Source organism: Misgurnus anguillicaudatus, chromosome 25 (genome assembly GCF_027580225.2).
Source record: "Misgurnus anguillicaudatus chromosome 25, ASM2758022v2, whole genome shotgun sequence".
In the NCBI taxonomy this organism is placed as follows: Eukaryota; Metazoa; Chordata; class Actinopteri; order Cypriniformes; family Cobitidae; genus Misgurnus; species Misgurnus anguillicaudatus.
The window spans coordinates 6,784,682-6,928,860 of NC_073361.2; the positions used below are offsets into that span (position 1 = coordinate 6,784,682).

The 144,179-nt window shown below is 37.9% G+C and overlaps 3 protein-coding genes and 1 non-coding gene across 5 annotated transcripts; 3 read left to right on the top strand and 1 right to left on the bottom strand.

Annotated features, from left to right (window-relative positions):
• The first annotated feature begins 19,337 nt into the window (after positions 1-19,337).
• LOC129426427 (interferon-induced protein 44) lies at positions 19,338-23,739 on the top strand. The gene is made up of 8 exons (XM_055182691.2): positions 19,338-19,380; positions 20,189-20,260; positions 20,715-20,748; positions 20,865-21,063; positions 21,858-22,004; positions 22,237-22,408; positions 22,710-22,810; positions 23,299-23,739. Exons 1-8 carry the CDS (start codon positions 19,338-19,340, stop codon positions 23,497-23,499), a joined length of 969 nt encoding a protein of 322 aa, XP_055038666.2. The 3' UTR covers positions 23,500-23,739.
• Positions 23,740-27,846: 4,107 nt separating this feature from the next.
• On the bottom strand, positions 27,847-40,963 carry LOC129426426 (C-type mannose receptor 2-like). Its single transcript, XM_055182688.2, has 5 exons — positions 40,906-40,963; positions 35,961-36,326; positions 35,240-35,587; positions 33,385-33,470; positions 27,847-29,022 (listed from the first exon to the last, which is right to left on the bottom strand). Exons 1-5 carry the CDS (start codon positions 40,937-40,939, stop codon positions 28,858-28,860), a joined length of 999 nt encoding a protein of 332 aa, XP_055038663.2. The 5' UTR covers positions 40,940-40,963; the 3' UTR covers positions 27,847-28,857.
• A 6,660-nt stretch (positions 40,964-47,623) lies between these two features.
• On the top strand, positions 47,624-47,695 carry trnav-uac (transfer RNA valine (anticodon UAC)). Its single transcript has one exon. It is a non-coding gene; the product is annotated as a tRNA-Val (tRNA).
• Positions 47,696-54,497: 6,802 nt separating this feature from the next.
• dipk2ab (divergent protein kinase domain 2Ab) lies at positions 54,498-102,286 on the top strand. 2 transcript variants are annotated; one of them, XM_055182692.2, is made up of 4 exons: positions 54,498-54,957; positions 62,942-63,816; positions 95,050-95,353; positions 100,536-102,286. In XM_055182692.2, exons 2-4 carry the CDS (start codon positions 63,163-63,165, stop codon positions 100,865-100,867), a joined length of 1,290 nt encoding a protein of 429 aa, XP_055038667.1. In that variant the 5' UTR covers positions 54,498-54,957; positions 62,942-63,162; the 3' UTR covers positions 100,868-102,286. The 2 variants fall into 2 exon arrangements, with proteins under 2 accessions (XP_055038667.1, XP_055038668.1); XM_055182693.2 differs by lacking the exon at positions 62,942-63,816 and having other exon boundaries at positions 54,500-54,957.
• The last annotated feature ends 41,893 nt before the right edge of the window (positions 102,287-144,179 follow it).

The following is a 144,179-nucleotide window of genomic DNA, read 5'->3' on the forward strand; positions in this document are numbered from 1 at the left end:
AATACACATAAAACTTGGATCATTTGTTCATTCAACCAAAATAACCTGTTCAATATGACACAACTTAACATCAGAGTACTACTATTTCAAAAGGCAATTCACACATCACATTTCAAATAAGTGTCTATTCATTTTCTTACAATGATTTAACTATCAATCAATACAACTGCCCAAAATGATAAGTAACTGTTGCATTATTCGTAATAGTTATATGGAAACAGACAAAGAATCTTCCATGTTTACTGAAAATCATGAAAGTTTCAAGATAACGAGATTCATTGTCACCAATAAGCATGGAGCATGAACCAATTATCACTGTACTGTATAGATGCAGGCCCTTGTAATTGCTTGTCCAATTCTGCCAACTTGTTACTGATGATTGAGTGCAGATTGTGAAATGATGTGACCTATGTTGTGATTGTACTGTAGTGTTTTCATCAATACATTACAAACTTTGTTCAATGATTGTATTCTCTCTACTACTGCAGTTCTTTTACAGATATGTATTTGCTCTACATGTACCATAATGAAATCTGTATCACCAATTTTGTTCTACAATACTTAATGATTGTACAAACAATGACTTAGTGAAACTATCAGTTGCTTGTGTGTGGGTGATCTATAGTTATGTTTCCATGGTATTTCACAGTAAATTTGTGTTTTGAAACAATGATTGTGCAAGTGCAAGATGTCTTTAAAGATGTGAATGCACAATGCAATGTTTTGAACACTAGACAGCCTGTGTTACAAGTGATTACCGTTTTGAGTTTTGTATCTAGAGTTGTGAAAAATGACATCAAGGTTCTGAAAATAGTAGCAAAGTGATTGTAAAAAACTGTAACAGTACCTGATTGACAATCTGTTTAATAAAATTAATGGGATCATTTGGCTGTGGTAAAGAGTAACTCTTGCCTTACGATTGGAATCTTAAACTTTTAAACTCTGGAGTGCAGCAGGGCAACATTAAAATAAAGCAATAAGCCCCAAGAAACAGTGGGTTACCAGTGAATTTTATAACAGCTAAGCGGCGTTGTTAGGCACGACGCGAAGCATGCACTGTAACCCCACTGCTTCGCGGGGGTTATTGCTTTAATAAAATGGTTACTGCATATGCATAACGTTAGCGGGATTTTATAAAATAAAACACAAATAAGTTGTAATTATATTAGTACAAATACTCTTCCGCCAAACAAAGTAGTTCCTCAGAATCAAGTGTGACTGAAACAGAGCGCAGTTCCCACCAACACAGACGCAGCAAAGACACAATTAAAAAATATGATTTAAGACTGTGGTGTTTATTTTATAAATCAACATTCATCTAATTTATACATTTATATTGTGCAACTGGTGAAGTGATGATCAAATATGCTTGGAAACATGCTGAACTCTTTCCAGGCCGCATTTTTTTTAAGTTGCCACCCAGTTTTAGATTAAGGCCTTGCAGAAAAATTATCTTCTTTAAATAACCATAAAATATCAAATGAAAGAACAGACCATCCGCTTTCAAAAAAAAAAAGTGTCATCCTACCTTCATTTGTTCTCTTATAACCTCTCAAATTTCGGAGATAATTCCATTTATGTGAATAACTTTTGTAAGAGATCAGATTCAGAGCCTGATGGTGTTTTTGTTGAGTGAATGCGTCAGTGTTTAAGTTGGGTAAGATCGCCACCCAGTGGATAGCGGAAATATGAATTTGAGTTAGAAACTCCTCAGGGAGAGTTTTCTCTTTATTGACGAGATGACTCAACAATATTTATTGACATTTATCTGGATATCGCCATAATTGTGCATTTGTATACAAATTAAAAATATGATTAAAGACTGTGGTCTTTATTTATATAAATCAGTACGCAGCAACAGTGGCGCAGTGATACTTCTGTAATGTGGTCTGAACCGTGGGGTTACCGGGGTATTTTATCACAACTTAGAATGCGTTTCAACCAATCAGAATGAAGAACCAGAACTGCCCGTTTTATAATAATAAATATGGGACAATTTGTCAGTTTCAATGTCTTTTGTGGTTAAGGCCCTGGCAGCATGGGAAAGATATCTAAAGCTTCATTAACAATTTTATATAAAATGTTCTTGCATTAATTTACTTTGTTTAACCCTTATGTGTTGTTGGGGCCATTTTTGGCCATTTTTGCTATTTTTTTGTCTTAATTTGGCCACAACTTTCTCTGTGTTTCAGCAAATGGCATGATTTTTGGTGACAAATCTTATATTTACACATATTTTAAGAAAATGCTTTGAAATTTTTAAAAAACTTAACAATATACCGTGGGCAAATTTACTACCCTTACGTGTTGTTAGCGGCCAAAAAAGGCCACTAAATTAAACTGCTGTAAAAATTTATCGGATGACATTTTTTTCACTTTTTTTTGCATAAATCTGTTAATCAACCTCAGTACTGATCAAAACTACCAAATGTTTGCAAAAATTCCATGATTTTAACTCTTTCATTGCCAAGCTTACAAGTAGTGTCACCGACCTGGGGAAAAAAACACACAAAATGACAGATCCTCAATATAAAACGTGACTGCGGACTGGATTTTCTTTTACCTTTTTTACAGTCTTGGGCATGCCAAAGATTGGTAAAAAAATTGGCTTTGATGCATTTTTAGTTTTTGTGCAGCATCAGATTAAATTTTTTTCTCCCTCATTTATTGTTTGTGGCCATTTTTTCCCCATTGACTTCCATTATAACAACATTTTTTGATTGCTGAGCCATGACACCTTATTACCATGCATTCTTGATTCTTTGTGCCTTTTCCTTTTGCAAAGAGGTAAAATTTGTCATTTTTACTGTTGATCACCATGTGGCACCACCAACCCCCCAGCAGCCCGCGCAAAAAACAGAGCATAAATTCTGGCCTGTACATTGAGCCATATGGACCATAAAACCATTGTGTGTGTACGAGTGTGTGTGTACGAGTGTGTGTGTGTGTACGAGTGTGTGTGTGTGTGTGTGTGTGTGTGTGTGTAGGGTTAGTGTTAGTATTGAGGAGAGTGCACCTCCCTCGCGCACCAGTTAGTGCTGGACTGGTGAGAGGGATTTAGTCTCCTGTAGCTGTCCCTCTAGACACAAATCCACAGACACCAGCAGGCACCAGCAGCTCAGGAGTGAAGAGGGGAACATGCAAGTGGTGTACAGAACCAAAAAAAGAACAGTCAGCACTTGTATCCGTTGTGGTAGACACACTTGCAAAGAGCACCAAGTAATATGCTGCAAGTCCTGCTGAAAAGACTGAACACACACACGTACACATATACACACCAAAAAATTAGTTTGATTGTTTAGTTCTCCATCCATCCTCTACTCTTAATTCATTGTTCAGTTTATTTGAAGTTGTTTTTGCATTTTGGTTCATAATAAATGTTGTTCATAAATCTGATGCAGAGAAGATTTTTTACAGATTTTTCCACACAGACGCACACACATGCAAGCACGCACGCACGCAGACACACACACACACACACTCACACTCACACTCTCTCTCTCTCTCTCTCTCTCTCTCTCTATCTCTCTAATATGCTGTTATAGTCCATATAACTCAATGTACAATCCAGAATTCAAGCTCTTTTTTTTGCACAGGCTACTAAAGGGTTAATGGCGCCACACGGTGACCAACAGCAAAAATGACAAACTCCACCTCCCTGCAAAAGGCAAAACCACAAAGAATCAAAAATGCATGGCAACAAGGTGTCATGGCTCCGCAATCAAAAAACGTTGCCACAATGGAAGTCAATGGGGAAAAAACGGCCACAAACAACAAATGAGGGAGAAAAAAATCTAATCTGATGCTGCACAAAAACTAAAAATGCATCAAAGCCAATGTTTTTACCAATTTTTGGCATGCCCAAGACTGTGAAAAGGGTGAAAAAAAATTCAGTCCACAATCACTTTTTATATTGAAAATCAGTGATTTTGTGTTTGTTTTTTTTCTCAAATCAGTGGCATCACTTATGAGCTTGGCAATTAAAGAGTTAAAATCATGAAATTTTTGGAAACATTTGGTAGTTTTGATCAGTTCTGAGGTTGATTAACAGATTTATGCAAAAAAAATTGAAGGGAATATTGGTCTGATGCATTTTTGCAGCCGTTTGGTTTGGTGGCCTTTTTTGGCCGCTAACAACACGAAAGGGTAGTAAATTGGAACAAGGCACAAGGGTTAATATGACTCTGATCCATATGTTCATGATGCATGGTATTACAGCTCATCAAACTGCAGACCCATATGGTGAACGTGATTTCACAAAGTAAGATGTGATCCTGGATCAACACCATTGTTGGTTCTGGATCAACATTTTCATTAACCAATCAGATTGCAGGATTAAGATTAGTGTGCATGTTAGATTCAGGTTTAGGATTTGGTTAGGGGCTTTTAAGAAATACTCCTCAAACTATTATTTCAAACTAATTTGAGGATTTAAAATGGTTAGGGTTTGAGTTAAGGGTAGGTTGGGGTATCTTTGATTAAAATGTTGATCCAGGATCAACAAAAAAATGTTGATCCAGGATCACATCTTACTTGGTGAAATCACGGCGACCATACTGGATGGGAAAACATTTCTGTTAATATTTTAATGTCTTCATACAGTATTGTTAATCTAATAAACAGCTTGTTAAAGCAAGTCTGTCCAAGCAGCGTATATTGTAGTTAAAGGAACAGTATGTAGGATTGTGGCCAAAACTGGTATTGCAATCACACAACTGGTGGCCAATACACAACATGACAACGTAAACATCAGTTGAGGATCTGCAACTCCTCTTATTAAATGACAATATCTTAGCCAGACCACTGTTGTCAGTGATATAAATATTTGAAATGAAAATGATTTCTTAATGTCTAATGACATATCAGGGCCATTTTATGATGAATTTATATACATTTCTTACATACTGTTCCTTTAAATATTTGGCAATATAAAAAATGCGAACACCAAAATGTTACAAAATGCTCTTCTGCTCCCCAACCAGAACCGACACCAATACCGAAACAGGCACCCATGGCTCACAGCCCTGGAACGCATGCTCGCGTCTCACCGACCAGGATCTCCCTGAACCGGAACGCTTTCTTGTGGTCCTCCTCACCGACCAGGAAAGCAGGGCTCGCCGCCCGGGACCTCAGCCACAACTCACTATACTGGGACAGGAACACCAAATAAGATGACACCAGACGGCAGGAACACACTTGACGGACGCGAAACTAAACTTGGTAAACAAAACAAAAAAACAGAGCTGTCTGCTGGGTTCTAGAATGATCGGATCATTCTGTCATGAGTGTGGAGGACAGAACTCAAGTGCAGACAGCTCTCAACCAAAAAGCTATTTACTATATAACAGAAACACCCTTGAGGGAGTAAACAAGGCTATAAATGATGGCATGGCAACACAGGAACCATGACAGTGTCAGACGTGACACACAATGATCAGACACAAGACATAAAACACAAAGGGTTTAAGTAGGTGAAGGGCATAAACTAATAATGAATAATTAACAAGGAAACGAGGGGGCGGGGTCAAGACTTAAGACAGGAGAGCACGAGGTACACAAAACATATACACAGGCCACGTGACTCTAAACATAAAACAAGACAACAGTGAGGGCTGCCATTACCTTTTTACACGAAACACACAAAAAGACATACAAGCCTGACAGGATCAGGAAAGGACGTTCTACCAGGTGGAAGAAAGGTAGCACTTTGTTCTTTTTTTGCATTTCTTATGGGTAATGTTAAAATTTGTAGTATATTTAAAAAAAAATCTTACTTCTAAAAAGAGGCTTACAAATTTCTTCAGAGAGTAAGAAAGTGTCTTACAGTAGGAATGATGCCATGATGAATTTTGAGGACATGGCTGTCCCAGAGAGTGAGAAGGTGGCACTGCCCACGGGGTCAGTGGCAAAGGATCACGACTATGTGCAAACTTCCTTCTCATAGTTAGTATTTTAAAGTAAAAGCTTTTTATATATTGCAAAAAATATGTGCCCTTGAATTACAATAAATGCTTTCTTTCCCTTAAGGTAAACTGGACAATGCAGCTTTTAATTTTTTTTTTGTTCCTCAGAGAACCATTTAGTCAAAGGTTCTTTAAAATACCATTTCTTTTATACTTTTTTATAATCTGGGAAAAATGTTTTACCTTCCCCCATACCTCGCCACCAAGTGGCGGCCTGTGACTTATTTTAGAGGGCGCACGATGCGAAGCTCCTCGCAACATGTATGTAGTCCGTCGTGTGCGGTTCATCATTTCAAAATGTATTCGAATGCAGACGCATCTAAAGGGTTTATGATAACAGAGATGCTCGCGTTTGCCAGATACTCTCATAATGTCATGCGTAATCAGTGTTTACTGTTAAGTGAGTGTCTTGTGAGTATTTTGTGAATGTGAGCGTCTCTTTTATCATAAACAGTTTCAACGTGTGTGAAGCAGGCACTTATTTTGACACGTGATGTACTCGGTTCACATGACACTCTGAACACACATTTTGAATTTGCGTTCCTCGGAAGAACAGTCACCAGCCACCACTACTGCCAGCTTTTTTGGGGATTTTCACAAAAGTTTCACAAAATGCCTTCTAGGAAAATTTTATATATTTATATATATATAAACACACAAATATATCAAGTGAAAAAAACAGACCCTCTTTTAACCAAACAAACAAACAAAATGGAAAAAAAACATTTCGTTCAATGTTTATTTGTTCTCTTTTGTAACCTCTTAAAGGAACAGTATGTAAGAAATGTATATCAATTAATCATAAAATGGCCCTGTTATGTCACTAGATATTAAGAAATAATTTTCATTTCAAATGCTTATATCACTGACAACAGTGGTCTGGCCAGGAAATTGTCATTTAAAACGTGGATTTGCAGCCCTCAACTGATGTTTATGTTGTCTTTTTTTGTATTGGCCACCAGTTGTGTGATTGCAGTACCAGTTTTAGCCACAAGTTTTGTGATTGCAATACCAGTTTAGGCCACAATCCTACATACTGTTCCTTTAAATATGGGTAGGTTTCTTCAAAAATACAAAATGTTGAGCAAAAAGCTGAAGAAAAGGAATTTTGTTATAAATCTGATTCAGAATGAAGATCAAAACATATCCAGAGTTTAAAATGTTTATTAATTAATTTTTGCTTCAGTTTTTTATGAATTGAGTAAGCTCGTCATCTATTAAAAACTTTTCAGGGAAGCGTCAATGGCAGGGAAATGTTGTCTCTTAATTTACATGATAATTTTTCAATGGAGGGAAAAGAGTTAAAGGTTCTTCAGATGTGAAAGGTGCTTTAAAGGTGCAGTGTGTAATTTTTAAAAGGATCTCTTGACAGAAATGCAAAATAATATAAAAAACTATTTTATCAGGGGTATATAAAGACCTTTTTATAATGAACCGTTATGTTTTTATTACCTTAGAATGAGACGTTTTTATCTACATACATCGAAGGTCCCCTTACGTGGAAGTCGCCATTTTGTGCCGCCATATTTCTACAGAAGGCCTGGACGGACAAACTTTTTTTACTAAGTTGTCCCTGACAATGACATGTTTTCCGGTGGCGGCTACCGTAGCTTCTCTATGCGTTTCAATAGCAAGGGGTGAGCAGTGGACTGAGCTGTTGGTTGCAATTCGCAACCTCACCACTAGATGCTGCTAAAAATTACACACTGCACCTTTAAAGAACTATTTAGACAGAAAAGGTTCTTCTGGCATCGTGAAGCACCTTTATTTTTAAGAATGCAGAGAATTAATAAACTGGAGCTGCAAGTTTGGTTACTAGAAATGTTTCCATGAAATATAAAAAAAAATATTTGTAATAATTATCTGACAATTCCTATTTCTAACTGTACGTCCAACAGTATCAAGTGTAACAAATGTTAATATTTTACTTGTGTCCTAGGCCGGTGACAGGTCTGCAGTGAGCTGATGCATGACAAAGGCAATGGAACCGTCTTAAAGCCCATGATTTCATAGTGAGCAGTGCCTATGTGATTGCATTGTGCTTTTCCATGCAGAAAAGCAGAAACATGAGATGCCCTTCACTGGAATCTCTTTGGAATCAATAATCTGATAATAAAGACATGATAATGAGTAAAAGTTCGAGTTTAAACTTCATTTTAACTTATTACAGAGACTGTTTCTCAGTCTATTGTCCTCAAACAACTAACTTCTGTTTTTAAAGATATTTACAAAGTTTAGTGGCACTAAATCCTGGACATCAGATTGAGAAACACACTAAACGACAAATTAAAGGTCTGTTAACAGAACCATTCGAACAGAATTATTTTTCTGAGAAACCTGAAGGTGATTATATCCTGATTTTTCCCCATAGACCTGTGACATCGCCCTCTCACTGCCACAGCAAGAGTGCTGAATGCAATTATAAGAATCCTGACATTTCTGAGCAGAGCAATTAAACCGCTTTAATTTCTGACCATTGAAGGAGCTCTTTCGATATTTACAGAAGTACCCTGCACATTGAAAAACAATGCCAGAGATGCCCTGTCACAGTGTGATTAAAAAGTGAAACCAATGGGGCACTGACCAAATCTCAATAGAGGGTATGCATTGACGTCACTTTTCCACATGAACACAATGGAACTCGCCCTGTTGAGTGGCAAACGTTCAACAAAATGGCTGGTTTTCATAGGGGTTGCTGCGAAAAATGCCAGTAAAACTGACTATTATCAGCTTAAATTGAATTTAGTTGGACTTGATAGCAGAGGTGGACAAATCTTAGTTACATTAGTTACATTTTCCAAGCATCTGTGCTTTATTAGGATGTTTGTATTGGGAAAAAAATGTACTTCACTACATTCTAACGCATATAATCATACTGTGTATTCTTTAATATTGCATAATAAAATGTATTTAATACCTAATTACATTAAAATTGTTTACTTTTTCTTGAGTAAAAGTAAGTTAATGTACTTAAATATTAAATGTAAAACAAAAACATATTATTTATAAAAATGTAATGAAATGCCTTTCACAGATAACATACATTTCTACAAATACATTTAAACAACTTAACATAGTGATTGCTATCAGGATGTGAGGAGACTTTTACCCAGCATAACTAAAATGTTTCTGGATCAAATTAGATACCCGGCCTTTAAACATCAAAGTGATTTGCCTTTCATTTAGTTATTTTTTTTTTGCTAGAAATTAAGGTTCATACCCGGACTAGTTGCTTGAAACGCTACGTGAGTGACACCTGCTGGTGTAAAAATGTAAAAGCAATTGAGGTCTCAGGCTAAAAACAATCACACAGGATTTTCTTGTCATTTAAAAAAAATAAATGATTGACCACTAAGTGCCATTAAATTTAGTAAGTGCTTGAATCCTGTGTTTTAATGTAAGGCTGTCATTAACAGTGCACAGCCCCATTGCCCTCCCAACCAGAAAGAGTGAAGTTTTTTTAAACACAACATATGCTGGTCTTGCTGTTATTGCTTATGTTTTTCCAGCAGGGCATATGCAGAGGATGCCTGAGCACCTTACCCCTGGATGACCAAAATGCCCCTTTTCTCAAGGCATTTTTTTGTAAATAAATGCCCTTTTTGAAGGCCTGCCACAACAGGAATAGAATATAATTATATTTATAAAATTATGAAAAACACAAACCTGTGAAGCTAATAATATCTTAATGTCACAATGCAATATATCATTTGATGTCAAAAATGCATGCTGACACAATCAAACAATGCATACTGTTGACACAAACAAAGCTTTTAATAAAAGCATCTGCCAAATGCATAAATATATTGATATAAAATATCTATCTGTCTGTCTCACTTTATTTGAAATATTTTAGACTGTTTTTTTTCCATTCTGTTTTGCTTTAATGTTTCAATTTTGTGCGTGCACGTCAGTGAGGAATGTGCCCTTTTGTATTTTGAGCACCTGCCCCTCCAAAGGTCTCTGAATGGCCAAGTCCAACCCATATCAAGCATACCTGAACTTTATTTGCAAGTGATACTGAAAACTTTGATTAGATTTTCAGGTGTGCGCTTGATTGGGGTTGGAGCTAAACTCTGCAGTACTGTCTGTGGCCCTCCAGGATCAGAATTGCCCACCCCTGGCCTATGCCATTCCAACCTAACCTGCACTGTAAAAAAATCCATAGAAATTGCAGCTGGGTTGCCGGTAATTTACCGTAGATTTATATTTATGTTTTTTACTGGCAACATTTTGTTCTAAGTTAAATGAGCATTAAACATTTATAAGTCTTTATTTTTACAGAGTAAAACTAAAAAAACAGCATCAAGCAAAACATTCTGGGAAACAAAATCTGGAGCAAAAAACAGAAAAAGGTTGATGATGATTTCTGGTTCTCAGAATGCTTTGCATGAGGCTGTTATTGTATAGTTTTATTCTGTAAAGATAAAGACAAAAGGGTCTTACCTTTCTTCTAACATAAACATCTACAAAAGTTTACAAATTAAAAGGCACCCTCTCCTTATCGCTCGTCAACAAAGAAATTAAGTTACAAACACAGAGAACAACACGCATTCTCAGAAAGTAAGAATCTCCAGTCACATGTAGAACTGAGAGCCTCCTGAATAAAATTCAATTGACAAACAGTTTCTCTCTTTGGTCCCTTACACCAATATAAATAAATAAAAATTATAAAAAAATAAAATGAATTCCACATGTACACTTTTCCTTTACATTAACATTCCACTTAAAGTGCCCATCTTATGACTGCTTTTCCACAAGTTAAATAGGTGTATGAGTTCCATAAAGCATGTTTCAAAAGTTGTTTGCTCGAAATAGCTTGTAGGAAAAGATTGTTACCCATCTCTAGGAGCCTCTGTTTCAGGGCATTTCAGATTGTGCCGTTTTGAGCTAGTCATTACATATTTATGAGCTGCTGCTCCTTTGATCACGCCCTACTATAACGTCATGTGCGCGTGCATAGTGATATCGTGAGCAGTACAGACCATACTGTGTTATTATTTTCATATATTATTATTATTAACGGTTTATGTTGCCAACAGACAAATCATGCAGAAAAGTATCACTAATAAGTACAGGAGAAGAAACTCATGACACACAATGATTCCAGAGTAAATTGTGATGTAGCAGTTTCAACAATACACTCGTTTTCCCTGGACAATGCTAACATACTCCCGTAATAAAACATTTTCAAACGCATTATTTTCGCAAATTACAGAAATTAAGACCCGGCGGGGGATGTATACTGCTTGTGGACTGCGTGCTAATTGCTAGAAGCTAGCGGGAGGTCCGGACCGTAAAGTTATAAGTGGCTCGGGGGTTAGCCTCGTCAGAAAAGCTGGGGCGGTAAGGCCCGTCTCGGTTAGTTTGGCAAAAAACTTTTAGTTTGGCAAAGCACAATTACTTAGTTCTTGTAGAATTGTAAAATAAAGCCGTTAAATATTTTTTTTTAACTTTCGAAACCACGCTGTAAACTATCTAGCCTGCAAAAATATCTATATAGCCTACTGTTTACAACCAATTTTAACATCACTATACATTTAAAAGGTATAATTTACAGGATTAGCATCAATGTATGATCTCTGTTTTGAGATACAGATGCTCTAGCATCATAAATGTAGTATTTTGTGACAGAAGATGACAACATGCAAAATATAACGTGACTTCTTACCTTTTGTGTTGATACAACGATCGCGTATTGAATCCAGTCTGTTTCTGATGTGTGAATGATCCATGAAAGTCCAATAAAATACATCCAATAACCATTTTTGTCCACAAAAGCGAATAATCCGTGAAATATAGATACATAGTTTGTTGTTTACATCAGATTTCGCATGAAGGTCTTATGGCCTACAATCTGATGACTATTTGCGTTGTAACACACTGTATATAAGATTACTCTGGGTTCCAATAACCACGTGTTAAAACTTTGTTTTTAAAAGTAGGCGGGAGTTTAATCCATAATATCCAAATAGTGCTGTTATTTCAGTGAGACGTGATAACAGCAGGGTATCAGCGAGCGAAGTGACTGACTGCTCTGTGCTCTCTCTAGCTCCCTGGTGGGTGGAGACCTGCGAGTGGGGTGGTGGGCGGGAAAATTCAAACTGAATGTGACGAAACGGTTAGTTACGTAACAACGGAGCTGAGTTTGAACTCGCGCAATCTGAGACTCAACGCAGAGGACATTCAGAAACCTGTATCTCACTCAAAACAGCATGGATGGATTTTTTTCCAAGTTTGTATGCGTGTGGGAGCATCAGATACACAAAATAACACCCCAAACCCCAGAAAAAGTGTGTTTTTCATAATATGGGCATTTTAACAGGAAACACATTCATCATAATACAATATTTAGCCAATTTCGCTCAGTTATGTGATTGTATAGTGGTTTGTGGTTTACATAACTGCAGTTTAACTCTTTCACCGCCAGCATTTAAAAAAAAAGTTGATTTTCATTTGAAAGTCATGATTTTCACCAAAGTTTAATGCCTCCCAGAAAATTTTCTTCTTCTAATATATAAACATACAATATACCAAATGAAAGAACAGACCCTCTGCTTTCAAACAACAAAAAAACCATTTCATCCTACCTTCAGTAGTTCTTTTGTAATCAGCTTTTGAATATGGGTAGGTTTCTGCAAAAACACCACAGTTTGAGCAAAAAGCAGAGATAATTCCATTTTTGTGACTTACTTTTCATAGAGATCCCATTCAGAGCGATCGTTAAAGGGGACAGAGAATGAAAAACCATTTTTACCTTGTCTTTGTTGAATAATGGTAGTCTACCCAAATCACAAACATACAAAAAGTGCTAGACATGCTAAACATCTCAGTCTCATAGAAATTCCTCTTTTAGAAATGTCAGCCAGAAAACGGCCCAATCTGAAAAACTGATGCTTATGACATCACAGGCATCTCACTGCCCCTCCATTTTAAAATAATTGGCCACATTTTTTGAGTGGCAGCAAAGTCAGCCAATCAGTAATGAGATTGCAAGTAAAGCCAGTAGGGGGAGCCAAATAGGTGCAAAACCACTTGTTTAAAATCCCTCACCCTAATACAGCTATCTGAGAGAAGTTTTTAGGAAGCTTCCAAAGCATTACAGACCCAAACAAATTTTTTTTGTCTACATGTCACATCACAGAACAAGGATAAATACCCCGTTCAATCATTCTATGTCATTTTTAAAACAGACACGGACATTCAGCTGCTTGCTATAGGGCAATACTTCCGGGTTTAAAAAGTTGCGGTATTGCGGAAAGACGGAAATACTCGTCACTGGCGGGGAAACGTTTTTTCTTGATTGACGAGATATCTCGTCAATGGCAGGCGAAAGAGTAAATAAACAAAAGGCAAGGGATCACACACGCATGCACACACACACACACACACACACACACACACACACACACACACAGTCAGGCATACATGGTTTATGGGGACTTTCCATAGACCCAATGCTTTTTATACTGTCCAAACTGTTATATTCTATTCCCCTAACCTACCCCAGCCACTAACCCCAATGTCACAAAAACCTGTTGCCAGTCTTTAATCTATGAAAAACCCACTTCCTGTGTCCCCATAAACCATGGTAATAGCATAGTTAAAGGGAAACTTCACCCATTTGCATTAAGCTTTGTATCGTTAGAACCCCAGTCATGTTTTTAAATGGTCATGCATCATTCCCTCAGTTTCCCCTGAGATGGGAGAAATACTGATTTCAGTGCGGCACTTGCTTCTTTCAAGGATGTAAAAATCCTCATTTTGCGTCATTGAAAGAAGGAACTGCTGTATCTTTGTTGAGTGTGAAAGACTACAGACACTCATTCCTCATTTTTCCAAGGTGGGGGCTATGGGTGGGACCCACTCACGCTAAAGACCTATTACAGATCAGTGGGTGGGACTTACGAAGACCATCGGCCTCTGCTGCGTAGAGAAGCCCGGACTGATAGTGCCTCTACTCTCGCTGTGTGCTTTCTTTATAACATTTATGCATCAGATAAGGATATGGACATTTGTTTGGCGAATGTTTCCAGGCAAGAGAGCAATTTTGCGCGTGTTTGGACGTGTTTATTTCACAGACGTGTTTCGGCTTATGAGCAGACGCGCTGCGGAGTATATGAGCTTGGACGGACTCTCGCTGTGTGCTTTCGGTTTAACATCTAATAGGATATGAACATTTGTTTTGTGAATGTTTCGAAGCACTTTGCGCATGCTTATTTCAAAGACGTGTTTCGGCTTACGAGCACAAGCTCCAAGAGCTGAGGCAGCGCGTCTGTGGAGATATTGTGCAGTGGACGCATTTGTGTGCAGGATGCAGGGATAACGGATGTCTGACTGTAAAGTGAGTTTCTATTTTCTTTGTTATACTGAGGTGGCGTTTATGTACACAATCTGAGCGGTGTCTTATACGTCTATAATGTGAAAGCAATTAGGCTGATATTACACAGATGTAATTACAGTAAACAAGAGACAAAAAGAAAATTGGTAAAACTAAATAAACATTTAATATGCATACCCTTTTTTAAGTACTTGGAAAGATATTTCTGCTGCGGATATGAAACCACAAGTTACTGTTTGAATAAGATTTTGCTACACACCAGACCAGAGTGTTATTGTGTGTAACACAATGTAAAATCACGTTTAAAAGTAAGTCATGATTGGTGTCTGGTGGTGGTGGTGGCTATTTTCTTTGTTTTACTAACGTGGCATTTATGTACACAACAATCATATCTGAGCCGTGTTCCGATTAATGGGAGTGGCTTGCAGAGCTGTGCATTGTGGTGCGTAGTGGGAGTTGTAGTTTTTCTAAAGTCACGTTCTGTCTTTTCTCGGTCAAAAAGGCACAACATTCTAAATTTATGTTACATTTCGACTGCAAATATGACCCACTTTTAACAAAGATTAATGTTCCTATCGATGAAATGGCCCTTTAACATGTCATTATACACTATTCATGTCCAAACGCCATTGTCGCTTCGGTTTAGGGTTAGATTTGATGTTTGCGTTAGTATGTCACTTTAAGCATTGGTTTATACTATTTTTTCTGATTTGTTCTTTATTCTTTTCTATTTTCTAAACCCTAAACAATTGTCGGCTGGCGTTGGGCTTTGAGTTGGGTTTGGGTAAGGATGTCATTTTATGTAAATCTAACCCTAAACCGAAGCGACAACGGTAAGAAAATAGGACAAAACAGTTGAGTAACAAATCCGTGAGAATGCCACCGAAAAATGAACAAAAATTCTATAATTATCCCACGGAAATTCGGGAGATCAGGTTGGGAGGAACAGAAGCATGAGGAGTAGGACGAACTAGTAGTGGCTGTACTCTCGCTGTGTGCTTTCCATATAACATTTGTGCATCAGATCAAGATATGGACGTTTGTTTGGTGAATGTTCCCAGGCAAGCGAGGTACTTTGCGAGTGTGTATTTCACAGACGTGTTTCGGCTTACGAGCACAAGCGCTGAGCCAGCGCGTCTGTGGAGTATACATATTGTGCGGTGGATGCGTTTGTGTGCACGATGCGGCATTTTCTTCTTTTGAATATAAATATTTGGCCAAGCACTCTCAAAATTAAATCAGAAACTGAATGAAGCTTGCTCCTACCCAAGCTTTGTACCATATATGGACAGCGGCGTCCTGGATACATATTTTAAAATCCTAAACTGGAAGCGACAGCCAAAGCCTGCAGGGATAAATGGACGTCTGACTATAAAGTCCTGTACTAACAGGACATTTATGTACACAATAACATATCTGAGCCGTGTTCTGATTAATGGGAGTGGCTTGCAGAGCTGTGCATTGTGGTGCATTGTGGGAGTTATAGGTTTCCATACAAATGTGCCTTAAAGTCACGTTCTGTCTTTTCTCAGTCAAATAGGCACAAAATTCTAAATTTTTGTTACATTTAGACTACAAATATGACCAACTTTTAATAAAGAATAATGTTTCTACCGATGAAATGGCCCTTTAAAATTAAACGTTTCAAGTATGAATTACATAACTGCATATCCTGTAAATTGTATCTTTTGCACATTTCTCCTCATCCTCTTTTTTTTTTATACTGAACTCGAATGCACCGCCCAAATTTGCGGTGTCAGGGCGCACACTCCTAGACTTCTAACAGCACAGTGACACAAAAACGAAATGAGCGGTCGTGTATTTTGTTTTTTCCACAGACGCCCCACATCTGCATTAAATATTAATGATTCACCCTGTAGAGAAACTCACTCATATTGCAAAAAAACAACAATTTATTAGATTTTTGTGGATCTAAGTCATGATCTATCACATTCTGTCCTGTAGGTTCCTTCCAGTCAGGACAGATCGAGATAGGACCAACTGCAGAAGCGCAGAAGCATCTGTCAGGACAGTCTGAGACTGACAGCACCAGCCTGACAATCTGAACGTCGAAGTGGGCGGAGTTTACTCCACACACTCCACATCAGTAGGTGGCAGTAATGCACCTTTCAGTTGAGAAGGTAATTGTATCGCAAGAAGAGTTTAGTCAAAAGTTTATATAAACGGAATCATCATGGCAGAAGAACAGAACAAGGATAAAAAAATGCCTTTGTGTTGTGTATTTAATTGATTGTTTTTGGATTAATGCTTATACAAAATGCTTATACAGAAAGTATTTTTCAAGTGGGAATTATGACGAAGGCACTTGATCATGTTAATTATTTTGCAATTAGATTGTATTACTTTGTTAAATGACATTTTCATGGTTTGTGATTTTGACTTGTTATTGAGGTCGTATTTTAAGAATTTTATTCTGACTTTTAGAAATGCTTTAAATGTTTTTATTTCAATTATAGAACCATATAACAATTCAGAAAGGTTTAGCAGCAATGCACAACATGCTGCAGCGATTTTCACTGTCCTTTTTGTGCTAGTAGCATTTCAAACCAACAAGATGGGACAAATTCAATAGTCACATCAAAATTCACTTCAAAAAGGCTGTTTTGCATGGAGGTATTGTCACACCCTCAATAGGGAGAAACAATGAAGGAGGAGGAAGCGAGAATGGCAGTTTCAAAATATATATTTACTCTAAGCAATCATCAAAAAAGTAGGGCTACACGGCTGTTCAAAGTTCACAGCAGCGCTGTGAACGTCTCAGTCCTGGCCAGGGATCGGTGTCAGCTGCTGGCATGACAAGTCAGGGTGTTTTTATAGATGGGCACACCTGTGCACCGGTGAACCCAATCCACCTGATTCCTCCCCCCAGTACTGCAGCGCACCTGTAGAGGGAGCATAACAGACGGCACAAGAGGATGGAGAGGTGGCCGTAACAGGTATGAACATCTTAAGTTGACTAATATACAGTGGCGATAAATATTATTTAATAGTTTCTTTGGAATTAGCTGGTTTTCTCCATGACTTTATCGAAATTGGTCATTAAAGTCAAAAGTTTAGGCAAAAAGTACACACAAACATATATTTGATTATTAGTATTTTATAATAAAGTTTCATATCTTTGAATCTGATTGACCATCAGCAACCAGCACAGAATGTACCGGGACTCCATCAGCTACCACTGAAAGGTAACTCTCTCGCTCTCTTAGATATTGTTTTGTCCATGTGTCTATAAATTCACTTAAAATTCATTTGTCACAGGAAACATGCTGACCTTGATGTGCAAGTGCCAGTTAAACAACAACGTTTTGTTTGGGACACTTCCCATCTTCCCAGGGGCAACAGATGGATTGTTTAATAAATTAATTTTAATTAAATATTTTGTCCCTTTTTTGTATTTTTCTCTCATTAAGGAACCATATATCATCAGAAACCTCTTGACTGCAGTTGGATGGCTGCAGGAAAACTGACATGCCTTCGAAGGTTTTGCACAAGAGCCGTGGTATCTGACATTAAACAAGGAAGACCAGGAAAATACATTTTAATACATTTTAAATGTTTAACAATAATTCTCCCTAAAAAAATAAAAACTTCATAAACATGTAGTTAATCCGAGGCGCCTTTTGTCCAGGCACTCATTAAGAAAAACTTCCTTATCTTCCCTTAATTGGAAACGAAACATGAAAGGCTCTTTGGCCAGTTGTCTGTCATCATTCATTTCCGCCTGATCGAGTTGAAGAAGGGCCTTTTCCTGGTCTTCCTTGTTTAATGTGATGAATAAACATACAAATAATGAATCAAATGAAAGAACAGACCATCTGCTTTCAAACAAACAGGGAAAAAAGTTTAATCCTATCTTCATTTGTTCTCTTTTTATAACCGCTCAAATATTGGTAGGTTTCCAAGTTTAATTTAAGTCCTTTATTTTTGTCAATGATATTTGTTGGAGATCAGATTAAGAATGATTATCAAAACATACACGAAGTTTAAAATTTGTAAAATTCGTTTTTGCTTCAGTATTTTATAAATTGGGTAAGAGCGCCATCTAGTGGATAATAGCAGATTACAGATTACTGTAAAAACTCGTCAGGAACGTGTTATTGGCAGGGAATTTTTTTCTCTTAATTGACGAAATAACTCGTCAATGGCGGGGAAAGAGTTCCAAGTAAAAGTAAAATCACACATTCTAAAAACTACTTCAAAAAATAGAAGTACACAAAAACGACTCAGTTGCATTAATGCGAGTGAATGTAATTCATTACTTTCCACCTCTGCTATTAGTTTAACCCACTAAACACTGAATGTCTGATGGATATGCAGATCATGTCTATATTGCGTCTGTCGGTCCAAGACCAATTTTGGACGTCTACACGATGCACAAACGATGTCCGCTATTGGGATGTCTAACTTCGACCCCACTTAGATGTCAATATGCTGTTCAACATTTGAATGCCTGACTATATAACTTTTTTGACGTCTAAGACGTGCAGAAAATTGACATTAAATGCTTTAAAGGAGATGTTGGTCACATGACAACTGGTGACTACTCAGATGACTTAATAGATGTTAACTACTTTTACCTGTTGCTGAATTTGTTTGTCACTATCTCCCTGGCATGGGCCAAAACGCGTTGGAATATTTATATACCTTTTGCATATGACCCCTTCAAGACATTTAAGTGTTCTGCATGTGATCTGCACATCGGGGAGACGTTTCGTGTTTGCAGGGTACTTTGTACAACTTTAATTTATCTAGGCCTACTTTAAATGATAAGTAGTTTGGTTCAGGGCTAGGGTATACAAACATGTTTACACAAAGTGAAAATGAAAGCTAGACTTAGTGATTATAAATACAGTCTCAGATGAGAGCTTCTCTCATATCACATCAGCCTTCTTTTTAACACACAACACATTTAAACACATTATACACACACTTTGTTTATAAAATCTCAAAGATATTTAAATTTAATAGAAAGTAAAATGTTTTTGCTTGATTTATTTCGGAAAAAGTCACAGATGGGAGGATCAGAATCAACACAAAAAGAAAGAGATTCACCAGGTAAGGTTATCAGATTCATTAGTTTGTCATTGACAGAATATATTTCATAAATTGTTGCAATAAGATGTTTTTGCAGTAATTATTGTTGTGTGTACACTAGAGCACATTCCCAAATAACCAAATGGAAACACTTTTATATGTTGGCACATTAATCAAATATGTTTTAAATAAAGAACAGTTATTTTTATTTTGTTTCGGTAGTGATGTTGTTTTGTAAGAGATGACAGCTGAAGTGTTTTTGTTCAGTGCATTTGAAATAAACTGTGTCTACATTCGTTGCTATAGTAACAATGTAAGCTTCAGTGGAGCCTGGCCCCAAGAGGAGCCTTTAAGCTAACAAAACAAAGCATCATTAGAGATGCTACAGTATGCTGAATAAAATGGTCTGCTTATTTATTTATTTATAATCTTGAGTAATGTTCATATTCATAAATGTTGACGGTCACAAAAGGGCACCAAACTGTACACTTATAATTGAGATTTAGTATCTTGAAACATTACAGCAGAACATTAAAGCAAGAAAGACTTTGGACTTAAGTCTTGAACTTATATATGTCCCATGTCTTTATCATTGTATTTGTTTCTAGCCATATGCTTTCTTAACTAATACAAACATTAGAGTTTCCATTTCCTACTAAAATAATCTCTATCCAGAAACTTTCTGCAAATGTATCATCTTGCCGTGGTATTGAACTCATGAGGTGCATGAGAGAATTGGGGGCATAACCATAGACAATTTTTGGAGGGTGATGTCCTGGCCATTCTTTGAGATGTCTGATATCAATAAAGTTATGTTGACTGTTCACAGTAGCCAGGCAGGATGTCCAGCCCGTGAGAGCGAGATCAACAACTACAGATTTACAACCAACACAAAAAGAAGGTAATGTTAAAATTAGCAGATAGCAAATATTACAAATGTACACAAATGCTTTTGTGCATGCACACCAGGGAACATTTCAAAACTAAAGAAACATTTTCTGGAATGGCCTCTTCACATTCTGTAAGAGATTAAATCTGATGTGTTTGTTTAGTGCAGTTTGAATAAGGTACATCTACATCAGTTGCTATAGTAATAATGTAAGCATCAGCGGAGCTCATCCCCTAGAGAGAGCCTTCGATGGTAGAAAAACAAAGTGTATGCTGGCAAGGGGATAACAGGTGATTAAGCAAGGTATAGTTATATCCAAAAATGCAAACTACTTACTGGCAAATTGCACTGTTTTCAACATATCAGGAGTGAGATAAAGAGCAAATGTTAGGAGCAGACAGGAGCAATCATCATTTTTCATTTCCAATCCCGCACTTATTTTTTATTATTTTTTTCTCTGTCAAAGAATTTGAGAAACCGTGGAGGAGCACACCCTGGGGGTAAGTGAAAAAAAGTATTTACAACATTGGAAGGGAAGTTACATTTGTTGATCTACAAACAAAAGTGTGTCACTGGAATTATTGTATTTGTAAAACATGAGCCTAAATTTGAACAGAGAGAAAGAAAGTCTTGAGAAAAACCTGAGGGAGTTTCCGCTGAGCCATCCAAATGTCAACTATGTCAGAATCTTACTAACTGGAGATGTTGGAGCAGGAAAATCCAGCTTCATCAACTCAATCAACAGTGCTTTCCAGAAGAGAATTACGACGGAGGCCCTTGCTAATTCTACATCTAGTAAATCTTTTACGAAGTCAGTAAGTATGAAACTTCTGAATAACTGAAAAAAGTTCTGAGAACGTTCCTTAAAAAAAGTTCCCAATAACGTTAAACCAACAAAAAAGTGTACAGTTTTTTATGTTTTAAGAATGTTTCTTGGATTGGATTTCTTAAATGTAAATAATAGTAAGCTTTCCATTTTATTATTTTAAAACTGTTATAAAACATTATTTTGAATATTGCTATAGAAAACTATTCACTTATTACGTTTTAATGATGATCTTTGTTTCATTTAAAGCCATCACTATGGTGATCAGTGTTTGTTTTAGTTGAACTAGTTACAGAACATTCAGGAATAATGTTGTATATCATTATCATGAAAATCTGTCTTTTCTATGCAATAATTGGGTCCCCAGTGCTTCAATAAACATGGAAAGCATGAAAAAGAAGAGTGAGGGAGAGTAATTGACAGCAGAATTGAGTTTCAATTTCAACAAACACCATTATGATGATATTGTTTGCATTTCATCATCTCATTTGCATTTAAAGTAACACATCCATAAATGGCACATTTTGCTCGCCACTATAAAGTGGCAACTTTAACATGCTATAATACAATATCTGTGGGGTATTTTGAATTAAAACTTCACATACACACTCTGGGGACACTGATGACTTATTTTACATTTTAAATACATCTCAAAAAATTTTACTTGGAGTGTAGAGTGGACCCTTATAGACACCGGTCAGTGTTAATTTTAACACTGGTGATTTTGCTGTGCATGTGTCCATCATAATGTATTTGAAATGTAACCAATTGTTTATTTTATAGTACAAAACCTATTACATTAAAAGTGGAGAATCTATTCTGCCGTTTGTCTTTAATGACATCATGGGTCTGGAGTCTTTGGAATCAGAAGGTGCACACCCAGAGGACATTGTCAAAGCTCTCCAAGGATTCCTGAAGGAAGGATACAAAGTGAGAAAAAAAACATTAAATATTTAATCAGAGTCCTTCAATTCTGTTCCTGGAGGACCAAGTCCTGCACACTTTGACTCCAACTGGATTATTTAAAAATTACCAAACTGTGTGTGGCCCACCAAGAACTGAATTAAATAGAATGGCTCAAATGGTTTGATGGATGTTTTTAAATGTTCTTTAAACAATCCCCTGATTGCACAGAAAATTCTTTTTTTTTTTCTTCTTTTAGTTCAATCCAGTATCTTCTGTTTCTGTTGGAGATGATGGCTACAGAAGTGACCCAACTGCCCAGGAGCAAACATACTGCCTAGTCTACATTATTGCAGCCGATAAAGTTTCAATGATGTACCCGGAAGTCATTCAAAAGATGCAATATATTAGGGCAAAGGCCAGTGAACTGGGTGAGTATAAAATTTAAATATTATCCAAATGGAGAGAAAATAAGAGATCACAAATGCAAAAATGTTAATAATGTGAGGTGATGGAATGGGAGATTTGCATCATTGTGCAGGCCACAAACCTTTAGCAAGAACTTGATGCTATCATGTCCAAAACATCATTTTGGATTTTAAGTATATTTATTATATTAATTTTATTTTGCTTTTTCTGACCTATTTTGTACAGAAACATTTTAAATAATTGGTGTAAATGTAAATGTTTCACAAATAATATTTATGTGCATGTGTTCATTAAAATTGACAGATATTCCTCAGATAATCATCATGACAAGAGTTGATGAATCATGTGAACTGGTCAAAAAAGATTTAAGGAAGATCTACACTAGCAAAAAGATCAAAGTGAAGGTATTAAAAAATATATATCTTTATTAAAATGTCTCATGCTGTGTCAACCTTTCACATTTTGCTTGCAGGATATTAATTAATATGAGGTTAAATAGATGTGTACACTCTAAAAGTTTAGAATTAAAATTTAATATAATAATTTATATGATTATAACATAATATAATATAATAATTTATATTATTTTTAAGTAATATTGTCAATCTACACTGTTAATTAAACTTGATATAAGCTTTTTGATATCTAATCTTCATCTAGAAATAAAGATGTGATTGATAAATGAACACAAACACAATATTCTAGTGTACAATGCTGTGCATTGATCATGATTGCAAAAGTACGCTTTTTTATTACCCATGGCTAAGCAAGTCTTATTTCTTAAATTGCATGTGTGTGTGCTTCTCTTAGAAATTTCCTCTCTTCATGTGCCTTCATTTATTTATCAGAAGCTCACAAACGTCTTTCAGATATACAGTTTGTTGTTCTTTAGATGGAGGAATGTTGTAATATTGTGGGTGTCTCTATGAGCAACATCTTCCCTGTAAAGAATTACCATGAGGAAATTGATCCAGACAATGACATCGATGTACTGCTTCTGAGGGCACTTACTCAGATTGTACAAATAGCAAATGATAATTTAAGTAGAAAGTATGAGAATGTACTGAATGATGGGGCCACGAATGATGTCTAGCAAAGAAAAATTATTTATAAGGGCAGTCTGTTAGCATTTATCTTGTATCTTAAGCTAATATAATTTTAAATACATATTTTTCCTCAGTGGTTAGACTTGAGAAAATAATTATTGTCATGGAATTGGGAAAGCTTACACTTAGCATGGCTTGATTTGGCAGATTTATGGGTGTATATATGACTCCACCTTACAGAGTGTTAAAAAGTAACACTGAAGTTGAGTTAAAAGCTGCAATCTTTCACTTTTTTCACTTTCTATCATCATCTTTGATTGAAACACAAAATTACAACTTGCTTGCAAGTAGTTATTTTCTAAACATGATGGGGCGGTTTCCCAGACAGGGAATAGACTAGTCCGAGACTTAAATAAATGTAAGAGCTGTCCAAACTAAAAACAACTTTTAGTGCCCTTTGTTTTGCCTCAAAATGCACACAAGTAATGTTTTAGTAATGTTTGTAAAAACTATTTATATAACCTAATTAAACTAAGGCCTATTCCTGGTTTAAACTAATCCCTGTCCGGGAAACCACCCAATTAAGTTTAATTTCTAAACAACTGCTTTCAGGACAAGATACAACTGCTCAACTATTCCAGCATCCACACACATGATTTAGTAGATAAATCTTTTTCATGTATCTTCATGCAAAATTAAAATATATATGTGACTAAACTTCTGTTCTGTTTTTGCTTCTGTTTCTCTGAAAAAGAAAGCAAAATGTAGTATAAACAAATAATAAAGCAATAAGTTACCAGTGCATTTTATAACAGCGTTGTTAGGCACGACACGAAGCAGAGTGCCTAAAACCCCCTTAGCTGTTAATATGCACTGTAACACCACTGCTTCGCGGGGCTTATTGCTTTTATAAAACAGTTACTTCATATGCATAGCAGGATTTCATAAAATTAAACACAAATAAGTTGCAATTATATTAGTATAAATATTACTCTTCCGCCAAACAAAGTAGTTCCTCAGAATCAAGTGTGACTGAAACAGAGCACAGTTCACAACCAACACAGACGCAGAAAAGACACAATGAAAATAGATTAAAGACTTTGGTGTTTATTTTTATAAATCAACATTCATCTAATTCAGTGGTTCCCAACTCCAGTCCTCAATGCCCCCTCCCAAAATGTTTTAAATGTCTCCTTATATGAAACACCTGATTCTCACTCATCAGTCCTCTTCCAAAATGTTTAAAACATTCCTTAAAGGCGGAGTCCATGATGTTTGAAAGCCAATGTTGATATTTGAAATCACCTAAACAAACACGCCCCTACCCCAATAGAATCTGGACCTTCTGTTGATAGACCCGCCCCACACATACGCAACCCGGCATTTGATTTGATTTGATTGGGTATAAGTGTGTTTTGGTAGACGGCCCGTCTAATTTTCCAAAGCGTTTTTCAAACATCGTGGACTCCGCCTTTAATTTACACACTAACAAGCTAATTAACTGAATCAGGTGTTTTATATATAGAGACATCTAAAACATTCTGGGAGGGGGCCCCTGAGGACTGGAGTTGGGAACCACTGATCTAATTTATACATTACCATCTATATTGTGCAACTGTTGAAGTGCTGATCAAATATGCTTGGACTCTTTCCCCGTCAGCATTTGTTCTTTAAGTTGCCACACAGTTTTAGTTTAATGTCTTACAGAAAAATGATCTTCTTTAAAATAAACATAAAATATCAAATGAAAGAACAGACCCTCCACTTTCATCCTACCTTCATTTGTTTTCTTATCACCTCTCGGAGATAATTAAATTTTTGTGAAGAACTTTTGTAAGAGATCAGAGCCACCAAAACTTACACAGTGTTTTAAGTGTTAAGTGAATATGTCAGTGTTTAAGTTGGGTAAAATCGCCACCCAGTGGATATCGGAAATATGAATTTGAGGAAGAAACTTCTCAGGGAACGTTTTCTCTTTATTGACGAGATGACTCAACAATATTTATTGACATTTATCTGGATATCACCATTAATTGTGCAATTGTAAACAAAATTAAAAATGTGATTAAAGACTGTGGTGTTTATTTTCTTAAATCAATATGCAGCAACAGTGGCGCAGTGATACTTTTGTAATGTGGTCTGAACCCTTGGGTTTACCGGGGGTATTTTATAACGGCTTAGAACGCGTTTAAACCAATCAGAATGAAGAATCAGAACTGCCCGTTTTATAATTCTTTTTTTTAACATCTTCCATTTCCCCTTCATATTCCAGTAGCCAGACAAACAGATTGAATATTTTTAAGTGGGGTAATGCGTATACAATCTTGTGTCTTAATTATTTATTGGTTTATTTAACAGGGACAATGCAGTCTAACATTGCTACAATTTCAAGCAGCCGATGCTCTACATATAGGCTTCTAGCCAAAGGCTAATTTGCAGCCCGCCATATTAGTGGTAGCAACTTCTCCATTAATCTCATAGACTTTGTTCACACTGTCAGTCCAAATCTGATTTTTGGTGCATATCCGATTGGAATCCATTTATATTTAGAATGTGTGAACGGCCATAAACCACATGCAATCTGTTTTTTTCTAATCCGTTTCAGACTACAGAGGTGGTTTGAAATTCGTTTCAAGTCACATTTCTGGAAATCAATTTCAGTCTGACCACTCTGATCGCATTTGTGTAGCTTTTTGGTTATGTCATCCTTTCGCGTCACGTAAACATGTGATACATGAGAGTTTTTGTAAAATTGCTGTTTCCTTTGGTATTTTCAATTCACAATGCCAATTTGAAGTGTAATGGAAATGCAGCGAATGATCTACCCTGCGTTCCAGTTCGTTTTTTTATGAACTTCCCTCGCTTACTTCCCTCAGTCTCGTTCACTCGGATGTACGTCATTGCTTACGTTGTACAAGTGCCCACTACTGCTAGAACACTTGAAGTGGGTAAAAATGGATCGCCCTAAGCCCTTGATCACATTGAAAGTGGAGACCGCCCCCTCCATGTGCAAAGCGCGAGTTGCTGAAGTGACGTCACAATCGTGCTGCATTGTGGGATATGGAGATGCATGAAGTGTGCATATGAAGCAGACTCGCTCCCTCGATTTTGACAGAGGGTCTGTCCATACAAACTTCCCTCGTCCACTTGACGAAGTGGAACGCACTTCAAAATGGCGACAGGGATCCCCGAGGGGAGGTGGTAAGGGAAGTTCGCGAGTGTGTGTCTAAAACTGGAGTGAAACGCACCCCTATTGTCACTTTGTACACTCGATAGCAGGGCTAATCAAATCTTACAGTGGAGGGCTGAGCACTGCATAGTTTAGCTCCAACCCTAATCAGACTTAACCACCTGTGATTGTCTAGTGATCATGAAGACCTTGATTAGCTTGCTCATGTGTGTTTGATTAGGGCTGGAGCTAAACTCTGCAGTGCTCGACCCTTCAGGCCCTGTTTATATGTACATGGTTATTTTGAAAAACTGAGACATTTCCCTTCATTTGCACCCTTCATTTACACCCAAACGGATAATTCGCCTCTGAATCCGATTCTTTTTAAAAACTCTGGCCAGAGTGGAGAATTGGAAAATCTTCGGTTATACGGTTGCATGTAAACTGAAACAAAGGGATGTTTAGGCATCCAATGAGCATGGAAATATGTTTCCAAGGTAGGTATATGCTAATATTTCTTTACTGCTTTTTTAACCTAGATATATCAACTTTTATGTCTTTTCAGAATTCAGTAAAATCTTACGGTGTTTTCATATCTGTAATTCAGTTCATTTGGTCAGGACCAGAAGCAAAAAATGATACATTGTAGTATTTTTAGCTGTTTTGGTTCCTTTTCACACCACACTGATTGCTCTGGTCCGCACCAGTTGAAACTAACCAAAATTCTGTCATGTGATAAGATCCACATCACTCATTGGCCACATGTATTAGAACGTATTTCCTAAACTGCTTCTCGATTGGTCAGAATCAACGTGCACGAAATTCAACGAAACCTTGGAAGTAAAAGTTTGAAACCGTACCGAGACCTCGGCCCCCTTGTTTGGTCCACTTTTGGTGTGCACCAGAGTTCGAATGCTGCATTCTCACCTGCCCAAACGAACTGCACCAAGTGAGCAATCGAACTCTGGTACGATTCAACTGAACTAAATGAGGCAGGTGTGAAAATACCCTTAGTAAAGTTACATTTATTGGTCTAAGGACAGGTACTTTTTCTTTTTCAGATAGTTTGAGTGAGAAAAAAAAAACACTAATAACAGCACACATTGTTATATTAATAATATTTTTCTGTCTGTGCCTTTGATAATACATTTGCTAATTTTTATTAGTTTTAGTAGTCTCTAATAAGTGCAATTGATTGCATCCTTGTTTTGGTACAAATGTTTGCCACAAGTTTGCTTCAAAGTGTTTTTCACAAACTTAACTGCATGTGAAAACGTGATTTTTTTTAAGGTTTGCTTTTACCCTTTTTACTCCAGTACCATGCATGACATTTTTATAAGTGTGGTTTATACAGGGGTAAACGTGTAAAATGCTAAGCTTAAACAGCTTTTCCTATTTTATTAAAACAAGATTAAACCATTTCTAAGATCAGATCAACATTTAACTTTACCTACACCAAGCAAATCAAATCTGCCACTATTAAACAAAGTTAAACTACTATGCTGAAAGAAAAATGAAAACAGTATAGCTCTGCGTGTAATCTATTATGCAGTTTAAAATCTTTAGAAATGCAATTAATTGCATCAATAATACATGAAACATACATCCTGAATATATAAATTGTATAATGAGGAATTTTCAAACCTTTAGAGCAATTTAATTTAAAGTAGAGGTTCTTAAACGTTTTGGTATTATATAAGTATATAAAAATTTAATGTATATAAAATTTACTGTATGTCTAAATAATTTGTCTTAATATAACATTGTTCATTATGAAGCCCTTAACATGGTGATTAATATGTTAGAAGTTTTGCTGTAGTACATAACCTGTCACAGATCTGATGTGAATGAATGTACAGTCTTAAAACAAACGGTGCTAAATAGCATTAAAGTGGTTCACTGGCTGGTAATCAAAACAATTTCAAAGCACACCAATGTAGCACCTGTGTAGAACCATATTGTTCTCTGCAGAACCATAAGTGGTGTGATATCACCTCGCATGGTTCTTCATAGGTGATATAGGGGTTATATAGCACTTAAAATGGTTCCCCTATGATTCAAGCTTTTAGTGCTAATTCCCCGTTATGGATCGCGGACCACTGATTTGGAGAACCCCTGGTTTAAAGTATCACTTAAAGGCAAAGCATAAACCGCTTCAGCACAGAATATTAAAACATGCAGGCTTTAAATAGAGTTAGTGTAAATTAACAGCCCTACATATGTCCTAACACGTGTGCTACTGTAGTTCAAAAAGAAAGTCAGAACACTCTGTCTGGTTAAGATTATTTTCTTCAGCACCTCTTCTGTCCTCTTTTGTTGTAAAAACATTTCCATCTGGTTGCACTTTCCATGTCAGTGTTGTATCCTTCTCTATCCCATGATCCTTTAGTTTCTGCTTTATCTGAAGAACAGAATGAATGTTTCATTACTGCTTGTACACCACTCTTACTCTGATGACTGACCTAGGTCATATGTAAATGAAAGAGTTGTGTTGTTAATCTAATCAAACTCTTGACATGCAGGCTAATAGTTCCCAGTGTTGCAATCAGAGAGGTCCAATTAACTTGCACATCAGCACGACTCAATTTTTAGCCAGTGACAATGCATGCTGCCTCTACATCTACATGTGCCCTGATAGCAATAAGCCCCAAGATGGATCCGCAACGGCAAAGTCGGCAGCTCCGGTCTGGAGCTTATTGCTATCAGATCTGGGGTGCGTTCTCCGATAATGTCTCTCTTAGCGCGCTACGAAGACTCAATAGGTACACCTTAACTGCAGGTATACCTTTCCTACGTGTGTTCTCCGAACTATACCTTAGGATGTTGCTTAAGGTAAACCTTCTTAAGTTCGACCTTAGCGGGTGCTGTCCATGGTGAAGGTGCTGAATAGGTTGATATCGATTGCTCGACAATCAATTATTCACTTTATGTAATAGGTTTCGCTGCGTTATGAGATAGCGGTGTTCTTTATTAAAGAAACATTTTAGAAATAGTTCAAGTTAAATTTATTAGGAATATTTGTTAAAAATATTTCAAATTGCAAACAACCAAATTCAACCTTCTATATTTTATATCTGGAGCCTGTCTGTCTACCTCCAATATAATATATAATAAATAAATATATATTATGATTACTTTAGATTTTAGCTTTGATTAGTTTTAATGTGGAAATTGTGTTGACCTTAGGAGACTATAAGCAAGTGCGCAGTTTGTTTTGTTTATAAAGAATATGGCATGCAGTTGCCTCAAAGTTATAAAACATTAAAAAACTTTGATGCAAAGTCGAATTAACATTAACAATCCTAATTAGTTTTTTATTTTTTATTTTACCCGATTTATTTATGCAGCTAAAATACTTGCCGTTAGACTAAGATTTAACGGATATGAAATGCACAAATGAAATCGTAGGATTCGCTGTATAGCTGCCAGTTTCACCAACCCCATCACCCAAAATATATTTTTTAAATAGTTTCTTAATCCTGTAGCATTTAATAGTTCACAGTTGATGTCCCTTTGGAAAACATAATTAAAAATCTAACAACCATCAATGTAATGATGTCTAATTATGTGAATGTTTTATTCTTTAAATACAGAGCCAGACAGTAACGGAGTACATTTACTTGAGTACAGTACTTAAGTACAATTTTGAGGGATCTGTACTTTACTCGAGTATTATTTTTGGGGAGTACTCATGATTTTACTCAAGTACATTTGAGAGGCAAATATTGTACTCTTTACTCCACTACATTTCTACCCATAACCGTGAGTACCCGTTACTTCTTACAAAAAAAGGGAAAAAGAAAAATCTCAGAAACCCTCGATTTGTTGTTTCCCTTTTCTCAAACGTGATTGGATTGTGCAGGCGCCACTGATTGGGACAGCCTATCAGCTATCACCTTCAGCTTTCCGCCAAAGTCCAAATAGTCAGATTTAGATAAGAGAAGAAACCATGGACGAAACAATGGATAAAGACACAGCAGGTCCATCCTGGGAAAGTGACAACCCGTGGCTCCACCTCACCAGACTATTTTAATTTTCTAAACAAGTTAATGATAGTTTTCGCTTTAAGTGTTTGCTGTGTTTACCAAAACAGAGCTTCATCATCGCTTACAAAAATTCAACCCCTTGAGAGCGGCAGGGATCACTGGTGATCACTGGATCCTCTTCCTGATTCGTGTCAGATTTGACCTCAGAGCTCTATCATTTGCTGTACAGCTGTCAATCATCTCACGTGGTTCAATCATGTGCACTGTGGCAGTAGTAATGCAAAATTTAAAAATGTACTCTTGTACTCAAGTACTTTTAAAAACAAGTACTTTTTACTTTTACTTGAGTAGACATCTGATTGCAGTACTTTTACTTGTACTTGAGTAAAATTTAGCAAGGGGTAACTCTACTCTTACTCAAGTAATAAAGCTGTGTACTCTGTCTGCCTCTATTTAAATATAAAAATATTTGCCTAATTAAACATGGAGTGTTTTTTTAACAAATATTTAGTTATATAGACTGCAAGCTTTTATGAAAGTGATAGCCCCTAGTGGAGTCTTGTGGGATAAGGTATAGCTAAGAGCGCTCCAGACCAACCTTACGAACTTATGACTTTCAGAAGTGATACGTAACTAAGAACGTTTCGAAAAACACGTATTAGCGATAAGGTACAACTTAAGAACGACGTAGCGTTAAGGTAGTTTCGGAGAACGCGGCCCTGGTCCAATATGGGTCAGTCCAATCCTCTTGTCAGTTAATGACTGAATTATATTCAAACATTTAGCAGATGCTATTGTTCAAAGTGACATAAAAAGATAAAAAAAACAATGAAGCAAATAATTATATGTAAGGGTTAATGTATAGGGAGCTGGGCTGCGTTTCCTGATAATGTTGTCTCTTAGCGCGCTACAAAGACTCTTAAGTTAAACCTTAACTACAGTTATACCTTAGGCGTGTTTCTCGAACTGTACCTTAGCGGGTTTCTTAAGGCAATGGTTCTCAAACTGGGGTCCGGGGCCCCCAGGGGGGCCGCGAGATGGTTTCAGGGGGGGCCCAGTTTTATGACATTTTATAAAATACATTCATTTATCATGAATTCTGTGAAATTAAACTTAAAAAAAATAAGGCAGCACTACTTTGTATAATTTTTTATGTTTTGTTTAAATAAAATGTGAAGTTTTAGAACAGTTTTTTGTCATAAATTTTCTTTGGGGGGGGGGGGGGGCGCAAAGGAATGCACCATACACAAAGGGGGTCGCATGCTGAAAAAGTTTGAGAACCACTGTCTTAAGGTATACTTTCTTACGAACGACGTTACCAGGTGCTGTCCATGTCGATGGTGCTGAATAGGTTGATATCGATCGCTCGACAATCAATGATTCACTTTATGTAATAGGTTTCGCTGCATTATGAGATAGCAGTGTTCTTTATTAAGAAACATTTCAGAATTAGTTCAAGTTAACTTTATTAGGAATATCTTGTAAAAATATTTCAAATAGCAAACAACTAAATCCAACCTTTTATTTTATATCAAACCCGTGCAAAACCCGCAGTTAATTTCCAAACGTATCATGCATAAACTGCTCCAATGCATCTGCTATGCCTTCACTTTAAAGGATAATTTATATTGGGGGTTCCCAATAAATGCGTTGCACAGGGGAATAAGGTGGGTCGTGCAAGTGACCTGGCTTGGCATTACACTTAAAATATATAAAAACAAACTGTTGTTCATTAGTTCACGCGTTTATTGTGTTTGGACACTGGACGCACAACCAGCGCAGTTACAATGCAGATAAAGCTTAATAGACGCATTTCTGGAGCCTGTCTGTCTACCTCAAATATAAAATATAAAACTATATATTATATAATAAATAAATAAATAAATATTATGATTGCTTTAGATTTTAGCTTTGATTTGTTTTAGTGGAAAATGTGTTGACCCTAGGAGATACAAGCAGTAATTAAGTGTAGCAGTTTATTTTGAATGTTAATTAAGAATATGGTATGCAGTTGCCTCAAAGTTATAAAACATTAAAAAACTTCTATCCAAATCGAATTAACATTAATAATCACAATTAGGAAAATCAACAATTATGAATTTGTGATGAATGTGCTCCCGTACATGCGATTTTACCTGCTTTATTCATGCAGCATTTTAAAGATTTCACGGATATGACATGCACAAACGAAATAGTGAGATTCGCTGTATTCGCTTATTACATGGCTTTTTACCTCATAAGTAAGGTAAGGAACATTAAATATTGATTTAAAATATTTTATTAGCTCATTTTTAACAAATGCAGACCTTCCACGAGTAAACCCTGTTAATTTTGTTCCCATCCTCTTTGGAAACAAAACAAGAATGTTTTAAAAATATATTTTATCCAAACAATCTAAGTCAACATTATATATAAAGATATTCTGTGTTACAAAAGAAAACTTGTAATAATGATGAGTAAATTTTGACAACATTTTTAAAATGAACTTTCTGGCTTAAGAACAAAATAGTTTTGCTTTAATGTAAAAAAAACAAACATGCGACACCAAAGTAGGGGTGTGCAAAAAATATTTTTTTGAGATAATATCTTAATTGTTGTTAAACGATGTGCAAAAACATTTAATAGAGTATATCACTCACTTTTCAAAAACTCACAGATATTATCAACACTTGTAAATATTTTACAAAAAGTTTGGCTTTTGTATTCAATGTATGTGTGCCATCTTAACTTTGTCCTTTGCTGAGTTCTAGTTTCAACACAAATAGTTTAATACTTACCGAATTTAAGATGGTTTCCATCACTGCTGGGTCATTTAGATTCTTATCAGATTTCACCTCCAATCTTACAATTGCCTCCTTTGACCCTGTTAATATTTTAGAGATCCAGTCTTAATTAGAGTTAGGATGGAAATTACTGACTGCATAATATTTGTACCTTCATCTTTTGGTTAACTTTTCTACTTTTTCTGTTTCTATTCTTAATATTACTGTATGTGTCTTTGAGTATTGGTAAAATAAATTTGAAGTAATGTCAGTGCTCTTTTCAGTGTCACAAACAGAGCCGATCCTCGCTATACGCAGGGTACGTAAGCTGTGTGGGGCTCCGAACCACTAGGGCCCCCTTGCTCTTAACTTCATATGGAACTGCACAGACCAATAACTAAAATATTGATTATGAATGTTTTAAATTCCTATTTGGTCTTGACTAACTATACAATGGATTTATTACACTCAGTCCAAATTTCCAGATTTAATAATAGTTCAGTATGTTTGTTAGAAATGCTTTTAAGCATCAATAGTCAAAATCTTCATACGTGCTAAAGAAAAACACACATGCAAACTGTTGTGTGACTCCTGTTAGCATTTAAAAACAATGCACCTTACATCTAAGGTTTGCATATTTAGAGAATTATTGATGTATTTTTACATGTTTAGCAATTTGGAAAATCTGTGTTATAGTTTTCCTGACAGCTATTTTGTTTTATTTTATTAGATTAAAGGAATTTCTACTCATTTTCAATATTAAAATATGTTATTACCTTAACTAAGAATTGTTGATACATCCATCTATCATCTGTGTGTGTGCACGTAAGCGCTGGAGCGCGCTGCGACGCTTCGATAGCATTTAGCTTAGCCCCATTCATTCAATGGTACCATTTAGAGATAAAGTTAGAAGTGACCAAACACATCAACGTTTTTCCTATTTAAGACGAGTAGTTATACGAGCAAGTTTGGTAGTACAAAATAAAACGTAGCGCTTTTCTAAGCGGATTTAAAAGAGGAACTATATTTTATGGCGTAATAGCACTTTTGGGAGTACTTCGACTCGCCTGAAAAGTCCGCTCCCCTTCTCCCTCTCATAATGGGAGAGGGAGGGTGTTACGGCGCCGAGTCGAAGTACTCCCAAAAGTGCTATTACGCCATAAAATATAGTTCCACTTCAGTTCGCACACAGATGATAGAGGGATTTATCAACAATTCTTAGTTAAGGTAATAACATATTTTAATATTGAAAATAAGTAGACTATTCCTTTAACTTTTCCCCACCAGCATTTTATAAAAGAGTTGCCAGCCAGCGCCAGCATTTTTATGATTTTTGCCAGCATTTTCTATGAGTTTATACTGTTTTTAGATCAGTGGGTGCTTCAGTGTTTTATAAATTGGGTAAGAGCACCACCTAGTGGATAATAGCGTAAATATGGATTGCTGTAAAAACTCGTCATTGGCAGGGAAGTGTTTTCTCTTAATTGACGGGAAGGAGTTAAGAGCTTTTCAAAAAACACATGTCAATGTTATAATTAGGAAGTATTTTGAGTGTCACAGTTATGTTCATATGGCAAACTTGTACAGCTATAAGATAATGCAATGTGGTAATTGGACTGCACTTATATAGCACTTTCAACAGACTCAAATTCAAAGCGCTTTACAATTTGCCTCACATTCACCCATTCACTCACCGACGGCAGGAACGGCAAGGACACCTCGACATTTGGTTTGTGGACAACCTACATGAACCACTGTCACCACTGTGTTTTTAGTTAACATTTTGTTTTTAGCTATATTTAGGCAGAGACAGTGAATGAGTAACGTGCTGATAGGGCCCCCAGAAGTTTTAGCTCTGCATAAAACTTACATTGTGTACAAATGAAAGGAAGGCTATTTGAGCAGATCAGATCATCTATCAGGCCATCAGGATCGGCAGCACCACAAAGTGTGTCTGTCCCAGTCATGTCAGGTTGTCCGATTCCCCAGGTAATAGAGGAAGTGCTGACATTTGTTCCATCTGACCACCTCCAGGGTCTGAACAGACCAAGCCATGCTCTTTCATATCCCATCATCATATACATCAGCTTGAAATGCTCAGGTTCACTCCGAATGGTTGCCAGGTCTGTGTAATGCTTTCTGCAGTATGTCTGAGAATCATGCCAGGACATCCAGGTATCATTTATAAAAACAAAACGGTTTTCTCCTGTATCATTCTCTGTAACAAAACATAATTAGCAAGACTTAAGTTGGTTAAAATGAAGAAGATTTGAAAATGAAGCCATGCACAATACAATTGTGTCTCTTATACAGTTACTATCTATACATATGTTCTGTAATCTTTCTATGTTTTTATTTTTTTTAATTTTGTATGTATTAAGTACACATTGTGCACATTGGCCTATTTGTACTCACACTATTCTGCACATTTTGCAGAATACTTGCGTGTTTACATTGCTGATCTTATAGTTTTACATACATATTTATGTAGCTCTGAGATCTTAAATCTGAGTAAATTAGGATAAATAAAGATCATCTGCATATTAACCGTGTTATGCTGATCAACATACTGTGTTGACATTGTTTCTTACCATTGAAGCAAAAAAAAGGATATTGTTCACTGCATGGCCGATCGTCCCACCCTTCAGGTTCCATCTCACTACATTCTTGTCTTCCATGTACATTGTTTGGCTGGGAAGGACCCCAACCAAAGAATGTCAAAGTCTCATTTTTGTAAGACCACCACCACTTTTTAGGGTCATTGTACAGTCCGACCCAGGCCATTGAAGTCAATGCAGGTTCAACTGTTGCTTGTATTATTTTCCAGTCTTCGCTGCTTTGAACAGTGACCAGGTCAAATTGATTCTGTTGGCAGTAAGCTTGTGCCTGATCCCAGGACGTCTGGCTCGGGATCAAAATATATCCACCTGAGATGCTCTGGGAGAATGGACAAAGTCCTATTGAAAAGAAAGTGTGAAATACTCACGTTACCTTTTAATCTGCCCTCAAAGACTCAGTGTATCATGTTTATTGATTAAATGTGACCCTGCCTTTGAAAACGCAGCTAAAGTATTTTATATTTACTGTTTTCTACTTAAAATCGTCCTACATAATGTAAAGAGCATTGTGTGAAAATATAATCTTGATATATTTAATACTGACTGAGGGAGATCTTGTCAAAGATTGAAAATTATAGTAAAATTAATAAACAAGATATTGAACAGCTTTAAATTAAATGATATTTCAGATGCTGACCCATTTCTATAAATGACTGAAATTTGATATGGCTGTCATCAATGCAGACATCTGTTTATTTTGAAACAGATTACAGTCTTACAGACAATTATTTTCTTAGTGTCGCTTTTCTTAGCACACTTTCTTAACAGGACCATGAAAATAATAATCTGACTACAAACTAACAGACAATTCATTTCCATTTGTTTTGTCAGTGTACATAGTTTTTTTAAACTGTACCACAATACAGAGCCTTTTTAACTTGTGAACCACAACAGGTGGTAACAATACATGAGAATATTGTTCTCTGTGGAGTGCTTGTTAGCGCCGTCTAGTGGCACATTCTGAAACAATATATCCACTGCAGTGATGCATTGTTTGTTTGTTTATTTCTTAAAACTATTGCAGCATTTATTGCAATCACTGATTAATCTACCCACAAGTTAATTTATACACAAGTTAATCTACACAGTTGGAAAGGCATCTCATAACAACAAAACACCTACACCCACCAGAGGGTCAAACTGGGGATGGTATGTATGCATGTGAAAAAATATTGGCACCTTCCTGATTTTTTTATGTTTTTTGCATGGATAAGACAAGTAAACACAACATGCAATTATTAAATGAAGGTTTTTATTACACTCTAAAACTGAATGGGTTTATAAATTAATTATTCCACGTCTCGTCATTTTAAAGCTCACAAAAGTGGTTAAGAGCAATTTATATGCAGTTATTAGAGAAAGCATTCACATTTGTTACAGATATTTGCAGGAATGATACAGAAAAGCTTCTGAACAAAGATTATTTTATAATCTGCAAGAATAAATAATCCAAACCCATATGAACAAGTATTTCTAAAAAAATATTTTTTTATTTTTTATTCTGTTTATCAATTATCAGCAAGACAAAAACTTATGTTTTACTGTTAAGTGTCGCCATTCTGCATACGGGACACCTAAGTTTACTTCAATATTGTTGATGTAAATTTGAATCTATCACTACAAACTACGGCTGTGCAAAATCGCCTGCGATTCTCATGCGTGTTTCATCAGTAAAGCCGGTTCCTTGATTAGTAGTAAATTGCCATCACCAGCTTTCAGATGGAGCGCCATTTACTACACAGAGCCGCAGTTCACAGAGAAGCTAGGCAAAATCACGTTTATAATCGAGGAAAATCGACTCTAATCTATGCCGATGGCGATTTAATACTAATCAAGGAACCGCTTTACCGATGAAACACGCATGAGAATCGCAAGCGATTTTTTGCACAGCTCTGCTACAAACTTTATATTGTTGGAAAGGTCTAAGCCTCTAGAATAGACATTATAAGTGTGTTTTATAAAATAAGTTATGTAAGGAAAGTAATTGATTCATTTATGGAGAGAGTGAGCCTCAAAACATTTATATCCTGCTAAATGTCACTGTCCCGTCAGCGGGACGCCTATGTTTACCTCAGTGTTTTGCATGTGAATTCTTATCCAATTCTGAGAAACTATATATCGTTTGAAAGCTCTAAGGGTGTCGTTTTCATTTATCATCAGGGTTTTCGGAAATAAATGACATAGTGAAAGTCATTTTCTAAAATGCTACAGGTCCACAGGTCGGGCCACCAGGGGCGTTGTTAGCCATAACGCTCTACTGGGCCACGGCCCCCCAATTTTTTTTTTACTTTTTCTTGAAAGCCTGCGGTGTGCAAGATCCAATTTCCTTTGCTTAACCCACTATCCCAACATTGCAACAAGTACTAGGACAGGCAAACATGTATTTAAAACTATTTAAGTATCATCTACATATATTTAACATTATTAACATGTTTGGAGACATAAAATGTTTGGAAATAATGACAGCAGCGAAAATATTTTTATGCACATTTGCCATTTTACATAAAAATGATTAATAACTTCTTTTTTATTTTTTGACTGCTACTAAAAAAAAAATCTATTTTAGTTACTGCTAACTGTTTACGTAATGTCCTAGAGCTAGTGAACTAAATATTAATTTCATATCTGAAAATACAGAACAGTATAACACAGTTTTTGTATGTGAAAAATGCAATTCTATAGACTGTTGACAGAGGTTTTCCTGAGATTTTTTCTCTAATGTTTGGGACCTGACAGGATGAAGATGTAATTTGTCTTACCTCCCTTATCATCTCTCATTTTTGCTTCCCCTTCCCTGCTTTGCACAAAACGTTTCTGATGTCCATCACATGCGTGATGCGGACGTGAATTGGTTCGTGCACATGTCAGTGCGACTGCTGCATCGCTTTTTCAAACATCAATTGGGTAACTACATTGCATTTAGATCCATTCTGCCGCGTTATCTTTCTAAAGGAATCCATTAGTTAACTGCTAAAATGTAAACTTGAGATTTACTCCGAGACACAAAAGATTTACACTGGGGCACGTGCCCCAGTAAAAGGGGTCTAGTGACGCCCCTGTGGGCCACGAATACCATATATATACTATAAAATATCTTGACAAACTATATGTCATTGGAAATTATGTGAGAATCAGTTTCTAAAATGTCACGGAGCACAGGTGGACCCAATTTGTTTTACATATGTATAGCACTAATATCCTATTTAAAACCTAAACAATTTTGACAAACTATATATCATTGGAAAGCTCTGGGAGTGTAGTTTTTATATTTTATCACCATTTTGAGAAAGAAATTATGTAGTGAGAGTCAGTTTCAAAAAGATCATGGGCCCACATTTAGGCCAAATTTGTTTTTACATACTGTATTTCTAACACTAAACCCCTACTCTAAACTCAAAAAATCTTAATAAACTATACATCACTGGAAAGCTCTCAGAATGTTGTTTTCATATTTCAAGGTCATCTAATGATAGAAATAATGTAGTGACAGTTTTTTGTTACATGTCCCCAACATATAAATGCATATTAATTTTCTATATTCATAACAATATATCCTAGTATTAATCTTCAAAAATGTTGACAAACTATGTATCGTTGGAAAGCTCTAAGAATGTAGTTTTCATATTTCAAAACGTTTTAGAAGTAAAAATAAGGCAGTGACAGTAATTTATTAATTTGTGACAAGAGTATGCAGCAAACCGTTGACAACTAGTGGCCGTTGTTTGAAAAAACAAGTAAAAGTGTGACACAAACCTCATTTTTTTGTGATTTTAACTTGAAATTTGAATCACAACTGCTTGAGACATATGGCTTCATGTTTACATTATTACTTTTTGGAGATATTTACCTTTTTATAATTTTTGTATAAAATTAATATTTTATTGGATTATTTGTATTTATTAAAATAAATGTAAACTGTATTTTCACATCCTTATACCTATAAAGGAATTGAATTGTGTTCTTTAAAACAAGACCAAGAGGCTTCTAGACTAAAAATGCCAGAGTTATATTAATTTAAAGATGCAATTCAACTTTTCAACCTGCCCCCCCCCAAAGGGATTAATTATTTTATTAATTCTATTCAGTTTATTTATTTCTATATTTGTCAACATTATTATGAAATCTACAGATTTACTCAAAGTTTTTAACCATACTGAAATTGTCAATATTTTATGGTTTAAATACCCATTTGAAGTTTTTTAAGCTTTTTGTGTTATTATTATTTTTTATAGTTTAGTGCAAATTTCAGAATTTTCAAGGCCATAACATTGTTTCCTCCTAATAAATGCTCATACAAAATATTAAAATAAATATTAAATGTTTTTTTTTAAAGAGCCATACTTCAGCAAAATCATTAGTTTTATATACACTGGTGATTTTGCTGTGTGGTTTGTGCCTTTTTAATTTACAGAATTGCTTTGGATACTTTGAAAAACTTTTTTGGATCAGTTCAAATTGGCCTACACTGTATAGGTGGTCAACTGAAAAATAATCGCACCTTAGAATGTTTGTCAATCAATCAGAATGAAGCATTCAACAGCCCTGTGGTTTGACATATCATTATATACATTCCTATGCATTTTATTTCAAAATGTATGTATTAATTTAAATTAATTTTATGTTTAACATTGTCATAACGTGTATAAGTACAGTATGTCTCCTCTGCAGGATTGAATAGCATATTGTGAAAAGTACTTAACAGATAAATTGAATTTAACACACTTCTTATATTAATAAAAATTTTTGTCAAACAAAAATGTTCTTGTTGAGGGTTTAGTGTCTCTATAATGATCTATAGTTGAGTTCAGATCTGAAAACACTGACTGTGATATGTAAAGAGAAACAACTTCTAATGTTTTTACAGCAGTTACTGAACATCAGAATCTACACAACAATCTGGTTAAAATTATACACTGACCTGAAAAAAGCAGCACATGAAACAGCCTTTCCATCGCTGATGGATTTACAGTATGTATTGAACCTAAAACAGGGTAAAAAAACATTAAGACAAATCATGACATCATGACAAATCATAATTCATGACAAACACATGTAAATCAATAAAGCAAGCATGTTTGCAAGAACATTTTATCAACTAAATGAAAATAAGAAAACACCCCATTTTACCTGCATCAATTGAAAAAAACTGAAGTGTCTGTTTGTTCAAGTATTTTTTTACGTTGTGCTCTCTACATTCTTTAACTAGTCTTCATTTTCCTACACAAATTTTGGAGAATTGTCTTTTTATGCAAAATTACCCATACAGTAATCTGATATATCACCATTTGTGAACTTGTGTGTTTGTGTTTTAAATATATTTCAATATACCAGATGACACTAAGACTTTCCAGTGATACTTTGCAATGCTATTTAAATGAAGCACATCATTTCAAGTTTTACCAAAAACTGCAAAATGTAATGGCAATTGCGTTTTTTTATTTGGGGGTCTAAAAATTGTGACATAATTTAAATGCTAATAATTTTCTTTTCTGTTTACATGAACTGCAATATCTACCACTGTATTTTACAGCAACTGGTGTTTCCTTGTCTCTACTATCTATACTATATCAAGTTTATCACTGAAAAAGTAAAATACTGACAAATAAAGAACATATTTAAACACATTTTACCATTTTCATCTATTAGATTCATTACAGACCAAATATGTTTATTTAACTAATTGCTGAAAATTTTTATTTTTTTCGGTTTAAAATGTACATGTTTAAGAAAGTAAATTGTGCACAGAAACTGATGACCAAATGTTGATAGCTGGAAATATTAAGGGAATATTTATAGGGAATATTATTCGGAAGTTGAGCCTACTCTCTCCAGGGATGATGATTCGGATATGCCGTTTCCTTGGCGACAAGTAGAGCAGTTCAAGTTGGACTCTATGATGATGACTATGCTTGCCCAGGCTGCCAAAAGGGTCAGGCCATCGACATCTCCACCATATACCAAACCCTGGAATCTGGATGATTGGTTTCTCAGGGTGGCTTGCGCTGGTCCTCAGCATACTGTCCGTATGCCTTTGTTTCCAGAAGTGTACAAGGAGCTTACTAGGTCGTGGACAGCACTTTTTACTGCCAAAATAGACCTAGTACCTCCTTCTTCCTTACAACCCTCAAGTGGTGGGGCAACAAAGGGGTACATGGGAATTTCCCAGTGAAGATTTTGGTCAAGATCCAACTGTGTCCGAGCACCTGGCGGGATAAACCTCCCCCTCATGGGCTTGTAAGTACTCATCTAGTCTGACTGGCACTGCTTACACAGATAGTGCCAAGGCTGCCTCTGCCCTGTACACTATGGTGTTTCAGCAGGTCCATCAGGCCAAAGCAGTGAAGGACCTGCATAAAGGTGGGCATGACCCAGCAGTTTTACAAGAACTGCACACTGCAACTGACCTCGGGCTACATGCGAGGCTACAGGGCCATGCAATATCCACACTTGTTTTTAAATTTCCCCGTGTCCCAGACCGGCCTCTTGGTAACATGGTCGAGAGCTTTGCCCAGCAGTTCTTGGCTGCACAAAAGCAGACTGAGGTGATCAAGATGATTCACCGGTTGCAGCACCTCAGTACACTTGTCTCTGAAAATGTACAAAGTATAAATAAAAGAGCATCTTCTTTTATCTCTGGGTCTCAAGAGGGCAATGGACGGTCCAAAGCTGCACCACGCTCATCCTACTCTTTTACTAGTGGAGAAGTGCTGCCCAGACCATCCTGCTGACTCCTTCACACCATCAGACTCAGCTATGCGATTCAGTTCACCCAACTTCCCCCCAAGTTCAGAGGCATCATTTCACTTCAGTGAAAGCTGTTATACTGTTCTACTGGTGAAGGACACGAGAGAGCGTGGCGGTCCCTCCAGCTGATATAAGGTCAGGATTTTACAGCCCCTACTTCATTTTATGCAACAATGGTGGTGGGTTAAAGTCAATCTTGGATCTGCAAGTTCTGAACCGAGCACTTTTCTCCATTTAAAATGTTAACCAAGAAAAGCAATTTCGAACTCGTCCATCCCCAATATTGGTTTTCAGCAGTTGATGTGAAGGACACATACTTTCATGAGTAGAATCTCACCAGACACAGGCTCTTTTTGAAATTCATGGAGGCAACCCTTGTTTCAATGAAAGAAAATGGTTTTCGCATTCTTAACTACCTCGAAGAATCACTTATTCTAGCACGATCACAAAATCAGTAGTGCAAACACAGGGACCTGGTGCTCAGGCAAACTCTCCCCTGTGCAGAGGATCTTCTTTTTTTATGAAACTGGATTCAGTCATACACAAAGCATGCCTCACATAGTGACATGTTAAGTCAATGTTGAGCTATATTAAATTCAATCAATGCAGGACAGTAGTACAACTAAAATGATTTCAGAGGCTCCTGGGACATATGGCACCTGCATCAGCAGTAACAACACTCTGAATGCTCCATATGAGACCGCTTCAATACTGGCTTTATGGCCAAGTACAAAGATCAGCATGGATACATGGCACAAACCAGGTAAAATCACACCTATAAAAATCATGCCTGGAGGCTTTTTTGATCGATGAATCATGCCTGGAGTTTGGGCCTACTGACCCCCATGTAACCCTAAAACTTTGGCCCAGCTAAGTGCCCAATGTTCCTACCACTGCCTTTAGGGATCAGAGTCTTTAGTTTTATCAGATTTAGAAGACCAATCAGCTCTTCAATTCTTTCTGAATAAGCCCAAGCTCCTGGAGGCGTACTGCGGGTGGAGCAAATCACAAGCAAGCAACAATACACAATACATTATCCCACTATATCTGGATAGCTTATGATTCAACACATTTTAGTGTCATTTACATTATATGCACTTACGTGACGATTGCCAACAAAACACAGCATATTTGATGCAGTTTTACTTACTGCCTGCAGCTTATGACCTGTTGGAGACCACCCCATTTCATTTAAACACAGTGTTAAACAAATGCACGCGTAGAACTCTTCTGCTACCCGGTAATAAACAAACTATAATCATTGTTTCCATAAGGCTCGGTTCTTTGGGAAGCAAGCTTAAATTTCCTTTACAAACAACAACAACACACTTCTTTGGTGAGGTTTAGAATGAGAAATCCAACTCTTAAACAGTGCAAGAATTTAGTCAGAATGCATGAAATAAATGTACCCCCTTCGGTCTTTAAATTGTCCCTAACTAACTTTTTCATAATTGTTCTAAGAGTCCAAAGCTTGAAAGTGCCTAAAAGTGCTTAGTTAAAATCCACCAAGATGGCTAGCAACTAACAGCTACTTAACAAAGGCTTACCTATAATGATGTGGTTGACTGAGACGGGTTCCATTCAAAACACAAATGCAAAGGTAATTTAAATTTTGGCAGGCTCTACGCAGAGGACATGAAACAACAAATGACTAATTGCTATTGCTATTTAAATAGACATGGGGAAACAGAGTTGCAAATCAACTTTGGTTTTCTTTTTGAAATAGGCTAGACACTGTACATTCATATAAACAAAAATTCAAATGATGTGGACATGAATTAAGTCAAATTTTGCATGTACAAACAGAAAATGCACTTGCAAATACTGTTTTGAAAATGGAAATTCATGGAAATACATGTGGAAAATGTGCCTTGAAGGCATCTTCTTTCTAACATGGTTTAATTTTAGTCATTTAGTATATGATTTTATTCAAAGCCATTTACAAATGCATCACATTTGTAAAGTACACATTATGCAAAATTTTGGCATTTTTTTCAAATATGGCAATAGTGCAGTGCTTCAGCAGTACAGTAATTAAAGACTAGATAGGCACATTTTCTGAAGAAAATAGAAGAAAATGTGAAGTGATGCTTGCCGTGGCAAATTTTGGGGGACACTATCATCCAATAATGATTATACTCCAAGCCACAAGTAATACGGTCCAAACCCGTGTCTCTATGATGTTCTGATGGAGAAATATTGTTTATTCGGATGCTAGGGTAGTGTATTTGGTTGCTAGGGAGAAAATGTGCACCCACTAGTGACTACACTTCAAGCCACAAGTAAAACAGTCCAACCCTGTGTCTCTATGATGTTCTGATGCAGAAATATTGTTTATTCGGATGCTAGGGTAGTGTATTTGGTTGCTAGGGAGAAAATTTGCACCCACTAGTGACTACACTTCAAGCCACAAGTAAACAGTCCAACCCCGTGTCTCTACGATGTTCTGATGCGGAGATATAAGGCTTTATTTATTCGATTGCTAGGGTGCTCATATTTGGTTGATAGGTGCGTGGCTTAATACCTCTGTAAGGATCATGAGAGACTGATTAGATGCCTGAGTAAAATGAGCCCAAGCCCATGTCTCTATGACACTGTGGTGCGAAGAAATGCTTCTGGGCATTTAATAATTCTAGTCTATGGGATCAGTTGCAAGGGTACTGTCTTTGGTTGCTAGGGCGTGGCTTGGGAGTGGCCAATGATGATGCTACATAGGCTACTTGCCACCATGAATGATATAAACCAACCAGCACGTCGCCATGACATTCAGATTTTAAGATATAAGATTTTAATTTTATGTTGCAAGGGTGCCCAAAAATGCTAGGGTGCCCAAAATGGTTGCTAGGGCCGTGGCTTAATAGCTCTGGGACGAACCCAAAAGATTGAGTGGATGCCTGAGTAAAATAAGCCCACCCACTTGTCTCTATGACACTGTAAAGCAAAGATTTTCCATCTGGAACTTTTTATTCCCTTATATGGGCGTGTTCCCTGCCCCATTATAAGTCAATGGGGAATTTTGAGGTGCCTCTTACACACCAGGGATACAGTGTACACCCCAATGTAATGTATGTTCTTACAGAGCCTACCACCCTCTTCAAAAGTTGCAACCCACATGTTTCTACAAAATCCTTGAGCGGACCTATGACCCGAGCGAGAGGTCCTCCTGTTGGAAGCCGAGCAGGAACGATGTGAGGCTTCTTACATAAAAGCAAGCCAAATGCCACTCATCTGATGAGTCGTGGCTTGAGCCGTACTGCACTTTCAACGTTACATCCAATGGTAGGTTTCCAACCTCACAAGTGATATATGGGCAGTTTTGAAGTGGCCAAAAAGGGGTGGTTTAAGTGTGGCTTATAGAAAATATGTGTTGCAAAATTTGCCAAAACAACCAAGTTCCGTAAAAGGCAGGTTTCTGTAGTGTAGTAGTTATCACCTTCGCCTAACACGCAAAAGGTCCTCGGTTTGAAACCGAGCAGAAACAACCCTCAAGAGTCAAATGTCATTCATGTGATGTGTTTCTGCTTGTGGCTTGAAGTGCATTCTAAGGAGCTTTTTACACCTGGTCACTTCATGTGTTTTCTCTGATCGGATAGCTATCTGATTTGTTAAAACTGTCCCTTTTACATTTGGCCACATAAAAGGGTCTTGGCAAAACGGATATGAATCCGATCTTTTACCACCACCCAAAATGCAAATACACTATTTATTACTCCGCCTTAAAAAATTCAGATGACGTTTATGCAACAATAGGCAGCACTTACTATATGTTGTAATGTATGTTGGGCAGTCTCCTTGCTCGGCATGAACTGAAGCTCGCAGTACAGCGCAGCAGGAGAGTGCGGTGATTTAATACAGGTCCATGACGGGAAAAGCATTCACAAAACTCTCTCTTAAAGTTTTATTTCTTCGTTTAATATCATTTAAGTTTGTCATTAGACTCTTTTATTGATTCTATACCCGCTGTCGTCGCTCCATAAAGCAACGAGCGTGTCGTCTTTGTTTGTTTGCCTCTTTGAAGGCTAACTTCTGGGTGACGTGTTTACGTTTGGGAGGAGTTATGCGCTGAAAGATGTGGTTTCATCAACCAGATGTATTTACACTTGTCCAGTTTCATCTGAAATGCGTCCCAGACCACCTCCTGAAGTGGTTTGAGCGATCGGATTTAAATCCGTCTCGAAAACGTTTCGGAGGGCATTACACCTGGTCTTTTTATGATCGGATAGCTATCCGATCAGAGAAAACTCATGAAGTGACCCAAAGTGACGTAAAAAGCCCAAAGATACATGCAGGTGTAGATTTAGGCCGTCACATTCGCCTTGTACGTGATAAACAGTCGGTTCGAAAGTGGGGGAAAAACATAGGCCATTATGGAGGTGTTGAAAGAGAGAAAATGCATAGAAAATCTATCAAAACAACTTGGCAAAAACAACATGAAGGTTTCTGTAGTGCAGTGGTTATCACTTTGCCTCACATGCGAAAGGCCCTTGGTTCGAAACTGAGCAGAGACATAGTGTGCCTTTTAGCCTGAAATGACTTGAGATCCGTTTAGGTAAAAGGTCACATGATTTCCTTCCAAGATCAATCAAAGAAACCCTCAACTTCAGTCTTGCTTGGCTGCCCTGGTTTCAATTTTGTAGGTATTATCATGTTTGCAGGAACAGTGCGCACAAATCAAAGCAAGCCAAATGCCACTCGTCTGATAAGTCGTGGCTTGAGCTGTACAGCACTTTCAACGTTACATCCAATGGTAGGTTTCAGCCTGTCCCATTCACCTCACAAGTGATATATGGGCAGTTTTTAAGTGGCCAAAAGGGGTTTTCCCTTAAAAGTGTGGCTTAGCGAGAATATATGCTGCAAAATCCGTCAAAACAGCAGAAATCCACAGAGGGCAGGTTTCTGTAGTGTAGAGGTTATCACGTTCGCTTTACACGCAAAGGTCCTTGGTTCGAAACCGAGCAGAAACAATAGTTTGTTTTTGACACAAAGCGAGTCAAATGGCGTTCATTTGAAACATAGCTGTATTTCAAATATCAGTGTTTAAAGAGTAATAGTCAATTTCCACCAGTCAAAGCTGAGCTTTCATTTTTTCCTGTAGTGTTAATGACATTCAGTGATTTAACCATACATGTGAAAGATCTTCAGTTTAAAAGTGGGCAGGAGCAGGTTGCCCCTTTAGAATTTAACCATGTTTTTTTTTTTTTTTGTAAAAGTGTAGTAAACTTGGTTTTTATGGTGTATTTATTACTATGACCAAAACCATGGTTTTTTGGTTTTAACTGTAGTAAAACCATGGTTAATTTTCATAAGGGATACGACGAGACAACGCGACATTGACACAGCAATATTGCCTCAGACTCATTTTTATCAGCATATTAATGTGCATTGAGTACACCACAGTTCTGTAACATTAAGTGGAAAATGTATTAATATATTATGTGTTTTCTCTGTCAGTAAGCTGTCTCTCTGTCTGTCTGTTCTCAACCAAACAGTCATTCAAGACCTTCTAAAGGTAACATTACCACGTTTATTCATTCATTTATTTTGTTGTGAGTACACCACAGTTCTGTAAGTGAAAAGTCATATTTGTGTGTTTTCTCACAGGTTAGCACAAATGCGTCCATCTTAATTTTGGATCTTTACCATTGAGGAGACTGGCTGACTGTTCTCGACAAACCATCATTCATGCAAAAACTTTAAAGGTACCACATGTTTATTATATTGTTAGTATACCACAGTTCTGTTAGTGGAACATTCATTCATATTTTTGTGTTTTCTCACAGGTAAGTACGAACGCATCTTTACCATTGTGGAGGCTGACTGACTTTCATCTACCAACCGTCATTAACACAACGAAAACTGAAGAAATGATACTACAAGTGGACCTATTTATTTAGTCATCTTGCTGTGAGTACACCACAGTTTTGTTGCGATTCACGCAAATGGTGTTTTTGGTGCATTTTGCATTTGACGCGTATTGCCAGCTGACTCTCGAGTTGAAAAATTTGAACTTTGGCGGAATTTTGCGTCGTGTTAACTAATCAGGAGCCTGCTTGCTGCTATGGCTCGGAGTCACTCATTCAACATGAAGGAACGCTTGGTATTGTCCGTGAGCAGTCACCCGGAGCTATATGGCACAAGTTCAAAAAGGAATAAAAAGGACCTTGCTTGGAAGAGTGTCAGTAAGGACTTTGGGCAACCGCATAGCACTTGCCCCTCCCACAAGAAGCAAATTTAGCCTCTGACGCGCGTCAAATGCTTGCTTTTTCCACGCGTCTACTTCGCTCTAAACGCATGTATGCATTTCAAACTGTTCAAGCGCCAAACTAGGCACGGTTTGACGCCTGAAACATGGTTGGTGTAAACGCAGCATTAGTGTTTTGTTTTAGACAGATATTAAAGGTAATGGATCAATTAAAAGACTGTGTTAAAAGTACCTGCTGTAAATTAAGAAACTATTAAATAAGCCTATGTTGCCAAGGAATAAGAGTTGTAAAATCTATATTTAATTAGGAGATTAGCTATCATTTTGACAAATGGCTTAAATACATTGTATACAAAAAAACCTATATCCGCACTGCTGCAGCAAGCCCTCTTTTGTCCCGTATTTTAGAGTGAGAAAGTTGACAACCCTAACTGATATGTAGTACTAAAATGTTTTACTCATAAGATTTTACTCAGTCGCCCTGCAAAGCGTCGACTCAAGTCAAATCCGGTTTGTTCGCTCAATGTTTTATCCATGTGAGCTGGACCTTTTTTTTAAATAAACTTCAACCACGCATTCCTAACATCAGATTCCAGGTATAATGCAGCGACTGTGTTCTTCCACAACCACACTCTTAGAACGAATGTGATAAAAACACTAAATGCGTTGTCCCAGAATCCACCCATCTCTGTGTTATTATTGAAACAACACATTTTGTGTTACTTTTAACACAACTTGTGTTATATTTTAACACAAAATCAACACAAAATGACACATAAAGTGTTAAAGTTACACATAATGTGTTGTAAAAATTAACACATCCTTTTAAGAGTGCTGCACAATATTTAATTTAAGTTTCTGATAAGGATAAAAGGCTAGTTCAGGCAAAGTGCTACCAGGATGGCGTGCCCATTAAAACACAAAAGCTCCAAAAAAATCCAGTTCTTTAACATTTTCATTGTCAAGCAAGCTTGAGACTATGTTGTATGAGTTGTATCTAAAAAAAAAAACATTTCAGACTTTAAACACCAATAATAAATCAATCACAAATATTACAAATATAAAACCAAACAATAATACTTGACCTTAAATAACTTAGATATAAGAAGTACAAAAAATAATGCTACATAGACTTACAAATTCAAGCACTCTTCAACTCTGAATCTCCCCATGAGCTGTTGGATGCCACACTGAACAAAGAGCCACTAATTAACAATTTAATGCAGCTGTGGAGACCAGGGGCCTCATTTATCAAGCGTGCGTACGCACAGAAGTGTGCGTAAAGTGTGCGTAGGAACAGTTTTACGCAAAGTGTGGAATTTATCAAATTGCACTTATACGTAGAAATCTGTGTAAATATACGCACACCTCTGAGTATGCGTACGCAGAGCATCTAGTGGTAGAATAGTGATACTACATAGGACCCTGTTCCAGTGAGTAAAAGAAGTGTCTATTTTTTATCCACAAGCAGGTGTTAAAAATGATTAATGTCAGTATGGTAACAGCAAATAATTATAATGATTTATTTGTGATATGTATCTGTAACTGTGAAAGCACATGTGATTTGTATTAATGAAGTCTCCGTCAAATGCTTGACACAGTGCAATGGCTTATCTTGCGTTATTGGAAGACTTGGCAAATAATCCATTCGGCCGGTAGCGCGTTTTCAATGATCGTGCCAATGATGCTGGTTATATGCTGCTGTCCAAGGTGGAAAGTTGTCTGTCCTCCTCCAGTTGCACTCGTTTCACGTCGGTGTGCTGTGACGCGTTTTTTGCTGATAATTTAATGTCAACCCACTTTTTTATTTCTGGAAGTGTTCTCTCCTCATATTCAACGGAATTAAACTCAATGGTAACATGTTCCCATGTAGATTTGTTTTCTTTTGTTAGTCATTCCTCCCGCACTAACTAAACCAAACAGGATGTGTTATTAGGATTTAACCTCATCCACCAGTAACTCAATTTCTGTGTCTGTAAAATTCCTCTTTTACGCTCTCTTTGTCATTATTGCGATGAGGGAAAAAGCACAACCACGTGACATATAACGGGAGGTGTTGTCACCATATATGGTTCATTGGAGGCGTCTCGGAATGCAAATGACTATGAACGTGCACGAGCATGGTGCTTAAGAACAAGTGGAATTTATCATCAAGGATTACTTACTGATGTGCGTACGAACCACGTGCGCACGTTTGATAAATCCCGATTTTTTTGTACTTTCATTCGTAGGTACAAATATAGAACATTTTCTACGCAATGTTGATAAATGAGGCCCCTGGCACCTCTCACCCTGCTACATCATCCAAGAATTCTCAACACACACATCATAATCATCAATTGAAGTTCACTTCCATGATTTAGTATGACGGCATTCATATCAGAAGCAAACCACACAGGAATCCACATACTGTAAACCATACCCCTGATCACACTTTTTGGGCAGACTTGAGTTCAGATAACATGCGTTTACATCATTCAAAAAATTGAACTCTGATGTCCATCGAACCTGGGAGCGCACTAAACGTGCTGGTGTGAATGCACCCTTAGGGACTAAGCTTGTATAAACACACTTTGAAAACCAAGCAGTTACAATATCATGTATCCTGCAAACACAAAATCCACTGGGATTGATTATAAAATAAAAATTATTCTCTAGCACCTCATAGCCATTGTGGCATTTGACCCTTTAACCATTCGAAAAAGTACATAAAAGATGAGAGAAAATGGGACAATTCTAATGTTGTCAATGAGAAGTTTATTGTTCTTCCTCAGTCTTCTTCAATAAAAGTTTAAATGGAGCGTGCTCTCTTTGACTAAGCATTTATTCAGAGTAATTGGTGCTGCCTTTAAGAGCAGTTTGAACCAGGTGACCTGAGCCCTCAGCTCTTGTTAGAGAGGCCAGAGAAAAAGAAGTGAGCAATGTACTTTGATCAGGGCAAATGAGTATTGATCATGAGTGTAAAACTGCTTGATTCTGAAGAAGGGAAATATTTACCATTATTGAAAATAACAGAATTATTTTGCTTATTTTCTTATTTATGTTATGCTAAAAAGAAGATAATTAAAAAATATTAAATATGGATAATTGAAAAGGTTAATTTAGTAAAATTTTCAATTGAGCATGTAGTACAACGGAGTGTTCAACTATTGAGGTCTGAGTTTTTTAAAATTAATTAATTAATTATTTTTTAATTTTAAAAAGAGGGGGTTTAAAGTTAACAATAATATTAACAATGACATTTTCCTATTATAGCTGAAAGTTTGAAGAGGACACACGGCACTTTAATTTTTTTTCTCTATTTTTCTCTTTTTTTATTTTTTAATAGCCAGTAGGCTGTTAGCAGATGAACATTTTGATTGTATCATTTGTGCTCTTTAAAATTTATGGAGTGCAAGATAAGTCATTAATGTTTTGGGAAATGTATAAACTACAACGTTTAAATGCACATATCTGCAAAGTCAATTTGAACAGCTTTTAGGAATGCGCATGCACATGCTCATCCAAATTTTGAATTTCAGTGTGTTTAAAACTTTTGTTACCATGCCTTCTTTATTAATTTTTTTATACTTCTTTTGATGTATAGATTTTATTGTTTTATCTACACACACTTGGACAGTAACCATTTTTATAAAGATGGTTTCATCAGACACATTGTCGAAAAATAAATGTTTTGGTTTGCTAAAGACGAGGTGAGATGATGAGCATGGAAAATCTCTTCTCAGGTTATCAACTTACCAACCAAGTAACTTATGTCCTCCATATCCCAGGTCAAATGTGATTTGAGAAGAAAATAAGAATAATCAAGGCAAATGTCACGTTATCCAAATAATTTATTGTGCATTATTTCTAAAGAGTCATATAATCCTGTTAAATGAATGTATAGTTTGTGTTTATTAAGATAACAAAAAATACATAAATATTTTTGTTGAAAACTGTCTGCTTACCTCACCCTGATTCACAATAAAGATTTATATGATTTGAAATCATTTGACTTTAATATTGCTGATTTAAAGCAGTTCTAGAAAATTATCAAGCAATGTTTAGGATTTTGTTTCCAGTCTTCAAACACAGCATCACAATTGATACAAATTGCTTGGAGAAATGCATGAAATTGAGCAATTTGAAGCACTCTACCTAAAAAAAAAGAAATAGAAGAAACAAAACTTGTTAAACCTGTCTAAAGGAAAGCCTACAGCTGAACTCCCAAAGATATTCAAGAGACATTAAATAAAGACCACTGAATGACATAAGACTATATCTTGACTGCTGTGGTGGAGGGTAACATTTCCAGCAAACAAACAAAGGGATAGTCACCCAATGAAAGTGTGGTCATCATTTACACTCACCCTCTTGTTGTTCATTATATGATTTTCTTTAATCTGTTGAATACGAAATTAGATATTTTGATAAATGATAGTGAGCCCACAGACAGTACCCATTAGTATTTATTTTTCCTACTAGTCAATGGTTTGCTTATAGCATCACTAATCAAAATATCTCCTTCTGTTTTCAACAGATTAACAAAACTCATACAATGAACGACATGAGGGTAAGTAAACGATGACAAAACTTTCATTTTTGGGTAAATTATTACTTTCATTACAAAAATAAATTTTGCACGTGCACCACTAGATGACAGCACATACAAACATTTTCTCAGCTTCATTTTAGAATCCTCTTGGTTTGATGGTTGTTATAATGTTTCCATGAGGGTTTCATGTAATTGTTAAAAAAAATGAAACATTTGATCAGTACTTCCATCATCACGTAATGAATTTAAATTATGAAGTTATCAAGGTATTAATAAGACGTTTTCCTGGCAGAAAGCAATATAAGAGCAAATAAAACACAGTTGGCCGTTTTTTTCCTGGCAAAATGTTTGTCTATGTTTTCAAGTTAAAGTTTCAAATGATAAAACTGTACAAGATATGCTTGTTGCCTGTAATATAATGAATAATTTAGTGCAGGTCCCATATCATTTTCCCCTGTTTCAGCATGTGATTCTGTTTTGGGAACAGGTCCAGATCTGCCACTGGATCTCCAGGCTTTGCCCGACATTCATCCTGAAGGAATATAGCCACATGCTTTTACCGACATCATTTGTGAGGAAATGAGTTTCGGGCCAAGACTCAGAAGTGCAACTCTGTTAGGCGGTTTGCCAACTGAATCTCTTGTTTCTCCACAAGGCCACTGGATATCACCATAAAGAGTCATTGCTGGAAGGAAATCTCATCTCTTTGATTTGATTAATGCCATTCGTGTTTCTTAAGTGTATCAACTGCATCTTGTCTGTCTGTCTATTTTGCAGTTAATTTCTTTGTTGTTTTTTTGTGTGTCACCCTTTTCTTTTTCTTTCTTAAATTATTCCATAATTTGTTACAGTTTTATATCTGTTATATTTTATTTAGTCAATGCTTATATTGCACGTTCGTTTTATACACATAAACACGCACAACGTTAACCCATCAATGAAAAAGAGGACACTGCTCTCTAACGGGGAGGCGGGAGCGGGCGCCATGACAACGCCCTCAAACCAATAACGTAAAGCGACGGAGGAAGTCGTAAATAGCCTACTAGGTAGTTCGCTGTTGATAATAGTCGGTCTGTGGATCGTTGTTAGTGCTGAAGAGCGACAGCGGTGTGTATGGAGATCAAACTCGTGCTCTCGATAGATCAACATGAGAAAAGGACCCTGATGCTCCACTAGTCTTACGCAAATAACGGACTCGTGCATACAAGAGGCTGAGAATTAGAGGAGTTAAGAGGCTTAATCACTGTTTATCTCTCTGGCTAGGTGGCTAACTGTCTGATCTTATGGAAAAGACCATCTGAGTTTTTTAATCCGAGTATGTGAGCTGCTGTACGTCTGGGATACAATGTTTGTCGTTTTTCTTCTGTCGGAGCGTCTTACGCGCTACAAAGTAACATGAAAGCAGCCCGAGCGCTTCTGTCTGAAGAATGAAATAAAGTAACCGATCCAAAGAAAGACTCCTGCGAGACTGAGTGCACGAACTCTCTGAGGTTTGTTGGTCCTTGTTTTTCTTCATTGTGCTGTGAAATGTGTGTCATCCAGTCAGTTCACATTTTATTATTATTTCTCCGCTGCTGTCGATTAAAATGGTATTTGTTTAGGTAAAGAATCTTGAGACCAAAATATATACAATTATTTTGAGTAATTAAGCCAGAAAAAACGTATCCTTATCCGTATCCTTATCCAGTCATGGACATGAATTGTAAAGTCGTAGAAATTGCAACAGAAAACACAAAGTTTGTAGTTCCCAGATTTCTTAATAGCAAACATCTGGAATTTCAAGAATCGATAAAATTATTAAAAAGTTGTGAAACGTGGTTAAAATCTATATATTTTAAGTATGCACATGTCTTTTTTATTTAAACTCATATGTACGAATGGTTAGTTGTCTAATAATTACTCGTAATATTTTTGAAAAACCTTACCAGTAATCCTAAACTACTGGAAAAGGTCTGGAAAGGTGTGAGAGTCTCAATTTAGTATCTCTTCAAAGCTTTTGTTTCTTACTTTTGACAACATGACAAATATTTACTTGGCAGAACTTGTAGTTTTATATTTCAGTTTTTAATTATTCTGTCTGTCATACAGTATAGTATTAGTATACTGTATTCTGAAGCAGTTCAGGACATCATGAAGTAGGTTTCAGATTTCTTGGCACAGATTTGACACTTGAAGTAACATGATAGGATTCTGCTGCTGACCTGAGACCAGTTTAAGCGATCTATAGTTAAAGTATTTGTACATGGTCTATAAAACAATTCGTTTTTTTTTAATTACATGTCTTTAAAAAGAAACATGAACATGTTGTATTTCAGTAACATAGATTGACTAGACTAAAATCTTTTTATCCTTGTAGAAGCCACTTGACTAATTTTGTAGTGTCCCTGACACTAGATGTTTTTTTTTATCAGTAATATGAATATTTTGATTCAAATTTAAGAGGATTGATTAAAGCTACTTTATAGCAAAACATAGCAACATTTTAAAACAGGCTTTCAACTACCTTTACAAAAACATGAAAGATTTACAAATTATGTTCATGTTAACTCCCAAGTTACCTTTCTGTAATAATGCATACTTGTTCTCTCTGTTATTATTTTTAAAAAAGGAAATAAAGTAGACCTTATGTGATCTTTGCTCAGAATGAAAACGTTTTGATGTAATTCCAAATTATTTGTCAGGACGCAGAGTGCTGTAGACAAGAACGCCACACTTGTATGATAAACTGTGAGAAAAAAGCAAAGTCAAATCTGCAATCAAGTGTTAACATAAGTGTCAATAACAAAACAAGCTCCTAAAACTTATTTTTTTTAATCTAAAGAAATGGATATAATGCATATTTTTGATTTAGGAGCAATATGTTTAAAACATTTTTGGGTGGTTTCCTGAACAGGTATTATCTTAAACCAGGACTATGCCTCGGTTATATTAGGGCATTTAAGTAGTTTTTACAAACATACCTTACACAAAAACAGTACTGGTGTGATCTTCTTGAGACAAAACAATGTCACTGAAATATGTTAAGATATGTCAGTGCAAGAGGTTTTTAAATAAAGGCAGCTCAAACATTTATTTTTGTCTGGGACTACGATAAGCCCTGTCCGGGAAACGGCCCCTTTGTTTATTGAACAACATTTCAGTACATTTTTCCACAATATTTTTAATATCCCCATTCAAAAAAAGTCAGGTGGTACAACCAATCATTTATTTGGCAGATAAGTTTTAATGCACTCCCCGTGTCATGCTAATTGTTTGTTTATTTAATGGTGGCATTTAAAATTATAATCCTAAAACTAGTTTTTAGGGTTAAAGTGTAAAACAACTTTATTACTAACATTTGAGCTATAAATGTAAGAAGAATAATTAAAAAGTAATTTTTAAAAGCTCTTTGTTTTATTTTTTTTCTAGGGGCATTTATAGTTGCACACTTTGACTTTCTGGTTGCAACACCTGACCTCTGCGGTGAACTTACATTTAACAGACTTCTATTTGCTGTTTTTTGCCTGTGATATCAAGTTCTACTAAAGTGTGTTTTGATAATGTGAAATTTCTTTATGGAAAACATAACATAAACTAATGTCAAAGTGTCCTATTTTGAATTTTTAATAATTTAAAAAACAATTTGAACAGTTTAGTCTTAAACTTCTAATTTGAGCGGACAGATCGCCCCGCCTGCCATTTTACAAGTTTAAGGTAACAAAATAAAAATTAGTATTTATTATTAAAATGACGAAAATGTATTTAAATTAAATAAATAAATAAATAAATAAATAAATAAATAGGTGTTATAGAATAAAGTGACACGTCATAAATGTATCAAGTTATTTTTATAGTACATAATTCCCCCGGACACATACACATGCATGTTATGTCATTGATCCATAACCTCGGACACAGTAAGTCAAGCTTATTCTAGCACCTTAAAGTTGTCCTCATGATATGTGCTATATATGTTTCAATATTATGACAATTATAAGAATAAGTTTTAATGCACCCTGTAGCTCAACCCCCCACATAAAGCATATTGGCAGCTAAAAGAGCATGTCTGGTTGCCCAGTAATTCTGAACACAAGGATAACATTGTGTCAGAATGAACCAAAGCAATTGTTGGATTGTGTCAATACAATGAGCTCATTTGCCTAAAGAACTCTCTTGAATAAAGATTCATGCTGTTTCTCTTCTGAAGGGCATAATGGGAGTTTTGTGTAAAAAAAAAAACAAGTCTAGATCTATGGGTTTTAGAGCAGCTACAGGCATCATTAGGTGTACGATTCAGATGTTACGTTTGAATGCAAATACGGTTAATCAGTAATTTAGAGTGTTTTTATGTATTAACACGTGAAAGAGAGAATTTGTTTCCATTCATCATTGTCTGTGCTGTTTGCTAAGAGAAAGGCGTCTCAGTTGTGGATGGCTGTTTTTGTGATCAAACATTATTGACTCCTTCAGTCGATAACCTTGGCAACTGCACTTCTTCACCAGAGCGCCTGCAGCTCAGCATGTGCGAAGTTAATGACATGGCCATTGTGAAATGCTTAACATAATGGGAATAAAGTTACCAAAAAATATTCAGTGCTGTCTCAAACTCTGGTTCAAATTTACTCAGGCCAGCAAAAAAGCATCTTGACATTTATGTACAGGAAAATTTTTTAATAAAAAAATTAAGGCATGTATTACAAAATTTATTTTTAATCACTTTCATTTATATAAACCACTAGAACATTAATTTAATACATGATGATTAACTGTAAGCTTTTACTTAACATTCCGAAAAGATTGTTGCGGATACGCACCTGAACTGAAAATCGGTCTGTATTTATTTATCGATCTGGCTAGTGGCTAAACTGATCTCTGAAGCAACTACTTAGTCAAAAATAAAAAAATTTGGTTTGCTTAAGACAAGGGGAGATGACAAGCATGAATCACAACTGTGCGGAGAGGTTTGGCAGCCAGGCAAGAATTCAAGAACCTGTAGTTAACATTGTATACATTCATTTTACACGTTAACGCTAGATCAGTGTAGTTGATTCACGTTATATGAACAAAGATATTTACTTGTAATCTTTTCCCTTGTAATAAGAAATAAACTACTGTAAAAGGACTCTGCTGTTATTGATTTTATGTGGAAGTCTATGGGAAGTTGCATTTAGTCCACAAAAGCATTTGTTATCTTGTTACTGCTGAAACCGTATGGACATTTTTTGGGTGATGACTAGGGCTGTGATGGTTGTCATAACCACAGCACAACGGTGGTGGTGACGTGCGACCCGCGGTGGTGACGTGCGACCCGCGGTGGTGACGTGCGACCCGCGGTGGTGACGTGCGACCCGCGGTGGTGACGTGCGACCCGCGGTGGTGACGTGCGACCCGCGGTGGTGACGTGCGACCCGCGGTGGTGACGTGCGACCCGCGGTGGTGACGTGCGACCCGCGGTGGTGACGTGCGACCCGCGGTGGTGACGTGCGACCCGCGGTGGTGACGTGCGACCCGCGGTGGTGACGTGCGACCCGCGGTGGTGACGTGCGACCCGCGGTGGTGACGTGCGACCCGCGGTGGTGACGTGCGACCCGCGGTGGTGACGTGCGACCCGCGGTGGTGACGTGCGACCCGCGGTGGTGGTTCACGTCACAAATTAAGAAAAATATAAAGTACAATCTTGCCCAGGGAGATTTATTTAAGTTCATGTTAACGCAAACGGCCAGCAGACTCAGACTTAAGGCCAATTTATATTTGTGCGTAAGCTCTACGCCGTAGCTACACTGTAGGTTATCCGTATCCTGTGTGTAGCTCTGCGTAGCCTGACGTGCACCTCGCAAAATTTTTTACAGTGCGTCATTTCTACGCGGACCGCAAACGCTGTTATTGGTCCACCAGAACCCCTCCCGTCAGGTAAAAACACTGCATCATAGGTATTTCCATTTGCGACGGTGAAAACAAAGATGGGCCAAGTTGAGGAGTGATTTAACTCAAACTGCAACAAAAGTCGCTGTTTATTTACTTCCATCATTGCTGGTCATCTCAAATCATACACAAGTTGCTGTTTCTTCTTCGTTTGTGGGTTAACTTGCCAAGCTTCTTCTTCTTTGAAGGTCGCGCTGCTACTGTGGTTACACTCGTGAATACTGCCTACCAGCGGTCTGCACGTGTGTTTGCACGTCAACGCGGACGACGACGCAAAAGTATAAATAAAAACCGATGCGGAATCTACGCCGTGGCGGATATGCCATAGGACCTACGCACAACTATAACGAGCCCTTTAGTGCGCTTTTGCAAGTGGAGGCAACTGATAGCAGTAATGACCCGCTGGCTTGGGGGCAGAACAGTGAGGCAAGATATTTTCTATTGGTATCAATCTGCGCAAGAACGCATTTTCAGTGCGGCTGGAAACATTATAAACCCAAAAAAAATTCTCACTTGAACCGAGTGTTGTTTTACAGATGGAAGTGCTACAGCGCGCACATATAGGCGTCGATCGCGTGTGATCCCGAGCTCGGCTCGAGCACCTACCGAAATGGCAAAGCAAATATTTGCTTTACATTTCATATTTAAAACCATGCAGATAACGCAGTCACAAGGCTTTCCTCTTTCTTTTTAAAGTGCGTGGGTTCTCCAGAGCGTCTTTCGTTACGGAGTAAACTAAGCATTGCTTGACGTTGTGACAAACACCCACTGGCGGAAAAAGAAACCGGCCCATATGAAGAACATGCACATTTGTTAAGTAATGTATATCTGATCCTTTTTAAATGCATTATATATAAGCCTATATGCACACACACATTCTATAAACACTGCAGTCAATTGGTGCATTACCACCACGGTGGTACAATACTGCCATCGTCACAGCCCTAGTGATGACACAAATTAAACATTACATTTGAGTTTTGAAATGAGATAAGGTGAATAATTTGTAGCTATTATATCAAGTATATATTGTATGTATACATTTATATAATGTACATTTGTTGTGCTTGGAAGACAAGTCTAGACATAAGAGCAAGACATTAACCTTTTATCATGTTTGATAGATCAATGAGCATTTGAGGCTTGGACTAATGGAACTGTTTAGCCAATTTTCCGAGAGTAGATTCCAGAGATGGTTTATTCTTAGTAGTGTTCCTTCTTTGAGCCAGTTGGTAAGGTTGTGCTGACCTTTCAGAAGCACTGTGCAGACCTGGATTTGGCAGGTTCTGAGCTGAGCTTTTTGGTAGTAAGAAGTGTATGGTGGTCTCCAGGCTTGCTTCTTTATCTCCATGGTGGTTGGAGGGACAAAGGAGAATGGTTTATGGGCAGTGGAGTCGTAATTATAAACAGAGGCCTGTGGGTGGATGGGGTTGCTAAAAAAAACATTTCTTTCTTGAATATATAAGGGAAATAGAGTAAAGTTAGATGCAGAGATATGCTTGTGAAATAAGGCAGATCTGATTTTATAGTTCTGGTAAAGGCTTTTACTTGCTGCTTAGATGAAATATGAGTAGCCGATCATTTACCAGAGTGACTTAAACCATTTGGAAAGCTTGTAAAGATGTTTGAGAAAAAATTCAATCTAATTCCTTTGTCATTTTCAGTTTGCGCGAGTCTTGATCTGAATTGTACCTCCAACAGCTTATTCCACTGAAGTCTGAAATAACCATATAACTGTCAAAGTGAAAGAATCAACAGAAACCTTTATAATGCGGATTCTTTCCCCTCCACCAAATCTTTCAACATGCCACTCATTTAAAAGAGACCCCGAAATAATATGATGGAGTTTCCGTGACTGTGGGTGGACGACTTGACTGCTGGAGCGAAAACACTTTAATCTGCCCTGGTGTGAACCAGGCAGCTCATGCAGAAGGGCTTGTTTGCTTACTCTCTGCCAATCTTTAGTCAAGGGTTAGGCCAGGCCTCACAAGCAGGATTGGGCAGTATATGAAATATGTACAATACATTCACAGATCATAGAGCATTGAAAAGCCAGCGATCAGGGCTGGTGATATCAGATAAGCAGCATTGTGATTATTGCAATGATTCTAATGTGCCCATTTATTTTTTAAACTGCGTTTGAATGTCTGTAGCAAACAAAAATGATTTCCGTGAATCAGTTCTGAATCGATTTCAAACTTTATGTAATGAATCAATGGCATCGTCATTCGAAATGTACATGTTTCTCAGTGAGACATACACTCACCTAAAGGATTATTGGGAACACTATTCAATCATGAATCTTACCCTCACAGAAAAGAACACCAAACAGTGGCTCCAAAACCGTTATATGAACTAAATCGCGGGATTGTTGTATTGTTATACATCTTACTCCCAAATACCACTGATAAGGTATTTTAGCTCGAGTTAGAATGCTTCTTTCATATTATGTCTTTCACACATACAGCTCTGATCTCACGTGGTCAATTAAAACACACAGAAATTATTCAGCATGCTCAGTAATGACATTGACTCGTCTACTAATGAGCAGAGTCCTCAAAAGCCATTGCTTAAATAGGCATGGTGTAATGAGCTTTAATTAAAAATGGCTTATTTGCATTGTAAGCAGCCATATAAAGAAATTGGCGCAAAGGGTCTAGTTTCCTGCATTTAAACTAAGACTTGAGTGGTAATAGGTTGTTTTAAAATAATATAACGGTGACCTGTGTGTGCTATGACCATGAGGATCAAACACAGGTTTCCATCTCATCTTTATTGTCTGAATAACCGTTAATGCGGTTTGAGTATCCGTGACATCCTTGCATCAGATGGAGCCACACAGCGCTCTGCAAATCACTTTCTCCTTCCCCCATTACTGTGGTGACACCGGGCTTTCAAAGAGAAAACTTCAAAGAGGGAATAAAACTTACCAGGGCAACTCTGATCAAAGGTTAAACTACGCTCGGCATGATTTTTCTCATAAATACACAAAGGAGCGTTTCCGTTTGAAAGTAGATTGAGACGTGCATGATTTGCAAGTGGTGGAAATAATCACAGAACATTTTCTTTCGCTTTTGACTAACAGCGTGATAAACTATTGCTGAGGCATACCATTTTCAGAGGGGTCATTAATACTTGTCTTGTTAATATTGGAAGTGAAATTGTAGACTTTTTCGAATGTTCACTTTTGCCTCTGTTTTATCCTTATTTTTATCTGTGGTTGTACTGTAAGAAGTTATTCTGAGGGAAATATGAGCCAGCGCAGTCTGGTACGGAGTGTCTCACCGTTTACTGGTCTGGCAAACATCCATCTTGTTGCAGTTCGAAAAGCAATGCATTCAATGAAATGACCTGAACATTTCCAATTTGGTAAACATTTCAAAATGACACAAAACTAGCTTTTGCTTCATACAGGTTCATACTTTGGGACAGTAGAAAATAAAATGAATAGAAATGGAAACTAGCTATTTGAGTGGAGTTGTCACAGTATGAAGTTGCCATGCTTTGTTCCAATTTTCAGTTCTGTTGAAATGCGGCTTATTGTAATTAATTGTTTTTTCTTCTTCTTTGCAGGACAGCTTTTATGCTCATCCCGACCATGAGCTCCAGGTCAGTGGCTGTGAGAATGTCTTAACCCAGCAAGCGATTACAAGGGGGGACTTTGTTATCTTCTCCCCCTTCAGGATCTCTGGGTGATGAGTCAGCACCAGTAATGGAGGTTAATTGTCCCTGATATTGACAGCCCTTTTCCCCTTTACCCTTAACCCTTCCCTGTCTGGTTCTAGTGCACGAACATGCTGCGCTTCCTTCCTATCAAGCTTGGCCGTCTGTACCGGTGTTTAAAGCTTTTCTTGGTCGTGGGCATCTTCGTCATCTTGCTGATGAACACGCACAACCTCTTTGTATCTTTCCAAAAGAACGAACTCACAGACCGGCGGTTCATCAACCTTAACAAGTGCCCGGCCTGTTTCGGCACCAGTTGGTGTCGTAAATTCATGAACGGACAAATATCCTTTGAGACGTGGGGTCGTCTTCGTTTCCTAGATGTCTTCAATGTGAAAAATGTGTTCTTTGCTCAGTACGGTGAGCCTCGGGAAGGCACACGGAGGATTGTACTGAAGCGTCTGGGCTCTAATCAAGAGCTTACTGATATCGATCAGAAGATTTGCAAGCGAGCAACGGGTCGACCTCGTTGCGATCTCATCCAGGCCATATACAAGACTGAGTTTGCCCGACTCAATGGGGACGTCAGACTCTTAACACCAGATGTTGTTGAAGGCTGGTCAGACCTTGTTCATTGTCCGTCTCAAAGACTGCTGGACAGAATAGTCAGAAGGTATGCAGAGACAAAAGACTCTGGAAGCTTCCTGCTGAAGAATCTTAAGGACACAGAAAGGATGCAGCTGTTGATGACCTTGGCTTTCAATCCAGAACCCCTAGTTCTTCAGGTAGGTCTGCACAAATAATCTCTCTACGACAAACTCCTTATTTCTGTAATATATTACATGTGTTAGACCAGCTAGATCATAACATATGCTCTTGACTTGCCCTTGATAATTCTGTCAGCGGAATAGGATCTGTCAGTTTGGTGGACTGCAAAAGGAGAAAAAATTGGGCTGTAAATTATAGGGCGTGCTACTTTCCCTGCCTGTCTCCAAACACAATACTTGAGATTGAAGACTCTGTAATCTTGCAGGACCTCAAATGGAAAGTGTTTAATTGCTGCTTATCTAAGCTGATGGATTTGTCTTGTCGTTGTGCATATTTAAAATAATTTTTAATTATTTAAAAACTGGGAATTGTTAATGGTCATTACTTTTTCATTTCTTAAACTGCACTTATCACCTTTATCATGACAGCTGCCATCCAGAATAGGCTGGTTTCCTATCAATTCAGTTATAAAGCATCTCACTGATACTGTATCATTCTTGTCCTTTTATGTTTGAGTTTGTATATTGTCACCTGAAATTCTATGCTTTTTACAACCTTGACATGACAGTCATATTAACAGCAGCTGTCTGGCTGATTTTTCAATACTGATTTACAATTGGACGATCGATTTCAATTTCAGCTGTCATTGACTGCAGCTGATAAAGACCCAAAACAACAAAGGAACAGAAGCTATGTGAAGACATTCACTGTCTTGCTGACCTCAAATCTGTCACACAAGGTCTCAACACCCTCTGGCATTTGGTAGACTGAGGGAAGATCAACCCAATCTATAAAATCTGATTAGCTGTGTGTGGTCCCTGTCACCAGCCACCTTCCCCCCTTGTCTCTCTATTTGTTTTTCTTCTCTTGCTCAGTACCCCTATTTCTGCTATCCAGTTAATTCCATCAATTTTGTAATGCGATTGCATATCAGTTTAAAGGGTTGTGTGATTTATAATCTCATCCCCAGCCCACCTCATGGAACTAATTTCCGTCTGCCTGTCCGCATGTCTGTCTTCTTCTGGCCATCTGTTTTAGCCATTGCTGCATGTTTTCGTCACTCATAAATATTTCATTTTGCACTGAACTTGTGAACCAGTGGCATGGCAAATCCTTAATTCTGGATAATGTGATCACTTGTGAGATCCAGAGGAACTTCCAGCAGGCCCTGAAAGGTGGCTCAGAAAGAATAGGAAATGAGTGGTTGCACAGCAGCTAATAAAGAATTAATGGCATCATGGGCGGGTGTGTAGCAAGTTGCAGAAGATGTTTTGCTGAGTTAATACAAAATTTCATACAGAAACATATTTCAATGTAATGTAATTAGAAATTTAATATCTTTAAAAGTGAATGTGATTAAAGCTGTTGGAGGTTTGCTTTATTTATCTAATATGAAAAAGTAATTAAGTATATTAATGACATTTTAGCATGACTATATCTTTAAAAGTGTGTACCCTAGAATAATGTATTCAGTTGAGTCTACGTCTGGCACAATAAAGTGTGTCCATTTCTTTTAAGGTTACAAAACTAAGAACACATACAACCAAGATTAAAGGCAGCAGAAACAGAAAGCAGCATTTAGCTAAATATTTTACAACATAGATGTTAAATGACACACTAGGACTTCAGTGCATCAGTGGACCTGTTTTGTTTTTTAAAGGGTCCCCATTGGATGCCTATTTTTCGCAGGTGGGTATGATTCTTTAGGGTCTTCGTGAAATGTCTGTAACACATTTATGTTAAAGTTCCTCAATAATCATGTAAAACAATATTCATTGACGAAAACAGCTATGTTGATACTGACCATTCTATTTGCAAAATAACATGAATATAGAGTATGTGTAAAGGAATAGTTCACACTTGATTGATAATTAGCCCATATTTTTCTTGCCCCCAAGCCATCCTAGTAGGGCTGTTCCGAATACCATTTTTTGAGCTTCGAAGCTCTAGTAGAAATCGAATATTCAAAGCTTTCGAAGGAGGGGCTGAACATATTTTTCTTTTTAATAAAGGCAGGAATCTCTGTGTGTGTGTGTCTGTTCGTTTGTTTGTTTGTTTGTCTGTCTGTCTACAGTTTTATTATGTGGCGGATGTGTTGCTGCGGACCCATGGGAGTGTAGTGTCTTTTTTTCGTGCAAAATTATGGACACGTGACAAGTTTAGAATTAATAAACTTGTGATAACCTACAGAACAGCGCAAGCCGGAAGCGGCGTGCCTGTCACGCGTCCTGCGAGAACAGCATTAGTGAAACAAAACACAATAGCAATACTTTTAATAAGGTAGCCTAACATTTTTCTCACAAACAAACACTCCCGTATCAGAAATAAGCAGCACAGTAATTACTGACAACGTAAAGGGTAGGCCATTTAAATAAAACAACAAAAATAAATGAACGAAGTTCAACAAACTGTAATAAAACGGTAGCATACTTTCAAAATCAAGTTTATTTACTAACACTTACAGCATATAATATGTTTTTTCATCAGTAGAACAATAATGAAGATATTTTGCAGAATCCCCAGTGCTCCGTCATGCAAGTCAACCGATCCGCCACTTCGAGAGCTAAAGCATATAATGTTATATCCAATACAAACGTAATCCCCCATAACTCCGTGTGACATATTGTCTTGTGAAACAAATCAATGAGTTTTTCCAAGAAACTGAACGTTATTTACAACACTATTAGCTTGAATGCCAAAGCAGGAAGCGTGCTTTACGTTCGAGGTGCTCTTCTACTGGTGGCACTGGTGGCTGTTGGATATGGATGTCGGTCTCTTTGCGCCACCTATAGAGTGGAAGCGTGAAGCGCACTTCCTGCTTGGCAAAAGCTCTGCATTAACGCTGTAAAAATATTTATATATATATATTCGAATCTCAAAACTGAAAATCGAATGTCAACCCACGGAACGAATATTCGAATATTCAAATTTTCTGGTCCAGCCCTAGTTGTTTACAACTTTCTTTTTCCAGCTCCAAAACACATTTGGAGTTAAAATAAATATCTTTGCTCTTCTTAGCTGTGTAATGGCATTAAATGGAGGAAATTTATTAAGCCCATTCACGTCAGAGAAAGCAATCCATACGACTCTGGTGGGTTAATATGTCTTTTAAAGTGAAACTATATGTTTGTGTGAGAAAACGATTAGCATTTTGAGCATATTTAGCGATCGATACATCATGTTTGAATGAAAACACATCTGGGTCTGAAATGGCAGCATGCGACTCCACAATTAAATGTAATACAATCATTTGTTCGTCTTATGTACCGACGTGGGGCCACCATGCCGCCATTTTAGATCGTGATGTGTTCACATTAAACGCGACTACAGTTTAGACTGTTTATAACGGCAAATGCTTCTTAGAACTTAGCTAACATACGAGTAACATTAGCCAACAATATTGTGGATAATTACTAGGGATGCACCGATACCTCTTTTTCAAGTACCGATCTGATTCCGATACCAGAATTCTATAGGTATCGGCTGATCCTGATCCAATACTACTGTATTTTTCTTGTACAATAAAAAATTGCACACACACAAAATCAAAATAATGTTAAATGTGTAGACTGCTTACTGCTACATCTGATATAATTGTAAATCTATATATGAAATTGCAGGTTATAATTTAAACCGATTTACATGTTACAAGAACGTCAGTTTTCATAACAAATTGTTAATTATGGCCATATAATAAAAATAATAATAGGTTAATAATAATAGGTAATAATAACAAATAGGTTAAATATATTTTCCCTAATTGCACAAAATTGTAACGTAAAAATGAAATGTTGATGTTTTTGTTGGGTATGATGCACTTAAGCTTCGTTTATACCTGCGCTTTGCTCAGCAAACGAACGAGGCGTTTATAGTTGATGCGCTCGCAGTTGAACTATTATTTGAAACGACAGGGGGGCGACTCGAGCAATTGAGTTCAAAACCAACACAAAGAAAAGGATAGAAGTCGTTCCCTGGAACAACCCCTCCCTGGAAAGGAGGTCGCTGGCACCCAACACGAACGACCGTCCACTCTGCATTGATTTAATTTTTGCCCCAACGTGCTCATGCGAACGCGTCGAGAATAAACAAGGCTTAAAGTATCCTGCCCTTTATGCTTTGCTATGCTCGTATTGAGCGCATAATTATTGTGTTTAAATAATTTTGTCCTTTACGCTTATCCGCATCCTCGGTGCAGAATTCATGCGCTTTGAAGCATTCTCACACAGGAATCTTCACTTCACAATGGAAAATTAACCATTAAAACACCAAGCAAATAGAAATTGTTTATTGTTTATGGTGCTTTTATAATACTTTGACAGTAACAGCCATAAGTAATGCACAGTATTGGATTGGATCATTCGTATTAGTCCGATACCTGATCCAGCAAAAAAGGTCTGGATCGGCCCAATACCGATCCCAAGAATCGTATCGGTGCATTTTACTCTTCTGCTGCGTACACACTTTTTGTTATCTTTTAGGCTCCTTACTACTACCTCAGATGTTCGTGTTTGCTAGCATTAACCAAAAGAAATCCACAACCAAATTATAAAACATAAACATGCATCTGTGTGACAGATTGATGGCACAGCTCCAGCTTCATATTGGCCCAGGTTTCTAAAACAGTCCAGCGAAAAGTGTTTGGCACACACAAGCAAGTTTTTGCCCACTCTTTCTGGTACATTACCTTCGAATATAAAATCAAGCCGTTTTGCATTTGTTTCCTTTGAGGTTCAGATTTGGTGTAAGGATGCCTGTGAGCCTTTACAGTCGCACAAAGAGCGGGTTACATGCCAGGATTGCTTAATTATCCAACACTTGCTAAAATGAAATGTACTTTGGTTAGCTAGCTTTACTACCGGTGTCCTAAATGGGAAAGCGGACTACATGGCATTATATGGCTTAAAGGTGTTCTTATTCAAAAAGCTTGCTATCTACTGAATGTAGAAACTAGCTGCAAACAGAAACCACTCGCTGGGTGACACAGTTTCAGACTCAGACAACCTGTAACAAACTGGCTATGCGTTTTCTTTTTTAGCTTTTCTGAGCTGGCAGATATGTTGTAAAATGTAACTAATTGCCAAAACCAGATAAGAAGTGAAAATTCAACCTGATGTCCCCCTTAAATAGTGCTACTCACTGATTAAAGTAGCTTGTTATTGAAAGGCAACATTGCTTCTGAAGGCTTTTTTTAACAATACTTGATATAAGTAGTTAATTTAGTATAGTCGCAATTTTTTAAATTTAAGGGTGTTACTGCCCTGGACTGCTTATATAGGCCACCATGACACCATATTGTCATGGTGGAATGGAGTAAAATTTCCACTGCACATGTGCAAAAAGCCATGGTAGTGCTATGCTACAAAAAAGTTGTATTGCGTTTCAGTTTTATCCTGGTGTTGTTACTTTTTCGTATTGTATTTATTGCTGTCCATAAGCTCTACATTTTTTAAGATGTAATGAAAGCAGCCCTTGTTTTTCTTTCACAGAATTTGGTTTCCTATCTCTCTCACCATCTTTCACTCTCTGTTTTGGTTAAATACCATGACACCATTCACTGCTGTTTTATTTTCAAGTCTGCTGTGGGGTTTCTGGCAGTTAAGCGTCCTTTCCTCTCAGTTGTGTTAGAAACTAATACTCACTGCTCTTTTGAGGTTGGCCCACACTGCGTTGCCTATTTATGTCCACCAGAGCAATTTATCCTATAGGATGATTTTTTTAGAAAAGCAATATAAAATAACTGGAAATAAGGAAATGTGTATGATGTGCAAGTTCTTTGTTTTTTTAAGGGCCGCAATCGTTCCATGAAAAATCAAGCCAACCGTCTGTGTTTTTTGCGGTTTTATTACCCTGCAATTTTATACTTGCACATAATCCAGGTTTAACCATACCAAAACAGTATTCTGCTATTATCCTTTATTTGAAGTCTCTGTCAGGTTAAGGACACCTTATGACCCACATTCTCTGCACAGACTAATTCAGGTTATTAATTCACACTTTCTTGAGCCAACATTCCCTGCATTTCATCTTCTTTTTGTTAAGCCGTGATGCACGAGGTCATGTTCGAGAGACGTAGAGGCTGGTTTAGGTGACCTTGTTTGAATTTATTCAAGAGTGTGCTACTTTGTTAACAGCCCTCACGTCAGCATGGGCTCTGCCTGCTCAGCCAACTTGACAACAGGACATGACAGGCCTGTAGGGTTAACTCAGTCAAGGGTGCAGCGCTTGCCTCCAGACTGAAATGGTCGCTTGTCGAGACACCCCACCCCTCTCTACACCTGACACAGTTTGTGTGTGAGTTCAGCTGCATAAAAATGGCAAAATGGGATTTCTCCCCCTGGGTTGTTGAGTCAAATAAGGGTAAGATGTTTTCAAAGAAAGCTTTAAATAAAACCTTTAAGGGAGTTTTGAAAACAGGCAGTCATTGACCCTTTTTTTTACACATGGCTGGGTTAGGATTTTGCTGGGTGTATACCACAACTGTAAGTAAGAATCCCATTCAGGTTCTTCAAGAGGCTGACAAGTATTGGTTCCAGTGCTGGAATTGTTCCACACACTTCCATTGCTAATAAGGTGGAAAGTTTAACTTTACAACTCTGTAGAACCTAATTTTGTAAGATCCATCAATCAGAGAGGCTGCCATTTCCATGAAACTAAGTATCGAAAAAAGCATACGTTGTTTGATATGTGATTGTGAGACAAAATGGTGCTTTTCAGATGAGAAAATTCAGTAAAAAAACAGATTGATTCAATGAAATCATTGCCGTGATTCATTGGAGTTGTTCAGTCATTTCCTCATAATTACACAGTCCTGTACCTTTGTCTTTTTGACACATTTTGTTTTGACTCCAATGCTAGAATGTGATTCATCTCGGTTGATGGTATTTGGTTTGGTTCAATGCTCAAAACTATTTATCGAAGTTTTTCTTTAAATGCCTGTGGAGAAAATGAATGGGGAAAGTTTCTCATCTTCTGCTCTGGTGGTTACTGGTGCCTCCCACAGCCACTCGTATTGCTGCTTTTTCATCAAGCAAGCTAATAAAACTCACACCTTCAAGATAAAGATGTAGATGCCAGGTGGCTTCTACAACTGCAGTCTTTTCTTGGCTCTCCAATGTGATAATTGAGGTTTACTAATCACCTTTGAATTTGCAGACATCTGACAAATATATTTCTAATATGTGTTTGTAATGAGAGGGGTTGGGTGTGACAGGATTATTGGCCAAGCATGTATTCCTTTGGTTTAGATGGGAGGCAGTCGACCAGAAGAAGTGACCTTCCAACAGAACAACCTGACTAGTTAAAGTGATACTCCAACCATATTTCCAAATTACCCCATGATTTACTTACCCTCGATTTTTTTTCCATATTCATTTCTGCAAACATTGAACATAAGATTAACGTTAATCTAATTACTAGTGTTCTCCACTAGATGTCACCCTCTTTTTTGCTTTGCGCGATGTTACCAAGGAGTGAGAGGCGAGCCTGTCATTACTTAACCTGATAAGGAACACTGTGCCGCATTACGCCATTGTAACTTTGAAGCATTAAATCTTCAAAATATACGGTCATGCGGCACATCGTTGGAAAGCTTAGACTTTCGGGTTTCCATTAAGTGCACACACAAAGCATAATGTGATTTTTAGCAGTCATAAAACTGTAATCTAGTTGTTAGTTACCTGAACCGGGCGGCGCCGATTTAGGATATTTACTTACCTTCAAAATCTTCCCTTATCTTCTTATCCGCTTCGGTGAAATTGTACAAAACAAATTGTTCATAAATCCCCAAAAGTCCAAGGAAATAGAATATCCAAGCCTTTTACTTCAAAATGATTTGTTCATCTCACAATCTTGACGTTTCTGACCGAATTACGATATAAATAGTGTATACAATTAGTTCACTAACGGAGTTCATTCATTCGAATCTCACTTTTCATTCACGATTTATAATGAATATATTTGGATGTCACGTTTATTGTGCAACATCTGAGGAACAAATACGCCCCCTTGTGGAATGTCAGCCGTTCCATAAGAGGCTACTTCAGTGCTTAAAATGGCGGCTTCAGGTGCTTCGTCGACATTGATGCCACCTTCACAGAAAGTCAGAGGTATTGAAGCATTTTAGAATTCGCAAGCAAGATGACGATGATAGGGTTGTGGCTTTTAGTTTCTTTTTATTAATTACCCACTTGTAAACTTCTGTTCACTGTTCTTTTTTATAAATATAGTATTTGTATTAAATCTATATTCATTGAGTTGAATCAAGAATCAAATATAAAAATCGTCCCGAGAACCGGAATCGAAAACCGAATCATAAAAGAATCGATTTGATAGCTTGTGAATCGAAATCGAATCGATCGGGAACATCTTAATCTATACCCAGGCCCTACCCTCAAACCATTCAAGATGCATATGTCCATCATCTTGTAGACTAACACATTTGGAGATATATTAGTAAATGTCCTTGTTTTTTCAAGCTTATAACGGTAAAAACAGGATCTGGAAAGAAACGTCTGACTTTAATGTACCTATGGCAACGAACGCTCACTACGCTAATTCTTGAGTGAATTCTGGAAATGCATCAGCTGAAACTTTGCAATAATTTCCCTTAAGTCTACACTATAAAAAATCTGTAATGTTTCGACCCATTGTTGAGTCAAAAAAGGTCAAACCAAAATACAGGGAAAATGTCCATATTTGGTCCAAACGTAGGTTGACATTGAAACAACCCAACATTTTGGGCTAAAACAACACAGCATGTGTTAATTTAGAACATAATAGTTGGTTTTCTTCCTTTTGATCCCTAACCATGGGTTAAAACAACACAGCATTTTTAAGAGAGTTTATAATGCAGTCAAACAGGATGCCAAAGGTTAAAGATAGAACTGCCTAAGCAATGCAATTCTTTAAAAAATATTTTAATATTTTTAATTAAATGAAAATCAAAGCAGATATTTAATACTCATATAAAATATGGCGGCACACGAAAATACATCTGATTCCAAAAACCTAACTGGTTTTTGCATGTCTCATGACTGTAACCTGATCCTAATTAAAAGCATGACATTAGTCCACTTTTATAATGCGCTTTTGCCATTTTTCTATCCCCTTCCAGTAGTTGATCTGTTCCTTTTAAAGGAACTGTTCCTTTAAAATGTTGCCTTTCATGCCAGTCGCTTTGGATAAGAAGCATCTGCTAAAATGACAAGCAATCAAAATGACACATGAGCATTACAATTTATGTTATGCCCACCTACTTGGCACCACCCGCTGTTTCGCATAAAAGACAGATTGCATGTCTCTTTTCTGTCTGTCTTGTCTTCAGCTGGTGGGCTAGTGGTCTGTAGTCTAGAATCGGATGCAGAGAGTAAGACTGTGGGGGAAGGGTAGAGAAAAGTCTGCCAAACCGTAAAATTAGCACGGCACCCCGTAGGGACGAGCATTCTCCGTGGACTGGCCGGGTTTTAAACTTTAATGGCCAAGCAAAATGCCAGATGTGGGCAGTTCTGCTTCCACGACTGTGTGGTGGACCGTAGGTCAACGATGGGATTTGAGGAAAAGGTCAGGCGATTAATGTGAAGAACAAAACAACTTATGTTTAGTTTTCCCTTCACAGCCTTTTGTACTGGGTTATCAGACTGTGTAATACATCTTACATGGTCAGTAAGACGATGTTCTGTGCCATTATTTGTATTCTTTATTTTATCTATTTGTCCTTTAGTCTTAATCTGAACAAATGCTGTATGCTTGTCCTGACGTGTTTTGTTGCAGATCTGCAGAATTGACAAAATGTAAATTTCACCACGCCCTGCATGAATAATTACTACTGTCTGCTTTGTAGCTAAATTTTAGTTTAGGGCTACATCTAACAACTATTTTGGTAATTACTTTCTTTAGCTCAACTGATGCAACGTGTTGTGCTTGTAATATTAGTTCCCACAAGAAAAAAATCCCAAAGACATTCATTAAAGGATGGACTCAAGCCATAACTAGGGACTTTAATTTTGTAGTGGGATTGGCTTTTGACTTGGACCAATAGGCAACCAATAACACCCTAGCAACCACATAGCAGTTCCTTGGCAACCACCCAAACTCCCCAGCATTATCATAACAAGATCTGTGGTGGCAAGCACCAGGCTTTGCACCTTCTTCTAGCACACAATGACCTACTTAGACAGGAAAAGCCAACCCAAAGCCTCCATGAAATACACTAGTCAACATTTGAAGTGGATCAAAAAAGTTAATCAAAGAAAGGGGAATGGGTATTGGTTTAAGACAACTTTTATGAAAGGTTTTAATTCACTATAAATGTTCACTAGTGTAGTTGATACTTTCATGAAAGACTGACAGGGAAAAACCTTTTCAACCTCCAAACACTCAACCATTGGAATCAAGAAGGAAATTAAATAAATATTTATAATAAAATAAAAATAGGGATGTGCATTCATGTCATTTCTTTCATTTCGATTAATACATAGGTCTGAAAAACGAGTACTCTATTAACTGGGCGCGGGGCAATCAAAGTGGCGGGCCATGGTGAAAATAAAATATTTGTATTAAATATAAACTTAAATAAAACTTAATTTTAAAGAAACTATATCAGAACAATGAACACATGCTAGATTATTAATGATTATAAATTAATTAATTAAATGTTTTTTTACAGAAACCTTTAACGGGAATAGCTGCATGATGAAGTGAAACTAAAGGGTTAACGAACACATTCTGAAGCACTTTCTATATAACGCACTCTACATATAATATTACATATAATACTACAATATTAAGCCTTATAACATAAATGTATTATAGACGGTTTCATCGGACGCACGTGCGCTGACGCGATACGTCTGGATCCGAACTTTACTTCCGGATTAATTTTTTTTAATGGTCTGACAATTGATAAACTGATCTCTTGAACAAATGCCTTGTCGAAAGTAACAAATGTTTTGGTTTCCTAGGTAATCTATGTGTTGTTGTTTTTTTGCTTTTTATATAAATAAACTATGTTTAAAGAACGTTGTTGTTATTTTTTATTAGCGGAGTTTACCGGAAGTTACGTGCGGACCACGACAGCTGCTTGTTTATGTTGTTACTGCTGAAACCATCTATACAACATGCATATAGGCTATCTGCACAAAGTGTTGTATATGTGCACCATAGCAGTGCACTTTAAAGGGGGGGTTCAATGGTATTTCAAGCATTCTGACTTATTACAACACAGTTATAGAGTTGTTTCCTCATGCTAAACGTAGGCAAAGTGTCAAATAAGCAGTTGGGTGTTACAGAGTATTTTTGTGCCGAATGCACTTCGCCAGGGTTCGTACAAGTTTCGGAATTTTTTTTTCGATTACAGGTCCAACTGACGTTTCAGGGGTTTTCTATACGTATCACTTCTTAATATGGGCACTTCCCCCGGAAAACCCCGCCCACCCGTCAGTCAGCGGGAGATGCTAGAGCTTGGAAACATCTTATCACGCCACTCAGCTTTGTTTAATTTCAAAAGTCAACAATGGCACGAAAGATGAAGTTTGTTTTTGGATGTAAGGAGAAGACATCCAGCCTTATGGAAACAATAGATATAGTTTATTATCCGGGGTAGCAGCGGAGTTTTGCGTGTGTGTTTGATGCAGTGGATTTTCCCAACCGGGTCATGACGAGTTGCACGCGGTAAGTAAGTCTTATGTCTTGTGTTGGAAATAGTCGCGTGCATATTATATAAATGACACGAACATGTAGTGAATCATAAGTTAAACAGTGTTGTATAGTGTTGCATGACTCGTACTCGCTCCTTCTGCGGTATAACTCCTCTTTCTTCATTTTTTCGTGCGTTATCGGAAAGATTCAATAAAGCTAATCTTTCTTTTATAAATCTGATTATAAAACGGTTAGTTCCAATCCTTGATTCTGATTGGTCAATAGGTGTGCTTTATTCACAATAAAACACTGCTATGACCTCTTCACCCAACAGTTCTATTTAATATCACTGCGGCCTTAGCAACACCCTTAGCAACACATAAACATATAATGAGACAAAGTCTGAGAACAGTTTGTTGTTTTTATTTGAGCTTTCATGTTATTGTTCGCAGTCAGGGACTATTTTTTCTAGCGGAAGGAATGCTTTTATTGATTTAACTTAATGAAAGTTGCGCTAATATTTTTTTTACTTTAATATTGTGTGGTAACCGTTTTATAAAAGCAATAAGGTACTCGAGGCAAGTGCTGTATCGTGAATAAGTAACGGCTGAAGGTAACTCCGCTTCGCGTCGTGCCTAACAACGCCCTTCAGCCGTTACTTATTCACGATACAGCACAGCCTCTCGTACCTTATTGCTTGCTTAAACTAAAGACTCTTCGGAGATATATAGGATGTCATACTACTCTATAGGTACTCCAGATTAACATCAGAAATGCAGAAACAGCGTATGTTACGTGAGCTTTAAAACACTCCCAGTCAAAGCACAAGCTTCCTAACATTAAGCAGATTTGAGTCTTTTTTGTACACAAACAACCAGCTACGCAGTAGGTCAGAACAGAATAACCTGAAAGGGTAGTAAATTTGAACAACCCACAAGGGTTAAACCATAGTGCCTCAGTGATATAAGGGGCCCTATCTTGCACCCAGCGCAATTGACTTTGTCAGTGACGCATGTATCCTTCGTATTTTCCACCGGCGCACAGCGGGTTTTTCCCTCCACAGACACACGTCGGCAAACTAGGGAATGAACTTGCTCTCCCTGGGCGGTTCAGCGCAAAAAAGGAGGCGTGTTCCGGCGCAAACCATCCCTGATGCTATTTTGCCGTTTCAAAAAACAATTGCGCCACTGACCAAAAAAAAATACACAGATCTACACAGATGCAACAGTTATTTTTGCAAATCATAAATTGTTACAATAAAAAATAGTAACGCATGAGATAAGGGAAATCATTGTGGTGAGCATTGTGGTGATAGTTTTTATTTATTGTGTGGCTACGTTAAAAGATTCTCATGCAAATAACGATTAAAATATTTTCATAAGTTTGTTGTGTGGCTGTATTACGTTTATTTTATGTAAATAATAATTAAAATGTTTTCATAAGAAACCTTAATGTATATGAACTTGATTTGTAAGTGTACTTTGGGGTTGGACCTTGCTTGCGTTTCTTGGGTCCGATTTCAAAGCCCCCAAACCCTTTCAGTGGTAAGGGGGGATGCAGCGATGACCTCTGCTGGCGTCAGGTATGCGCAAAGAGTGCGCATATAAGTAGACTTATCTATTTGGTTTTGAATCATGCATGGTACTGAGGTGATACATCGGTCTGCGCAGTAGTGTTGTAGTTCTTGAGACCACTTTTAAAGGTCTTATGGCGCTTTTCCATTGCATAGTACCCCACGGTTTGGTTTAGTTTGGGTCGGGTCAGCTTACTTTTGGGAGCTTTTCCATTAGGTGCAGTACGTGGTACCCGATACTTTTTTTCGTGGGGTTCCAAGCGACCCGAGCTGATACCAAACGTGACGCGAAAACACTGTAGATCACTGATTGGTCTGAAAGAAACGTCACTGACAGCGTCATCGCTAGCTTTACCTGTGCTAGGCTAGCTTGCGTTGTCTCGAGCAAACATGTTGTCATCTGTGCTCTGCTATAAGTTCCCAAACACCCTTTTAGCGACGAAAAACATCCACATGTTGAGAATCAGGGACACCATAACAGTTTTTTCCAGACTTGCAGTTTGTGGCGGAACATTCGCGACGAGCACGTCAGCATTATTATGCTTAAATGCAGTGAGGCTCAGCGGAGCGCCGTCGGCTGACGCCGCGGGTGTTTGAAACTGTCATGTGATACAGAGGTAGTGATAAACGCGATGTGCAAATATCTATTTGTTGTGGCCAATTTTAATTTTGTGGCGGACTGAGAAATAAATAAATGTATGGGAATGTACAACGACGCTCTCCTCTCACATGTATGATATCCCAGCTGTAGGCAGCGCAAATATAACAACACGCCTAAAATCCCTCCCACTACGAAGTGATGCTAAACTCGATGGAAAAGCTAACCACGCCAAGGTGAGGTGAGCTGACCCGACCCGGACTTAACCGTGGGGTACTATGCAGTGGAAAAGCGCCATTAGTCTCATCTTGGAATCGACCGTTTTTTTACTCTGTCTCGTTTCGGCCTCGGACAAAGAGGACTCGGAATTTTATTTCAAGACCGGGGAAGACCACAACTGATGGCACAATACACATTTATTTTTATCATTAATTTTATGCAGTTTATTCAGGTTTGGCATATGATGTTGGCATTGTTTAAGCATTGTTTAAGTTTCTCCCAATGACAATTTTTCAAATTTCATTACTAAAAACACCTGCATTGTGTTAAGTGGATGGCAAGCCATGGAAAGACAGTTCAGAATAAATGGTTAAGTTAATTTCAGCTCTTTAGTGTTTGTTCACTTTTATTTGCTTATAGACAAAGATAAATCCCCACATATCTGCAATGCCTTTGATTATCATATGCATATTCCACATTTTATCACAACTGTTTTAATGCAGTGACTTGCACTGGTCTTGGTCTTGACTTGGTCTTGGCCTGTCTTGGTCTTGACTTGGTCTCGACCCTTTAAAGTCTTGTCTCGGTCTCTTCCTATCTTGGTCTTGGTCATGACTTGGTCTCGGTTTAGGTGGTCTTGACTACAACACTACTGCGCAGCTTACGTTGACGTCAAACACGCCCCCAGTCTTTTTTACCACAGGCACTGTAACGCTAAACAGATATCCATATGCCGCCATAACCACAAAAAAATACATAAAAAAAAACAAATAAACCCACATGATCATTGTTTTCATAATCGATCATTGATGCAACGTTCGAGTACTCGAGCAATCGATTACTTGTGCCCATCCCTCCAAAAAATTATTCACACAATTTTAAGTAAAATAAATACCATGTATCTCTGAAAAGTCCCTTATCTTTAAAAGTACTTGGACAGTATCACATGGTTTATTGGATAAGTGCAGTTTTGTGGTTAAAAAATGTTGTGGTTGACATTAGTGAGCAAATTATTTTGTGTTTGATGCATCTCAAGGCAAGGCTGTGAACTAACAAGAACATCTGCTTAATGAAAATCGTGCCTTGCTGTTAAATTAAACATTAGATCATATTTCCAGCCAATTTCACCTTTGACATTTTACCTATGTTTGGATTTCATACAGATTGATTAAATGGGATGTTCACATATCTCAGAAATGTCTAGATCTCCCTCACACACATCCAAATTATATTGGACAAATATCATCGCATTATTCAGTTATTCATTATTCACAAATGTCATCTCTCATGAAAGTCAATCAGGTGCCATTAGCAATGTGGTGTCTATGGCTTAATGACCAGCATTACTTCAATTGCTTAAAATAAATGTGTTTTAACAAATATTTTATTATTTTATACAGCATTGCATTGTAACTGAAGTTGTGAGGAAAACATTTTTTAAAAAATGTTGACCTACAATATTGTTATGTGTATTTTAGTACTGATTTAATCTATTAATTTGATCATTTAGAGTTTTTGTTTCTTTAGAAATAAAATATCAATGCGTAGTAAAATATGCATGCATTTAAAACACAACCCAAATCAGGGTCAAGTTCTTTTTTATCTTTGTGGCAGAGGAGAGCATGCATTGCAACAAGCTCAGTCAAAAATGTATCCAAGATGGTGGATAAGGCTCCAATTATTAATATTATTGCATGTAAGGTTTAATTTATTTTAGGATACTGCCAATGAAGCTAGCGGCTTGAATGCGCTTTTGTAGGCAGCTCAGTAGGTTTTGAAGCAGAGTTATTGTCACTCCCTTCATCTGAAATCACATACTGTGACAGTACGGACTGAATTAGATGAAGTACGAACTCATCGACCGTTAAAAATGGTATGAATATGGATAGTATGGATGAAATTCCGACATACATGTGACTAGGCCTGTCATGATAGCTACATTTCTGAAGTTCATTAATTGCACCAGTAATCAATATTGTCATTTTAAGATCATTTTCTGTCACTGATTATATAATGACTGTAAAATGGCATGACATGGCGTAGGTTCCGCAGCGGTTTTCATTTATACTTTTGCGTCGTCGTCCACGTTGACATGCAAACACATGGGCAGACCGCTGGTAGGCAGTATCCACGCATGTAATCACAGTAGCAGCGCGATTGTCAAAGAAGAAGAAGCTTGGCAAGTTAACCCACAAATGAAGAAGAAACAGCAACTTGTTGTGTATGATTTGAGAAGACCAGCAATGATGGAAGTAAATAAACAGCAACTTTTGTTGCAGTTTGAGTTAAATCACTCCTCAACTTGGCTCATCTTTGGTTTCACCGTCGCAAACGGAAATACCTATGACGCAGGGTTTTTTTTACCTGACGGGAGGGGTTCTGGTGGACCAATCACAGCGCTTGCGGTCCACTTAGATCTGACGCGCTGTTAAAACTTTTGTGAGGTGCATGCCAGGCTACGCAGAGCTATGCACAGGCTACGGATAACCTATGGTGTAGCTACGGCGTAGAGCTTACGCACGACTATAAATCGGGCTTTACTGTTATCGCATTTGTAATGTTTAAAATAGCTTAATGTAGCATATATAAACACTGGATGTTATGTTTCAAATGACTTTTTGTCTGTGTGGACCCTGAGCTGCTTGTGTTTGCCACTTCTCCAAGACAGACAGCAGACAGAAATGACAGGCAGTGCGATCGGTTAAAATGTTAATGGAATTCATGTAAACAAGCACACATGTAAATATTATGGCAATAATCCAAAAATTATCAAGGTCATGTTTATTAAGCATGCAGGGTTCCCAAGGGTCATGGAATTTCAGGAATATCATGGAATTTTAAAAAGTCTATTCCAAAGATTAAAAGTCAGGGAATTTTATATTTTTTATTCAAATCATGAAATATCATGGAAATTTTGTTTGTTGCTTTAAAGGGGACATATCATGAAAATTTGACTTTTTCCATGTTTATATGCTATAATTGGGTCCCCAGTGCTTCTGTTAACCTAGCAAAGGTGAAAAAGATCAACCCAGTAACTTAGTTTTGGTAATCCATTCTCTGCAAACATGTGTAAAATAGGTCATTTAAAATTTGGCTCTCAAGTGAGACTACAATGCAAACAGCTTTTTATAGGCATTGTTTACTCATTTCAGGCATTAATAAATTTTTATAAACTCACGGTGTATACTACATCAGTGGTTCTCAAACCTTTTCAGCGTGCGGCCCCCTTTGTGTACGGTGCATTCCTCACGGCCCCCCCAAAGAAAATTTATGACAAAAAACAGTTCTAAAACTTCACATTTTAATTAAACAAAACATTAAATTATACAAAGTAGTGCTGCCTTATTTTTTTTAGGTTTAATTTGACAGAATTCAAGATAAATTAATGTATTTTATACAAATGTCATAAAACTGGGGCCCCCCTGGCACCATCTCGTGGCCTCCCTGGGGGCCCCGGACCCCAGTTTGAGAACCACTGTAGTACATTATCCAGGCTCACGGCATCCCAGACATAGGTCATGGAAGTTCAGCTTTTTAGTCAGTGAAAGTCAGGGAATTTGACATTTGGCTAAGATTGCGAATCCTGAGCGTGTGACAAATCGATAAACTAATTAACACAACATGCCTACATAACAGCAAGTAAGCCGTTAACTTGGATGTTGTTAAACAAGCTTAATTTAACCACAAGAAACAACTGTTCCACGTTACCGCTTTACAACATTTTTGAATTTCCGTTGGGTGACTCCGTAACCTGGGGCTCATGGGATTGCACCATCAAATGCAAAATACTTCAAAATCCTGTTGGAAGTTGAAGGCCATCTGGTTACTTTTCGCCAAATGTTTTTTGAATACTGTGAATTCGGACATGCTAGTTGCCTCGACTACTGATTTTCCCGCAATTAAAAAGAAAATCTTTCAGCCAGCTAAATAATCTTGGTAAAGGATTTTAATTGATCACAGTGAAATTTATTTTCCACATATGTGATCAACAAAGACATACCGACTACACACCCCTGGCCCTATAAGAAGTATGACTTTATCCTGTCAGTAAGCCTATAACTCTTACACTGGCCTCAGGCCACATACCATGCATATTGTTTAACCTTGTTCGATGTGATTACTTCAGTGTGTTCTGTCAAACGGCTGACCCCACACATATAATGCTGTTATCAAGGCTCTAATACCGCTTTAATGGTTTTCCAACCCACTGGCACATACAAATAGCTTTGATAAAGGACAGTCTTGTATGTTACAACCATCTCACTTGTCAACTCCCTCAAACACACAGAGTAAATGTGTTCTCCTAGGGGTACATGTTTGGAAGGACACAGCATAGTAAAAATTCCAGGTTTTCTCCCTTCATCTTCTCTTCCGGTGAAAAGATATACATATTTGTCTGGGTCTGTGTTTCATTTGTTTTGTCTTTTTTTGTTAGTTTGTTTTTATAGAAGATTGATATTACTCTCTAGGGATCCACTGCATACATTTTTACTTTCTTGTTATTCCTTGCATTTTTTTCATTTTCTGTCTTGCATTTTACATGTATATACATGTAGGGTGGGAATTACTCATACTATATACAAAACTGTTCACCTACATTATACATTTTCTAAAAGGAATAGCAATGGTCTATGTCCCTGGTCCCTACCACATTTACAGTATTTGGTATTTTTTAGGGCTTTTAGTTGTTTTTAAGGCCTTTAGTGCTCTAACATGGTGATTCCCAACCGAGCGCTTTCTACAAGCTACTTAACGAACATTCGTTGTTCATTTATGTGCGTTTCCCAAAGATGCACGTATAACGATCGCTCGCAGCTGGGTTTTAAGTGCTATACGAGTCGCTATCCGTGTCGTCAAGTGCTGAAATGTCACCAATAGAATGACTCAAATTTGTAGCACAAGCTTGTTTAGGCTAATGATCTTCAGCTGATGTGCACTAATGTTTTTTATAATATTTTTCATTATTGTTCAATGGCTTTTTAGATGTTTTAAAATTGTTCATAATGAAATATTCTTTTCCGTATTTATTTAGGACTCGTCCCACTGCGAAATGCCTTCTGCGTTTTATATTATAGTTTAGATTATTATTATTTGTTGTTGTTTATTATCTATGTTTATTTATTATTATGGATTATTGCAATGTACCGTAAATATTTATTTGGTTTCTTTAATCAGATGCCATACCCTTCAAAAAATTTTTTTTTACTATAGCCAGATGAATTATAGCAGAAATTGGTAGGAACAATTATCAATTTGCTAGTACCAACTTTTACCAAAATTGTACCAAATACGTTTTCCTTCTTTGTTAATTTATGTTAAGTCATTTAAATTTTATTTTTCATTTGAATTTTAAATATATTATATTAAAGTAATTTAAACAAATAAGCAAAGAAAACCCCAATAAATAAATAAAGCCTACATTTAAAACATTACATTATCATCATTGCGGGAGTGTAATTTGCTGGTTGTCCTGCAGGTGACCTTGTAACACTGTTGTCTTACCCTCTAAAAAAACAAACGGTTCTATATAGAACCAAAACTGTTGCTTTGGATCGTAATCATAGAAGAACCGTTTTTAGTGCCATATAGCACCGGTGAAGCACCAGTGAAGCACCTGTGTAGAACCATATAGGGGCCATATAGAACCACTATAGCAACAAATATGGTTCTACATAGCACTATATGGTTCTACACAGGTGCTTCACTGGTGCTTCACCGGTGCTATATGGCACTAAAAACGGTTCTTCTATGATTACGAGCAAAGAACCACTTTTGGTGCTATATAGCACCGTTTGTTTTTAGAGTGTACGATGCACTTATGAATGAACGATTACTCCAGACCACTCGTAGATCTACGATGATTTTTAAGTGGTACTTAAGCTACAAAGCTTTTGGGAAACGGCCCGTAATTCTAAGATGATTCGTACGATCGTTTTTACGATCTACTTAGCCTTACGATGCTTTTGGGAAACCCGGCCCTGACTATTTTCAATTAACCTGAATAGTTTCTAAAGACACAAAGTTTATTAACTATAAATAATGTTCAAAAAATTATATTCATTTCTGCTGCCATTGTATTTTCAAATGACGCAAAAAACATTTGCATTGTTTTTGGCTAACATATTTTGTCCTGTATGATGTCTTTTGTATTTAAAGTGAATGTCTTAACACATTTTGTTTCTCTTTAGAGGAATAAGTTATTTGCACACTTTTATTATCTGTAACTTAAATTTAGTTTTAGTACATTTAGGGCCAGATTTACTAAAAAGGACGTGAGAGCTCAATTCCAAACAAGTGCCGGAGTGGAAAATTTGCGTGTAATTTACTACAAAGGTGCAAATAAAATACACAGCCACAATATTGACATAAGCACATTTCCATAATGACCATTGCAATCTACTAAGAGCAGCGCAAATTAGTACAGGGTCGCAAATAAGAGACCTCAGCAGAACATTGCAATGAAAATGCAGAGTGTGAAATTCCCCTTTCCAACTAAGTAAAAGTACACTAAGAAGAACCGTAGGGTAAAATAAGTTTTGAAACACCTGATTTGACTTCTCCTCGTGACTTCTCCTCCTCTTTTCTCCAGCAAATTAAACATATGGCTTGGCAAACTATATATATTTTTAAAAAAGTATGTTGCAAAAATAACACCGTTTCAGAGCTAATATCTACTGTGCGTCTTTAAGTTCAGTCGTTGTTTAATAGCAAAATGATGGTTTGCGCAAGCTGTTAGTTAATCTCGCTCTAAAAGGGGTCATATGATTAAATTTTTTAACTTGCAAAATAAGTCTTTGGCATTCCCAGAGTCCGTATGTGAAGTTTTATCTCAAAACACCCTACAGATAATTAATTATAGCATGTCAAAATTGCCATTTTGTAGGCCTGAGCAAAAATGTGCAATTTTTGGGTGTCTTTTAAAATGCAAATGAGCTGATAAAATGCAAACACTGATTGCAATGATGGTGGTTTGTTGAAATAAACATGCTTCATCAGTCAGTGATTTTTACTTTAATGTTTACAATTAATTAATTCATATTACTAATTATTTGTCTTTAAAACACAACTTTGGTTTAGTTTTCGATGAAGGGGTACATAAGCCTTACTGATAGGGCTGTGGGGGGTACTTAGGGCTAAAAAGGTTGGGAACCACTGCTCTAACAGAAGCAATGACGTGTATATGGTGCCTTCAAAACATGAACGTAAGACATTCTTGTTTAATTGTGATAATAATTGAAAAGGTCTTAATCAAATAATTATATAATTTCTTAAAGGGAAAGATAACTAATGGACTTTTTTATTTTATGTTTTAACTTTATTATTGATGTTACTATAGTGTTAGTTTAAATCAGTGATCTCAAACACCTGGCATCCTGGCCATTTTCGGGCCGCAAAGAGGGGGAAGGCGGGCCGCATCTGCTTACAAAAATATAACATAATACAGCCTGCAGAAAGATTTTTATTTACATGCTTTCTTATTCGTTTGATTATTGATGTAAACGTTTAAGGGGTCGATCACAGTTCTGTCCATAAACGCGTGTTGAACGCGAGTATGGCGCTATGAAACCATGAGCCGCACTTTCCATGACGTCAAGGATAACGGAATGCGTGATCAGATTTTAAACTGCTCATTTGCATCTCACGCCAATCATATATTTTTAACATGCAAACAGGTAATTTGTTTGGTACTTTGGAGTGTTCGTCCAGAGAAGATCTTTTAGGGTTACTATGGGGGGTTACTCAGCTGTTACTCAAAAAGTTGCACCAGGGTTAGTTCACGCCAAGTTACCAATGGCAACGGAGCGAGAGATGTAATGCACATATTGAACTACGAATGAGAAAAAGAGCCATCAGATGCCCAGATTAGGAAAATAAAAGTACAAAAGATAAAAGTATGTAGCAGCTCACTTACTCATCTCAATATGAATGTATAATGAATATCTAATATATGATTATGTTGCTTTGCTATGCAGTTACACACAGACCTAGACCAGTGATATACATTTTTACAGAGATTAAACATAATCCAGTCAGTACTGTGACTCAAAAAACTTCTTTAAAAATCAAAACAGAAACAATACCTGATGGCAAAAAATGTGTAGTAGTTAATAAATGTATTCAGAAATTGAATTTGTTAGTTTAGTGTAAGGGTTTAATAAAAAAAAGTTAAGGTTAAAAACATAAACTGTTTTAAAAATAATGTATTTTGTATAATGTAGTTTAATTTAAGTATTATTTTATATATTATATAATTATATGTTAAATAATACAATTTAAACAATATATTTACAGAAATATTGTGTTTTATATGTTAAAATAGCTCTGTGGCCCTCAGAGGAGATGTCAATCCCAGAAATGGCTCAAGCCAGTTTGAGTTTGAGATCCCTGGTTTAGATCAAGTTGGCAGAGGGAGTGCAGAAAATGGTCATGAAAACAAATTATTACCGTTGGTTTTTTTCTCTCCAGCCCTGGCTAGCATTATAAGTGGACTTCATTTGAAATAATGGCAGAAAAGTGTTAAAACTACCTTTTGAAAGATAAATCAGAGGCGAAGATAAATGCCTTTTTGTTATTTTGTATAGGCAAGAATGTAAATTTCCCTCTGATGATTTTGAGAGGCCACTGTATCACATCAGGTAGAGTTGTGCCCTCTCAGCACTTCTGAATGCCACTGAATTAACAAACTACCGCTCTCTTTCTCAAGCATGCTTAAAATAAAGAACAAGCACGATTTCCACCCAAGCAGCGTTAAAGTTTAGTCAAAGTTAGGTGAGACCAGAGTTTCTAATTTGTTTTTTCACTTCAGTGCATCATCAGTAACCTTAACTTTTTGGATACTGGATTAGACTTTAAGATGTATGTGGGTAAATTTGATTGGTTGAATAAATTGAGCAGTGTTCTTTATGGGCTAATACACATGCTCACATTTAAAAAAATAATTCCCTGTTAAAGGCAACCTTTAAAAGAAGTTTCACTAAAGACTGGCTTTTAAATACTTGGACATAAGTAGGGTGATCATACGTGCCATTCTTCCCGTACGCGTCCTGGCCGGGATTTTGGGTGCGTTTTCTGAAAGTTGTATTTGTCGACCCAACACGTTATCAAAGTTCTCACAAGACATACAATCGTAGTTTTATTCTTACCTTAAAATTGTTGCTTTTCTGAAATAGAACCTGAAATAATAAACCTCAATGACTTGTGTGGTCGACAAATATGACTTCCGGAAGACCCATCCGAAATCCTGGCCAGGATGCGTCCTTGAAGAATGGCACATATGGTCACCCTAGACATAAGCAAAACACTACTGCCATTTAATTTGGATATTGCCACTTTTCCAGATTAAAGTATGCTACAGTATAACTAGCCACAACAGCCATTTATATGTAGCAGTCCTCTATTTGTCCATCACATCACAGCGTGTGCTATGTTTTTGAAGTTAAAGGGCCAATCTCATTTCTCTGTCTTACCCCTTCCCCTTTGTCTTCGTCTTTCCCTTGCCCCTCGAAACCGAGTGAAGGGGTAAGACAGATCGTTCGTCTAAAAAATGAGACACCACTCGATTACAGTTTGCGTCACCTTCCCTTGCCGCTAACTGGCTGCTACGTAAACAGACAACCGTTGACATAAACAAGGAAGATACCGTTGTCTCAGGTTTGGTATCGATTGCATGAGCTGAGCTCAAAAATAGCGCATAACATAGCTAGCGCCTTAACTAGCGATTCATAACAAAAACATTACAATTAAAACCGCTTAAACATTTTATTAAAAGTATCATAAAACATGTGTGTCATAATATAATCTCAATTAAACTGCCGAAAATAACGTTACTTTCATTTGTGCGACTCCTTGACAGTTCAAGGTTCAGCCATAAAACATCTTGATGCCGGGTCTCCTGAGAAATTCCTACATTTACATTTACCCCTCTCTTTCAAATGTGGTCCTTATCACACTTCGTTTCAAGGGCTATGTATCCCTACGCCTTAGCCCTAGCCCTTGATCAAAAGGAGGATTGAGACGCCACTTCGCCTCACATGAGTGCGCAAAACCGAGGGGTAGGGGTAAGGGGAAGGGGTAAGACAGAGAAATGAGACGCACCCTTAATATAGTTAAAAGTAGTTCAACTTTTTAAACACTAGACCTAGCTTTCTATTATATGCCACATACACACTGGGGTGAACCCAGGGCCTCCTTAAGGGCGAACTTACATTATCCCAACCAAACCACGCCCATGCGCGTTTGACCCCAAAACCTGGTTTGTTTGACTAGTTTGATTGCTCTGTACCGCGCCCTGGCCGGCTTAAGGGCCGGGTATACCGTTGTTAACATCCGCACGTTAGCGCAGCTTTAAAAGTATACTCACCGTGGCTATTGGAAGAAGATGGGGGCTATTGGGTTTGGGCACGGTTCCATTGAGTTGGGTATTATATGAGTGCCCCATAACATTGCAGAGTAGTTGACTTTGGAAATACTGTATGGTGTTTTACACATTCACACTGTTCAGCCTTAGCCCTTTCTATATATACAATATGATACAGCATTAGGATCTCAGGTCTTTTTCTGCTGTAGAGGCCACTTTTCCCCTCATTAAGAGAGCCAAGACCAACAAAGCTCAGCACTAAAGCTTTTTGGCTTGCTCTTTCTCTATTCAAATCCCTCTCTTTGAGGTTAAAAGTAACCCCCCACACATACACAATGGATTTTTAACGGTTCCTCTTGAAGACTGCCTGATCGAACTCATGCAGGATGTGTGCTGGGACTGAGCAGCGCTGTGAGACTAGTTTCATCTCTGTTGATTGACCCAGTCCTTATATAGGGTATCGACCGCTCCAGTCTCCCGCCGCTGCTCTGGCTTACGCTAATTACTAATATTAAAGTAGACTAATATTGTTATTTTTGCAAACTGTGTTTGATGGAACAAATTGGATTTGTAGAAATTGTTGGCTCAGTTTAGCACTGATTAGTGGGGAGTGCGTTCTGTTTACTGCCTTGATTTGTTGGCTTAACTGGAGCGTGACCTGATAGTTTAAGTCTTATCTCATCTGTACATTCTTAAAGGTCTCAAATAAAGTGTCAAAGGCTTAAATGCGACTTCAAAGCTGTCTGACAGCTGCATGTAGACTGTAGATAAAAGACACATGGAGAAAAATGAGGCTGTGGACTGAAAACAGGATTGAAGGAGATAAAGGAAGACATTGTTACCGTGAACACGGCAAGTGTGCAGTAGTAGGGCATTTTTTTTGTTTGTGGGTCACAAAAATGATTGTGTTCGGAATGCAAAATTAGATACTGTAGACTGCATAAACTATGCTATACTGCATACTATTTAAATGTGACATAACATGCACAGTTTCTTCCAATCTCATGTAAGTTCTAAGTACCTAAGGAGTATTACTGCATCTTTCATATCTCCAAAGAGTCTTTAGTTTCATCGAGTTTGTAAAAGACAAACTCAGCCGAGGCGTACAGCGGACCAGTGAGTCACGAGCACACATCCAACACAATACATCACTGCATTATCCCTGGATAACTCTTGATTCACTATACGTTTATTTTATTCAGTTTTGCTTACTGCCTGTGGTTCCAACTCTGCCTGGGATTTTTTTTTTGCTGGGACATTGTTGATTTTTGCAGCACTGCCAACAACTTTCCCGTAACCCTTAACTGTAACCCCAACAAAGCATCTTAATGGTCGTGCTCTAGCTCAGGGGTGCGCTTCCCGAAAGCAACTATCAGTCCTTCCAGAAAATTGTGGATTTTTTTGTGATTGTTGCGGGCAAAAATCCTTGATCTTGCGTTTTCTTAAAAAATGTGATGGAATATGCAGTATTTTTATGCAATGAAATTGCGGGAATTAGCAAAAATTGCGGGAACTTGCAAAAACTGTGGGAACTTGCAAAAACTGCGGGAACTTGCAAAAAGCTTTTGCAGTTTTTTAATGATGTTCACATCACAAAATCACATCACTTCATAACGTTCCCATGGCAACAGGGGACATGGCTGCGCTTGTGTTAAGTAAATCAACATTTTTCTGCTAAGATATATGTGATTTTTGCTACGAAAATGCAGGGATTATGAAATCATGCAAGCCCTGCATATTTTGCCCAGGGAAATCTGCAATTTATGCTGTAAAAGTGACCCCCGCATAAATATACGTAATTTGGCTGATTATGCGTTGAATCATATGATCGCATTATCACGTTTTTCTAGAGGGACTGAACTATGGTCGCAAGTTATGTTGTTTTCAATAGAGTTCGATGTAACCATGACCATGATTAGCTAAAAAAAGCTTTTGGGAAACACAGCCCTGGTTCATATGTGCGCACACTCTTCTGGCAGAAGTGCCCATACAAGGAATTCTGCCCTTTATGACGTCATAAAGGACCATACTCGAAATAAATTTTCGAAACTTATACGAACCCTTGCGGTATGGGTGGCCGATAAATCGGTAGGTATGATGAACCAGTAGAAATTTGACAAACGGTAGAGATTTTAGACTATCGTCACTATCGAGGTTACGCGCCCACATCATGTTTCTGTGTGGTGAAAACGTAATGTTTGTAAACGTATTTAAGCACCGCAGTTTTAAATCAAATGATTCTAAGTCATTGAAACAAACAACAGTGCTAAATTTGCACGCTGTTTCCATCTAAGGAGCACGCAAGCATTTTTGCTGCTTTATTGGCCTTTAAATACGCATATACGTCAAAATTCCATTTTGGTCTTAAGAGAAAGTAAACATCTGAAAAATAAAATGCATGTGTAACAGTATATTGGATCTGGACTTTTGTCTTAAAATGGGAAGTTACCTAATTTTACTCCTGTCTGTTACACAGGTTAATCAAACAGCATGGAGAGAAAATCTCACTTTACATTTTACTAAGACATATATTATATGTCTTTCTTTTTTATGCTTGTATACATTTTTTGTTATTGATGTTGCTAACAAGAATTTAGAAAATTAAAATTAATCATTTTGTGATATAAAATTTTGGTCATATCGCCCACCCCTACCTGACGGAGTGTATTCGACACAGAAATACCCAGTATGAGATGTATTGTTCACTCTTTCTCAGGCTCTGACCAAAAGATTGAACTGCAGACATTTTGCTGTGTCCTTGTACCGATTGTATGTTTTTAAATAATATGTGTATAGTGAAATATTAATGAGATTCTCCATAAAATTTTAATCAGATTCTGAGGCAGATTAAACTAGACTATTAGATTTCTCCAACTGTGAATAAAAGGGAATTAGATTGCAGTTGTGTGCCTTTCTTCCGTGTGCAGTGCGGTCTGTCAATATCAGTGAAGCTCGTGTGAGTCATCTGAGCAGCTCAAAGAAATAAAAAGGGCGAAGTTATTGAAGAATATCAACTGTACGGTCCCAGCAAAAAAAAAAAAAATTAAGGTTCTGTACATTTCAGATATAAATCATTAAAATAGAGTGGTGCTTTGATTGAATAAAGCAGACTGTGTGTCCCCGACAGTAAATGCATTTGGTTTTCCATTTATTTTGCTTTAATTTGTACTCTTTCATATCTAATTGCCTGCTCTTCTACACTATGGTAGATGAAATAGAAAGAGAAGGCATAATGAGACGTGCCCACTCAAAGCCCTGAGAGACCAACCCAGTTACAGGGGTACAGCTGCCTTACTTACCTCATTTGTGTATATCTGAAAAGCCTCACAGAGTAGAGTCACAACTGACAGATGCCTCCCCAACATTCACGATTTTTCTGCCCAGATGTGACTCAGACAACAAAAGTGCCGTGTTGAAATAACCTGTTTTGCATGCAATTGATGTAGTATTTTCCTCACTTTAAGTAAACCTCCTACCAGTTCGGTTAGCTTTTATCACAAAAAATTTCACTTCTGTGTTTAGACATCTTTAGAAGTACTGCTGCCATTGTTGAAAACAGTCAGAACTCCCCATAGTCCAATTTACTGCTATTTATTGTTGGTATTTCACATTCTTCACGCTTCTTTCAGCATAAACAACTGGTCTTATCAGTTCTTATCAGGAAAAGAAGTTGTGACCTTACGTAAATAACCCACTGTAATTCACTGTGCAGCGTTTTTTGCTGTTTCTGGCTAGTCCAGGATTGCATTGACTGTAAGAGTGCATTACTGAGATGATACTGGTGAGAAAATAAATCCATCACTGCTTAGATTTTCATAAATAGTTAAAAAAACACAGCCATGTCCGATTCACTTTTTGTTACTGTCAGCCTCAGGGAATCTCTTGATTTGCTCCAAGCTGTTCGAAATTGTGGTTTGTATGTGAACGCTCCACAATGGAATCGGACCGTATCAGTTTTCTATTTTGCTTTCCTTAAAAAAGCACTCTGGGATCACTTTATTTTAAATTTTGTACAATTACAAATATATATGGCAGCTACAGTTTATTATACAAAGGTAATGTTACACAAGGATTGTTTTTGTGGTCAAAATGTTTCTTTTGGTGCGGTCTTGTGTAGAAAAAATGCAATACCACCGCTAATATAGATGTTTAATCGGATGCATGCACATTGCCATGGTTACCCGCCAGACCCAAAGTTAAAGGTCAAGTTTTTCTTGATCCCATTTTGACGTCAATATAAGAGTTTTTGACTAAACTCTGCCCATAGGAATATGTCAGTCGCAAGCTAAGCTCAAACGGCTCTGTTAAAGGAATATTCCATTTTCTTAAAAGAAAAATCCAGATAATTTACTCACCACCATGTCATCCAAAATGTTGATGTCTTTCTTTGTTCAATCGAGAAGAAATTATGTTTTTTGAGGAAAACATTGCAGGATTTTTCTCATTTTAATGGACTTTAATAGACACCAACAATTAATACTTAATTCTACACTTAACGGTTTTTTTTCAACAGAGTTTCAAAGGACTATAAACAATCCCAAACGAGGCATAAGGGTCTTATCTAGCAAAACGAATGTCATTTTTGACAATAAAAATAACAAATATCCACTTTTAAAGCACAACTTCTCCTTTAGATCCGGTCGTCATGCGCTAGCGTGACCCGACGCAATACGTCATCACGTCAAGAGGTCACAGAGGACGAACGCGAAACTCCGCCCCAGTGTTTACAAGTGTGGTGAAAGAGGACCGTTCCGACGTTGTTGTATGTCAACTGATACTAATTAATGTCTTTGTGTAAGTTTATTGTTAACAATGGTCCGCAAATGTGCGTTTTATATATGAAACACGTGACCTCCCTACGTCATTACGCATTTACGTTAGGTCGCCCTAGACCGGAACTAAACGAAAAGTTGTGTAAAATGAGAAAAATCCTGCAATGTTTTCCTCAAAAAACATAATTTCATCTCGACTGAACAAAGAAAGACATCAACATTTTGGATGACATTGTGGTGAGTAAATTATCTGGATTTTTCTTTTAAGAAAATGGAATATTCCTTTAAGCTAAGCTGCTGTCGAATCACAACACACTAAACAAACTACAAAATCAGAACTCGATACGTATTTCTGAAGGAGGGACTTCATGGAACAAGGAAGACATCAACCCGTTTTGAGGACAGTGAAACAGCGCTATAGAGATAAGTAAATTGTGTGAAAAATACCACGTTTTTTTACACGTGAACATGAACACATGTTATACTGCGCATTGTAAACAAAGCTAAAGCGTCAAAACACAGGAAGAATGGGACCTTTAACTTCCGGTCTGTTTGTTTATCAGTCTGGCTAATGACTAAACTGATTTCTGGAACAAATACCTTGTTGAACATAAAATGTTTAGGTTTTCTAAAGTTGATGGGATACTGCATGGATTGCTGTGGTGCAATTAGAGGTTTGGCAGCCAGACAAGGATTCATGGATCTTTATGAATCACACGTAGCTAGCTTTGTATAAATAAAACAAAAGGATTTCCTGACAGAAATGCAATATAATATACAAAACTGTATTATCAGTGATGTATAAATATCTTTCATAATAAACTGTATTGTTTTTAGTACCTTGGACTGAGCCGTTTTTATCTACATACACTGTTGGTCCCCTTACATGAAAGTCGCCGTCATGTTTCTAAATAAGCTCTAAATGGACAAACTTCTCTACAGAACACATTTTGTTCCTACGTTGTTTCAGATGATGACATGTGTCATGTGGCAGATATCATAGCTTTTTATCGCGTTTTGAAATTGAGGGTGGTTGTAATTCACAACACTAGATTCTGCTTTTACTGTACCTTTAATTTTACACAGTAATGTTATCTCAGTGTAGGATTGATACGCTTTAGCTTTGATTTGAACTAAGGTAATTGTTTTTTTTTTTTTGCTTGTTATCAGAAATAATCTACTATAGAACTCCCTTGTTATTGATTCTTTGCGGAAGTCTACCGGAATTAAACTCTTTCCTGCCATTGATAACTTTTTCCGGCAATCTGTATTTACGCTATTATCCACCAGGTGGCGCTCTTACCCAGCTTAATAAACTTGGAAGTATTCCCTTAGGGCAAACAGTTCAAACTCCGTGTATGTTTTGAGCATCGCTCTGAATCTGATCTCTATCAAAAGTCCCTCACAAAAATGCAATTATCTCAGCTTTTTGCTCAAAATGTGGTTATTTGGTAAGAAACTTACCCATATTTGAGAGGTGATAAAAAGAGAACAGATGAAGGTAGGATGAATCTTTTTTTTAAAGCAGAGGGCCTGTTCTTTACTTTGATATAAAATGCTGGTGCTGGCTGGCCATGCTGGCATGGAAAGAGTTAAGTTTGGGCCACAAAAGCAGTTTATTAATGTTTTTGCATTTGAAACCATGTATAAATATATCAAATGCATCAAGTAGTCAGTTTAAACCCTATAGACGGTTTCAGCAGTAACAACATAAACAAGCGGCTGTCGTGGTCCGCATGTAACTTCCGGTAAACTCTGCTAAGAATAAATAACAACAAAGTTCTATAAACGTAGTTCATTTATATAACAAGCAAAAAAACAACACAGATTACCTAGAAAACCAAAACATTTGTTACTTTCGACGAGGCATTTGTTCAAGAAATCAGTTTAGCAACTAGTCAGACCATTAAAAAAACGAAACCGGAAGTAAAGTTCGGATCCAGACGTGTATCGCTTCAGCGCACGTGCGTCCGATGAAACCGTCTATAAGAAATGCTTAAACAATTGTTTTATTTGTAACAATGACTGTAAATGTTGTTGATCATAAACTTGAACTTATTCTCTTTTGTGATTATATATATTTTTTTGTCATTACAGAGTTTTCCGTCAGATGAAGGCTGGCCATTCGCAAAGTACCTTGGCGCTTGCGGGCGGATGGTGGCGGTGAACTATGTGGGTGAGGAGCTTTGGAGTTTCTTCAACGCTCCCTGGGAGAAGAGAGTTGACCTGGCCAAGCAGCTGATGGACATTGCAGAACAGCTCACTAACAACGACTTCGACTTTGCTCTCTACCTGCTAGACGTCAGCTTCGATAACTTTGCCGTGGGCCCGCGGGACGGGAAGGTCATTGTTGTGGATGCAGAGAATGTGGTGGTGGCCGACAAGAGGCTGATTAAACAGAGTGAGTGAATAAAGTAATCCCTTCTTCCAAATGAACACTTTTATGACCTCGACTTACACCGTGTAAATTTGGTTGTCACTCCACTTCTGAGTACATTCTGAAAACAGACAACTGCAGTCTAGAATATTAATAGTGAATGCTGTTTTCCCTAACTTTTTTTCGACAGTGTGGAGCCCTGGTGCTCCTGTGGGGAAGTAGGTTTGAGTCTGGCTTTTGTTATTTCCTGATTCCATTCTCTTCATATCCGTATTCTCTCCTGTCTCTTTCCTATCTTGTTTATTGAAGTCATAAAAAGTCCATAAATAAGTGAACACGTTTCATATATGTATCCAGTCACACTGAAGATGAAGATTGTCCTCACATCCTTTCTCCCACACCCAATCAAATGTTACCCCTAATCAGAAATCCCAAACTTTTATGGATTTGTCTTAAGGTGCATCAATATTGAGTTGTAGAGATTAGAGTTTTTGTTTTTTGTGACTAGAAACTTCCAGATTAGATGCTGTTTAGATACTGTGCCTGAGAGAGCCCACACGTGAGGACAGAATGACGCAGTCCGTTCCCTCTTCACTAGTGACTTGTCACAGTGCCAAAAGCCTTACAGAAGGAGCTCTGTCATTAAAGCTGGAGCCTTTTAGGGGAGGGTGTCTCTTTTACCAGTTAAACCGCTCCACTGGGATGAATTTAAATAGTCTGAACTCCGCTTTTAAAGAATACTAAAGATGGACTTTTTTGTCCTAAAGCAAGCTAGCAAGCAAGGACATTGTACTCCAATTAGGTAAGGAATTAGGAATGTTAGCATAACTCCATGTATTTGACATAGACGGTGGACAAATAGATTAAGACTAAAAAGACCACTTGTGATGAAGAATTACACATAGTATATACAAGGTTGGTGAATTAGACTGCGAGTTCAACAGTGTTTAAGGAGCACAAAGCAACATTGATCCGCAGATTTGTAATGAAATTATCCACAATGCTTTGGAGAGCAGAAGTCTTGGCTACAGGATGTTTGTCTAACCCAGCGGCGCAGGGAAAGCCACAGCCTAGAATGAATTTAGATCTGCAGCGCCGCTCCGCTCCACTGACTCTCACAATCACATGTGTCTCCTTGGCCTACTAAAAATGATGAAGTAGCTTCCTTCTACCCTTTCAATGGGTGAATATCTTGTTTTCATGTAATACAGAATAGATTAATATGATGTGTCGTAAAGACAGAAAAAAGTGATGTAAAAGTAATTGGGATTTTTGGACTGATTCAGAATAAAGAGGAACTGTGATATCATGTTTTATATTCTGAACGTTTAAGGATCATTCCTAATGGGTTTCAGTGAAGTCAAGAGTGATTGATTAACTTACTGGAATAGTAAAAAATAATTGGGTCGAAGGCATCATTTTTAAAGGAGTCATATGACCCAATTTCATGTTTTCCAAGTTAGTAATCCAAAGAGATCTTTTTAAAAGTGAAGCCTCATCCACGCCTACCTAAAACGTTCAACACGCCCATGCAGTAAGACGTCATACTGGTTTGAACATTTGTATAACACCAGCCTAATGTATACGCAAAGATAGAGGGTGTAAGTTTCAAGGGGTTGGGTATTATTAACAACACTGTTTCAGAACAGTACAGCCCAAATGTTCGATTGTGTGCTGCACTTACGAAAGGACTACTTTTTAAACACGTGGGTGGTTAAAGGCTGGATGTACGCAAACGGTTCATCTACAAAAAAAAAGGAGAAATTCCAACTTTGCAACTACACTCTGGTTCTGCTGACTTACATCCTGTAAGTAGCCAAGGTTTTCATATTTAAAGAATTTCCTACTGAGTATTCTAACCAGATTTTTGAGCAGTGACGCGCACGTGTTTTCATATTTAAAGAATTTCCTACTGACGATTCAAATTGGAGTTTTTAAGCAGTGATGCGCCTGTGTTTTCATATTTAAAGAATTTCCTACTGACGATTCAAATGCGAGTTTTTAAGCAGTGATGCGCCCGTGTTTTCATATTTAAAGAATTTCCTACTGACGATTCAAATGCGAGTTTTTAAGCAGTGATGCGCCCATGTTTTCATATTTAAAGAATTTTCTACCGACAATTCAAACGCGAGTTTGAGCAGTGACGCGCCTGTGTTTTCATATTTAAAGAATTTCCTACTGACGATTCAAAAGCGAGTTTTTGAGAATTGATGCGCCAGTTTTTGTATATTAAAAGAATTTAATACCGACGATACAAACGCGAGTTTTGAGCAGTGACGCGACAGTGTTTTCATATTTAAAGAATTTCTTACTGACGATTCAAATGCGAGTTTTTAAGCAGTGATGCGCCCGTGTTTTCATATTTAAAGAATTTTCTACCGACAATTCAAACGCGAGTTTTGAGCAGTGACGCGCCTGTGTTTTCATATTTAAAGAATTTCCTACTGACGATTCAAATGCGAGTTTTTTAGCAGTGATGCGCCCGTGTTTTTATATTTAAAGAATTTCCTACCGACGATTCAAACGCGAGTTTTGAGCAGTGACGCGCCTGTGTTTTCATATTTAAAGGAATTTCTACCGACGATTCAAACGCGAGTTTTGAGCAGTGACATGCCTGTGTTTTTTATATGTAAATGTCCCGTTCTTTCTGTGTTTTTGAAGCTTTGAATGTGTTTACAGTGCACAAAATAACATGTTCATGTTTCACGTGTAAAAAACACATTATTTTTCACACAATTTACTTATCTGTATAGCGCTTTTTCACTGTCCTCAAAATGGGCTGATGTCTTCCTTGTTCTATGAAGTCCCTCCTTCAGGAGTATTGAATTTGATTGTGTAGTTTGTTTAGTGCGTTGTGATTCGATAGCAGCTTAGTTTGCCATTAGCTTAGCTGGCGACTGTAGTATTCCTGTGAGCGGAGTTTAGTCAAAAAACTGTTCTAGTGATGTCTTTAAAGCAGGAAGTAGAGGGCTGTAGTCCAAACCGGCATTTCCCTGTAGGCTTTAAAAAGGCAAATTCTGTTAAAGAAAATACTGTATATCGCCTGGTTGTGAACTTTGAGCTTTATCATTTTACAGGTATTATTTATGCTATTATAGCAACATTACACACTAACTGGGGTTTAAAAAATGGGATCAGAAAGAACATGACTTTTAATAAATTTCATACTGCCGATTTAAACGCAAGTTTTGGGCAGTGCAGAGTAGCGCTTATTCGCCGTTTCTACGATCACAAATGCAGACATGGTTTTCTGTTATAGTATCCTTATTCCTTACCTTACCAATCTGTTATGTTCTGCTCACATCGTGCTGGTAAAGTTGATTGATCATTTTAGCCATCTGTGTTTTCTGGGTCAGATTCAGGCTTGTATTAATGAGGTAGTAAAGACGATAATGTCTCCTCGGTTTCACTATTGCTTTGTGAATTCATCTTTAAAAACATGGTAAGGAGCATCACATTTCCGTTGACGTAATTGAGGTATTCGGCCAATCACAATGCACTGGATAGCCGGCTAGTCGGTTCACACCGCGCTTTCTCAGAACAATGAGCTTTGTACAAAACAACCTGTTTCAATAGTGCGGGACTTCAAAAATGTATGGTATGTGTCAAATAATGTGTTTTTTGACCCATAAACCAGGCAAACACATTGTATTGCAACAATTGCACAAATGAATGAAATATGGGCCCTTTAAAAAATAGAGAGGTTTGGGAGATAAGGCATGTTTTAGGTGAAATGCAGTGCATTTAAAACAGAATTGATAAAATATGACCCAGTGTGTGAAAACCCAGCAAAAATCATCCTACATAATGTAAAGCACATTTACATTGAAAATATAACCTTGCTGTCTTTAATATGGACTGAAATTGAAATGAATGTAAAATCAATAATTGAAATTAAACTTTAATGCTTCAAATCTCATCATTAAATTATGAGACATATAGCAATCTATTTTATTCTAGATATTCTACTTGAGGCTTAAATAATGGATTTCTACATGCAGATCCATATCAAACATAGACATTAAGTATTGGACCAATAATGGTTGTAAGTCAAATCTGATTTTAAAGGGGACATTTTTATGAGATGTAACACTTTGGTGTCCCCAGAGGCGTATGTGAAGTTTTAGCACAAAATACCATATAGATCATTCATTATAGCATGTTAAAATTGCCACTTTGTAGAAAATCTGAATGACCTAATTTTTTTACATGCTTGCATAGAATGGTTTACCAAAACTAAGTTACTGGGTTGTTCTTTTTCACATTTAGGTCTAGGTTGATAGAAGCACTGGGGACCCAATTATAACATTTAAACATGTAAAAAGCCAGTTTGTGTTAGATGCTGCACCTAGCATCTGTTTACCTTGCCTCCATCTGTACACATCAGTCTTGAGTTATGATTGAGTTTGGGCATGTGTCTGGGGTCCAAAACACGGATAAAAACTTAATTGGAGTTATTGAAATGGAGAAAGTCTGGGAGGAGTGCATTAGGTTTCTCAAGCATGATTATTGGTTGGCTTCTCATGAGGTTTTCTTTCTAATAAATTTCATCATTAATGCAACTCCAAAGAATTTCTCATCATCGTAAATGTTATTTATTTGCCCTGATTGCCAGGTCTTTGAAAAATAACCGGAGATGAAGGTTGTATGGATCAGTGTTGTGTGCAGAGAAAGAGGGCAATTTGTGTCGTACTGTTAAGGAAAGCACAAGCTGTACTCCAGAAATGGGGACATAATTGCCTCTGTGCTACTTTGAGGTCAAAAGATTTCTCTCTTGGTCCAACAGCTGATAAATGTTCATTGTGTTCAGACTGAATGGATGTGTCCAAATATCACGGTTTAATTGATAGATTATAATATAATTGATACAAAATATGATATTATTGTCATAATTTACTCACACCCATGTTGTTTCAGACCTTGTTGTTGTTTTTATTCTGTAAAAGACAAAAGGAAAACTTTTCATGCAACACTTTCTCATACAGTGATCACATTTGTCAAACCTCCAAGCTCCAAAAGTCCATGAGTCTTTTGCTATTTTCCCATTAAACCTTATGTCCATCTTTTCTAGTCTTACTTAATATAATTAGACTGAATTCTCATCATGAATATGGCCTTAGAAGCTGGCATGGAAAGAAAAATTATTATATGGAAATATCTTAATGCCTGCAATCTAACCATTGTTACTGTGATCTTCTACCTGCAGATAAGCCGGAAAACTACGACGTCTGGTACGAGAGCAAGTTTGAGGAGTGCGACAAAGAGGCTTGTCTTTCTTTCTCTAAAGACATGTTGTGTTCACGGGTCATGGTAGACCACAACTATTACGCCATCTGCCAGAACTTGCTCTCACGATACGCTACGTGGCGGGGCAGCACTGGTGGACTTCTTCACGACCCCCCGCCACACATAGCCAAAGAGGGCCAGCTTGAAGCTCTTTTGGACGAGTGTGCCAACCCCAAAAAGCGGTACGGCCGCTTTCAGGCAGCTAAAGAACTGCGCGAGTATCTAACTCAGCTAAGCGGCACCGCTAGGTAATGACCGCCTATGACTGTCAATACTCCAGCATCCGCCCATCAATGTCCATTGATCTTCACAGTTTAGTGATGACGTCTAGAAGGTCTTACGTCTGGGCAAAACGAAACTTCAGTTATTGTTTCAGACCAATCGTCCATTACTACCACCACTTATGTGTACATTTTGTTTTGATTGCATTAATCTTTAAATTATTGAAGGGTCTTTGGTTCATCACTTTTTTCAGTGGTTTATTTTTTTTTTGGCATTATTGTTAACGTCCTGCTACTGGATGTTAGTACACAGGAAGTCAAATGCGTCAGCTCGAGAGTTTGTCTTCTGTCTAATTGATTCACTTACATTCCAATAAGAATGAGTTTGGCTTAAAGCGTAATTTTCAAACAGTAGAGAGGACTTGGAAATCTGTACATAATTATAGCAGATTGGAGAGGAAATGAGTTGGAATTGCTTTGCGTATACCAAAGAGTCTGGTTTTATGTAACTCAAACCTCTAAAGGGGCACAGTCGCAGTGCCGTTCTGTAAAACTGAGCCTGTTCAACCCATCCGAATTCTCCTGGGGCAGCTTTATAAATGCGTTGAGACTAGCGCAAAGGTTTGTGTTTGTATTAATCATGCGAAATCCACGGAGGGCAACAATAAATTCAAATTATGTTATCGCTATTAAATCAGAGAACAGCCCAGGTGTCTAATTGGCTGTTAAGTATAAATAATGTACCAGGACAGGACGTGATGTAGCAGTAAACTCCTCAGTGAAGGAACGTGCATCCACATAGACAGAAATGTTACTTCCTGTCTTTAAAATCCATCTTTTAACATTTCAATTTCACAGCTCTGCAATTGAATTAATCAGAAAATAATTAAATGTCTCTAACACTTAATTTCATTTAACTTTGAGTCATCAGTCTGCTGTTTTTTTCTCCTTACTGGTTTGATTTTGCACTTGGTGGACCAATGAATTAGATCAGTATGGTAATGCGTTAGATAATGAAGGATCTGAGCGCTTGACTGACAGCATCACTCCATTGAGCCTGGAGTTTGAAAGCTAGCTAATCTCTTTCAACTTGATGTTTTTGCCAGATCAAATTAATAAAACGAATTAAGATTTTAATCTTTTTATTTTAATGTTTGGGTTCTTGCCAGTCAGGCCATGAATTGTCAAAGCAATAAGTGTTTTTCAGCTGTTATCACTGACGTCCCCCTGCTCTTGTTTAATCTCCACCGGTGACCGAATGGCCTCTTGTTGGGTGTTGGCACGTGAGATGTTATCGCGTGCATAAATAACTGTCCGCTTTTGTACTGTAATTATGTTTGAGTTGAGTATTATATCAGCTGTGTCTGATTTTACTGTGCCTTTCATTCAGAAGTTGTATTTACAACTTTTTAGTGGGTTTAAATATTAAATAAATGAATATATATCTATATATACGGACTGTGTCTGTTTTGTTTTTGCTACTTTTACTTTGACTAGCAAATTATTATAATTAAAAAGAGAGAATGTTTGGGTAATTGACATTAATATGGATGAATAACACAGCTAAAATTATAATTTTTCAGTCATCTTGAAAATAACCCAGGATACTGGGAGTGTGCAAGGGCAGGACCGGATTGGCCATAGGGAGGACCAGGAGAATTCCTGGTGGACTGGTCTGTTTTTTTTTTTGCGCCACCGGGTTGAAGGTTGCTGTCCCTAGGTCGCCAGCACTTATCCAGCCAACACTCGCATAATTTGTCAGCTTTAAAAATGTTATTATAAAACGGCCCGTTCTGGTTCTTCATTCTGCGTTCTAAGCCATGATAAAATTCCCCGGTAACCCCACGGTTCAGACTGCATTATAGAAATATCGCTGCGCCACTGTTGCTACGTACTGATTTATGAAAATAAACACCACAGTCTTAAATCAATTTTACATTTTTCTACAATTGCACAATTAATGGCGATATGCAGATAAATGTCAATAAATATTGTTGGGTCAAGAAGAACATTTTCCTTTAAGGCATTAAACTAAAACAGGGTGGGTGGCAACTTAAAAAAAATCACTGACGGGGAAAGAGTTAAGCATGCTTCCAAGCATATTTGATCATCACTTTGTTAATATTTAGAGTAATAGAGTCATATTTGTACTAATATAATTACAACTTATTTGTGTTTTATTTTATAAAGTAACCCGCGAAGCAGTGTTGTTACAATGCAACCTGATACGAAAGGAAAAGAATAAAAATCTTATTTTTTTAAATCTATAAGTCATAAATGCAATAATGAACTATGAATAGTCAACATTATTCTTCGTCTATTTATAACAAAAATCTATTTGATGCAAAACTCATCAGTTTATTAAAAACGTTGCATATGAATATAATGTTTTCTCAAGTAAAACAAATATGACCATGACCTTTCCTTATGTTACCCTGTATGTCTTTTTTTCTGGTTGATGTGACCATAGCCTTAACTATTTGCTAATGGTAAAGCTATAATTTAATTTAACCTAATGTTAATGTAGTAAAAGTTACAGCAATAACGGCAAAATACAAATGAATACAATAATATATGTTTGAAGGAAGTACCTGATCTTAAGCCTCCACATAGCAATAAGAATAAAACAAGTGGATTAAAACTGGTGGAGTTTTAGGAAGGTAGAAGTTTTCCATAATCTACTACAAAACTTACATCCATGTCTGCAATGCCCATTTTTCACAATCCAATTAGTTCCTGACCTGATAAAAATCTATTTTATTTTCCTCATTAAACATCTTGTTTGACAAAGAAATATCGCATTGTGAAGTAAAATGGGTTGTTAATGCTGTTTCACATTGAGTTATAAAACAAATTGTTGGACTGCAGCAGATGCCAATATCGGATGCCATTTAAAAAGTAATTTAAAGAGGCCTTAGCAACGCATGCTTGACATGTAGACTAGACAGCTAGCATGCTTTTAGTGCATTTTATCAAATACTTTTATTCCTAGGCCCAACGTCCAAGTGTCCTTATACAGGTATGGACTGATGTGGTACACATTTAAACAAAATGTGAAACATTTACATGAGAACATGGCGACCCTGACAGCTATTAGGATCAGCTTTATTAATGCGACTGAAGCTTTTCTGCCTTTGTTGATCACCTTCATCACTTGAGGCAACAGACATTTCAAACTCGTGAGTAAAGGAGAAACCGTGAGTTACACGTAAGCAGCTAAATTATGTGTTTGTGTGTTTTAAAACAGATGAGAGTACTCACTGTACCTGTCTCTGACTGTCAGTCTATAATTACGCCTGTTTCGAAAAACATAGTTGTTGTCGGTCTTCATCATAAAACACACATTGTCTTCTTTAGGTACTTTATGAAGCAGAAGAATTTCAAAATTACAAGGGGAGCACTGCAGGAAATCTATCTGACTCCAGGGGCCTGCGCCATCTTCGTTTGTTGAAATAAACATGAACCTCAGCCAACTCGTGCCCAAGTGCTTTCATCGATAGAGCAAAGGAGAAGCAGAAACCGACTAGCTCAAAAACTTCTGCCATATGCAATCGACCATGTTTCTGAGAGAAGTTTCTGGTTAATTCTGTTAGACATGAACTGTGATATGTGATCACTTTCTCTTTATAATAGTTTTGCTTTGATTTGTCAAATGGAGCCCTGTCTCTGAATAGTCTCACACGGCACTATGCATTGGATGCATAATGCACATTAAAATGGCGAGCACCTTCTAGATCTGCAAATTCTTATGGGACTGGCTAGGTAGCCTGTGTATGATCAAGGTTTTAATCTTTCCTCATAGAAATTAAAGCATGTTGATAGCAGGTGATATCCATGTTTATGCATTTGGTGGACACTTTTATCCACAATGCATTAAGGTTGTATTTTTATTTATCATTATACGTGTCCCCTTTGACAACCTTTGTGCTTCTACCTGTAGCACAATGCTCAATATGTTTGTAAGCAGATTTACTATCCAAAACATATAAATGCAGTTGATTTGACAAAGTCTACATAATGTTTTTTATTTTTAAAAATGTTAAAATGTTGTTTGTCCAAAACAGATACATTCAATATTAAACCATCCGAGGGTGATAACTCAAAAAGATGGTTTATAAAATGCCAAACATCTATTTAATTTTTGCTAAAATTTTTATTGGAGAACATAAATCTCATTTTATTTATTCTCTATTTATTTAACATTATATTCTAAAAAAGTGGAAAAAAGTTGTAATACACTAAAAAGGTTCAATCAAAAATGTTGTTTTTGTTACTTTTTGTTAGGTAATATAGGTAATATATATAAAAAAACATGCATTTTCAAAAAATGCACACTTCTTGTATGTTGTACTAAAAACTAAAATTTTTTTATATATCTTTAAAAAAAATAGCAGTTTAACTGTCGGTTCACAGGAGATGCGAGTTCAACGATTTGCGCAAATAGATTACATACAAAGTCAATGCAAAGTCGCGATCATACGCGTCCTCGCATGGGGCCATGCGAATGACCCGATATGGGCGGCGCGTTTGCCGCGAATACATGCGCCATGCGCTATTTGCCTCAAACGAGTCATCGTCCAAGTTGAAAATATTCAACTCAAGTGAAAATTTCACATGACACGAAGTTAAATCCCGCAAGTAATCTAGAGCGAGTAACGCGATGCCCCGTGTTTGGTGTGTACGTAGCATAACATTGCAAGAGCCAAATGAACTATAAAAAAATTAACACATGTATTTTTGTATAGCACTAACTGTAATGCTCTTAAACTTACTTTGTTTAAAACTAACTTTCATAAATTGTTACAATAGTTACATTTCAAGTATTCACAACATATAGCCAGTTTTCTCCTAATGACTAAAATTGCACTTCATGTTTTCTTTTTTAATATTTTAAAGATATATAGGCTAAACTGCCTTTTCATTGTACATTCGGATGCGACTGTCAGAGTTCGCCCCCTAGTGGCAGTCGTAATGAAATTTCAGTTTAATAGTAAATTTCTGTAAACAGAGGAGAGAAGCTCATTTCAGCGCAAGAGCCCTTAATCTACAAATATATTTATACTTAATAATTTACTTATCAGCAATCAATTGTTTTTAAAGGATTTAAGTGTTAATGATAAAGAAAAAAAAAGATAAATAGTTTTCACCTCACACACAGTGTTTTGACTGGAACACACTTAAATACATCACTTACAGTCAGTGTGTCACATGCGTAGTCATACAATTTTTTTCACTGCATCCAAAGCTCATATTGGAAACTATAATTACGCACCCGCAGATGGTTGGCACCTCACACAGCCCCTTTCCAACTCTTTTTCTGGTTTATCGGCCGTCAATTGTCTTGTACGGTGGGAAGGTAAAAGTAACCACACTGATTTTAAATCAGACAAAGATGACCGGATAAAGATAATTGAAGGGCCTCATTTGGCCCGCGGGCCGCCAGTTGACTAGCCCTGCTTTAAAGTGTACATAAACCAAAACAAAATCAGAAATTGTTGTTGGTCACTTAACATTTATGTCACAAATTCTTGTCCCACTTCTTGAACCAGTGGATTTTATGCCAAAGTGAAATGTCTGGCTCTGCCAGGCCAGTTTCTAGAGAACAGTGCTGTCAGCCGCATGATTTAAGCTGCCGTAAATGTTTTGCTTGTCATTCGATCCCACCCCAGCAATAACAGCAGGGCGACTAAAAGCTACCACCTCTGCATCACGTCTTTCTCGCTTATCAGCTGAGCACTTTAAATAAGAAGTATTCTGGGAAGGTCCTGGGATACGTTATCTTAATCTAACCATGACTCCAGCTTTGCCTGTCAAATGGCAGGGCTTGTGTTAAGGCCCAGATATCTCATTTAGTGAGAAACCTTACCTAGCTTCCATTATGAAGCCTTAACCAAAAGAAAAGTAGCGACAATAGAAAATGTTCCTAACACACCTCTTTTGCTCGGCTAAATTGATAAAAAGTCTATTTAGGGCTTGTCACACAGAGCCAAAGAAAGAGAGAGAAATCTGGATGAATTTGTGGAAAATATGCCCTGCCAGCCATTTCAGGAGATTCACACTGAGAAAAAACATTAGGGTGAGGTTAAATAGTAGCTAGTAAATTTACAGAGTTATATCATTTTTGCAAAGAAACCTGAATTTCGTAAATGTATACATTTAGCAGATGCTTTTATCAAAGGCGACTCAAAGTTCATTCAAGCTATAAATTTTTTTATCAGTATTTGTGTTTTATACTTGGAAATTAAATTAAATAATACAATGCTCTACCAACACAGCTACAGCCCTTACGAAATTAACCATGGTTTTACTACAGTTAAAAACAAAAAAACATGGTTTTGCTCATAGTAAGCAATACACCAAAAATCAGGGTTACACTTTTACCACAAAAAACATTGTTGATTTTCCGTAAGGGAAATCTTTTGCTTTTATATTAAGTTGTTGTCTAAATCTATTTCCAGAAATGCATGATGTCTAACAGACAGTATGGAACAGTTGATGGGGTGAAAATGGTTACTTGGGTTAATGTTCATTCTTGGTAAAAGGTTCAGGTCAAACAATGCATTAAAGCTGTCAAAGTGAAGTAAATCTTCAAAGTGAAGCTGATAATCGAATACCAAGCATTTAATATGCTGAAGTCGTGTCGCCAGGCTAAAGACTGCTGACTGAATCAAATCCTGAAAGCAGGGCATCAAATCTCTGTTTTATTAAAGTGAGCAGCTCACCTATGCATCTCTGTTAGACATTATACTGTAGGTTCACATTTCAGAGGTGAAAGCTGTTCCAACCAATAGACAATACAACTACATTTTAACAAGAAATGTCACTGTTGTGTGTCAATACAAAGCAAAACGTTTCCACGTGTGCGGTGTCAGGGCAGTGCTAGGTAGTCGCTAGGGTGATTTTAATGGTTACAAGGTGGTTATTTAATGGTCCAAGTCAAAAACCCACTTTCCATTTCATCATATACTAGACATGCGATATTTGTGTATATTGCTCAGAAATACTTTATTCGACCCTATATGGTATTGTTTATGTCTGTAGCACAAACACTGAGAGGCAAAATAAGGGGCCGTTTCAACCGAAAATTGGAAAAATTTTATTCATTAACATAATGTCAGCATTTGGTGATTCTAAAAATCGCAAACTTTTTGAAAAACAGGATTTTGTAAATGGCACCTTTGTGTAAACTAAATGAAAATGAAAAATTGTGCTGCTGTATAAACGGTTCTTTAACAAAGTTACCAAATTTTGCCACTTTCAGGACGCTTTCATCGAATGCACACACATTGTCATGGTTACGCGTCTGATGGTAAATAACTTCCGGGCTCTGTTTGATTAATAGTCTGTGCCCGGTTGCATGAAAGTCCTTAAGCTAAGAAATCCCTTAAATATAAGGTTAAGGGTGCCGTTAATAAAAAATGGGTTGCAAGAAAAACCCTTAAGTGAACCTTAAGGCTGTCAATAAGTATTTACCCTTAAATGCTAAAGTATTACCTTAAGTTCTGCTATGCGTTGCAACAAAGTCCTTAAGTCCAATTTTCCCTTAAAAACTTAAGGGACTATAACAGGTCCCTTAACGTCACACGCGATGGCTGATTGTATGGTTATTTATGAAAATGAAGTACCAACGCGCATTTCTAACGATCGAAATAATCCCTAGAGAAAAGTGATGCGTATTTATTAGGAGAATAGCGGTTTGATCGTCCGTCAATCTAAAGTGTTTCCAGTTTGAATTACTTTGAGGTTTTATACACGCGGCACTTTACAGTCTGTTATTTGCGATGTTTCATTGTACACAAATCCGCCGTCTGTTGAGCTGCGTGCGTTGATTTGTTACCGCTGTGAGATTTTGTAACTACAGCAACCGCGTCTCCGCTGCCGTGTTTTGGCAGAGACTGCCGTAAAATACTTAGTATAAACACTTAGGTAAGGGTGACAGTTAAGACCTTTGTTGCAACGCTCTTAAATAAATCCCTTACCTTAGGGATTTTTTCTCCCTCAGGGAAACCCTCACTTAAGGAGTTTCATGCAACCGGGCACTGGTAATTAGCTAAACTAAGCGACAAATACCTCATTGAAAATATATGTTCTCGTTTCATAAAGGTGAGTGGAGCCGGTGATCAAGGATCACCGTTATGTGAAGGGAGGTTTGGCAGCCGATCTGTATTTAAGATTGAATATGTTACATAGTACACACTTACTGTGCTAAATAGCAGTAAAAGTGGTTCTTGGCTTGTAATCATAGAGGAACCATTTTTACGGCTATAGCACCTATGAAGCACCTATGAAGAACCATTATAGGGGTCATATAGCACCACTATAGCACCACATGTGGTTCTACATGGCACAATATGGTTCTACGCCGGTGCCACACAGGTACTTCATCGGTGCTACATGGCACTTAAAATGGTTCCTCTATGATTACGAGCCAAGAACCACTTTTAGTGCTATTTAGCACCGTTTGTTTTTAGGGTTTAGCATTAGCTGAGTGTAGTTTTTGATACGCTTTAGCTATGATTTGAACTAAGGTAATCTAGTTGTTTTCCCATGTTGACTGTTTGCATAGAAATATAGACTACATGACGCCTTGGGGTTCTAAGCATGCGTCAAAACCGCTGCCATCTTGAAACAGGGGTCTTGTCATAGGAAGTAGCTAGGTACCCTGTTAGAAAAAACAGCATCAAACCAGCATGGACCAGCATGGGAATTATGCTGGTCTATTCTGGTAGTCACAGCATACCATGATGCTGGTGCTAATGTGGGTTTAGCTGGTGCTAATGCTGGTTTGTTGCTGGTTTAGCTGGTGCTAATGCTGGTGCTGATGCTGGTTTGATTCTGGTTTAGCTGGTGTTCACTAGCAAACCAGCACCAAAACACAACATATGCTGGTCTTGCTGGTATGCTGTTTTTTTCAGCAGGGTAAAGCTGCTATCTCCGCCTGTACTTCGAATTCATGGACGATGCTGGACTTTGGTGCTGCGTATGGATGTTAGGCCTACTAGCACTATGCATTATAGTTAGAAAAAGTTGACTTTATCAACTTTTTCAACACAGCTACCAGATCCGTGTACTATAGTGGAGTGGATATAAGAAGTTAGCAGATGGCCAAAAATAAAGTTGCCAGATACATATACACATATATTAGTATATTATATTAGTGCCACCAAACGCAACAACCAGACATTTTGATGCTGGGAAACCGTTTTAATAAACTTTCTGAGTTGCTACGCTACAACCAATGGGGAATAACACCACTTCTGTTGCCTAAATGCATGTGCAGGCTATTTGATCATGTGAGCTGTAAAAGGGTCTGTTGAAATGAACCAAAAGAAAACCAAGAAAATTGCATTCATGACAATTTATCATAAACGCTGATGCTGAACTCCCCTGTTTCAAGATGGCGGCTCTACTTGACCCATTCGGTCTAATGAACTGTCGTAGCCAAGGCGACAGCTAGTTTACATGTCTATGGATTGTTTGCATCTACCTGTGAAGAATGAATGTGGGTGTATGTGTCTAGTGTTTCTTTACAAGCTAACATTGCCATTTACTGATCTGGTGCACATAATACAGCAGGTGGCAATGTAGATCTTTTTGACAACATTATGTTGTCGTGTGTATGTGAAACTTGTTTAAAAACGGCAAGAAAAACTTTTTTAGTTTTTTTACTACATTTTTGTTGTGTTAAACATAGCCTGGGTGTTATTTTAGCATTATTTTTACTGGCTGGAGCTTCAATGTTATTTCTTATGTTTGACAACTTCGAATTACGTAGTCTTGTATTATGCCATATTTTGGCAAAATCTAAAATCTAACATTAGATTTCGATAAATATGCTGCCTCTTCAGGGAGTTGCCTGTGTAGACAGTAAACAGCAAGGCACCTCACTAAGTTTGGAACAGAGCTAAGGTGTGTTCAAATTTCCAACGAGTATTAGTTTGGATAAAGGACCCATTGTAGCTTTCTGTCATGTACGCCAGGTGCTGCATCTGTTGTTAATGATTTCCTCTCGTACTTTCCTTACCTCACCTGAACCTCACTTCCCCTTCTAAGGCGCCCAGAGTTTTTGGCCATCTCATATCATGGTTTTCCGGCTCCGTCTGGCCGTCGGGAAGGAGGGTCTGAAGCTTACCCAAGAGGGGGTCGCGGGGACCGATGCAATTCCATTACTCACCCGCACCGAAGCTTAAACCCACATTATCATCCACACAGACAGATGATTTCTACCCTGTTGCCCCTCCTCCATCTCCTGTCGCCTGGCTTATCTCCCAAGGCACATTAGCTGACGCCCCGCTTCATTATAATAAACATTGTTTATTCAGCAAGCACTCTTATGTTCTTCTCCAGCCAAAAACAATGTACGATTCAATGCTCACGCTGGAGGAAATGCAGACATACGTGAAACACATTAAGAATGATAATGAAGGAGACGCAGGTAACCAAATCCTGCTGCGGAGCTAATCTTTGATACATATGTGTTTACAAAGGGTCTAGTTACCAACACTGTCCAGTCGATGAGCTGGCTTGTGTTTACAGGCTTACAGTGTTGCTGTGTAGGGGAAAGAATCTTGTTAGGTATGAGAATCATACAAAACATGAATAGATTGTTTGGCCATAGAGTGACTGTCAGGTGAGGGTACAATGTGCTGTGGTTGTGTAACAGAATGACAGCCTGCCAAATCATACACTAGTGTAGAAACTGTGGGGGCAAGGTCTAGAAAGTACATTCCATATATTTTTTAGCCTTCCAAATTCCTTTAGGGAGATAATTATTGTATTTTAAAAAGGTCATTTTGATTGGCTGCATACAATACAGATGTAAAAATAAAAACAGAAGACTTGTCAGCCTTTTGCAAAAAAGGTGCACCAGTTGCAAAGCATAATTAAAATTTAATTTACTTTTTAATTACTTAATTACACTTTACAGTTCCAAAAATGATTGCAAAGTATACTGAAAATTGCTAGAGATTATATGATTGTGTCTGTCACATCTAGGAATTTAACCAGCAGCCATTTCACCCTGTAGCCCAAGACTGGTTGCCCACTGAAGGCACGCTCACATTATCCCAACCCAAAGCATGGCTCGGCTTGCAGAAGTGGGTGTTTTTGCGTGCAGCGCCTCGACAGCGCGCGCCTCTCTATTACATGACAGTGAAAAGGTGGCAGTGTTTTCGAGGCGTAAACGTCAACAGTCACAGATGTTACTGACAGAGAAGATGTCTGATCGACTTGATCATGACTTCACAAAAGCTTAAAATGCAATCAAATGTGACAGATCAAAAAGTAGAAGCAAACTGCAGATATCAGGTGCCAACAGTAATCAAACACAACGCAATGATGTCACATATATGCTAATTAGGGTCTGACATCACCGCCAGGGTTAGATTTTGTGTTTGCATTAGTATGTCACTTTAAGTATAGGTTTATACTATTTTTTCAGATTTATTTTATATTTTCTTAAAAACAATTGTTGCCTGGCGTTGGGGTTAGAGTTGGGTGTGGGTAAGGATGTCATTTTATGTAAATCTAACCCTAAACCGAAGCGACAATGGTAAGAATATAGGACAAAACAGTTGAGTAACCAATCCTTGAGAATGCCACGGAAAAATGAGCAAAAAATTCTGTGTCTATCCCACGGAAATTCGTGAGATCAGGTTGCTATAGGCTATAGCACCTATAAAGAACCATACAGGGGTTATATAGCACCACATATGGTTCTACATAGCACAATATGGTTCTACACGATGCTACACAGGTGCCATATAGCACTTAAAATGGTTCCTCTATGATTACGAGCCAGTGGACCACTTTTAGTGCTATTTAGCAGTGTTTGTTTTATATGTATATCCAAAACTTGATAGATGAAACATAACAGATTCCCATAATGCCTTTTAACATATATTGCCCAGTTATTTGCTTATTTGCTAAACTCCTTCATGTTTATGTTGTTTGTCTGTTTTCTCACTTGTTTTGAATATTACCTGTTTTGTAAAACTTGCAATGTTGACCACATGAATATACCATAGGGGATAATAAAGTTAATCTTGACCTTGATGTCATTTAAGGGTTACTATTAAACATAAAACTTGTTACAACATGTTGAAATAATAAGGTTTGTAAGGTATAAACAATCTGGTTAAAATTTTTGTTCAACCACGATCGATACAAATGCTACAGCGCTCAAGCACTCTACGATATCCTGCCAAAAGGGTGGAGTTTAGGCTGTATGACGTCCACCGCAAGAGCTCTATAGTGACAGGGACACTATACTGTCAAAAAGCACCGCCCTTCAGGTGAGACGTTAAACAGAGGTCCTGACTGTCTGTGGTTATTAAAAATCCCAGGATGTTTATCTAAAAAGAGTCGGGCATCCTGGCCAAACTTGCCCATTGGCCTACTAATCACCCCCTCATAAACTATACACTCAGTATCCTCTCTACTAATATCCTGGTGTGTGGTGGTCATTCTGGTGCAATATGGCTGCCATCGCATGATACAGGTGGATGCTGCACATTGGTGGTGGTTGAAAAGAATCCCCCTTTCATATGTAAAGCGCTTTTAGTGCTGCAAAAAAGTGCTATATAAATGTTACATCCAATAGTCGTCCAAACACAGCCCAGACATCTAGGCTAAAACGAGGCAAAATTTGGGCTGTAAGTGAACATTTTATAGACTTCTAAACATAGCACAAAAATACATGACTGAAACCAAATATATATGAAGTTTCGTTGCAAAATGACATAACTCCGTTTTTTTAATTGTTCAGAAATCTCGTTTTTTGGTTGTGCATTCCAATTATTATCAATTCAACTGCAGTTGGTTTGTTTTGATTTAAACCTTCATAACTTAAAAAATACAGCTAAGTAGCACCATAAAACAAAATAATAACATGATAACATAATAATAAACATGATTTGACAAAAACTTTGACAAAAATTTACAACGAAACTCTTCATATAAACATAGTAATACTATACATTTGCTCATTAAACAGATGTTTTTTATCCAAAGTGACAGTCCGTTGAAGTTATACATATAATTAATATTTTTTCCTGGGATCTAACCCATGCTCTTTTGTGTTGCTAACACAATGCTCCACCAGTTGAGCTAAAGGAACACATACTGTAAGTTTTCCATCAACAGTAATAGGCTGTGTCTCAAATGCCACCCTTTGCCTTTGCAGTCCTCTCAAAGTTCACACTTTAGTGATGTAATGGTGAATCACTGTCAGATAGAAGCTGTCTGTGAAATCTTTATCACTGCGGGTTTCGCCAAAGGATGCACTGAAGGCTTTTAACAGCCATATAAAATGACAAATGGGGCACCCTAAAGTCTTATATTCTTTATGGACATGCACAAGTGAATGCTGCTAAACCACAAGTCCATATCAAATACACTTTTTGGGACTGAGCCACAGTTTGGGTATGTGTGTATTGCTGACTGGTGGGGAAAAGCATTAAAATTTTAAAGGAAAATCAAAACATTTGTTGCAAGTGTCACAGAGTGACTTTTTATAGCAGACCCTAACTTGGCGGAAATAGTTCCTATTGTCCATGAAACACCCAGTCACTTCTGGTAACTCGGGGCAACCAAATTTGGGCTTTATTGAGAACAGGTGTGTAAATGAGCGTGGCAATGGGTGATTGGGCAATTCAATGGAGAGGAGGCATATAAATAAGGCATCGGAAGAACAGGGAGTGTGAAGTTTATTCGGTGAGGTTTATTCCGTTGAAGTTTATTCCGGTGAATGCTGTGTGTGAGACGGAGCGATTGGGGCGCTTGGAGAAACGTATTTATTGTGGATATTAAAGACTGGGCGAAGCAAAACAGAGGATTGGGCTGAAGATACAGGAAGTTGAGTATTAAAGCATCCCTATTGAAGCACTTGTGTTGACATGTACTACTTACTTCGGAGAGATCGTGTATGTTGAGGAGTCACCGGAAACTCAGTGAGAGGAGAAAGGACTGAATGAGTATTGTAATATCGGCCTCATATACACCAGACCTCTGGAAGAAAGAGGGGAGGATTAAGTATCAACAGAACTATGAGTACGCTGAATTATCGTCTTGCCAGTGCTATCCTTGCAAACGTTGTATCTCTGTGTGCTTCTTGTGAGTGTGATCAGTGTTTAAGCGGCCCCACCTGTGAAAAGGATTGGTGGGCGAGCCGGAACCAGCTAAGAAGGGGAAGGAGTGTGTTGAAAATTCGTGGCCTTGACGTCCTTACTTGGTTATCCGCTGTACCAACTCCTTCGATTTCTCAGGACTAATTCCCGGCCCAATGTGGTGTGCTGACCCTAAGTCTCCGTGAGTGTGTGGAGTGCAGTGGGTGAGTCTTTTTTTTGACGTGTGTACACCTGAAGAATTGAAGTGTTGTGCTGTGTCCATGTTGTCAGCGATCACTCCCTAGGCCAGGAAGGAAGCCCTGTATTGGAGAAAGCGAGTTGGTGTCGGTGAACGACCATTCTTTCTATATACACCCGACTGTGACTCCTGATCCCTTTTCCCCACCTGGTGGTGGCGTGGCAATGGTATAAAGCAAGGAGTTGTTGTGAATATTGTGGGGAACGTTGAAGGAGGGAAGAATTGGCTGCTGCATGGAAGAACCACCTGTGTTGTCTCCATGTATGATTACCTTTCTGTTGAGTGATTTCAGAGGCCCGCCCCTGTCTAGATCTCTTATCCCGTCAGTTGGAAGAGAGGAGAGGGAAGCGTTTGACTCATTCCAGCAGTACAGCACCTGGTGTGGCACCCTACCTGAACTTACCCACGTGGTGATACCAGCTGTGGCCGTGCTAGGCCCAACGAGCAGCAGCCTCCACCTGTACCTCCATCTGCCCTTCTTGTTTGAAGCCAAGAGGTATTGTATCTGTCTCCACATATTCACCGAAGTAGTGTAAGGATTCTGTGTGTTTGTCTGTGTGTTTGTCTGCTGCCAGTCTGCAGGTCCGAGCCAAGGGCTCTGTGTCATCGTGGGAGTATTTCCCTATGGTTGGAAGTTACCGTCCAAGTGTTTTTCCTGAGAAGTCTGTCCCGGTGAGGAAGGCTAGAAGTTTGTCGTGTGCATATACATCTTCTCCAGTCACCCAAGCCTTGAAGGGCTAAAGCCTGACCTCCACCTAACTGGGGGCCTGTGAGTTGCACCCGTTTCCAGCTATAAGTACTGTATATTCACCTGTACGCCCAAAGCTAAGAGCTAGTGTACTTCCCTGTATACTCACCTGCACGCCCAAAACCAAGAGCCCAGTGTACCTCCCTGTATACTCATCTGTATGCCCAAAGCTAAGACCTAGTGTACCTCCCTGTATACTCACCTGTACGCCCAAAGCTAAGAGCTATTGTACTTCCCTGTATACTCACCTGTACGCCCAAAGCTAAGAGCTCCGTGTACCTCCCTGTATACTCGCCTGTACACCCAAAGCCAAGAATCCAGTGCACCTATCTGTATATTTACATGTACGCCCACCGTACCTAGCCCAGTCTACCTCCATATACTTACCTGTGTACCCTCTAGGCGCCTCCAGCTTCGAGCCCAGGAACACACTCGTATACCTTCTGGACGCTCAAGCCTCGAGCCAGGGGTCCCCTTTTACGTCGCGGCCACCAGCCTAAGGTACCCATCCATCTACTTGTTAGTGTAATCAACGATCTTCATTTCTTTGCGTTCAGAAAGGGAGTGTGGAAGGCTCCACCTGCAGTACACCTGGAAGATACAAAAAGGACAAAGCTGAGAATACTCAGTTGTGGTCATGTGTGGAAAATAAAGAAGTCGGAAGGCCTACCAGTGAATCCCCGTGAGAGAGTCAGAAGCGACTCGGAACCGACGCTCTCCTGGCCCAGAGAGCTAGATTTTAGCTTTCCCACTTACCTTTTAAATAATTTAATAAAGATTGTTTTAATTTACTTTCTCTCATGTGTCTGGTCATTGGGGTGTTTTTGGGACCTCCTTGAGGTGGAAGCTAAGGGAGGGGTGAGACTCACGACATTGGTGGTCCGCTCCGACCTGTGACACAAGTCTATTGATTTTCCAGATTTTAAATGTGTGTAAATATGTGACCCACTCTGTGAAAACCCAGCTGATGTCATTTTTGTGATTTACTTGTTTTTTTTTTACATAAAATCATCTTGCATACTGTAATGTAAAGACCATTCTCTGAAAATATAATCTTGATATCTTTAATCAAAAATTATATAATGTTATTAACTGAATGCTCTTGGCACGTATTATACGTTCATTAAATACTTTCACTTGACATTCACTTAATCCTGGCCTCAGACCATTCAGAAATACAGATTTGTTGGCAGAATCCATTAAAGCAGGGCTAGTCAATTGGCTGCCCGCGGGCCAAATGCAACCGCCGGTCATCTTTACCCGGCATGCTGAATCATCTTACAGTCTATCTGATTTAAAATCACAGCGGTTACTTTAATTCTTTTCCTACCATTGGAAAGTTATCTTGTCAATTAAGAGAAAATGCTTCTCTGCCAAAGACGCATCCCTCTTGGCGCTCTTACCCAACTTACAAAAGAAATGACAATAGGAAACAGAGGGTCTGTTCGTTCATTTAATATAGTGTATGTTTATTTAAAGAAGAACATTTTCTGGAACGCATTTGAACTTTTATGAAAATCATAAAAAATGCTGGTGCTGGCAACTTTTTTAAAAATGCTGACGGGGAAAAAGTTAAGATCGGCGTCCCGCAAACACATTTATAATTAGCCAATCAGATTTGTTTTTTGCCGGAAGACGTTTAAAAATGACAAAAACAAGAACTAATTTCCACTCACTGTCTGCTTATTTATTGCCAGATAAATGAGAAAAAAATCACTTAAAAATGTCGCTTTCTACCTTGAGGAAGAGAAAAATTGACACTGAAAATAAATAGTTTTTTGGAGAAAAAGGTACCTGTTTTACCGAAACCACTATGTTTGATATCGTGCAAAGACAAACCATCATGTTTGTTGAAAGAGTTGATATACTTTGAAAATATGTTTTTGAAACTCTTTTAGAACAATTTAAAAAGGGCGGAGATAATGTCATTAGCTGTGGATAAATCTACAGATGGTAATGATGTAGGACAGCTGTCTCTATTTGAGATTTTTTGCGAATAACTGTTTGGATTAATTCCATTGGAGGGACATGCAAGTGGTGAGATACTTTTTAATAAAATTGTTTCTTTTTTTTAATGAGCATGGACCAGACTTGAAATGAGTCAATATGCTTGTAACAGATGGCGCTCCTTCCATGGTGGGTCAGGTGCACCGGCTTGGCCGAAGTTGCACCACAAATAAGATCATGCATATAATTTCTTGAAATGTATGTATGAAAGTTAAACAGTTAAAAACAAGAGAAGTTTAAGCGCTCTGCATTACTGTGCGTTCACACCAACCGCGGAGGAGGCGGCAAGCGCGGATGATTTACATGTTAAGTCAATGCAAACACGCGATTAGGCATCCTGCGGCGCGGTACACGCGGTAGCCGCGGCGTGGAGGGCGCGGAACGCGCGGGGCGTTCCGCACGAATTGAGCGTTGCCGCGGGACCAATCAGGAGCTTGCTGTAGTAGTGACGTGATTACAGGAAGCGAGCGGAGTGGTGTAGTCTCCGGGGAGTCGCAGAGGCCCCTCCCTTGACGCGGATTTCCGCGTGAATTTCTCGAATGACTAGAATTTCACCCGCGCTTTCACGCGAGAATGAAGCGAGTGAACTCAAATGTTCAAGCGTCCAACTACGCGCGAATGGCGCGTTTTTGCCGCCTCTTCCGCGGTTGGTGTGAACCCACAGTTACAGGTACAATGCTGCAAATTTTTTTAACTTTTTTGTACAATCTTCATAGTCGAACTATTAACATTTGGCAAATTGTGTTAAAATATAAAAAAGATAATTTGGGTTTTCATATAATAAGGGTTAACCCGCATTATTTTTACATTTTTAAAATCTAGACCTCATAGGAAAGTGGTTGAAGACCCCTGCATTAAAGTCACAATATCAAATTCACCATCTAATTCACTTCATTCGCGATAAAAAAAAGGATTCACGGCATGGCACTATGGCAAGCAGCAGGTGTCCGGCTTGACGGCTCCCTCTTCAGCTCCTCCCTTGCCTGCTAGGGGCAAACCTCACCGATCGGTAGTGCAGCGTCAAATGATCTCGAACACACCTATTGTTTCGAGGATGGGAGGAGATTTGGGTTTCTGCTTAAACATTTTGAGTGCACATGAATTTATAAAAATAATGAAACTCACAGTTAAGTAATTTGTAAAAAAAACACAATATAAAAAAGTCATTACGACTTAATAGTCTGATAAAAAAATGCTCATTTACAAGAAAACATGTCAGACGCACTTGGAGGGTTTTGCAGCTGAGTTCCTTATATATTGGCCTACATTTTAATTATTTTTATCAAAGCAACCAATTTCTAAAGCTTTCTCATCACTTGTGAACGCTTACTAATAGACAAGAGTGGTCCGATCTGACAGTGAGAATATGCACAGCATGTGTAAATAATAAAATGTTTACATAGAGTGGGGTCAGAGAAGCAACAGGGACCCATGACCCTGTGCTGCATTGGCCATGTGTGCCCCATTCAAGGCCCCTTTTCACACTCTGAGTCCACACAGGGGCTGGGTTATATTTACACTCATGTGACCCCAGATGGCATCTGCAAGAGAGACACTAGATGCTTTTCACATCTGCTTAGCACTCCTCTGACCCTTGCACCACTGCAGTGCACTTTTATCCGTCCATTAGAGGCATGTAATGAAGATACAAATTTAGGGCTACTGCTAAAATGCTTTGGCACTGCTTGTGTTGTTTACTTACATCACAAGAGGCGAGTTGTGTCGCTGCTGTCAGCTTGAAGGCATGTCGCTCTGTAGGAGCTGAACGAAACACTGCGACTTTCCAAAGTTTAGCCCGCTACGTGATAGCGGAAGGCACCGCTCCTACTTTTAAGATCAAAGTGTGTAACATCAGGTGTTAGATTTACTCTTTGGAAATGCACTGTGCTTGACTCTGCAGAGACAAGCTTGCCATGCCTTTCCACTTGTAGCCTGGTATCTGTTGGGCAGATGGTAGGAAGCATGTCACACTCTCTCAACTTCCATGTCACCTCCTGACACGAAGACGATTTCAAAGGATCAGCGTGTTAAGATCACAAAGCAATTCTCTTGCAGCAGAAATGCAGATGAAAATACGAATAAATAAATGTGTTGAGACTGTGTTTTTGTGTGTAGTCTTGCCAAGTTTCTTTTGAGTCTGTTTGAGAAAATATTTTTAGCTTCAAGAGCCACAAGTGACGTCACGGTTTAATCTTTTGGAGATAATCTCTCATCTCTCTGGATTTATGCTACAATAAGATTTAGGTGGTCTAAAATATGCTAAAAACCTGTAGTTAAACCTGCTATGCTTTGTTACATGTGTAAACGGACATGATGCCCACTAAAAAGTGGATAGAGAGGATTAGATTCGGCACGGCACTGGATTTCAGGAACAAAAGGATTATGGGCAGCATTATGTGGGTTACACATCATCATGAGTGAAACAATCACTCGCTGGATTACTTAAATCCTTCCACGAGGGTCACTGTGAAAAGATTGAATCTAAGGGTTTGTCAAGGTCATTCCATTCCATCTGGCTGTTCAGGAAAGCATCAACAGTATGCCCTAAAGCATTTAGCTGAATGTTGCCCCAAGGTTAAAGGGATACTTCACCGATTTAGCATTCAGCTTTGTATCTGTAGAAACCCGGCAGTATTACTGAATGACCATGTTTCCCTCCCTCATTTCCCCCTGAGAGGAGAGATATCTGCATTTTGGTTCTGCAAAAAAGTCCTCCGATGATGTAATATGACGATTTTTGCATCATCGGAGGACTTTTTTGCAGAACCAAAATGCAGATATCTCTCCTCTCAGGGGGAAATGATGGAGGGAAACATGGTCATTCAGTAATACTGCCGGGTTTCTACAGATACAAAGCTGAATGCTAAATAGGTGAAGTATCCCTTTAACTGCTTTTAACCCAGGGTTTTGGAAACTTTACTTTTCACAACCATCTATCATTTGACCCTAACTACAAAAATGAGTGATAGAAAAATGTACCACACTATGTGGTCAATGATTTAATCAATGCATTGTGCTTGGTTCAAATTAGTCAAATGTGTTTTTATCAGAGTTGGATCTTGAAGCCCCCTCACAAATTTGAAATTGGTCTATTAAATATATGTTCTAGTGTGGATCTAGATATCAGTTTATGGTCTCGTTTGAATACAAAAAATTGACACCAACATTTTTAAGTTTTAGGTCTGGATCTCTTTCATCCATACCTTGATGGGTGTAATCCAAAGACTATCAAAAAATATGGGGATAGTGTCAGTGACGTCACTCATAGGTTTGTGAAGAGCATTTTTGAAGCCAATAGTTGCCGAAGCCTGTCGTTGCCATCTTGGCCGTGCGTCACCGCACATCACTCGTAGATGACCGAAAATGGCCAAAGAGGCGGAACGTGGGTGGAGCTGAGGTGCCCACCAACCATGCCCACCAACCTCGACGGTAATGACAGCTGCGGCAGTTCACCTGTCACTCAAGTAGCCCCAGCCTTAATTATGCAGAGCTTTAAGGCTTAATATAATTTAAACGGATGACTTACAAAAGAATACAAAAAACCCTACTGTAGTTGCTATAGTGGGCAAAATTAGCTATATAGGCCAAAAACAATTTTTGTACGAGGCTGTAAATATATTATTTCCTACTGTAAAGCTGGGCATTTTTACATTGGGGGGGGGGGGTCTATGGGATTGACTCCCTTTTAGAGAGAATATCTAGTGGTCAGTAGATGAATTGAAGTTTAAGTCACTTCCGTGTTAGCTTCACAATAAAAAAACAGAAGGTTGGCCATTGGTGTAGTCTGAGCCTAAGTCCTAGAGCAGGGTTCCCCAAATCTTACCCTGGAGGGCTGCGCCCAAAACCACATATTACCATACTATATAGTAGGCAAAAAGACGAGTAGTCTTGTCTGAAATCTTAGTATACATAAAAGGGTAGGCGAGAATTACAGGGAATTGGGACTATTGCTCGCGAGATTCTGAGGTACCTATACTTAAGTACTGTCCGAAACTGCCTACTTACCTACGATATAGTAGGAGAAACAGTAGTATGTCCGAATCCTCAGGACTCATAAAATGAGTAGGCAAGAAATCCCTGGATGCCCTACTGATTCTGCCCAGAAGCATCGGATAGACACTTATCTATCCCAGCCTTCCCAGGATAGCAAAGCAATCGACATGTCGACCGGAGACCAGCCAATCGGGTGATTTTGATACACAGGGCTGTTCCAGCACCCTGACTTTATGCACAGACCAAAGATATCACACAAAGTGCTCAGCTGATTCATGAAAATAAAGCTGCAAAATTACAACAGCTGTGTTGAGATGGCAATAAATATGTGATAGTTTGTCAGACAAATACATTTAAATAAAGTTTTGTTTTATATGGTATTCACTTCTATTTGTTGTGATTGTTTTATTCATTAATTTCATTATTCATGTTTCTGGTTGTTTTAAGTAAATAAAATAACTTACTAAATTAATAATTAATAAATAATTGCTTCACTAAAAATTTATATGTTCACATGTATGATAGCATAGCTGTCATCTGACAATACATATTAAATTACAGTCTGCTTGTTTAACCCATTTTTGACCACTAAAAAATAATGTTTAATGTTATGACGTATTGGTCAGCATTTTTCATTATTATTGTGCATAACTGTTGGGGTGGGCTAGCAATGTAATTCTGGGGTATGCTATCTTAGAGATATCTTACTTATTAAGTATTTTTTCGAGTATAAAATCAACATCTTCTTCTCCAAGATGTTCATGCAGCACCGCAAGAACCAAGGGGTGTATAACATCAAAGTACAGCGAGAGCGATTCCAGAAATCATACGTTGTGGTGCCGCATAATCTCGACCAAGGCTACTATGTCATAAGTCACATGATAACATCAACATGTCGGATGATGTCCATACTGACGTGAATGTAAGTAGGCTACTGTTTTAGCGCTCGTTTAAGTAGGTATTGAAATTAAGTACCTACTCAGTATGCGGTTTCAGACCCAGCCAAGGTCTTCATGATCACTAGAAATCCTAGAGTCTTGTGCTGCGTCTGAAACCGCCTACTTCCGTACTATATAGTACACGAAAACCAGTAGGCGAGGCGAGTAGTATGTCCGAATACATAGTATTCGAAAAAGAGTATGCGAAAAGTACCCGGATGACCTACTGCTTCAGGTTAGATTTTGCAGTGTGCATACGATGGACACTTCACTATCCCATGATGCCCCGGGAGAGGAGTTATCCAACAAAGAAGATGACGCGTCGCGCCTGTTCGTGCTGGAATGACATGACGTGATGACGACGTATATCACGTGATGTAGCAACATGGTGGATGCAGTACGTCCGAATCTCATTCATACTACCAGGATTCATACTATACAGTACCTACTGTTTAAACGGCAAGTAAGTAGGTACTTCATCTCATTCAGTACCTACTGTACAGTATGCGATTTCGGACGCAGCCCTAGTTTTGCCCTGGTTGTAGGGCTTATACAGGCCTTGACTTCAATGTGTGTGTTTTAAACTAAAATTACACATGCAAGAAAAATGCTTTTCACTTAACCATTTTTACACCACAAGGGTAATAGAATACTGCTACTACTGTCCGTATAACAAATATCTATTATCTGAGTCAAAGACAGGATAGGAAATAGACCCATCCTCCATTTAGCCTGATACAATCAGCTGCTGGGTGGTGCTTCACTTGACCCAAATGCTACACTGTAGGTCAAAGCCAGAGCTGTGGTCTATGTGAAGTCAGTAAACGAGAGCTCCATTATAGTGCGGCAAAGCCTTTTGATGAAGTGCCATTTAGAAAGGTCCAGGTATCAGTTCAACCTTTCATATCTTCATGGTAATTACCCTGAGTGGATGCCAAAATAGAAATGAGTCAATGCAGAATGGAGGTTATAAGATTAATATTATTCCCTGACCAAAATAAGATTGTGTATGTCAGAAGTGCAGGATTAGTAAAACAGAACTACTAGTTTACCAAATAACAATATTTCTTGGGCCTAATATTTACATTTAGCTTTATTGCATTTGGAACACTCTTCAAACAACACATTCTCACTCCCAAAGGCGTCAAAATCTGAAGCATGTTCAAATGCCTTCAGCGTCAGTATGAAGATGCGAAGGGTGCCCCTATGCGTCACTATATCGACGAAACGGGAACTCCGTTGCTTTCATGCTAAACGCTCAGCGTCGGATATAGACGAAAGGGAATCCCGGAAGGTGATGCCATCACGTTATGCGACGATCGGTAGGATCATGCCGCTTCTGGACGGTAACTTCTCAATTGGCTAAAGGTAATAGTAAGCTAATTTGGAAAAATATAAATACTCTTTTACGGAAGGAACCAAATTTTATAGAAGATATTAAACTTAAAGTTAAGGGAAAGTTAATTGAAGATGATTGTGTCATTGCTACTACTTTTAATAGTTTTTTTATTGATTCTGTTAAAGATTTAGGAGATACATTTTCAAAAAGGGAAATAAATATTAGTCCAATTGAGGATGTACGTAAAAGTTTTAATCTAATAAAGACAAATGACATGCAAAGTTAATAAAGTTATTAGTTCATTGAAAAATTCAAAATGTAAAGATGTTCATCATTTGGATACAATGTTTTTTAAAACCCACAAAGATAGTTTGACTCCGGTCATCACTCATTTAATCAATTTGTCATTTGAAGGTAGTGTTTTTCCTACTGCGTGGAAAAAAGCCATTGTAACTCCTATTTTTAAATCTGGAGATCATTACGAAGTTAGTAATTACAGACCCATAAGCATATTGCCAGTACTCTCAAAGGTTGCAGAGAAGATCGTATTTGAACAGATGACATCCTATCTTAACACCATTGAGTCTGGCTTACATTGTATGCAATTTGGCTTCAGAGTAAACCATTCTACTGAAACAGCTACTTTACATTCAATAGAGCAAATAAAATCTAAAATTGACAAAGGAGGATTTGTTGGAGCTATATTTTTAGATTTACGTAAAGCCCTCGATACCGTTAATCCTTTCTAAATTGTCTACATTTCAATTTTCACCTGAAGCTTTAGCATGGATATCCTCATACTTATCAAATATAGAACAATGTTTAAAAATTAAAGGGGTTAAGTCCTGTAATTTGCATTATACAATGGGTGTACCCCAAGGATCAGTACTTGGTCCCTTACTGTTTAGTCTGTATATCAATGATCTCCCGCAACAGTGTGAAGGGATACAAGTACAAATGTATGCTGATGACACCGTTATTTTTACACACGCAAAAACAGTAGAATTAGGAGCTGAGAAGTTAAAAGTTGCTATTGAAAGGATTACACAGTGGCTGGAACAGTCATTTCTTAGCTTAAACATCAGTAAAACAAAAGGAATTTTTTTCTCAAAAACAAATGTTAAATCTCCTGATGTTGACATATCTATCAATGGTGAAAAGATAGAAATAGTAAATGAGTTCAGTTATCTTGGTATTATACTGGACTCGAATCTCAATTTTAAAAAACATGTAAAGAAAGTGGTGAGGACTATTAAACACAATATTAAATTAGACAATGTCTGTCTTTTGATGTAGCTAAGGCTCTTTTGCATGCTACAATTTTTTTCTCATATGTCCTACTGTTTGACATGTTGGGGTCAAGCCGGAGAAACTGTTATTAAACCTTTGAAGTCCTTATATAAACAGAAATTAAAAATTGTAGATAAAAAAACTAATAATTTTCATTCCTGTAGGATCACAGAGAAACATAATTTTTTAAATTTTTATAATTTTAGACTTTATTCAAGTTTGTGTATGGTTCATAAAATGGTCTGGCTCCTTCTGTATTACGTGACTTTTTTCATCTTCGCTGTGAAACCTCGGTGAGATCTACCAGACTATCACTTATGAGTGATTGTCTGGTTCCTTTTCGTCGTTCCGCATTTGGACTATCATCTTTCGCATCAAAAGCCACTAAACAGTGGAATGCCCTACCAGAGGACATTAAAGGGTGTAAAGCTCATGTTTCTTTTAAATTGAAATTAAAATCTTTTTAAAAAATGAACCAATTATGTTAATCATTGAGACTGTTGTAGTTAAACTGATTAATTAATTTATTTATGGCCCTGACAGTATGTGTGTATGTACTGTATTTATTATATGTGAACATAGGTATTGTTTGTGTAATGTTATGTTAGCATTGACCTGCCTGGGGGACTACGGATGAAAATTAGCCCTCGGCTAATTCTGGTACAATACATGAGATGAAAATTTTATGTTAAAAATTGTGCATGGTCCCATTATAAATAAATAAATGAATGAATGAATTGTTTTTCAATTTTTAAACCATTGTCGCTTGAGGTTGGGGTTAGACTTGGGGTTTGGATGTCAGTTTAAGTATTGGTTTATACTTTTTGGGGCAGTTTCCCGGACAGGGATTAGACTAGTCCTAGACTTAAACACTTTTAAGAGCTCTCCAAACTGAAAACAACTTTCACTTACAGATCTTAAATTACATCAGGGCCCTTTGTTTTACTTCAAGATGCACACAGGTAATGTTTTTAGTAAGGCATGTTGTTTAAAACTAGTTATATTTCCTAATTAAACTAAGGCCTAGTCCTGGATTAAGCTAATCCTGGTCCGGGAAACCGCCCCTTAGTCTTCTAATTTTTAAGCCATTGTTGCTTGGGGTTAGGTTTAGAGTTCGGGTTAGGATGTCTGTATTGGTTTATACTTTTTGTCTTCTGATTTTTAAACCATTGACACTTGGAGTTAGGGTTAGAGTTGGGTTTGGGTTAGGATGTAATTTTATGTAACAGAAAGCCGTTCTAACCCCAACCCCAAGCGACAATGGTAAAAAATTTGGAACAAAAATTGAGTAGTTACCGTCCAGAAGCGGCATGATCCTGCCGATCGTCGCATAACGTGATGGCATCACCTTCCGGGATTCCCTTTCGTCTATATTCGACGAGGAGAATGGGTTGCTTAAAACAGTTGTGTTAAAGCAACACATTTTGTGTTGTTTTAACACATCTTGTGCGTTGTCCCTTTTATTTAATAGAACACAAAATCAACAAGTAATGTGTTAAATAGCATAACACAAACCAATGACTTGAAATGTGAATTACAGTGCATTAAATTTATTAACTTTATAAGAATGTGTGTTTCCTGAGATTGAAACCATGACCTTTTGCCGTACCAACACAATGCACTAGGAACACAACATACTTGTAATTGAACAGGTACTTTATAATCTTAACGTAGTAGACTAACCAAGGGTGACGTCTATTGTTTATTTAGACAGGCACCATCACATCTTAATACCTTGCTATTGGTCAAAATTTTGATAGAGGCAGTTAGCACCTGATTATAGCTTCTTTTAAACGTCTTCAATGACTTTCAAAGATCTTTGCACTGAGCACCTTGTCTCCTTGGCATTTAAACCCTTGTTTTGGCACGTTTTGCCTTAAGTTAGAAAGGGTCACACCAACCCACTTTCACCATCTGGCTGTTGTGGAACATAATAAAGTCAACTTAACCCCCAGAGCATGCAGCAGTATATATATGAATTTAAGATATTTCTTTTTCGGGGAAATAATAAAATAGATGTTTTGGCAGTACAGTGTGAATCGGTCCATATAAATGAATTCCTTCAATTTAAGGGCTTGTTTGTGGCAAATGCTGTATAAGCTGTAGGTGTTAGCATTAGTGTGCAAAACCATGCATCTACCACCACACAGAGCCAGAGTGTTAAGCTTGGTGTTTTTATCCCAGAAAGCGTGGCTGTTTGTGCAAACAATAGGTGAGAACAATTTCAAAGGATTCACAGGCATTCTGCATTATTTCTTAGGCATTGGGTTATCTGGGTTTAAGAAGAAAAGCCTCAGTATAAGGAGTATTCTTCCCACAAGCTTATACAAACACACACATGAACACTACTACCTCCAAATTACCCGTCTCACAATTCCCAATTCACACCGCATCCCCCTTACTCCTAATCCATCTCCTGAACTATAAATAAGAAGAGTGCATAGTGATAACACAGCCAGGAAGTCAATATGTAAAATAAATATCACTGACACGTTGCGGCCTCCTGTCCGGTTCTTGACATCATTCCTGAGTGACTGTTGAGTCCTCACAGCTGTGGATTTAATCATCTCGAGTCTCTTGTGGCCAATGGTCTTGTCAAAAAACAAGTACGAGGAACAAGAAGGAAATTATGCTCATGCAGACTCACGCAGAGGTACAGGCGTCACAACTCTGGTATAATCATCACCAAATTATACAGCGTCAAACTCTAAAAATAGCTTGAGCATGCAGCGTTTATTTCTATTAGTGCAATTGTGCCTGATATTCAGTTGTTGTGGTGATAATAACTCTAGAAGAGAGTTCACACTGTGCGAAATAAATGTCAAGCATACAAAGTGATTACTGATACTTTTTATGTTAAATTGCATTGAGTTACTTTCTTAGTTGATAATTAATATATCAAAGGAATATTGTGCAATAAATGTTAGATCATTAGAAATTATATTATAAATGAATTTTTGACACTAACAAAAAAGTACATGTTACTACCATGTGTTTTTGAGCATGGTGCCGTCGTAGTACCCCTGGAACTTTACTATGCTAAAATATTTCCTATTCAAAAAGTTGGGACAAGGCATTTAAACGTCTTTATTTTGGTAGCAACTAAGTTTCATTCATCTACAACCCTCATACACCAACACAAACAAAGACATGTGGTCGAAGCATAAAGCTGGACAAAATATTGTCATGTTGTCATTATTACACACTGTACATACCTTGCTACTTGTGTCACACAAATACTTTCACATATTTTTTTTAATGAAAATTAGATTTTCAAAGAATTAAGTAACAAGGTTTCACAGCAAAACTACTTCTAGGGTGAGAAAGTAGGTTTTTTCATCCCTGACAGGAGCGGGGGAAGTTGTAACACTTTGGAAAAGCAAATCCTTGTTAAATCTCAATTGTTTCCATCTTCTTAGCTTTTCAGTAGTTTCTTTTGCTCAACTGATAGAGAACGACACTAACAATAAAGTCTTGGGTTTGATTCCCAGTAAATGCACATACTTTTCAAATGTATTATACCTTAAATACACTGTAAGTCTGCCAAGTGCATGAATGAAAATTAAAAGGCCTGTGACATTTATATTCATGGATTTAGTAGATGCTTTTATCTAGTCTCGCATGGACAGAATTTTAAACTAACGACAGGTCTGGACTTCAATGCACTTTACATTAGCCAAAATCTGCCCTAGAGAATGGCTGTTTCTCAATATGCGTTCTTCAGCAATCTTGCATCCTTGTGTTTGATTCCAATTCTCAAGAACACAAGTACGGAGGACGCATGAAATTACCCGGATGTGTTCTTGATATCGAGGATGCATCAAGTGCAGACTTGCGAGCTGAAATCTGGGGAGGTCAGGTGACCAACAGGAAGATCGCACACTTCTCAATTCTCACAAGTGCGTTCTGTGTTCTCGCGACCTTCTGAGTTGTTCTTTCAAGGTCGCTTGGCAAGACAGGTCTCCACAAAACGCAAGTCTGTTCATTGTGTTCTTGGAATTGAGAAACAGCCAGTGTCTGACACTGGCAATGACATGTGTTGTTAACCTCTTGAAAGCACCCCCACACTGGCCTAAACCACGAAAAGAGCCACTTTTACTAAAAGGGTTGTTTTTACTAATCCTTTTAGAGAATAAGCATAACTATGGTATCATTAGAAAGAAGACACTTTGAGCTTCATTTTCCATATTTCAAAATTATTTTAAGGTAAAAATTTAAAAAGTTTGAGAGGCTGAAGTGCATTGTAACTAATTTTTTTAATACTAAAAATCCTAATGATAAATATGTGTGTGAAACCTAGAAATGATGTCATGGCATGAGTCTAAAGAAGTTATGTTTCATGTTTGAGGTCAATGGGCCCAAAAGTGCCTTTTCTATGTGTCAGTCAGCCCCAAAATAAAAGTCTTTTGTTTACATGCATAAACGTTCGTTCTTATTATTATTTATCCTTATGTAAGCGTATAAAATGCTGTTTCAACACCTGAAAATAAAAAGTCACACAAAGATTGTTGGATTCGTTATCTAACTGGCTACACGTTCTGTCTATCATTATTTCCATGAAATCATTGGAGGAATGAGCGAGTCAGATGACCCAGATGACAGATCACGGTATTTGACAGCGCTGTTTGGATATTATGTATTATACTCCCACCTACTTTGTAAAACAAAGTTTGAATGCAGGTTTGTAATCCAGTGCGAGTGTAATCTCATATACAATGTTACGATGTACATAATCCTCAGATTGTATATAATATTCTATTACAAGACGTTCTTGCAAAATCTGATGTGAACAACGGACAATATATCTATATTTCACGGATTATACACATTTGAGGAACAAAATGGTCATTGGATGTATTGTATAAGACGGTTTTCATGGATTATTCACACATCTGAAACAGACTGGATTCGACACGCGATCGTTATATCAACACAAAGGTAAGAAGTCACGTTCATATTTTGCATGTTGTCATCTGGAATTCTGCCACAAAATACTACATTTATGATGTTAGAGCATCTGTATCTCAAAACAGAGACCATACACTGATGCTTTACCCATAGACCTTTTAAACGAAATAGTAATGTTAATATTATTAATGTTTGTAGACAGTAGGCTATACAGATATTTTTAGCACAGAAAAAAACCTGACGTAATTATGCCCAAGAGCTAGTGTGCGTCAAGACATTAAGCAACCAATCATAGTTCAGCTTTGTTTCCAGGTGGTTTACTAAAAAATTCAGTTATTCTGTAAAACCATTTCACACTTGAAATAGTTAACTTATTCTAATCCCCTGGAAAACAGAATACTGGGTTATCTGTTACATGTTTCACACTGTTGATACTTTACTAGGGATTGAGAAACTAAACCCCAAGTTAACACTCTTATTTGCATATTTACACACTCCTTAGTTTCTGATTGGTTGCTAAGCATCTAAATGTTATAGTGTAACTTTGGATTGTTTCACACTGCACACATTTGGCACTTTTTGTGTGAAATGCACCTCTACCTGGAGTTAAAAGATTGGAGATAACCAGGGTTAAGTGCGGTATGGAAGTCTCATCAAAGTGTTTTCAATGGTCCACATCTGAGAACTTACATTCATGTATACATTTTAAGCAAGGTGCAACCTTCCTTCTCTCTCGTGAAGCCAACACGGAAGTGACATAAACTGCAACTAAATGACTGGGCGCTAGAGACAAGCTCCAAAAGCGAGTCAATCCCAACTTAAAATGCATAACTTTACAACAGAAATAAATATGTTTACACCCTGGTAGAAAGGGTGTTTTTGGTCCATATAGCTTTTGACCTTCATGACAATTACAGTCATATAGCTTTTGACCTTCATGACAATTACAGTATAAGTGTTTTTTGTTTTTTTGTAACTCATCCGTTTAAATTATATTAAGCCTAAAGTGTGGCCACTTGAGTGACAGGTGAACTGCCACTGCTGTCACTACCATCAAGCTAGGCTATGTGGTTTCAGCAACCAGGCACCCCAGCTCCACCCACATCCAGTGTTGGGTGTAACGCGTTACAAAGTAACGCGTTACTGTAATAATATTACTTTTTTCAGTAACTAGTAGTGTAACGCATTACCCGTCTGAAAATGGTAATATTATTACAGTTTTCCCGAGCTAGTTACTTGCGTTACATTCGCCAGTAGCACCTTCATCACACAAAGGCACACAACACAGAGAACAAAAGGGAAGTGGAGGAGGGCGTGAATGGAACAGTGATTGGTCTAAGTTTGGCATGAGGTATCATTTACCATCACCGATTGGTCGACACCCGGCAGCCGGCAGCAGAGCGGCACACTCAAAGACAGATCGGGAAAATGGAAGCGTCAACAACGGCAAGCTTTTTTTCAGAGGAAGGTTCGCTAGTTTCGACGGGAGGAGATTAAGTCATTATTTTATTATGTTCAACGGAAGGAAAATAACTTGACGGTGAAGTGCACACTCTTTAATGTTTCTCCGAACGCTGTGCCCCACGTCCGGTAGCGGGTAAGGAAGCCAGCAGTAATTTTTATGTTGTATTAAAATGTGGTGTATTTACGGTGGGTTTTCTCGCCGTGGAGACCTTGATGAATGTGAGGTTATGCCACGGTCTCCCGGCGCTCATTTCATTGTTTGTTTGTATGTAAACAGGGGTTGCGTGCAGGTTGTTTATCCCATCAATTTTGTATATCAATTTTACCGTAATTGACGAAGGCTGTGTCTTTAGCTTGAGTGATTTTAATGATATTTATTGAATTGATTGTGTATTTATTACTTTGCGGTGTTAAATTGATATATTTATATGTTTGGGTGTTGGATGAATTTGCTGTGCATTGCTGTGTATAGTGGGTGGGTAAATAATGTGCACTAACATCATGGTATCCCCCTGCTAAGAATACAGAACTCTTGGAAGTCTTAATCAGGAAATAATTTATTGTGAACCGTCATTATTTTATCAGCTGTCCATTTAAAGGTGTCCATCTAAAAATAATTGCAACCTGTTGTCATCCCTGTATTTTGAACGAGTAAATTGTTATCAAATTTAATCTAATAAAATTGTAACTTTTTATTGATTTGGGAGTTTTGTGTTTGGATGTTTTCTTGGCCGTGGCTTGTCCAAATAAACATTCTTGCCCAGAAAAAAAATGTAACTAGTAATATAACTAGTAATATAACTAGTTACTTGCTCCAGGGAGTAATAAAGTAAAGTAAGGCATTACTATTTTTGAGAGTAATATGTAATAAGTAATATATTACTTTTTTGAGTAACTAACCCCAACACTGCCCACATCCCACCCCTGTCTGGGAAACCACCCCATAGACTTCATCAAGCCACTAAACTGCACTTCTGATTTTATTGGAAACTCAGCATTAGAATGAAAAATAGACTGCAGTCTACACAAAGCATACATCATACTTTGTGTAATTTATATGGAATTATTGCAGGCACTTTATCTTAGAAAGGTTTCAGACAAAGTGCATTGCATTAGACTTTCAAATAAACTTCCTTTTTAGACTGGCACAGCACAGCAATAAAGGAAAGGATTTTGGGGTGTTGCAGAATTGAATGCCCTGGGGTTTTGGTTAACCATACAGTTTTAATTAGTGTTATGTATTTTCAGACTGATATCAGAGAATGTAATTGGTGTTGAACAAATGCGTGTCATTTTCATTTTTACATTTTCTTCTCGTTCTGTGGGATGATTGGTGAATTTCTCGCAAGCAAAGAATTATCTCACCGTTACGCTTTAACTGTGTTCAAAGGAGAAGTTTTAAAACGCAGGCGAGTTTAATAGAGAGAAAAACTTTCCAAATCCTTTTTGAGAAAGTTAATTACAGACACTGCCAGTGCATGGTAAAAAAATACCATGGCATGCTTTATCAGTTTATTTAAATAAACTATTCTGTTGATGCAGAAAATGTTCCCAAATCCAGGTAAATGTCTGTGATTTGTTGCTGCACCTGCACAATGCCACACCACCCACCTGCCAAAACAAATGATATTTACATGCATATCAAAGTTCTCCCATGTTTTCCAACAACACCTCATGATTGTTCCTGTCTTAAACATGACAGTTTCTCACGCAGAATGAGACGTGCTCTGAGAGGACATAATCTCGCTCATTACGAGGAACGTAATTGGAGCAGTGTAGTCGCGAGGATGTTATCAGAAATAAACAGCGCATCAGGCAGCCGCCCCCCCGCCTCACTGCTCCTGGGGAGCTGTAATGAGACTAATAACATTAGCTGTCTGGGCAGGCATCTCTCCGCTCTTTCACTCCCTGTGGGGAGTCCATCATGAGGCCACGATAAACCAGGCACGTAAGGGATGAAGGGTTGCGGGGGCGTCCGTTTCATCGCGGCAGGGCATCACAATTCTTTAAATCTAAAATATCAGTAAAAGGGAATAGTTGCAAATAAATAAACCATCATATCTTTAAGAATTAATGAGCCCTTGGTGTCATTATTAAAAATGTTAGCAGTCATTGTCATGAAGTTATTAATAACTACCCAAAGTTACTAATAGCTAGAAAACTCTAAAACAATTTATCAATGATAAATGGGGTGCAAATTATTCTGCTGAAGCATTAAATTGTTCATACAATCCTTATCCACATTAAGAGTCTTGTTTGATAAGGCCCACAACACCATTGCAAAAATCAATTACTTGCTTGGTATTTTGGTATTACATTATTATAAAAACAAGACACTACTGGAAAACGAAATGACATTATGTACTAAATTTAGTTTTCATACACGTTTTTACTCTGCAGTGAAAAACTGCAGCCGTATAGGGGACCAGAAAATTACATCTTCCCAGTTAAAAAGAAAGAACACTGAATTTACTAAAAATGTGTATAGTACATTGTTGCTTTTGTGATAAATAAAAGTGTAAAAGTTATAGACTATGAATATACTATTTAAAGTTTCAGTAAAATCACAAGTGAAAATTCTTATTTTTTTTGTAATATTGCAGTGTTTATTATAAACAGGGGTGCATATATCTGATGCGCATGGGCGATTAAAATAAAAAATTGCACCAGACACTGCTCTTAAAGGGACACTCCACTTTTTTGAAAATATGCTCATTTTCCAGCTCCCCTAGAGTTAAACATTTGATTTTTACCTTTTTGGAATCCATTCAGCTGATCTCCGCGTCTGGAGCTAGCACTTTTAGCATAGCTTAGCACAATCCATTGAATCTGATTAGACCATTAGCATCACGCTACAAAATAACCAGGGACGTACTGGGACTGAAATTCAGTCTGGGACTTTAAGATGGAGAGGCCTTTTACGCGAGTGCCCTTGGGGCACGAGCAGGATTTTTTGCAGTTATTTAATTCTAGTAGTGTTTTTATGGTATGAAGAGAATCAGATTATGCTGAAGACCTTAAAGAAACTTTAGGATAACACCTGCCTCCTCAGGTTGTATAAGCAAGTCACCACTGCACTAAACACAACCAGGTCAGCAAAACCCTTATCTCGAACACATAAGTCACAGTATACTGCTAACTACCAGCATGTCATGTGTACAGTCAGTTGGAGTGATAGAATTGTTACAAATACTCACACATACACACTCAGATAATCCAAAACTACAATACAGTCCCATAAAATAGAGATTGTGGGCCCTATTTTAACGATCTAAGCGCATTGTCTAAAGCGCACAGCGCAACGTCTAAATGGGCGTGTCCGAATCCACTTTTGCTAATTTAACGACGGGAAAAATCGTTTTTGCGCCGAGCGCATGGTCGAAAAGGGTAGGTCCTATTGTAATGGGAGTATTTTGGGCGTAACGTGCAGTAAACCAATCAGAGTCTCAGCTCTCATTCCCTTTAAAAGCAAGTTGCGCTGGCGCTATGTCTAATCCCTATTTAGATGACGGACTTTGTAAACTGAAAAACTAAGCGGAGGTAGAAGATCCCCAGTTTAAGATTAATGTTAAATAATTGTGTTGTTTTTCCCTTATATTGAAATTGTTATTTTTTTATTAAAACCTTTAAAACCCGTTTTCTTTTAGTCATGGAAGTAAAAAGCAGGCTTGTAATTGCTTTAAATGTATGTATGGCTATCCAATATCATCAAAAAATAATTTACAAGTATGTAAGATAAGGTTTGTACTCTAAAAATACTTTATTTGTAACAAACAGGAGATAAAGAATTTACAAACGGCTCTCCTTTCAGCACTTTGGACAGCGTTTTTTTTAGCAAAGAGTTTTTTTAAGCATTACTTAAAAATGTTTCTCATCTCGCCATATCCGCAGGTACAGAGTCATCATATACAATAAATCCGTGAGGTAGCATTTAAAAAAACATTTAAAAACAGACGCATTTGTTTAAAGCAAAGCATTTATTTACTTATCAGGCTGCAGGTAAAGCAGCTCTTTGCGCATTCTAACGTCTCATAATCAGTCCTCATTTAGAAATATGTCCAAGAGACTCAATAATAATCTCTTAAATTCAATCCTTTAATCTTTCATATTTAAAAGCATTTTTGTGCTGCTGCGCATTTATGTACTTTGTGATAAGCAAACCCGCATTGTCCTCCCGTTTATAGGCGCATATTACTAATGCGCTCTTTAAATAACATAAAACATATTGCGCCATTGACTTTAGACTTTAGACCAGGTTTTTGTTGGTCAATGGCGTAGTCTATTTTAGTTGCCTCAAAATAGCAACGCGCCAACAATGCGCCTGAACACACCTCGTTTTTCAGACCAGAACGCCCATGGGCGCAAAGGGGGCGCAAATGCATTTGCTATTTAAACAACGCGGCGCTAAACGTGAAAATTAGGGTGGAAACAAGCGAAAGACACTTGCGTCGCGCATTGCGCTGCATTGCGCCGGGTGTAAGATAGAGCCCTGTGGGTGTACGTACTCACTTTCAACTCTCCCTGGCTCCACTTCCTCTGTGCTGGACCCTGCCTCTGCTTACTGATTGTACAGCTACATATGCATGAGAAGAACATCAGTAATAAATATGACTAAGAATAATTCCTTTTTTTAATTAAATCTGTGCTTTAGTCAGGTTATAATCTAGTAAGTGGAACTATTGCATTTTATCCTATATGTAAATATGTAATATTGTGCTGTATTTTTCTATTTGTGTGTCCTTAATAAACCTTTGATTGATTGGTTGATTGAAATGCCTACCCTGCTGAAAAAACAGCATCAAACCAGCATGGGAATTATGCTGGTCTATGCTGGTTTGATGCTGGTTTAGCTGGTGGTCACCAGCATAAAAGCACCAAAACACAACATATGCTGGTCTTGCTGGTATTTCCAGCAGGGTAATATGATTGCCTACCCAGCCCTGCACACTGCCCCATCACTGTTTTTGTACTGGTTCCATTCTCCTCCTCCTCTTGTTCTGCTTTCCTTCCTCTTCCTCATCAATATGACTGCAAGGGTCATCATCAACCTGTCTCTCTCCATCAGTGACCTTAACAGCTAATATACAGACATACAGGGATTCCTTAGACCATTTTACTGTTTGAACACAATGATGACGTGGAAACGTATGAACGCGCATGTTGGCAATGGAAGTATGGCAAGAATCAGCAGTGAAGCAACACAGACAGAGAACGTTATATTTAAAAGTCGACTTTATCAAGTTTTTCAACACAGCTACCAGATCCGTGTACTATAGTGGAGTGAATAGAAGACGTTAGCAGATCGCCAAATATAAAGTATATTATTAGTGCAACCAAACGCAATTACCAGACATTTTGATGATGGGAAACTGTTTTGATAAACTTACTGAGTTGCTAACACGTTAAAACCACTGGGGAACAACACCACTTCTGTTGCCAAAATGTGCACGCAGGCTATTTCATCAATTTCATAAGCGGGATAATGTAGAGCGAGGCGGTTCTTATAGCGAATACAACCACGTAAGGCTGATTCAAGCTCCGCTTTGCGTGGGGTCCTGATAAGCCTTTCGGGGTTGTATTCGCGCTTATATATGCCTATATTTAAATGCAAATATTAATTATTTCAGTGTATAATAGATGCATCACTAATTGTGCACCTGTCCTGTCCATGCTGCTGGTCCTTCCTCATCTGCACTTCCTGCCACAGCGTCCTTTTAACTGCGAAAAAGGTCTGTTATTTGGCGCATTTAGCTGCCTCTTTTGATCGGCGCCTTTGAGCCAATCGGATGTGAGAAAAACGAGGATCAGTCCAAGTTGGGAGGGGCCGCTCTTATCCCCCCTCAAGATTTGAAGAATTGGTTTGGCCCGGTCTGAAACAGACACAGCGTTCCGCTGCAGCTGAGCGCCTGGTTAGGCATTAAAAAAAAAAAACTTTTTGACCTCCGGCCGGTTCGGCCTGAAATGGACCGGCCGTTCGGGATTGCTCCCGGAACTCCCGATGGCCAGTCCGCCCCTGAAAATAACCACAGAGTTTCAATATTTTTCCTATTTAAAACTTGACTCTTCTGTAGTTACATCGTGTACTAAGACCGACAAAAAATTAAAAGTTGTTATTTTCTAGGCATATGTGGCTAGGAACTATACTCTCATTCTGGTGTAATAATCAAGGAATTCGCGGTAACACTTTACAATAAGGGTGCACTAATAATCATGAATTCATGCTTAACTAATGCACAGATAATACTGAATTAATGTATTACTAATGATTATCTAAGCTATTCATTAGCTATTCATTAATGATTGCCTCATTAGCAACTAATGAAGAGTCTGTCTGATTAATATATAAGTTCATATTGTCACGATCGGTATAATACCGGAAAGTGGAAAACAAAGGATGAACCCAAACGCAAGAGATGTAAGAAAATATAACTATGTATTTTAATAAAACAGAACAAAACAAACCCACGTGGGGGTAAAACAGAGGATGAAATAATACTGTGATGGAACACAAAACACTAGAACAGAACTCAGGCACACGGAGAACATGAACACTGAAAGTCAACAACGCACGCACACCACACAGAGAACACGAGGGCATTAAATAGACAGCACATCAATGGGGAACAGGTGAACATAATTAATCACGTAAGACACGAGTACATAAGGGAGTAGGGTAAAAGTGACGAGACACTGGGAACACGTGTCACACATACATAATGTGAAAACACACTTGTTACCACGTAAACACAATGCTGCCATGGCCTTGCCCTCTAACATCTAACCTGGATAATACCCAAGGTCAGGCAAGACCATGACAGCCACAAAACACTAGGAACACATGGAAGCCACACAACTATATGCCTCCACATGCTCCCACACAGAACATAGTACTGTCATGGTCTTGCCAGATACACTCAGACCTGAGTCTAGTACAAAAGATCTGGCAAGCCCATGACAGTACCCCCTTCTTTAACGACGGATACCAGACGTCACAAAACAAAAACAAACAAAAACATTAAACACGAGGAACGAGAGACTGCACAACAGAATACAACCATGATAAAATAACAATAAATAACAATGGCAAACAAACATAAGTGACAAACGGGTTGGGGTGATTTAACAAAAACAAAACATCATGAAGGGGTGGTGGGGCAATAACAGGGGAAAAAGAATGTCCAGAATGTGGAAACTGAGTCCTAAAATTCTGCTGAAAAGCAGAGGAATGACATGTCTCCGACTGCGCCCGCGGCTGACGTGTCTCCGGCTGCGCCCGCGGCTGACGTGTCTCCGGCTGCGCCGGCGTGTGACGAGTCTCCGGCTGCGCCGGCGGGCGACGAGTCTCCGGCTGCGCCGGTAGCAGCTGCTGCTCCAACGCCCCCTTCGTCCTCTTCCTCCTCCATCTGGAGGCTGGGAGTACTGGACGGCTATCTGGTACGGGCGAGAACTCCGGTGACGGGAGGCGACCTCCCCAGTCTGACAGCCCCGGTCATGATGCCCCTCGGACTGGACGGAGTCGGACGGGATCCGGCAGATCCGACTGGTCTCCGCCTGGTGTTAGCTTCAGGTTCGCATACGAGCGGGTCATAGAACTCGTAACCCGACTCGTATGCAGGACGGGAACCCCTTCCTCGTATCACCAGGCGGCTGCCGGAGAACATGGGTGCGTGCGTTATGTCACGATCGGTATAATACCGGAAAGTGGAAAACAAAGGATGAACCCAAACGCAAGAGATGTAAGAAAATATAACTATGTATTTTAATAAAACAGAACAAAACAAACCCACGTGGGGGTAAAACAGAGGATGAAATAATACTGTGATGGAACACAAAACACTAGAACAGAACTCAGGCACACGGAGAACATGAATACTGAAATTCAACAACGCACGCACACCACACAGTGAACACGAGGGCATTAAATAGACAGCACATCAATGGGGAACAGGTGAACATAATTAATCACGTAAGACACGAGTACATAAGGGAGTAGGGTAAAAGTGACGAGACACTGGGAACACGTGTCACACATACATGATGTGAAAACACACGTGTTCCCACGTAAACACAATGCTGCCATGGCCTTGCCCTCTAACATCTAACCTGGATAATACCCAAGGTCAGCCAAGACCATGACAGCCACAAAACACTGGGAACACATGGAAGCCACACAACTATATGCCTCCACATGCTCCCACACAGAACATAGTACTGTCATGGTCTTGCCAGATACACTCAGACCTGAGTCTAGTACAAAAGATCTGGCAAGCCCATGACACATATATGAATTGTTATTAATTAAATATGTAATTGTGGATTAATTCCATCATCACTTCTTTTATGAACTAATAGTGTTAATTAATAAATTTATATAAATTTATTAACCATTAATAAATTTAGTAACTTTCATTGGCAGGGGACTATTTTCGGGCACTACATAATATCATTGCGCCTCCTGCAGCAATGTTACGGCAGCAAAGTCCTTGATTATTAATCAACTGTTACATTTCTGTCAGTAAAAAGACAGTTTCCACTTTATCTTCATTTCTCCCATTTTCTCACCTTTTCTGTTTATTCTCACTCAACAGTTGTCGGTCATACTGATCTGTGGCTCAGTTTACATTAGAGATTTTTGGCAGCAGGCCTAACTGACTCTTTGTGGCAACACTGTGAACTCCCTGTCAGTCATCTGCAGTCCCAGTAGGAGGCGGGGTTACAGAGCCTTGCTCCCACCCCCTCTGAGACCCCTCCACTGGGCACATCCAGAGCGAAGGCCACTGGGAGGCCCCAACCCTGACCGAGAGTGACAGACGGACCTTATTTGAAGTCATGATGAACTTTAGAATGAATCAAGCATCTGGGGGGAATGATGGGGGAACACAGTGGATAAGAGGCTTTTTGCGAATACTAATGTGTAGGAGGAAATAAATGCCAGGAAGGGGAGAGAGTATAAAGTGGCGAAAACAAACCTTGGGAGATTTGTAATCCAAATGTGTGCGAGCAGTCACTGTGAAACAAGACACATCATCAGAAGGAGAGAGACAGAGACAGAAAGAGAGAGGTCGCAGCTGACAACAGGAAAAAGTGTATGGCTCTGTTCCAAAAAATACTAAGCTGTCTACTTGGGCAGCAATTAAAGGCATTATTGTTATTGTATATCCTCTAATTTAACGTCTTTCACATTAGGACAATTTAACAATTTCTTCTCTTTCATGTCAGTCCCTAACACATGTTCATTACGCATTCAGTCTATGTAAAGCATTACAAGCTCATGTGTGCAGTGGACAGTAATGTAACTTATGGCGCTTTTCCATTGCATAGTACCCCACGGTTTGGTTTGAGTCAAGTCACCTCACTTTGGCTTGGTTAGCTTTTCCATTGAGTTTAGTAACACTTCAGAGTGGGAAGGATTATAGTCGTGTCATTATATTTGCGCTTCCTACTGCTGTGACATCATACAAGTGAGAGCGTCGTTGTACATTCCCATACATTCATTTATTGTCAGTCTGCCACAAAATTAAAATTGACCATCACAAATAGATGTTTGCACATTACGTTTATCACAACCTCTGTCTCATATGTTTCTGTACAAAAACCCGTGGCGTCAGTTGACGCACTCCGCAGAGCCTCATTGAAGTTGCATTTAAGCATATACAGACGTGTGGTCACGAATGTGCTGCCACAAACTGCAAGTCTGGAAAAAAACTGTTATGGTGTTCCTTATTCTCAACCTGTGGATGTTTTTCATCGCTAAAAGGGAGTTTGGGAACTTACAACAAAGCACAGATGACAACATGTTTGCTTGGGACAGCGCAAGCTAGCATGAAGGTAAAGCTAATCTTTTACATAATAGTGATGACGCTGGTAGTGACGATTCTCTCAAACCAATCAGTGATCTACAGTGTTTTCACATCACGTTTTGGTATCAGTTCGGGTCGCTTGGAACTCCAACTGAGGTGGTACTAAAAAATGTATCGGGTACTGCGGATTGCACCCAGTGGAAAAGCTCCCAAAAGTAAGCTGACCCGACCCAAACCAAACCGTGGGGTACTACACAATGGAAAAGTGCCATTTGTAGATTATATACCAAAGGACACAAAGCTCAAAAACCACTGTATTCTATATGTTTTATTTATATAATGGTTCTGAACATCATAAATGGATTAACAGAGCGATAAGATGTGACCACAGTCCATTATAGGTACAATTACATTTGATTTCCCTTCATCTGTGCTGCAAAAATAAAACAAAACAAAATAATAAATAAGGTACAACCCATGCAAGTTAAGAAACTTCTACCTTCACTTAGTCATCTCTTTTTTTCTTTGTCAGCCAGCTGTGGGAAAGCATATAACTTTTGTTGACAATTTCCTCAGAGCGAGAGGAAAGGTTCTATTACATCTGCTTTCTGGCTGGATTCTAAGCGTTTAAGTGTGTTCAAGGGAGGCTGATAAAAAACATCAAAGGACCAGAATCCGAGGGTGCGCATCTCATAAGATTACATGCTTATCTGTGACCAAAATATTCAGAAGAGGAGGACAAATGCGTCATTACCAATTTTACAAAACAATTTCCTCCAATTAGCGTATGTTTATTCAAAATGCAATTTTTGTGCAGAAATACAACATTAACAAAAAACGGACGGAAAACACTTTGCAAATTAAACCAAACAACGGCAGTCATGAATTTAAATGTTGGTAAATGGAAGAAAATCTGTAAACAAAAATAAATATTATATCCTGTATGAGTCTGCAGAGAGAAGCACACACGTTTACTGCTTGTCAGTTGGTGTAATGCACGACACGTTCACTCATAGCTTGAGGGCCAGTATCTGTTTACCTCTGATAAATCTCACCAAAGCCTCATGGCAACTATTAAAATCTTAAGCATGGAAAAATAAAGAATATTGTTGTGAGGAACATTGCTTAAATGATCTATATATTTGATCTTATTTTGATCGGTTTATGAGTGACAATCCAATTTTTTTCGGATTAAGCAAGTCATGCTGTGTGGCACATTGGACCAAAGTAGCACTTTTCAACAAAAATTTTTTAGGGTGCTTTCACACCTGCCTGTGCAGTTCGGTTCAATCGTACCAGAGTTCGATTGCTAAGTTGCTGCGGTTCGTTTGGGCAGGTGAGAACTCTGGTGTGGACCAAAAGCGGACCAAACAAGCGAACCGATCTGGTACGCTTTCAAACAAACTCTAGAGCGGTTTGTTTGTGGTGAGAACACGATCCGAGATCTAACCGACCTAACTGCAAAAGTACTGAGCATTTTGGATGAACCAGCTGCCATAGTCAGCTGTGCAGTCCATTATCGGATGAGGAAGTGTTTGTTGGCAATTTATATTAGCAATATAGCAAAATGACAGATCACGGACATACCTGGAGGTGCGGGCAGAGTCTCAGAAATTTGGTGTCTTCACTGTATGTAGTGCATTAAAAATTTGTTTTCAAGCCACATCCACGATTCATTCTGAAAATGAACGGTTTGTCTAGAGTGCTGTATACAAACTATGTATAACAACCACAGAGACATAATTACAGCGCGCAGCCGTCTGTCCATGGTGTCTGCTGTATTTTCCTTCATTTTGTTTACTTCCGGGGTTCCGTTGAAATTTGGTGCACGTCGACTCTGGCCAATCGAGAAGCAGTTAAGGAAATACGTCCAAATACATGTGGCCAATTAGTGATGTGGATCTTATCACATGACTGAATTTTGGTTTGTTTCAACTGGTGCGGATCAGTACAATCAGTGTGGTGTGAAAAGAAACCAAAACGGCTAAAAAAGTTACAATGTATCATTTTTTGCTTTTGGTCTTGACCAATTTAATAGAATTACAGATGTAAAAACACCCTTAAACACCTTGAAATACAAGTGGTCCATATACAGCTCAGCCTTGCTGAAAAAAAACAGCATCAAACCAGCATGGACCAGCATGGGAATTATGCTGTTCTATGCTGGTTTGATCCTGGTTTAGCTGGTGGTAACCAGCATACCAGCACCAAAACACAACATATGCTGGTCTTGCTGGTATGACCGGCATGGGATGCTGGTGCTAATGCTGGTTTAGCTGGTGCTAATGCTGGTTTGATGCTGGTTTAGCTGGTGATAATGCTGGTGCTGATGCTGGTTTGATGCTGGTTTAGCTGGTGTTCACTAGCAAACGAGCACCAAAACACACCATATGCTGGTATGCTGTTTTTTTCAGCAGGGAGTATGGTACTGATTTCAAATCTAAAAAAAACCAGTCTGCTTTTGTGTGAAGAACATAACATAACATTTATTT

Coding starts and splice junctions, on each gene's coding strand:
- dipk2ab (XM_055182692.2), top strand. CDS start 63,163: ATGCTGCGCTTCCTTCCTATCAAGCTTGGCCGTCTGTACCGGTGTTTA. Junction 63,817..95,049: donor CAGAACCCCTAGTTCTTCAG/GTAGGTCTGCAC, acceptor TTGTCATTACAG/AGTTTTCCGTCAGATGAAGG. Junction 95,354..100,535: donor CAAGAGGCTGATTAAACAGA/GTGAGTGAATAA, acceptor TTCTACCTGCAG/ATAAGCCGGAAAACTACGAC.
- LOC129426427 (XM_055182691.2), top strand. CDS start 19,338: ATGGGAGGATCAGAATCAACACAAAAAGAAAGAGATTCACCAG. Junction 20,749..20,864: donor TGGAGGAGCACACCCTGGGG/GTAAGTGAAAAA, acceptor AAATTTGAACAG/AGAGAAAGAAAGTCTTGAGA. Junction 21,064..21,857: donor GTAAATCTTTTACGAAGTCA/GTAAGTATGAAA, acceptor TTTATTTTATAG/TACAAAACCTATTACATTAA.
- LOC129426426 (XM_055182688.2), bottom strand. CDS start 40,939: ATGGAAAGGCTGTTTCATGTGCTGCTTTTTTCAG. Junction 36,327..40,905: donor TCATGTGCTGCTTTTTTCAG/GTCAGTGTATAA, acceptor TCTTTTCAATAG/GACTTTGTCCATTCTCCCAG. Junction 35,588..35,960: donor TCCTTTTTTTTGCTTCAATG/GTAAGAAACAAT, acceptor GTTTTGTTACAG/AGAATGATACAGGAGAAAAC.